At 38.2% G+C, this 119,985-nt stretch overlaps 12 protein-coding genes across 15 annotated transcripts; 8 read left to right on the forward strand and 4 right to left on the reverse strand.

Moving 5' to 3' along the window:
* Positions 1–202: 202 nt before the first annotated feature.
* On the reverse strand, positions 203–20,409 carry pomgnt1 (protein O-linked mannose N-acetylglucosaminyltransferase 1 (beta 1,2-)). 2 transcript variants are annotated; one of them, XR_006097049.1, is made up of 23 exons: positions 20,243–20,409; positions 19,892–20,101; positions 18,117–18,219; positions 17,247–17,362; positions 16,620–16,685; positions 16,364–16,477; positions 15,982–16,099; positions 15,523–15,621; positions 15,199–15,326; positions 14,625–14,695; positions 13,762–13,837; positions 12,431–12,514; positions 12,214–12,255; positions 10,892–10,950; positions 9,262–9,334; positions 8,010–8,138; positions 6,716–6,841; positions 6,454–6,518; positions 6,282–6,326; positions 6,006–6,141; positions 5,807–5,916; positions 4,123–4,667; positions 203–566 (listed from the first exon to the last, which is right to left on the reverse strand). XR_006097049.1 is itself a non-coding variant. In XM_042417291.1 (22 exons), exons 2-22 carry the CDS (start codon positions 20,009–20,011, stop codon positions 4,586–4,588), a joined length of 1,962 nt encoding a protein of 653 aa, XP_042273225.1. In that variant the 5' UTR covers positions 20,012–20,101; positions 20,243–20,409; the 3' UTR covers positions 3,352–4,585. The 2 variants fall into 2 exon arrangements, 1 of the variants encoding a protein (XP_042273225.1); XM_042417291.1 differs by lacking the exon at positions 203–566 and having other exon boundaries at positions 3,352–4,667.
* A 5,806-nt stretch (positions 20,410–26,215) lies between these two features.
* Positions 26,216–27,539, forward strand: LOC121900619 (interferon-induced protein with tetratricopeptide repeats 5-like; the record flags this gene model as incomplete). The annotated part of the gene is made up of 1 exon (XM_042417049.1): positions 26,216–27,539. A coding segment is annotated over one exon (1,302 nt), but the record flags the coding sequence as incomplete, so codon positions are not given.
* A 6,696-nt stretch (positions 27,540–34,235) lies between these two features.
* On the forward strand, positions 34,236–35,546 carry LOC121900766 (interferon-induced protein with tetratricopeptide repeats 1B-like). The gene has a single exon (XM_042417308.1). It carries the CDS (start codon positions 34,257–34,259, stop codon positions 35,544–35,546), a length of 1,290 nt encoding a protein of 429 aa, XP_042273242.1. The 5' UTR covers positions 34,236–34,256.
* A 9,349-nt stretch (positions 35,547–44,895) lies between these two features.
* Positions 44,896–48,087, forward strand: LOC121900620 (interferon-induced protein with tetratricopeptide repeats 1B-like). The gene is made up of 2 exons (XM_042417050.1): positions 44,896–44,918; positions 46,466–48,087. Exons 1-2 carry the CDS (start codon positions 44,896–44,898, stop codon positions 47,772–47,774), a joined length of 1,332 nt encoding a protein of 443 aa, XP_042272984.1. The 3' UTR covers positions 47,775–48,087.
* Positions 48,088–52,386: 4,299 nt separating this feature from the next.
* On the forward strand, positions 52,387–55,969 carry LOC121900623 (interferon-induced protein with tetratricopeptide repeats 5-like). Its single transcript, XM_042417052.1, has 2 exons — positions 52,387–52,391; positions 54,640–55,969. Exons 1-2 carry the CDS (start codon positions 52,387–52,389, stop codon positions 55,967–55,969), a joined length of 1,335 nt encoding a protein of 444 aa, XP_042272986.1.
* Positions 55,970–57,915: 1,946 nt separating this feature from the next.
* LOC121900760 (interferon-induced protein with tetratricopeptide repeats 1B-like) lies at positions 57,916–71,499 on the forward strand. Of its 3 annotated transcripts, XR_006097050.1 has the most exons (3): positions 57,916–58,061; positions 61,151–63,304; positions 71,207–71,499. XR_006097050.1 is itself a non-coding variant. In XM_042417292.1 (2 exons), exons 1-2 carry the CDS (start codon positions 58,015–58,017, stop codon positions 62,460–62,462), a joined length of 1,359 nt encoding a protein of 452 aa, XP_042273226.1. In that variant the 5' UTR covers positions 57,916–58,014; the 3' UTR covers positions 62,463–64,508. The 3 variants fall into 3 exon arrangements, 2 of the variants coding, with proteins under 2 accessions (XP_042273226.1, XP_042273227.1); XM_042417292.1 differs by lacking the exon at positions 71,207–71,499 and having other exon boundaries at positions 61,151–64,508; XM_042417293.1 differs by lacking the exon at positions 71,207–71,499 and having other exon boundaries at positions 57,976–58,239; positions 61,151–64,508.
* Positions 65,782–71,499, forward strand: LOC121900761 (interferon-induced protein with tetratricopeptide repeats 5-like). Its single transcript, XM_042417294.1, has 2 exons — positions 65,782–65,945; positions 69,429–71,499. Exons 1-2 carry the CDS (start codon positions 65,941–65,943, stop codon positions 70,738–70,740), a joined length of 1,317 nt encoding a protein of 438 aa, XP_042273228.1. The 5' UTR covers positions 65,782–65,940; the 3' UTR covers positions 70,741–71,499.
* Positions 71,500–72,069: 570 nt separating this feature from the next.
* On the forward strand, positions 72,070–82,148 carry LOC121900762 (interferon-induced protein with tetratricopeptide repeats 1B-like). Its single transcript, XM_042417295.1, has 2 exons — positions 72,070–72,531; positions 80,161–82,148. Exons 1-2 carry the CDS (start codon positions 72,527–72,529, stop codon positions 81,467–81,469), a joined length of 1,314 nt encoding a protein of 437 aa, XP_042273229.1. The 5' UTR covers positions 72,070–72,526; the 3' UTR covers positions 81,470–82,148.
* A 3,021-nt stretch (positions 82,149–85,169) lies between these two features.
* Positions 85,170–92,381, forward strand: prpf38a (pre-mRNA processing factor 38A). The gene is made up of 10 exons (XM_042417296.1): positions 85,170–85,389; positions 85,889–86,048; positions 86,197–86,318; positions 87,669–87,754; positions 88,823–88,933; positions 89,356–89,462; positions 89,600–89,626; positions 89,904–89,995; positions 91,589–91,637; positions 91,968–92,381. The coding sequence occupies exons 1-10, from the start codon at positions 85,260–85,262 to the stop codon at positions 92,011–92,013; spliced, it is 930 nt and encodes a 309-aa protein (XP_042273230.1). The 5' UTR covers positions 85,170–85,259; the 3' UTR covers positions 92,014–92,381.
* Positions 92,382–93,827: 1,446 nt separating this feature from the next.
* LOC121900624 (interferon-induced protein with tetratricopeptide repeats 1-like) lies at positions 93,828–96,682 on the reverse strand. Its single transcript, XM_042417053.1, has 2 exons — positions 96,662–96,682; positions 93,828–95,309 (listed from the first exon to the last, which is right to left on the reverse strand). Exons 1-2 carry the CDS (start codon positions 96,680–96,682, stop codon positions 93,828–93,830), a joined length of 1,503 nt encoding a protein of 500 aa, XP_042272987.1.
* An 8,977-nt stretch (positions 96,683–105,659) lies between these two features.
* Positions 105,660–107,645, reverse strand: LOC121900625 (interferon-induced protein with tetratricopeptide repeats 1B-like). Its single transcript, XM_042417054.1, has 2 exons — positions 107,641–107,645; positions 105,660–106,923 (listed from the first exon to the last, which is right to left on the reverse strand). Exons 1-2 carry the CDS (start codon positions 107,643–107,645, stop codon positions 105,660–105,662), a joined length of 1,269 nt encoding a protein of 422 aa, XP_042272988.1.
* A 3,828-nt stretch (positions 107,646–111,473) lies between these two features.
* Positions 111,474–113,013, reverse strand: LOC121900626 (interferon-induced protein with tetratricopeptide repeats 1B-like). The gene is made up of 2 exons (XM_042417056.1): positions 112,997–113,013; positions 111,474–112,794 (listed from the first exon to the last, which is right to left on the reverse strand). Exons 1-2 carry the CDS (start codon positions 113,011–113,013, stop codon positions 111,474–111,476), a joined length of 1,338 nt encoding a protein of 445 aa, XP_042272990.1.
* Positions 113,014–119,985: the final 6,972 nt, after the last annotated feature.

Here is a 119,985-nt window from a genome sequence, read left to right on the forward strand (position 1 = left end):
CATACATTTCCCTGGCGGCGTGCGTTTCCTCTCACCGCCGTCGCCTGAAGCTCTCCTGGGAAATCTGCAGGCAGCACAAGGCCACACGAGTACAAAGATCTGAGCTAAGAATAACAACAGTTCCAAGTTTATTCCATGAATAATATGCACTAATAATAAATCCATCTATGAATTATTTAAATAGCACACAGTACAGTAAGGCCTCAGTAAAAAACATCTTTATTCATTTCAATGATAAAAGATAAACTCATACACATGTCGAGCTGCGTCTAGTGTTCACAGATCCTCGCCGTCACACATACAACAACGTACCTTCCAGTATTTTTCAAATCAACGCAGCATTGAACAGAATCAACTGTATCTCTGAGACCATGAATTAGTTTTTAACTTCAAGTCAACAAAGAAGCACACTGCAAAAAAATAAATACATTAAAAAAAAACAGTGAAATGAGTTGAACCAAAAAGTGAAATTTCCAGGACGCACACACACACACGGACATGAATTCAGTCACGACGCCGGCTGTAATACTGCTGAGGAAGTGGTTCTGTGTGTCTGACAGCATTATCTGAACGGAACAAACACACAGATGAAAAAAGGATTCTGCAAAATACTGATAGAGCTGCATTAAAAATATGACAAACAAACAAACTCATTCATTTAGTCGGTACAGTGTTTCGTATACTGAGATGAAGCAGGTGATGATGACTCATCTTTAAGGTGAAATGGTTGAATCACAACTGGATCAAAACTCATTTCAGTAACACTTTATTTTATCTCCATATCATTTATAAACTGTATAGAAATAATAAATGGTTTCTGACACACTATAATGTATTTGTAAGCAGATATGAGCACTTGCTTAACTTTATCAATCAACAGTAGAGCTGCAACGATGAGTCGATTGACAGAAAAGTCCTTTTTTAAGAGAGAAATTCCCAAATTCCAGCTTTTAGAATGTTTAAAATGTGAATATTTTCTGGTTTCTTTAGTCTTTTATGACAGTAAACTGAGTGTCTTTGGGTTGTGGACTGTTTGTTGGGACATCTGAGGACGTTACTTTGGGCTTTTAGAAAAGAAAACAGCATTTTTCACCATTTTCTGACTTCGTATTGACCACAACATGACTAAATAATTAACTGAGTACTAGAAGTAATCAACAGATTAATGGATAATGAAAATAATGATTAGTTGCAGCCCCAGTTGACAGCTGTTAGTTCTCATAAAGAGATTTGGTAATTGGTGTTTAAATGCTTGAAAACATATTATATATGATTACAATTATGTTCTATCATGTGTATAAATAGCTAATAAATGCTTTTTAACACTGTAAAGAAATGTTCAAGTGTATAATCATATATAATAAATATTGACAAACACATTAATTAAAAATGTTCTTGCTTACAACCACATTATTATCTGTTAGAAACCATTTATCAAGTGTTTATATGCTGCTTGTAAATTCATAATAACAGAATTTATCCAGTTTACAGTATGATTTTATGTGTTGTAGCTTGATCTCAACTGTATGGAAGCACACTGCAGAAAAACAAAACAACTATAAAATAGAAAAAACTATAAAAAATAGAAGTTTTCTCTGATGATGACTTACGAGATCCCAATTTAGAAATTACAGAGATAGCGGCAAGATCTCGTCAACATGAGAACCACAAAAAAAATATAATTTCATGATGATGGATTCCAAAGATTCAGACCAAATCCAGCAACGCATGAAAAGTGGCAGCCCTCCCATTCATTTCAATGGCAGCAGTGTGGGGACCACATGGGGCCGTAGTGCTGGATTTGGTCTGAATGCAGCCGAAAGACCAAATAACAAGGAAAAAAAACAAACTTTTATTTTGAAAAACAAAGATAATTTAGGTGTTATGTTGAGATAATGGACCTAAAATCAATAGCAGCGACCGGGGCTGCTCTGAACGTCCGTATGATGGTTTTAGTCATTTAATAGTCACATCTCAGGATGTTGATTTGGCTGCTGATAACTGGCTGATGCTGCTTGTGAACAAAAAACCCCCCCAAACTTCGGAGGACGCTATGAGTGACTGAAGCAAACAGCAGAACAAACACCTTCCTCGCAAACGCTGCTGCGGCGTTCAGGTTAAAGATGGCCGCTGTTTAAAGTTATAAATTACAGAAGGCCCCTTTAAATATCTGTCTGTCTGTTATGTGCTGTGGTATCTCAGCTCTGTACTCCGTCTATATGAACTGAAGTGTGTATAACCAGGCTGAAGTTGCTACTACGTACTCTTCAAGTGTTGAAGCCTCCGGTTGCTACGGTGGCTGAGAAAGACCAAAACTGATGAAGAAAAAGGTTTTCACAGATTTAACAGTTACAACACTGTGATGCAAACACAAAACAAGAGAAATAACAGACTATGTTCATCTAGTATGACGACATCCTGAAAGGTATGGGTTTTTTTTAAAGAATAAAAGCATAATTTCATCAAATTGTACCTAAAGTCTGTAGTATTCAAATGTTGTGGTTCATTTTGTAGTGTAAATGCTCAGGCTGGGTATCAACATCTATACACAAAATTCAGTTTTGATACTAAATGAAAACTTAAACCTTTTTACAGAAGCCAAATTCATTTTTTTTTAGATCTTAAAGGACAAATTCACATTTTTTCCAAGTCTTAAAAATATTCAGGTACCCATATGATCAGTGAAACAAGTTTTTCTTGCTGTAATTATTCCTCTTTGTTCATCGAGTGCTTTCAGTGGAAGTGACGGGAAACAGAATCCACATCCCTCCTTCTGTGCAAATATTTATTTTAAAAGCTTTTCTGAAGCCGATATGAAGCTTCTGCCGTCCAAATCAGTCAAAACTTTCAACGTGACAGACTTTTTAGTTGAGCTGCAACAATTAATCGATCGGTTGATCATCAGTTATGTCATTTTTCGAGCATAAATACAAACATTTGATGGTTTCGGCTTCTCAGATGTGAAGATTTGCTGCTTATCTGATATGACAGTTAATTGAATATCTTATCATTTTAGACTGTTAGTGAGACAAAACGAGCAAATTAAAAGACATGTGGCCTCTGAGAAACTGTTCATAGATGAAATGAGCGATCGATATACTGAGAAAACAATCAGAAGATGAATTGATAATGAAAATAATCATTAGCTGCAGCCCTACAAATGCACTGCAACTCAACAGGGAACACTGTCTGGAAGCACGGGGAGGAATTCTGGACTAATTAGATGCATTTCGGGAGATATCCAATCGATTTGACTAATTTGGACGACTGAAGCTTCATATTAGCTGCAGATTGACTTTTACATTTTGGTGTGAGAGGACTGTGGATGTTGTCCTCCATCACTTATAGGAAGGCATCCTTTAACCTTTAACCTGACTATTGTTTTGAGTGAGACTTGAAAAACTGTGAACTTGTCCTTTAAAAACCAGTAACCTGTCGCTTCCCACAACCTGAACATTTGAGAAGCTGTAAGACTTTGGTTCTAGGTTCTGCATCACATTCCCATAAATAAACATTTAATGGATAAATGCCATTAAATGGACATCATCAGGTCAAATGTGGTGATTTTTATGGGCTGTTTGGTAGCTAATCTTGACTTTCTTTTACCTTTTACATGTAATGAATATATGTCAGTACCATTAAATTAATAGAAGTTCATTTATAACAGTGCTTCTGTATTTGCTGTGTTATTGTAGTGTACGTTGTTCAGTCTGAATAGTTTCCCTCATAAAACCTGATCCGAGCGCTCAATAATACTAAAAACCCACAGGGCTGTTTATCAACTCTCTCACTCAAACTCAATATCTAACGCTGAAAAATACGCGGACCCCTTTAAAGTTTTTTTTTCATCAAAAAATATATATAGGCATGTATATACATTATTATTATTTCATTATCTGTAAAGGTTAGGCTCTTAAAAAAATGCATTGATCTTGATAAAAGTGGATTTAAAAAAAAAAAAAGCAAACAAGTCACTAAACTCCTTTTTTGATTGATAAGATGTAAAATAAATAGAGATAAGTTATAACTTGTATGTACAAGATGGACAAAGCACTCAGTAGTTAAAAACACAACAAAGTAAGAAAAACTAAAGTGTAGTGAGTGTGTTTGTGTCAACTGTACCGTTCCTGCTGAGAAGTTTCAGTTTGATTTTAAGTTTTTTATCTCTTCTGTTGAAGGGAAGAAAGCAGACCGCGGATCATCCCACAGTTGTCACGGAAACAGAAAAAAAAAAGGACAGTTTTCAGTCGTCGCACGGCAAACTTACAAACTGTTTTGGTTGTTTCAAAAGTCAACTTCTAACCAAAACTGTTTTTTTTTTTTAGAATCACTGTTCCTCCTCAGGTCCTGGGACGGATTCAGTAGTTCAGTGTAGTGTTAATCCCTCTTTCATTAAAAAAAAAACAACAAACTATCTTCCTGCACACAAGTTCTAGGAAAAGTCAGTTTTTGTAGTTGTGGGTCCCAGGCTGGATTATTAGTGGTTGTTGTTGTTGGAGGAGGAGAAGAAGTATTGTTAAGGCCTGGGCTGGTTGAAGTGTGTGTGTGTGTGTGTGTGTGTGTGTGTGTGTGTGTAACATCAGGTCTACATCTGCTCCACCGGTGCTCCCTCTTCTTTGGGCGGAGGCTCCAAGTGAATCGGAGTGACGCTGGCTGGTTTCTTCACGCTGACGGACAGAGACAGAGTAGAGATGGGTATCATTAGGATTCTTTCTCAATATATAAAGCTCATACATGTTCTGAGAGCAGGTTTACAGTTCTTTTGTACTTGTGGCAGAAAAAACTATTGTGTGTTGAACTGTGAGCACAACCAAAACACACTTAACCCTCCTGCTGTTCTGCTCCTGATGTGCTGCTTTCTAGGTGTTAAGGTGGATTTATAGGACATGAAAGATAAATGTGTGTTATAGGCTTTGATTTATAGTTGAGTGTCAGATTTCACCTGTTAATAACCTCCGACATCAGGCCGTATCTAACTTTTATTATATTCCCCTCAGGAACTGTGTTTATATTGTGTGAGTGACGGTGGGGAACACACATACTGTACCTCTGAGTATCACCAAGAGGAGTGTTGAATAAAACAGATGACATCTCTAGTTCTTTTTTTTTTTTCCAACTTTCCATCGTGAGTCCAGTAATGTCGTAAACTCTTTTAAAAGGATTTGATATCTTCTAAAACTGACAGCCGACCCACATGTGGTTCTGTTTATACGACACGAAGCGTCTGTGTAGGTGGACGTGTTTACACCGTAGACTGTATCAAAATATGGATGTAGTTACCGTGAGCCGCTCCGGCCGTCGCCATCTTGGCGGTGCGTGACGCTGCCTGACTCCCAGCCAATCAAAAACGGGCAAAGAGGCGGGGCCTGAATGGCTGAAACAAGCCACCTAGCGGCTGGCGGACCTGTCACTCGAAGCAGCCATGTCCTTCATTATGCAAAACTTTACGGCTTAATAAAATTTAAACTGGTCAGTTATAAAAAAATTCACCCCCCGTACAGTTGTCATGAAAGAGGAAATTAGCTACAGAGACCAAAACCGATGTTTGTACCAGGCTGTAAACATGTTTATTTCTGCTGTAAAGTTGGGCATTTTAACATGGAGGTCTATGGGGATTGACTCACTTTTGGAGTCTCTAGTGGCCATTCAAGGAACTGCAGTTTTTGGCACTTCCACATTACAGCCCTGGAGGTTGCCGCTTGGTTAACACGTGTATGTTGGTCATATATTTCAGGCTGGATTCAGACGCCCGTGAAAACCTTTGTGGCTTTGAGAGCATGTTATGTTTAATTGAAGCTTTACTTACGAGTACGGGGAAACTGGCACGGCCACCACCAGGACGTGATTCCGTTTTCTGAAGAGCCGCCACAGACCTCTGTGGTATCCTCGCACATCCAGGTCCCAAACATGGAGGCACTGAGCAGAAGACAGAGAGAGACATGAGTGCTCTGAAACGCCGGCGTTGTTAGCAGATCTTTAAAAAACGACAACAACCGACTGTGTACCTTGGCGAGCTCGGTCCAGGTGGATGTGTCTGTCTCCGTCTCCATCTTAATGAACATGACGTAGGTCTTCCCCTCAGAGTCCGGCAGGAACGAGTCCTCACACGGGTTCTTAGTGTGGTCCAGCACCTCCGCCTCCCTGGATCACACACACACACAATTTCACAATTACAAAAAATACAGGAGACAGGTAAACTGTACGTTTATCTATCTGTCCATTTTTGTAGTTTTTCACCACCATATCAACTCATCTACATGTCTTTTGTGAATCTCACTCACTTCAGCAGGTTTTGGATTTCCACTTCATAAGCATCTTTCTTTAAGCTGTGAGGAACAAACACAAGAACACCGAGACAGTCGCAGTGTTGCCATTTTACATTTCAAGACACAATTCAAGACTTGAAAAACAACAACTCAGTGAACAGGGGTCACATGACCTGAGTGTACGCACCTGTCCACGTTCTTCAGCTGCACGTTGGGAACAGTGTTGAACTTGTGTTTCTTGAAATAAACCTCCTATATGATGATGATGAAGATGATGAGAGACAAAAAGCAAGAGGATCAGGAGGAATGATTACTCCAATGACTACAAATGTACAAATGTTTTTTCTCAGATTTTTACAAACAAACAGAACTGATGAAGGTACGGTATATTTATGATGTTGAGTTGTTGTCCTGGTAACTTCAGAAAGTATTTTTCTTTCAGGTCTTACATGGAAATAGCCGTTCATGTTGAGGCCGATGATGCCGAAGTGGTAGGAGCGGGAAACGTCAGGGATGATGCACTCTCGGCCTTTCCTTTGCTCCGGCATTCGCATCCACATGTCCCAGTCCCACAGCTACAACACACACACACACACACACACACACACACACACACACACACACACACAGTCTTCAACACAACTACAAACACAATCTAACACTTATTTAAAAAGGACCATAACAATGTATTTTCATATTTAAAGAAACGATAAAGTGGGTAAACTTCCAAAAGCATTTTACACCGTCTTTTTCACCGTCATACTGCTAAAAGAATGACGAGTAACCTTCAACTATTTATTGAGTGAAGGAATTGATTTCTGTCAGTACTTCCAAGCTTAATGCTCCAAGTTTATTATTATTATTATTGTTATTAATATAAGTAATCATTTAACGTGAGCTGGACCCAGATAAGTGGCAGATATTGGATGGATGGACTGACTGAATAAAGTCAGTCCATCCATCCAAGGCGAGTGGTTTTTGTTTCCTTTTATTTTTCTTTTGACATATATTTGTTGCTTAAGCTGTGTTTTGTACAGTTTCAAAAGAGAAAATTGATTATTGACTGTTTTTCCTTGTAATATGTGTAATACTTTATTACACATTCACAAACCATGTTAGAAGTTAGAAGAAACCATGATGGTCCAGCCAGTTGGACAAACAGACATTCAACTGCAAAATAAGTTTTAAGAAACACAATTCAGGCAGCAGGTGTGAAGATAATGTTCTTTGGTGTTCTTGCTTTCTTTCCAGTTCCCCTAACTTGATAAGTAAAGTAGATTTTCCATGTGAAATGGGATTTTGGTGGTTCTGCTGTGACCTTTAGTCAAAGTATTCTGTATCCATCTTGTGTTTGCTTCATGTCACTACATTACCCTGAGGTAGAAGCTCTACTTGATGCGTCTTCCTGAGTTTGCGGTTTCTCCTTTGGCTTTTATGCTGCAGGTTTGAATCTTGACTTGTCCATTATTAGTGGATTAGCTTCCTGGCTAATGTAGCTAGCAGTGTTCTGCATCTTCCTGCAACATCATCTACTGTTGCACCAGGATCATTTATAGTTTATAGATGTAAAACGTCTCCCGACAGCCGCTAACACATACAAAAATAACTTATAACTCCTGTTACTGTTGACAGCAGGAAAGAGACAATATTCAAGACTTTTGAAAACCTTCTAAGGCCTTTTTTTTAGGAATCTAAATACAAGGTTGTTTTTCCCCAGGACCTGCAGATACCCTGCTTTAATACCTTCTCAGGCGTCGGCCACTTTGGCTCCAATTCGTCCTTGTAGAGGCTCTTTTTCAGCACCCAGCCCAGACCGGGCATACTCTCCACTCTGTAGAGGAGGGCAGGGTCCTCCGCTGTGTGCTCATAGCCCTGTGCAACATCATCAGCATCATCATCATCATCATCATCATCATCATCATCAGCATCAGCATCAGCATCAGCATCAGCAACAGTGTGAATGATACATGCAGGTCATTCAGTGGGTAGAAAATGACTGAAGCAACATCAGGTGCAGGAGGAAAAGAGGAGAAAAGAGTGGAAAACTCGTTCATATTGTCAACGTTCCTAAACACAGAACACGAGGAACAGATCCTGTGGACGATCTTAGATTACACCTGCAGGTCGAAAGAAAACTGATATCATGACATGTTCTGATGTTGACGTCACTGCAAACTATCTTTAAACCTCCAGAGATGTTCAGACATTCAGCTGTCAACAGCTAAAGACATTCATACATATCATTATGTATCATTATCAGCCTGTTACAGCAACTCTAACAGGCTCATAATTATATATATATATATATAAGCAAGTTTTTGGTACTACTATTAAGTCTTATTCATATTTAAATTAGAGCTGCAAGGATTAGTCCATCAACAGAAGATGAATCGACAACATTCTAATTAATCTAATTGTTTAAGCAACTTTTTAAGCAAAAATGGCAAAATTCACTGGTTCCAGTTTCCCGAAGGTGAATATTTCTGGTTTTCTTACTAATCTATAATAACAAATCGATTATCTCTTGGTTTTGGGCTGTTTGTTGGATGCCAGAAGACATTTTGAAAAGTCACCAGAGGCTCTGAAATGTTCTGATGGGCATTTTTAACAATTTGCTGAGATTTTTCAAACCACACGAATAATCAATTAATCAAGACAATAATCGGTAGATCGATCAATAATAGGAATAATCGATATCTGCAGGCTTATATTCAATACTACAGCAAACTTTAAACCAGTTTTAGCTCACTTCATGAATGTTGGGACGACACTGCCGTCACATTTCTTTTACAGGCAGATGAGACCTGCAGCTTGTATGTAGGTACTGATTTAAATTAGGCTTCATTTAGGAGAAGTTGTGGGATGAAAGGAAACATGTAAACAGTGGAGCCCTGACACACATTCAGACAACCAAGTCACTGATAGGAGATGGATGAAGGGATGTGGGTGATGGAGGGCAGGTGTAGTGTGAGCAGGTGAAGCGGTCGGGACTCACCTGGTCGTTCCAGGCTGAGATGCAGTACAGACTGTCGTCTTCGTCCAGCAGGTGGATCGTCTGACTCAGAAAACTGCAGGAACAATAAAAAAAAAAAAAAAAACAGCAACATTACTGGAAGCAGAATCACATCACATCAGTGTTGTTTACATCAGTATTATCATCAATGGTGTCAGGTTGCCCTGGGCAACAAGATTCAGACCACCGCCCATCACTTGTTTTATTGGTCTAGTTTCCTGTTTTCAACCATTTTCTTTGTGTTGATACATTTTTTAAAGGACCAAAACGTGTCACCAGACTGTGAACAAGGCAACTACTTACAAAACTCAAATAACTTCTTACATTCAATTTGTGAAAGATCTGACTCAGAAAAACATTTTCACCCACAAGGACAAAATATTACACATTTCCAGTAACAGTAAAAAGAAATCAGAGAGGCTATTGAATACTTTATTAGACTCTTATACATTCATCTATAAATAAAGTATGAAGGAATTACATTTTTGGATAAATCTAACTAGACCACCACGACGTTATAATTTCTTTCAACTTATAATCTTATGTTAACTATATGGCCAAAAGTATGCGGACACATGAGCATTCTACCCATATGTGGTAGTTGAGGATGTTCATTAATCTGCAGCTGTAACAGCCTCCACTCTTCTGGTTTCACTCTTTCCACCAGATGTTGGAACCTGCCTGCAGGGATTTGAGCATTAATGAGGTCAAACACTGATGCTGGCTGATCAGGTCCGGCTGGTTGGTGTTGGACTGGGTTGAGGTCAGGACTCCAAACTGGGAAAAGCATTTCTTTATGGAGCTGCTTTGTGCACGGAGGCAGTGACACGTTGAAACAGGAAATGGACAAATACAAACTGTTGCTACGACGATATTCAGTTTACTATCATAGAAACCAGAAAATATTCACTTTTGAGAAGCTTGAACCAGAGAACTTGGACATTAAAGAATGATTATGATTAAACAATTATCAAAACAGGCAATTAATTTAATAGTTGGCAACTAATCAATTAATGGACTAATTGTTGCAGCTCTAGTATTAGCTTTAGTAAAGAAATCTACTAATTCTGACCAAGAAAAATGAAATAAAGCTGCATATATTTAAACGTAAGCCCATTGAATGACCTTTACAGTCTGATATCTGTAAATCAATATGTGAATTGAGGACTTTGCTCATCTAAGCTGTCTGTGTGTTTCCTTACAGAGTTAATAGAAGTAAACATTAAATAAAAACATGCTTGTCTTTGGTTTTGACTGCTCTCTAACTGAAAGCCTGAAGCAAACCGGCATTAAAACTGAGTGAGACGACGCCTGCGAGTGTTTCTCAACTATTTGAAGTGGAAGCTTCAAACAGGCCGGTCAGCCCAGGAGGGGAGCTGGAGCTTTTACAGCAGCAAACACAGTTCAAAGCAGGCTGTCCAACAAAGGAAGGAGCCGAGAGCAGCTTCATCACTGTGGATGTACTGCCCTCTAGTGGTGACTCTGCCAGCTGGCTTCATCAAGACTATTTCTATTATTCATTACAACATTGTTGGAATCAAAGTTCCTGTATCATAATTGCTGAGTTATGTGCCATCTTTAGTACTTGAGGACACTGAGAGCAGCAGCGTACCTGAAGAAGTCGATGGAGATGTCCAGATCTTCCTCTAGGACGATGGCAAAGTTGGCATCCTGAAGAAAAAATAAAAACAAAACACATGCTGGGTTTGTGCTGTATGGAACCGCAAAGTGTTCACTATTAAATACATTCATTTAAGACATTATGAAATAAATAATCATATGTGTAAACAGTGCTAATTATATGAATGAACCAACAATTTGTGAGATAATTGAAGAAATGTGTGAAACACAACTCATTATTATGAAATGTTCATTTTCATAATGACAGGATTTTATTGGATGTAATTTTTATCTAATTAAAGACATTTTTATTTCAAAAGGTTTGTTTTTATTTCATCATGGATGGAGTTAGATAAGTAATAATGTAGTTAGATAAGTATAATAAAGTAAGATAGTCATTTTTGCTGGCTTTTTTGGGAATTCTATATAAGATGTAGTTTATTGTTGTACATCTAAATCTAAATCTAATTAACACCGATATCTCCTCACCTACAACACCTATATTTCATGTCCAGCCTTATTGCACAATGTCACTTTTCATAAGCTCGACAACTGCTAGCTAAATTAGCCAGTTAGCTCCTGCTAGGATTGTTTTATGGTTTTTGGGGTAGCTGCAGTCGAGCCGTGCTGACGTGCTGCGAGTGTTTTTCTGCTGTACGATAAAAAAAAGTTTGCAAAAAAAATGCAGTAAGAGCTCTTAATCTAACATCTCACTGTGGCTGTTTCCTCCCTGCAGTATTTATAACTGATCCGCTGACCACATCTTGATGTGTAGACTTACTAACGAAGCTCTAAACACATTTCATCTCAGTTTTTCATCAGCGGTAACTTAACACAGCTCTGCATGGCTGAACTCGATCAGGAAACTGTAAAATAAAGCAGATATCTGGAGAGAAACTTAATTTCTAACCACAAAGATTCAGTAAGAGAGCTGAACACAGACAGACTTTCTGGTCTCCAGCACAGTTAAGCCTCCAAACACTGTTTGAGGAGGAGGAGGAGGAGGAGGGGGTTCAACACAGACTGGCGGTGGTCAAACCCTGCCAGCCAGCAGGACTGCAGCAGCGCGGCTCACCACAGCTGCTGTGAGGCTGCAGTGGAAATCTATTTCACTGCGGGTAGGCGCAGCAAGGAGCAGCTAAAGCAGACCAACCCTGGCTGATGGAAAAACCCCTATTTAGCAACCTACTTTCAAGCCTGAGTGTTTGATACTGAAAATATTTTGGGTGGAATACCGCCACGTAAATCAAACGGCTCAACATGACATTTGACACATCTGATGAAGAAGACAAAGAAGAAAAGTGAAATACTCACTGGGTGAAGGTTGAAGGTTGCAGTCAGACTGGCCTTGTAGTGCTGTGACAGAGAGTGTCAGAGGACTCAGTTACTTTCACTACTTGAACTCTGGCTGAACATCAACAGGTTTTTACTTATCTATTTTTTTTAATCTGGGTGTTTTTCAGTGATAATCTGAGGCAGGTTGGTGTGATTTAGGTCTTGATCCCTGAATGTGGAGCCGACTGTTGTTTACCTGGGACACTCGGGCGTTCTTGATGCTGATGGGTGTGTGCTGAACTCCCTTCAGTCCAAACAGCTCCACGACATCCATGGGCTCCTGGGTCACACACACACACACACACACAAATATATGATGAGTGGTTGAGTGGTTTATAAAGGATGTACAAGTGGGGCTGAGTATCTCTGAAAGATTTCAACCAGAGTTTTGATACAAAAACCAAAACAACACAGACTCTGAAACGTTCTTGTTTCTTGTGATCAGTTTAGTTACTAGACAGTGGTTTTAACTGTAGCATCACATCATCCCTGAAGGTTAAAGTTCTAATTCATCAAAAGTGTATTAAAGGATAAGGCTGGCTGTATTTTATATCTTTCTTATTGTCAACAAATCCCATAAACAGACCAAAACCAACAATGTGCTCCCTCATCTCTCAGTACTTCCTGACTTCCCCAAGACCATTTGTTCCTGCTGAAAGCATAAATCTTTACAGGTCACAATTATTCAGTTATGCAGCGGGTAAATAGTGCATTTGTTGGGCACTATGTTTGGGCGGATTAATACATATGTGGTGAACATGAATGAACATGTCACCCAGTGCAACAGTGTGACTCACTGATGTGTTTTTAGTAGTTTTTTGGACAACAGTGGAGCTCTACGGCATAACAGGCTTTGGAAACACGCACAGTAGTTGTTAGTAGATTAATTTATTGTTGGTTTGCGTCTTTTCATGAGATTTCCTGACAGTAAGACACACATAGAATAGTGCCAGACTTAAAGTTTAAGGGCCTTACTCTTCACCTAAAGGCGAAGAAATGACTTGATTTAGCAAAAAAAAAAAAAAAGCTGAAAGCTGAATAGTAATTATATGACTTCATAGACTATTATATGCTACCTTAGCTGTAATGTGCTTGAATCATGTGCAGTCTGTGCTGCATTTTTCCTCGTCTCTCTCTGTTATGTCACATCCCCGAACAACATACTGACTTGTATTTAAAGAAGGTCCAAGTAACAAGTCTGTCGCAGCAACTTTCAGCATTCAGCAGAACATGAAATCTGTCGTGTTGCCCAAAGTCTTTCTGTATTTTTTTTTAAGTAACCACAACAAAATACAGAGATTTTTAATTTCTGCTATGTTTCCTGTTTTTTTCCTCTCTCTCTCTCTCTCTCTCTCTCTCTCTCTCTCTCATCTCTTTTAATACAGATATGTCACAAAATTATAGTATATAAGTAGTCAAATATATATAAAGTCAGTCATAGTGTTAGTTTAAGTGGTGGACTGATCAGCAACAACATCAGAAGGATTTAATGTGAGAAAAAATAAGAAGAAACAAAAAACCTGATACCTCATAATATCCATCGATGAACACTGTGATCATCTGCGGGTTGACGCCATGTGCTGAAAGAAGTGACCTCAGCATCCTGAAAACAGACGACAACTGGTTGTAATTTTAATTTAGGCACAAGAGTGGAATGACCGTATATCGATGCATGACCATGTGATTTGTTCCAATTTAACAACGGGTGGACAGGTAAGTGTAATTTTCCTTCATATTAATACTAAATGTATTTCTAGGGGAGGGCCCGCCATCTTTCTTCATTCATCCTACGGCAGCTTATTGCAGCTCAATGTGTTTATGAACTGAGGATTTTTTTTTCCAGTACAGATAATTTAAAATCAAATTAACTGTCAAGTCAAGCAGCAAGTGATTTACTAAGAAGAATATTTAGTGTGTGGGGGCCTCGTTTGTCTTCATTCCTTTAGGAGTAAAATTGAAATGTAGTTTATCTATGGAACAGCTTTACAGGGTTTCTGCAATATTTAACAAATTACATGTGAGACTTTTTAAGACCACATAGAATTTAACATGATTATTACTGGTCAAAGACTGAAAGAAAACCAGTAGAAACGATAAAACCTACAATTACTCATTAAGTACAGGAATTATCACATTTTTGTCAGTGCAAAATAATGAATTTAGTGAAGTTTTTACTAAAATCTTCACGTGTCCATTAGAGGATGAGCTTCCTGTAGCTACTGTAGCTGCAGTAGTGACAGTGTTTGCTGCAGGTCTGATGGTTCTGACTGAAACTCCACAAAAAAAAAAGCCCGAAAACAAAAAAAACTCCAAAAACTTACAACTATTGTTACTGTCAACAGCAGGATAGAAAAAAGGGATCAGTTTTATCATCAGTTTCCGGGTCTTACCGGTAGAGATAGTTGGGTCTGTTCCCTGCGATGACGGCAACAGGGACGTTGAGGACATTATTACTGGGCAGCTGGAAGAAAGAGAGAAAATAAAGTGAGTAAAAATGACTTGTCGTTAGTTTGTTTTGAGTGATTTAAGAAAACATGCTAAAATTCTCTGGTTCCAGCTTCTTGAATAAGAGTATTTTCTGGATTCTTTAGTCCTCTATGATAGTAAACTGAATATCTTTGGTTTGTGGTCTGTTGCTCGGAACAAAACAAGACATTTTAAGTTGCATCTTGGCCTTTGGGGAAAGAGTGATTGTCATTTTTCACCATTTACTGGCATTTTACAGACCAGAATACTAGTCGAGAAAATATTCGAAAGATTAATTTACAGTAAAAAAAAATCATTAGTTTCAGCCCTAAAGGGAAAACTTTAACAAAAACACTGTGTATGTCATGTGATTAGGTTAAAATCTACTAACTTTCAGGCTTTTCTCTCCATCCTTACTGTGAAAAGGAAGCAACTAAATAACAAACGGTCCGAAAAAAGACCCCACAGTGAAACGAGGAGTCGTGTTGTGCGTCTTACGGGGTCGGGGTTGAACTCGATGGGTGCCGGGTCCTTGCAGCTGCAGATACTGCCGTATCCTTCCACTTTGCTGCAGAAGAGTTTCCTCCGTCTGTTCAGCTCCGTGTCGGCCCAGTGGCACTCTGCTTCTGCAGGAGGGAGGATCACAGTCAGAACATTAGAAAGTAACTGGAAATCACCATCAAGTGGTCTAAAATGTAACTCAAAAAGGGGACACATGTAGGTCCAATTTAAGACATAAAAGGAATATTCCAATATTGTATAACATGGCTTGTTGAGGTTTTGGTTATGATATATAAAGTGTTATTGAGGCATATATCTTACCTTCAGAGGCTGTGAGCTGCACCTCGGTTTTCAGCAGCACCGGGTCTCCCCAGGTGGACAGAGCTGGAGACTTGGAGTGTTTCTCTCCGTACACCTGACCTGAACACACAGACACACAGTCAGGTGTCACTCAGTCAAGTCAGGTACAAATATGCATATATAATAATAATATAATAATGTATGTTTCATCATATATTTTTGAAGAACATATGAAAATTTGAATTTGGCATAAAAACAAAAAGCTTTTCCTCCTGTTTCCTTGACTTAAGTCCTACTTTTCTCTCTTTTAACATACATACAAATGATTTATATAACATTGACATACACACACATACAAAGAGAAATTCAAAATGAAAACTGAATGAATAACAGAGCCTGGATACCACTGGAGGTGGTAGTTTAAGAGGGAAAACTCTATTAATGTTATGTTTACTTTAAAGTGAAAGTTTGTTCCTTTACCTCCTTTCTTCACCACCAGAGTCCACATGTCCCTCCAGCTGAGGTTGATGGACACCTGGCTGCCCAGACCCTTCAGCAGGTTCTTAGCAGCGTCCTTCAGGTGGAACGTTCCTTCATCCTACACAGAAAAACACAAACAAACAAAACACTGAAAACTGGAACGTCAACCTCCTTCAATAATAAACTGCGACAGAGAATCTAAGAACCATCCGATCTCCTGGCTAGCATCTGTTCCACCAGCTTCTCTATTTATTTATTTTCAATGATGTTATTAATGTTTATAATATCAACAGAACCCATATCAACATGCTGTATGACACGTGACGATAACGTATGAACAACCGATACTTGATTCATCCCTGAGACGGTGGCAGTGACTGACCTTAATGGTGAAGATGAGGACTCGTCCTCGGGTCACCATGTTGAGGAAGAGGATCATGGCTTCGTCCTCGTGGGGAGAGTAGGTGTCAAATATCCTCTTGGCCATCACATGACCCTGAGACACACACAACAACAACAGTCATTCATTTCTCTGAAAATTTCTGATTTGAGCCTATTTAGTTAAAAAAAAACATTTTGATTTGTGTTTTTTTTTTTTTTAACTAAATTGAATTAAAGAATATTCAGTAGATGCTTACAGTCGCCTGGTTCAGAACTATCACATGGATGCCTCTGCCCTGCTCCCGCATATCATCCTCCAACACCTGCAGGAGACCAACAAAACACAGAAGTATTTTACCTGTATGCTGGACGACATAGTGCAGTTTAAAGGAACAGTCTGACAGTTTAGGTAAATCCTCTTGTTTGCCATCTTACTCAGAGTCAGATCATCTCCAGTCCAGGAGGTGTTTAGCTTAGCTTAGCATAAAGACTGTAAGCAGGTGGAAACTGCTAGCCTGTCTCACATCACAACTGAAAAACTTTACCTGACAAACTCAGACTCTGGGTTTGATGGCAAACTGTGTTTTCCAAAATTGGGCATTCCCACAATTTAATTAAATGAACAACAGCATGTCATTGCTGTCTAATGAAAACCAAAAACAAAATGATAGATAAAAACTAGATAAGATAATAATAAATAAAATATGTAAGAGGGAAAAAACATTTTAGATTAAAAAAATGATTAAAATAAAGATTGATCACAGATACAAAAGATGGCCAAAGGTACGAAAATAAGACTAAACTTGTATTAAACCATAATAATCCTTGAATTTATTCAATGATGTCCAAGAGCAACATTCAGTCAATCAGTCAGTTGAACTCACGGTGGTGCCGTCCACCGCCACGTAGACTTTGGAGCGGCTGGAGTACACCTCGATGTCCAGGACCTTGCGCCCATTCGCCGGCCTGCGTGGTGTCTCCATGTTGGGCATCACATCATCTAAAAAGGAGCATTACACCAAGATTAGGTACGGCAGAGTAAATGGAATACATTTGGAAAACACACAGTTGTGATGTTAATGATCACATCTCTATAATTAGTCTCTAAATTTACGCTCTCAGGGTTTTTCAACCTTTTGAAAATATTTTTTGCAAGCGGTTAGATCTAGCGGATACATCTTTATGATCTCATAAGACCAATGATTGTTCTAACCCACTGAACTCCTTTCCAAAAGTTACTAAATATGCTCAGCAGAGATTTGTGGAAATGATGCATAACGTCTACAATATTTCCATTTGATATATTGGTGCAGACATAAATAACATGGAGTCTTGGTTTTGAATATTTCACTCAGTGTCATAATCATAGAGCTTTAATGGAACAAGCTGATACAGAATATATATTTGATATCTTCACGGTGTAAAATATCTCAGTTAAAAGGGGACATTAAGTGTTGAGGAGATATTTTATTTATTTTAGCACAAATAGTAAAATTTCAGGAAACTTTACCTATGATAATTGTAGTGTGATAATTTGATACCAGCACACCTCTACTGTCTAATCAATCAAAATGTGTCACCCTATTTAAATATTCAGCTGTAACAAGGTAAAAGATGATGAACTGACCACAGACTCACCATTTTTCATAACGACTATCAAAATATTAGATAGTTGTTGAGTTAGATTTTAGTCTACAGCTGACGCTAGCACCCATACAGAGGCACCAAGTGAAAGATGAAAACATGTTTCATACCGTATTCTTGAGCTGCTGCATCTTCATTAGCTACTCTTCTTGTGTCCAAGATGAGTTTAATGTTGACTATGACAGTTATCAGCAGAAAGAGCACAGCGCCAGCCTGTGGAAGGACAAGAAAAAGCTCAGTTCGGTCTGAAATCTGAACTTATTTTCAGGGCTTTGACAAGTTTTATGTAGCATGTGAATGTCAAAGCAGGGTAAGCAGCTAAAATTTGATGCTAAAGCACACTGCAGTTGAGACGAATGTTAAGACTCTGCTTGTGGTTTATGTTGCTGCAACGCTCTTTAGAGACTGCAAACACTGTGCTTTGAGAATCCCAGGGGAGACTGTCTGAAAATGTATTTAAACAATATCACCTCCTCTACGGCTGAAATTAGACTTTCCACATCCACGAGGGTCCGCATGGCGTAAATTTCATCACCAGAGGCTGTATGCGTAGGCTCTGTGCAGACATCTGCGTACCTGCAATTTGTTGTGTCCGCAGCGGTCCGCGCGGTCACACTGTCTTCCTGTAGGCAGCGATCTACTGTGCATGTGTGGAACGCGGCATCCTCCAAGCAGAACCCAGAAGGTAGTTTACACAGAACAACTACCTGTCTGTGGTGTCTGCAGCAGTCTCTGTACACGTCCACGTCGAACAAACCAGTCCAGGTCAACTGGTTAAGAGTGTTTAAACCAGTTTAACCCACCAGATATCATGTAATGCATTCTGCTTATATAAACACCTGCCTAAAAAACAACTTCTTTACTACTTAAATGAAGGGCCAAGAATCACCAGAACGTCATAATAAGGAGCTCAAAAAAACTGAAAAATGCTCACAGCCAGAGAAAATCTCTCTGACAAATAAGCTGCATTTGAAAACACACTTGCTATTCTCGATGTTATCACAAGGCTTCCAGGATGAGGACCATCTTCTCCTGGGACTAATAGTATCTTGGGGACGCTTTACCAACAGGACTGATGTTTCTTCAAAAAGTCTTTCACGAAACTGGCAGGAGAACACAGGAACATGTTTTTCTTGCTGTAATCATTCCTCCTGTTCATACTGACCATTAGAAGATCCCTTCATAATGCACTTACAATGGAAGTGATGGAGGACAAAATCCACAGTCCTCCTTCTGTGCAAAAAAAATGTATTTAAAAGTTTATCTGAAGCTAATATGAAGCTTCAGCGTCCAAATGAGTCAAATCAAGTAGATATCTTTCAACGTTACAGTCTTTTTAGTACCAAAGTTCCTCTTTTTGTTACTATACTTCCACCTGCAGCTCAACAGGGAAACACTGTCCGAGGAAACACAAAGAGGGAATTTGATGCTAAAAAGACTGTAAATGTGTCAGATATCCACTTGATGTGACTAACTCAGACTGCTGAAGCTGAATAGAAGCTTCACAGAGACTTTTAAATGACTGTGTGGACACACTATGGATTTTGGCCTCCATCACTTCCATTGAAAGCACATTTGAAGGATCTTTTAATATCCAGTATGAACAGGAGGAATGATTACAGTGTGGAAAACCTCTTTCACTGTTCATTTGGACACCTGACTGCTGTTTTAAGACAGACTTGAAAAATTGTGAACCTAGTAAACAGACAGAGAAGAAGAGGAGAGGCTGGGGCACTTTGGTTTAAAGCCACCTTATTACCACAGTGAGTAAAGATGTGTCAGTTCTGTCATATGTGGATCATAGTTGGTTTTGCAGAGAAGCTGCAGCAGCAACATAAACCCACATCAAACTGTCTGTGTGATACTTTTCCATCTTCAGACGGACCTGACAGAAGCGGCGGATCGTCCTTTTGTTGGTCAGTTTGTATTTCCAGGTGAGGTACAGGCTCCTCTGTTGGCGGGGGATGAAGGGCTTGGCTCGGGGATTGGGGGTCCAGGTCTCCATCCCGGACCGCGACGGATCTCAGACCCTCCTCCTGCGGCAGGGACCACCACAACACCACCACCGACACACGGCTGGCTGTCACATCGTCATCTGAAAACACCGGGTCACATATATAAGTCAGCCAAGTTTAGCTAACGGCAGCTAGCTCACTAACAACAAGAAACTTATTATTTCTGTCTCCGGGTTTTAACACACTCGATTCGTTTCTTTTCTGCTGACATTTCTACTCACAGAGTCGTCAGTAAACTTGGCATTATCCTTTTAGTCTCATAGCCAGCAGAGGAATCCAGCGAAGTAAGAAAAGCTTGTTGTTGTTGTTACTGCTGCTGCTGCTACATGCTACCATGCTACATGCACGGTGTTCTTCCTCTTCTTCTTCTTCGTGGTCTGTAATGTTGGGAATTTAAACGCTTCCGGTCTCAACACTGCTCTCCACAGGATAAAGAATAAATTACCACAGTCACCGCTCAAGGATAGCCCCAGTTTGTTCCCTTCATCATTACATTGGAGTCACAGAGTTAAAATAAATAAATAAATAAATCAAAATGTATTCATATACACACAATTCATACAGTGGAAGTACTTTAAAGTGCTTCTCATGAGAAAACACAGGAATAAGTTAAAGATCCCCTCCAAACATGTTATAAGACATATAAGAATAATCTACTTTGAATAATAATGTATTTCTGATATGGTTTTTGCACAAAAACGTTCAATTCCCTGGTTAGAAATTCTTAAAATTATAGTTACTCCCTCTCCCTCATTAAAAATCCAGAATCTATAAATATGTAAATATTGTTCATCTCAGAAGTTTAACTGCTGGACACAAGATGTCTCCTACTTCACTGTTAGGTCAATTCTCAGTGTATGTGCACTGGAGGCTTCAGGTTTCCACATCACACTTGTGTAAGTTGAATATTGGGCCAGGATTGGCCAGTTGCGATGTCACAAATCATGCATGTAGGTACACACCTTTAACTTTCATTATTCAGTAAAGGCTTTCCACTCTCAGCAGATCTAACTGAAGGAACAAAAATAAAAACAAGAATCAAGAGGGAGAAAAAGAAAGAAAAACACAGAAATGCATGTTTAATAATAAAGACAAGCTAAATACTTGATTTAATTGTTAAATTAAAAAAGCAATTAAAAAAGCAATTGGATAGAAAACAAAAGCTGACGTATTAATTAAAATCCAAGCTAAAAAGATACATTTTAACTTAGCTTTTAAAGGTTTAAAGGACATCTCTGAGGTGTCTGAGTTTCCTGTTTGGTTTCTGCTGGTCGGAGGCTCCACAGTTTAGGGGCGTAGATGAAAAAAGCTGCATCTCCAATATTTTTATAAGTATAGTGTTGAGAGAGCAGCTGGGTAAATGAAGATCTAAGAGTTCATGCAGGAATATGTGGATTTAATAATAGGCCGAGCCTAAGCCTTTTGGGCCATTGGAAATCAATAAGAGGACTTTAAAATCAATTCTAAAAGCTACAGGGAGCCAATGTAATAAAGCCAGGACCGGTGTGGTGTGGTTCCTCTTCTTTTTGTGAGTCAGGAACCTAGTGGCAGAATTCTGAATCAGTTGAACCTATTAATTGATTTTGTACCTGTTCAAAAAGCATTGCAACAGTCCAATCTACTTGTTATAAAAACATGGATGAGTGGATGTTTTTTTGATAAAAGCTGTTTTGGTGATCTTCTTCCAATGAGAGGTAAAACTCAGTTCAGGGTAAATAATAACACCCAGACTGCTTACCTGTGTATTTACTTGTAAGGCCAGGTTCCCCATTCTGTTGCTGTGGAAACATGTACAACGAGAAGAGCAGCAGTCCAAGGATATGTAATAAATTGATAACCACCGTTGTAATGCCATTTATTTTATTATCTTATTATGTTGAACTTTCTTCATAGTACACCCTTCTGGACATGCTTACTTTTTCCATTATTAAATCACAACCACACCCTTTCCCCAAACATAAGTTTTTTCTTGTGTCCTGTTTAACTGCTGGACACAAGATGTCTCCTACTTCACTGTAAAGTCCAGTCTCAGTGTATGTGAACTGGAGGCTTCAATTTTCCACATCACACATGTGTAAGTTGAATATTGGGCCAGGATTGGCCAGTTGCGATGTCACAAATCATGCATGTAGGTACACACCTTTAACTTTCATTATTCAGTAAAGGCTTTCCACTCTCAGCAGATCTAACTGAAGGAACAAAAATAAAAACAAGAATCAAGAGGGAGAAAAAGAAAGAAAAACACAGAAATGCATGTTTAATAATAAAGACAAGCTAAATACTTGATTTAATTATTAAATTAAAAAAGCAATTAAAAAAGCAATTGGATAGAAAACAAAAGCTGACGTATTAATTAAAATCCAAGCTAAAAAGATACATTTTAACTTAGCTTTTAAAGGTTTAAAGGACATCTCTGAGGTGTCTGAGTTTCCTGTTTGGTTTCTGCTGGTCGGAGGCTCCACAGTTTAGGGGCGTAGATGAAAAAAGCTGCATCTCCGATATTTTTATAAGTATAGTGTTGAGAGAGCAGCTGGGTAAATGAAGATCTAAGAGTTCATGCAGGAATATGTGGATTTAATAATAGGCCGAGCCTAAGCCTTTTGGGCCATTGGAAATCAATAAGAGGACTTTAAAATCAATTCTAAAAGCTACAGGGAGCCAATGTAATAAAGCCAGGACCGGTGTGGTGTGGTTCCTCTTCTTTTTGTGAGTCAGGAACCTAGTGGCAGAATTCTGAATCAGTTGAACCTATTAATTGATTTTGTACCTGTTCAAAAAGCATTGCAACAGTCCAATCTACTTGTTATAAAAACATGGATGAGTGGATGTTTTTTTGATAAAAGCTGTTTTGGTGATCTTCTTCCAATGAGAGGTAAAACTCAGTTCAGGGTAAATAATAACACCCAGACTGCTTACCTGTGTATTTACTTGTAAGGCCAGGTTCCCCATTCTGTTGCTGTGGAAACATGTACAACGAGAAGAGCAGCAGTCCAAGGATATGTAATAAATTGATAACCACCGTTGTAATGCCATTTATTTTATTATCTTATTATGTTGAACTTTCTTCATAGTACACCCTTCTGGACATGCTTACTTTTTCCATTATTAAATCACAACCACACCCTTTCCCCAAACATAAGTTTTTTCTTGTGTCCTGTTTAACTGCTGGACACAAGATGTCTCCTACTTCACTGTAAAGTCCAGTCTCAGTGTATGTGAACTGGAGGCTTCAATTTTCCACATCACACATGTGTAAGTTGAATATTGGACCAGGATTGGCTCCAAATTAGTTTCTATGTCACAAATTACGCATGTAGGTACACACCTTTAACTTTGATTTGCAGTAAGCACAGAGAAACTTTCTATTCTCAGCAGATAAATGTGTAACCAGCCTTATAGTGTCAAACTCTGCACATATGTCATTCTGCACAGTGAAACTCAAACATTCAACTGTAGAACTAGAGGAGAGACATTTTTGAGTGGAGGGGGATTGGAGTGGAGGAAAAAAAATGAACAACAACAAAAAATTCATGTATAATAATCAAAACAAGCTAAATACTTGATGAAATTATTAGATTGAAATAACTGTTTAAAAAGCAATTAGACAGAAAACAAAAACTGGTGTATTAATTAAAGCTAAGTTAAAAAGATATGTTTTAGCTTAGCTTTTAAAGGTTTAAAGGACACCTCCGAAGTTGCGTGTTTGGTTCCTCCTGGTCAGATGCTCCACAGTTTAGGGGCGTGGATGAAAAAAGCTGCATCTCCGATATTTTTATAAGTATAGTGTTGAGAGAGCAGCTGGGTAAATGAAGACCTAAGAGTTCATGCAGGAATATGTGGATTTAATAATAGGCTGAGCCTAAGCCTTTTGGACCATTGGAAATCAATAAGAGGACTTTAAAATCAATTCTAAAAGCTACAGGGAGCCAATGTAATGAAGCCAGGACCGGTGTGGTGTGGTTCCTCTTCTTTTTGTGAGTTAGGAACCTAGTGGCAGAGTTCTGAATCAGTTGAACCTATTAATTGATTTGGTACCTGTTAAAAGGGCATTGCAACAATCCAATCTACTTGTTGTTTTGGTGATCTTCTTCCAATGAGAGGTAAAACTCAGTTCAGGGTCTATAGTAACACCAAGGCTGCTTACCTCTGTATTTACTTGTAAGGCCAGATTCCCCATTCTGTTGCTGACCATTTCTCTTTGACATAGGGCCAAGGAGTCAAATTTCTGTTTTGTTTTCATTCAACTTTTAGAACTTGTCCCTCATCAATTTATTAATGGCAAGCAGACATGATATCAGGTACATGACATGCATTTGAGGGTACAGTGATGAGCAGCTGGGTGTCATCAGCGTAGCTATAGATGTTGACATTATGTTCTCTGATGACATCACCTGTAGGGAGCATGTGCAAAGAGAAGAGCAGCAGTCCAAGGCAACTCCCCTGTGCAACAACCAAAGATATGTCATATCTGATATGAATCAGCCAGACTAATAAAGTCTGAATAAAAACAGTGGTGGAAAGTACACTTAATCAAGTACTGTACTTAAGTACGATTTTGAGGAACTATTCCATTACTTTCGGAGGGAAACATTATACTTTTTACTGCACTAATATCAGACTGATATCAGATCAATATTTTCTACATAAAACATATGATAAAATGAAATACGCATTATTACAGATTTGTCCAACAATATGGGTAGTTATTATTAAAATGCTGTTTAAATTTACACATCAATAAATCAGTATTACTATTCTAATGTATATAATATACTGTATATGATAAATATTTCACTCTAAATTGTACTTTAAGTACATTTTGCTTGCTTTGCAAATGTGATGTAATGCAGGACTTTTACTTGTAATGGAGTATTTTTTCATTATGATATTGTTACCTTTACTTAAACACTTACATGCTGTTTTAAATGTATTGCTAGAATACACAATAAACCCAGATCTGTTTTTTTTCCCCACCTGTTTCTCAAGTTATGGGACATCACTTTCTTTTTCAGTTCATGGAGTAGATCTTTTTTTTTTTTATCATTATACCTTTAACTTACAAACTACTACAGCACATGATTCAAGTTGAGGACAGTGGTGGAATTTAACTGAGTAAATTTACTCAAGTACTGTACTTTTAATGTTAAGGTAGTTGTATATCTAGTTAGGTAATTGTAAATCTGGTTCTAAGATTTTCATTTTTTTAGCTTATGTTGTGCTTATTTATTTTAAAGTTGTGTTTTATTGAATTGCACAGAAAGCCCATAGGACAGCCTGGGCATAGGAGTACTGTAAGCCTGCAAGCATCAGTTCATTATCAATAGGCCTCACAATATATAGTTTTAATAATAAAACAACTGTGCAGTGTATAATAGGTCAGAAAATAATAAAAAAATGACAATTATTATTCTCTGAAGCCCAAGTGAGCATATTCAGATGACTTGTCTTGCCTGGAATACAGTCAAAAACCCAAAGATTGAGTTAACTGTTATGGAAAACTGGGAAAATTATCAAATATTCACATTGGAGAAGCTGCTAGCAGAGAATATTTGGCATTTTTCCTTAAAAATTACTTAAACTATTGATACATTATCAAAACTATTTCCAATTAGATTTTCTGTGAAATTGATAATCATTTCAGCTGCGGAATGAATAAGAAAACATCATGAGACTTACAGAAATCTGATGATGATGATGATGATATGAACTAGTACAAAAACTTGGAGGGGACAAAGTTCCATTTTATTTCTTAACAAATGAATGTTTTCCTGCGGAGATTTTTTTCAAAAACGTTTCTTGAGAAATGAAAGTGACATCATCTGAGCTCCTCACACATCTGTTGAGTCATAATGTTTGTTTTTCCCTTTATCAGTCTGATGGACATGTGGCTGTAGGTTTCTATTTGTGGGAGAATTAAGTGCTCAAAGTCCAAAGTTGGTCCTCCACATGGCATCATTTACAGCGCCATAAAAGTTATAAATTACTGATTTTATGGTGCTGCACCCAAAGCAGAAGTGTACATAAAGAGAAAAAACTTAGTTAGAAAACTACTGAGTCCAGTTAACAGCTGCATGATGAGGTGAGTGGCTGCTTCTGCATTTCATACTTATAATCAATAAATCTCTACCAATCTCCTTACCCACTCAGCATATTACTATACTGCATATGTGGTTTGATATGAGTGATTTTTCTTCTCTGTCAGTGTTGCTCAGAGTCAGACGACACTGGAGGCCAAACTTGGGGCCCTGCAGTGCCACTTCACCTGGGACCTGGACTCCAGCAAGTCCAAACTGTTCTGTCTCAGGGACACGCTGGAGGACATTGGCACTGAGGAAGGAAACAGCTGGCTGGGTCACATTTACAACCTGCAGGGGTACATTCACTACCAGCTGAGCTCCACTGAAGACGCCCGGCGTTTCTTCAGCAGGGCCACAGAGGCGTTCCGCCGGTCAAGAAACACCGTCTCAGATGAAGGTCCCTGGTTGGTGGTGAACTACGGGAACCTGGCTTGGCTGCACCACCACCTAGGAGAGGAAAAAGAGAGTCAGAAGTACCTGTCAAAGGTCGACACCCTGCTGAAGAAATACCCATCTCCATCCCAGGACAAGTTCCATCCAGAGATCTACGCTGAAAAGGCCTGGACCCTGATGAACTTTGGCAAAGACAAAAAGCAGCTGGCAGCAGATTACTTCCAGGAAGCCATCAACATGCAGCCAGATGTGGTGGAGTGGCGTACCAGCCGTGTCATAGCGTTAGTGAATGATTACAAGCAGCAAGACATCTTGGAGAAAATGAAAATCGCCAAAGAACACGATCCAGAGAACTTGTACCTTGCTGCTTTATTCCTTGAGGAATGTGCAAAGAAAGGAAGAAAAATTGAAGATGAAGCACGTGAGTTGGCCGAAAGGGTGTTGAGAAAGCCTGTAAGCAGCTACAGTGGTATGACACCATTACTAAGGCTATTCAGAGAGTATGTATCCATTGATGAGGCTATTGATTTGGCAGAGGAGGCTCTGAAAAAACATCCAGATAAACGTCATCTGCAGAGGTGTGCGGCAGCCTGCTACAAATGGAAGATTTATTCAGACAAGGACAATCTCCTGAGGCAAAGCATGATAGACAGGGCAATCAGTCTCCATAACAAAGTGATTCGTCTTTACCCTGATTCTTCATGTAAAATGGAAATAGCTCTTGCAAACATATACCCAAAATCAAACCACAGCCAGGCTGAAGCTGAGCAGGTTTACAAGAAGCTGCTAGAAAGTGATCTGGAACCTGCAGACAGACAGATGGTCTACAACTGCTACGCCAAATATTTACACTTCACTCGAAATGAGATCCACAAGTCAATAGAATATCACATGATGGCAGCAGAGATACCACTACAATCTCGCTCTCGTGAGAACAGTATCAGAACTCTGACGAAGATTAAAGAAAGAAACAGGAACCGAATGTGTGGAGAAATAGAGGAGTTTCTGGCTAATCTGAAAGACTAAGAGCCGATAATAAAGAGGAAACATTTACTGCACTTCAACTGAGCAACATCATGTCTAAATGTGAAAAAATGTAGATTTGGGATGTTTTTACTTTACTTTACACTGACCATTTTTCAAAGGACGATGCTGTTTTAGATACAATTTTGAATTAAAATAACATCTTATTGCAGGCAGAGAAACTAATCTAATAGAATCTAATATCCAATTTACATTTTCTAATAGGAGTCCTACAATCTGGAATTGAATCCCCAGTAATTTTGTAAACTTATCCCCATGTGGTTTTCCTCATTGTTAACTTTTAGTACCTTTCTATTGTGAGCAATATTGTTGATTCTGGTTTGCACAGATGAACACATGAATGTTGATTTTATTTATATATTTTGCTCCTGATGAGATTTGATTCTATTCTAAGGGAGCTTTATTGGCTCTGCCTGCACGTGTCTTGTGATAGTGTTAATATTTCCCTTTTGTTTTAATCTGTTTTAATTTTTTATCTGACATTTCTATATTTTATCTTCTATTTCAATATTGTGCAAATAAACAAACAAACAAAACAACAAACACTGTGTATGTCAACATTTTAATAATGAAGTGAAAATGAACCTCGCATTTCAGTCTGATGATCAGGTTACTCGAACATCTTAAATCACTGGGAATATTCAAAACAAAGCACATCTTGTTGCCAGTCCTCTCAGCAGTTGGCAGCCAGTAGGGGTGGGAGGGCTGCATTTTTAGCAATATGTTTTGCTTAGAAAGATGTCTGTGACCAGAAACACTGATATTATGTTGTCAGTATCATGTAGAGAAGTGAAACTGTCCTTAGGCTGTGAAAAAACAGTGAAGAGGTTGAGACATAATTGATGGAAATATAAGTCGGTTTAGAAGCAGAGAGGAAGAACAGACATTTCTTCCAGATGCTCAAGGCGCATGTTCATTTTGATGACTTGAAAGCACTGATGTTTTCATTATAATTATATATGGTAGTTATTTAATAATATTAGAGTTGCATTCAATTCTATTCAACAACAAGTTTCTGTGCTGAGGTGTAGGTGTTATCAATATCAGACTTTCACATCTGAATGTTGACAGTGTTTTATGATCCAATATTTATTTAAACTTTTTATGGAACTGGATTTTTAAAAAAAAATTATAATACTTTTTTCCCCCAACATTATACAACTTACTGTGCTAACTTACAGTACCTTCAAAATTGTGAAGCAATTTGGACATATTTTACTGTTGAATAGCTCTGGATTACAAATTCTAACCTGTTGTTTTTTGGTGGGGGGAGCTGGAGGGGTTGTACAGTGTCATTTATTTCAACATTTCTCATTTTCCAAGTTTTCAAAATATTGTTGTTGGTTTTTTTTTTAAGAAATTACAGTGATATAATTAACAATTATATAATAAATGATAATTTATACAGTATATTCATCCAGACATTACTGCAGGTGACAGGTAAAAAAAAAATCACTTAAATATGCTTTTAATCAGAAGAAACTGTCTTATTATGAGGTAGACAACAATGAAAAGAGGGAGGCACATAAACCTGTTAAAAGAGAGATAAAGCTAGCTAAAACCAGGTATAAAAGGAAAGTGGAGGGTGAACTAAATAAAGGGCACTCAAGGCTGGTTTGGAAAGGAATCAAGTCCATAGTTTGGATGCAGAACAAAGAAGTTTAAAAAAGTAAAAAAAGTAAAAAAACACTTACCGTCAAATAACGGTAAAAAATCTTTAGTTATTCTACAAAGAATTTTTTTTAGAATACAAATATTTACTGTAGACATTATCTGCATTTGTACAGTCCAACTGTTGTAAAATAAAAGCAAAAACATAAAAAACACAAAATGCGGCCCCCCTGTGTCCTGACTATAGGGGAGCACGCAGAGTGTGGTGGTCCAGGGCGGCAGGACTTTGAACGTGGCCCAGTCTTCTATGAGGGTTAGCCTCACTCATGCAACAGCCCACAATGCACCACACACGACGAATCTGACTTTTGCCCCCAAACAATCGGTCTCCTTCAAATTTTCTAACAACCCCCAAATTCTCCATCCCCTAGTCCAGCTAAGGTGGCTAGGCGGATGCACCGGGACCTAGGACAACCCTACGGACCATAGAAGCTGAAGAAACTCTGGAGGACGAGTCAAACACAGCCTGGAAGGATCCAATCTCTTGGACTTCCAAAATACCGAAACCTTGAACTTACCTTTAGACCTACCTACTCTCGCTCTAAGGCCTCAGGCCAAAATTTCCCTATACAATTAGCAACACATTTTTAGCAAACATTTGTTTTTGCCAACAGACTGTGGACTTACATGCAAGTGATTTGACTTTTCAGTAGTTGTTGTCAATTGAAACTCATTGTAGTCCTCACTGTTAGTAGTAGGTTACACAATTGTGTGTTGAGTTGTACATTTTGCTCTTTATGGTACAAATCTGTAAGTATGCCACTTGTGAAAAGTGCAAATAAACAGTTATGTGCATTACTGTTAATTTACACAGCTTTTAGCAGAATTTTCACAAGTGGCATATTTACAGATTTTTATTGTAAACTGCAAAATGGATGACATACTACTCAACACACTATTGTGTAACTGACTACTAACAGTGAGGACTACAGTGAGTTTCAATTAACAACAGTTACTGAAAACACTTGAAAGTCAAATCACTTGCATGTAAGTCATATCAAATCAAATGGTGATAAAAATGTATGTTTGTTGTATCCTATGTTCCATCCTAATGCTGAGGAAAGCCTAGGGCTGAAACCCTTTTTTGCTGCTGTACATCATTAAAAAAGTGATATACACTTATTTGTGAGGGCTGACGACTTAATTTGTTTTTTTTCTGAGATGCTGCCATTACAGTGTTTTTTGTTATCATACATATTGACATGTGCAACACATGCTTATTTTAAAAAAAGATAAGTAATTTAATTTCAAATTCTGAAGGTAGCTATAATAAAGGCTGTAAATCCACCTTAAAAATATTGGAAGCTGTCTCCCAATACATTATGTTAGACCACCACTTGAAATGTCATATGTAGCATCCATGCGTTTTTTCCTTGTGAAGGTGTCATTTGTAGATCTAGTTTTTCCAGTTGACCATTTACATGTTTCAGCTCCTATTCTGTCCTGCAAACATTAAATAAAAGGCTGTGGCAAGTTGTGACCTGAGAAAGACTTTAAGTGACAGCTAGTATGCTAGTGTTAATTTTAGCCAGTTAGCTTGATAAGTTACTAATATTATTTATTAAAGAAACATCAGACCGCCCAGCTGCTCCTATTTACTGCCAGTAAATACATTACCAGTAACCTGCTGCCTACTGACTAAGTTGGTGTTGGTGTGAAGAACACACAATGAAATACAATGCAGTAAGATTTACAGTGTGGTAGTGAAATGAGTGTGGTGTGTGTAAAGTGCTGTGTAAGTGTGTGTGTGTGTGCTGTGCAGACAGGCAATTAGTGTTCATTTCTCATAAGCCTGGTTGTCTGGTGGAAAAACCTGTCTCGGAGCCTGCTGGTGTGGGCTTTGAGGCTGCGGTACCGTTTACAAGATGGCAGAAGCTGGAAACAATCTGTAGTTGGCGTTAGGGTTAGAAATACAGTTGTAATACACTTGGAAAATAATAGAACACCTCAAAATATGTATGTTTTTTTTTTTTATTTTCTCTCAAGCTTAATATTAACAGACCGTTTCTGATTCAGACAAGACAGCTTATGAATTGACAGCTTTTCATGACAGAGCTTCACTGTTCTGTTCGCAGTCCCTCACTAGTTCAAAGTCAATGTAACTCAACCACAGCAGAATGGTCTCTTTCTCTTTAATCAACTGTGTGACAAATGCAATCCTTCAAGATCAGGCAAACAAGATGGTATTTTTCCTTGATGATGCTTAATGTTTGAACAATTTCAGTGTTCTAAATTAATGGATGTATTAGTCTACACAATCCACAGCAGAAAAAAGTAATCATCAGATAGAATACTATGTTTCGTTGTGCAAGCGCCAAATGTGGGTAGATTTTCCATTTGGCGAGTAAATATACCAAAGTAGTCATGTGTTACAGACAGAGACTCAGGCTGTAGTATAACTTGTAGTTTTTTTTTTTTTATCTGTGCACTTTACAAACACAACAAAGCAGAATGTGTAGCTTATAGTCCACCAGCATATTTTTGCTGCTGTTAAAACCCACTAGCTTTGTGCTAACTACTACAACTGGAGGAAGTTCCTCTTCTTCTACTACTTCTGCTTCAAAACTCTCACCTTACTCAAAGGCACAACCTGGTGGCAGAATGGCAGAAGTCATACAACATATCCACACACATTAATACTGCATTAAACACAAAATTATGAACCCTAGATCCTGGAAAACATGTTAGATCAGATTATTTATTTTTGTTCAAATAGTTAATTAATGTGAAGTTAATTTATAAAGTTAATTAACCTGCATGATGTTCTTTAGTTTTATATTGTCATGTTGACAAACAACAACAACAAAAAACAAGGTATGAACTGAACCATAAATAGTTGTATTTAAGAATCCTAACCATAGCCATCCCTAGTTGTAGAGACTAACTAACATGTGCAGTTCTCTCATGACATGGCTTGCCATTGTACCCTTTTCTCTCGTGTTTTAAGTGCTTCTTTCATGGTGACTGACTTGTGACTTAATCGACTTTTCTTGACGTTTAGCATTGACTTGACTTGGCTTACTTGAGTCTAAGTGACAGCGAGAGTCACAGTGATTTAAGACTTGCTTGAGCCTTTAAGGTTAAGACTTGAGACTTGCTTGCGACTTGCATATGTGTAACTTACTCCCACTTCTGATATTTGTGAACATGAACTACTTTCTCCCAAAGCCACAAACCAGAGACGTAAGACTCAAATTTGTGATGCCATCCAGAAAAGAAAAGTCTGGTGCTGCTTCTTGTACAATGAATGTGAAACTAATTTTGTAGTAATATTTTAAAATAAATTAAATTAATAAAATAAATTAAATTAAATAAGCTTTATTCTATAGTAAACTTTCATATCTGAAACATGAAATGTACCTGTATACTAGGCTTGGGCAATGTCTCAGAATTACTTTGTAAAGCAAGCAGTAAAAGGTAATTTTATGATATATTCTGGTTATTAAAGATCTTGATACATCATCTCATACATCTCAAATGGGGATCTGTATTGATAGGATTGCACAATATTGTAAAATGTCAGTAGAAAAATGTATATATTCATTCAGTGTCAAAGTTGATATAAAGGTACTTTTACATAGACCTTCTGGTTTTTGTACATTCAGAACTCCATATATTAATGTGAAATGTCTGTAGCTATATTGGGGAGTTGTTTGCAGTTACTGTCACACATACTGTTTATATAAAGTAAACCCTATACATATATGGGAAAGCCTGTAAATATATTGGAGAGCTGCTTGTAATTACTGTTAAATAATGTTTATATAAAGTTAAGCTCATACATTAATGGGGAAATGTATGTAGATATATTTGATAGTTGCTTTTAAATACTATCAAATAATGTTTGTATAAAGTAAACCCCATACATTTATGGGAAAAGCCTGTAAATATATTTGAGAGTTGCTTGTAATTACAAATAATACACAAATAATGTTTATATAAAGTAATGATTATTAAAATTATGTTTTTGTAAACTATTATCACATGATCTTATTTTTTTATACAGTATAAAACCAACATTTACCAGGGATCTACTGTAAATAGATTGGATTATCACATAAAATAAAAGCTTAAAGCTCTCAAGATACCATTAATGGGTGTTAAAGGAGGGTAATTTGAATGTAATTTTACATAATTTTTCTGTGTTTTACATCCAGAAATCTGTACTTTGATGGGGAGTTCTTGTAGATGGATTGGGTAATCCTATGAATTTACCAAAGATTACTGACATTACACGATTGTACAGTGTACAAAATGTTGGAAAATAGTGACAAATGACAATCATTATTCCCTGAAGCCCAAGTGAACATATTCAGATGACTTGTTTTGCCTGGAATACAGTCAAAAACAAATTTTTTTTGAGTTGGCATTTTTCCTTAAAAAGTTACTTAAACTATTGATCAATTATCTAAACTAGTTTTTCTGTCAATCGACTAATGAACTAATCATTTCAGCCCTGGTATGAGTCAGAAAACATCATGAAACTTACAGAAATCTGATGATGATGATATGAACTGGTATAAAAACTTGGAGGGGACAAAATTCCATTTCATTTCTTTACAAATGAAAGTTTTCGAGTTGCACCTTCCTCTGATGCACCTGCCACATCTTCTAGTCTGCAGAGATTTTTTTCAAAAACATTTCTTGACAGATGAAAGCAACATCATCTGAGCACCATACTTTTTTCCCCCTTTTCAGTATGACAGACATGTGGCTGCATGTTTCTATTAGTGGGAAAATGAAGTGTTCAAAGTCCAAAGTCAGTTCTCCACATGGCATCATTTACAACGCTGTAGAAGTTATACATTACTGATTTTATGGTGCTGCACCCAAAGCAGAAGTGCACATAAAGAGAAAAAACTTGGTTAGAAAACTACTGAGTCCAGGTAACAGCAGCATGATGAGGTGAGTGGCTGCCTCTGCATTTCATATTTATAATCAATAAATCTCTACTAATCTCCTTACCAGCTCAGCATATTACTATACTGCATATGTGCTTTTATATTAGTGATTTTTCTTTTCCATCAGTGCTGCTCAGAGTCAGAAGACAATGGAGGCCAAACTATGGGCCCTGCAGTGCCACTTCACATGGGACCTGGAGTCCAGCAGTTCCAAACTGTTCCGTCTCAGGGACACGCTGGAGGACATCGGCACAGAGGAGGGATACAGCTGGCTGGGTCACATTTACAACCTGCAGGGGCACATTCACTACCAGCTGGGCTTCACTGAAGACGCCCGGCGTTTCTTCAGTAGGGCTGCAGAGGCCTTTCGCCAGATGAGAAACACTGTCTCAGATGAAGGTCCCTGGTTGGTGGTGAACTATGGGAACCTGGCTTGGCTGCACCACTACCTGGGAGAGCAAGCAGAGAGTCAGACATACCTGTCAAAGGTAGAAGCCCTGCTGAACGAATACCCATCTCCATCCCAGGACGAGCTCCATCCGGAGATCTACGCTGAAAAAGCCTGGACCCTGATGAAGTTCGGCAGAGACAAAAAGCTGCTGGCTGCAGATTACTTCCAGAGAGCCATCAGGATGCAGCCTGATGTGGTAGAGTGGCACACCAGTCATGTCATAGCATTGGTGAATGTTTATAAGGACTACAACAAACCACTGGAGGAAGACATCTTGGAGAAAATGAAAATCGCCAAAGAACACGATCCAGAGAGCTTGTACCTTGCTGCTTTATACCTTGAAGAATGTGCAAAGAAAGGAAGAAAAATTGAAGATGAAGCACGTGAGTTGGCCAAAAGGGTGTTGAGAAATCCTGTAAGCAGCTACAGTGGTATGACACCATTACTAAGGCTGTACACAATGTATGTATCTATGGATGAGGCTATTGATTTGGCAGAGGAAGCTCTGGAAAGACATCCAGATGAACGTCATCTGAAGTGGTGTGCTGCAATCTGCTACGAATGGATGATTTTTTCGCACAAGGACAATCCCCTGCAGAAAAGCATGATAGACAGAGCAGTCAGTCTCCATAAAGAGGTGATCTCTCTTTACCCTCATTCTTCACTTAAAATAAAAATATTTCTTGCAAACATATACACAAAATCAAACCACAGCCAGGCTGAAGCTGAGCAGATTTACCAGGAACAACTAGAAAGTGATCTGGAACCTGCAGACAGACAGATACTTTACAACTACTATGCAAAATATTTACACTTCATTCAAAAGGAGAGCTACAAGTCAATAGAATATCACATGATGGCAGCAGCAATACCACAACAATCTCCCTATCGTGAGAACAGTATCAGAACTCTGGAGAGGATTAGAGAAAGAAACAGAAACCGAATGTGTGGAGAAGTAGAGGAATTTCTAGCTAATCTGCAAGACTAAGAACTGATAATAAAGAGGAAACATTTACTGCACCTCAACTGAACAATTGTTGTAACAACATTGTGCCAAAATGCAGGAAAATGTAGATGTCCTGACTAAAACTGTACATACTCATTAATCTGCACACATACAGATGTTGAAAACATTTGGAAAATTTGGGATGTTTAGACTGTTTTCTACTTTTCTTTACACTAACCATTTTTCAAAGAACAAAGCTGGTTTAGCTAAAATTTTGAATTAAAACAACATTTTATTCCAGGCAGAGAAACTATCTAACAATAAAAAGACTTGGATCTCTTCGAGTTCGGCTCGTATTTGTAGCCAATTTACGTTTTTTAATAGGAGTCCTAATACCTGGAATTTTATTCTTAGTAATTTTGTAAACTTAACCCCACATGTTCTTCCTAATAATTAACTTTTAGTATCTTTCTATTTTTAACAATATTATAGAGTCTGGTTTGCACAGGTGAGCGCATGAATGTTGATTTTATTTATATATTTTGCTCCTGATGAGATTTGATTCTATTCTAAGGGAGTTTTATTGGCTCTGCCTGCACATCTCTTGTGATTCTATGAATATTTCCTTTTGTTTTAACCTCTTATCATGTTTTTGACATTTTATATTTTTCTATTTCAATATTGTGCAAATAAACAAAAAACCCAAACGATGTGTATGTCAACATTTGAATAATGAAACAGCATTTCAGTCTGATGATCAGGTTACTCAGACATCTCAAAGCACATCTTGTTGTCAGTGCTGACAGCAGTTGACAGCCAGTAAACTCGACCCCAAGCTCTTTCCATATCAACGTAATATGAATAAATGTATAGTTAATAATTACAAGCAGTTACTGACTGGTCACTTCATACTAATGCAGTTTCTGATCCTAGGAGCAGTGTGTAAGATCACTCTGTTGGTTAACAGACATCAGCTGCTATGAAAACACTGATAAGATCAAGAGTGTAATTTCCTCTTTTAAAAATTTCACTTTTATAGTTTTGTTGTAACATCGTTGTCCCACAGTCCAGGCAGCAAAATCCAGATGAAAGAGGATGTTCATCTGTATCGATTACTTTCCATTATTACTGTGTGCTCACAAGAAACAAACCTCAATGACAGTTCAGGAAGTGGTGGAGCAGAAAGTTAAGATCAGTGAAAGATTGTGTAGTTTGATGAAGATGATTGATTTCACATGATTTCCTGCTGCCACTTTAAACATAGAGTAACAACTGCTCATATGAACATCACTCTTCTTGGTACATTTTTTTCCTGCTTTGTTTTGTTTTTATATACACACTCATTTCTGTCTAAAGCGTGAACTCACAGTACCTGCGGACATGTAAGTTTGAGATATACTTCTGAGTGCTGAAACTGTAAACTTAAGTTGTGAGTGATCCAACTTGCTTTTACTACAATAACTTCATCTTTTGCCAGTGTCAACATGCCACAAAAGCATGCAGGGTGGGAACTTGCAGTGTTACTTTTTATAACACGTTTTGCATAGTAAGTTGTGTTTGACCAGAAACACTGAGATTATGTTGTCAGTATCATGTAGAGAAGTGAAACTGTGTCATTTGGGCTGTGAAAGAACAGTGACGAGGTTGACACATCATTGGTGGAGGTGTAAGTGGGTTTAGAAGCAGAGAGGAACGATTATCTTAGAGACATTTCACAACAAATTCAACATATTTTTATAAGTTTTCCTTTTTTCTGTTGACGAACTGGATGCGTTGAATTTTGACTGGGTGAGTTTTATTAACATAATTCTGAAATTTTATTGATATGATGCTCAAGGCTGATGTTCATTTTGATGCCTGGAAGGAATTGATGTTTTCATTATAATCATTTATGATTGTTATTTGATAATATTATAGTTGCATTTGATTCTATTCAACTCAACTTCTGACGTGTATCACGTTGTCTCATTTCTGCACTGGGGTGTAGCTGTTATCAGTATTCATCTAGACATTACTGCAAGTGAAAAAGACGAGGAGTTGATGGCTTGTTGAACTGTGTATTGCAACTGTGTACAGCAAGAAAGTTCATTAATTTTGCTGCTTTGAAAGTAAAGGAATAGCAAGCGAGCGAGCCGGCAAAGTTTATTTATATAGCACCTTTCACAGACACCAGTCACAAAGTGCTTCACAGTCAAAGAAAACAAAATCAAATACAATCAAAATCAATAAAAACACAGACACCAGATTTATTTATTATTTTATTTGTCAGGGTAGATGCAAAAACATTGTAACAGGTTAAAGTAACATGAAACAGATGTATTGCATATAGGATTTTCTAGCCAAGGCTAATTTGCGACTCCTGTCCCTGGTTAGTCTTTTCTACTTAAAAATAGTCATAACATATCGTTACCAAAAATACATTAATTAAATTCTCAATAACAACAGTATTTATATCACATAACAATCAATTTACATGTGTTGCACACGTGTGCACATGTGTATGTTCCCTAATTCATGGCAATGATGTATTTCTGTGCATAATATTTATAGGTTTATGTGTCTGTGTACGTACATGCATAGTCTATATCAGTGTGTGCATGTATGTTTATCTGTATGTATCTATTCCTCTATCTGTTTGTACAAGTCCATGTGCATGTGTGCATGCACATGTGCATGATCATAGATTAATGATTGCAGATTTGGTTTTGTTTCAGCCAGTGTTTCACCTTTTCATTGAATGTTTTCAGATCAGTTTGTATTTTTATTTCTGTTGGTAGGGCATCCTAAAGATGTATCCTTCTTACTGAGAAAGATGACTGAGCGAAAAAGGTTTTGTGTTGTGCCATCCTGCAGTTGCCATTTGCTGATCCCCTTGTGGTGATTCTATTGGTGGTTGTTTTTGTTAAAACTCTGAATCCTGCTCTGTGTGTTTTTACTGAGTAACCGGTGTGACCCTGCCTTCCTACCAAACATACAGTCCTTCAACTCCTCAACTTATTTTCCAAATAATAAAAGTAAGGCTGAGGCTATTGCTGCGGGAGAGCAGGTGTCAAGAGTGCATTCTGCCCAGCTAAGCACAGAAAGGGAGAGAAAAGCCAGAAAAAAATTCTCTCTGCTTACATATAACCACTGAAATGCTTTGAATTTAAAATGTATATCGTGTAGATTTCTGATAGGACAAAAATTGTGAAGACCTCCCTCAGCTGCAGCTGTATTAAAAGAGCACCCCTCCTTTCTTCCTCTTTCATCCCACTTCCTTCCTGGCCATTTGTTCTTGTCTTGACCATATATGGGTATAGAAGTGCCATACATGGGCACAGCAGTTTGTTAAATTATAGGAGTGATTTTGTTTGTATTGGATGAAATGAATAGAGAGGTGTCATCCGTGTTTTTCCAGCAGGGAAGCATCATGGGTTTAGGGGTAATAAAACACCATTTGACTTAAATTCCCAGGAGTTATTATAGTTTTGTGCTTTTTCATTAGTTTTCATTTTTCATTTTGTTTTTAATTTTTTTTTTTCTAGCAGGGAAATGTAGAAAATGTCATGGGTTTATCATCCCCTTTTTCCTGCAGCTAATATATTTTTCTGATTAGCAATGGCTGAATAGAGAGAGAGAGAGAGAGAAGTGGCACTCCTTTTCCCGCAGTGTTAAACATGATTCTGTTTGATGTAGACAGTGCCCCCTACAGAGTTATTATAGTTTTGTGTTTTTTCATTAGTTTTTATTTTTATTTTGTTTTTCTAGACCTGTATTGACTGTTGTGGAAATATTGAGCGATGGTCAGCACCTCAGTGGAGAAAGTGCACACGAGCCTTTGATGTCTTAATGCTGAGAATATTTATTGAAGCACTTGGCCAAGTGGAGAACTAAAACAGTAAACATCAAGGTCTTCTGCCCAAGATGCCGTCTCTTCCCATTCTGCCCTCTGAAGGTCTGACTCAGTCTGACTCAGACTTAGTCTTTAACCCCGACAGCTCAGCCTACAATATGAAAAATTAGTCTAATTGGTTCACTAGTTTCTAAACAAGGAACTACACTTTACCCATGTCAGTTCAGGTCATGTTGTATGAAACTTCAGGTAAGAGTCAGCAGATTCTGGTTTGAATTAAGCAATATTACACTCTAAGGTGTGCTTTACCATCATTGTTGGCACAACAGTGGTCAGGAACGAGGCGCTTGCGCTGAGTTCCGTGAGCATCACTGAAGTGCCAACAATTAAGGTAAAGCACATCTTCGAGTGTAATATTGCAATTATACAACATTAACCAACAAAATAAAAGCTATAAACAAAATGTATTCATATTGTGAGGCAGTTTGCTCTAAAAATAAAAAACTTTTTGCTTGTGTAATCTCCATAATCTCATAATACCTGGAAAACAATCACTCACGTCACTAGACTTCTATGTAATGAAACCTAGTTTACTACTCCAGCAAATAGGCCGACCCTTAGTAACGACCTAGCAAAAAGATGATTTCTAGAGTCAGCCAACCAACTTGATCTAATGCTTTTTAGAGATTGTGGGATTTCCCAAACTGAATAAATACTTCACATATAAACATGTTTCCATAGACAGATTTAGCTATTACGTCCACAGACTTCACAGACATTTTTAAGCTAGTAGCACCATGTCACCAGCACAGCTGATGGAGGATGCAGGAGTGGAAGCTGAGATATACTCTCAACTGAAGGGAAAATGGGCAAATTTTGTTGTGAATGGGGGTGCTGGGTAATGGCAAAGAGTGGAGAAGGGTTCAGGTTTTTCAGTGTGTGTGTATGTGTGTGTGACTCGTCTCACAGTCTCAGAGTTCAGTCCACTGTTTTGTTTTCCCTACAACCCCTAATCAGTTCGATTCAATCCAGTTTCACAAACATAAAAGAAAGATAAGGCAAAACTCCGCTCCGGGATTTCACCGCAGATCCCCCCACAAAACAAAACAAAACAAAACAAAACAAAGACACGAGCAAAGCAACACAGTACATAAAATAAACCCAGCAGAAATGTCAGATAGGTCGGACCACTGTGTTTAACTACATATCTTTAAATGTTACAGTTACAGCTGTAAATATCAACAGAAAAAAACAAGTTTGCGTGACGTCACGGTGTGGTCCTAATGAATGGTGGAGTAATATTTTTAGTGATGAGGCTTTTTTCATTTGAGCACGGCTAGGTGTGCTGTCATGCTGATTTGAGCGCGTTCTAAATGTCTAGTTGACCAATCAGATTGCTTGGTCAGAACTACATGTTGTATAATATCTGATTATGCCATGGAATCTATGCCTTTCACCTATCTGTGTTGTCTAGGAAGGCCCCCTCCGACGTTGGTAACCATGGCAATGCTGATTTACCCTTTATCAGAGAGGCTTCTGCTTCCTCAAACATCACAGATAGCTACATATCCAAGAAGAGGCAGTGTCTCTCTCTGCAAGACTTGATGTTGCTTACTCTCTGACCTATGATTGGTCCATGATTGACCCAGTGTAACCCAATTTGTAACCCCTAAAGAAGGAAAATTCCTTAACATTGGCCTTCCATGGGATACAACAGTTTGTTATAGGTGCAGTGTGTAGGATTTAGTGGCATCTAGCGGTGAGGTTGCACATTGCAACAAACTGAATACCTCCCCTCATCCTCCCCTTCCATGCATGTAGAAGAACCTACGGTGGCCACGAAACTCACGAAAAAAGGCAAAAGGCCCCCTCTAGAGCCAGTGTTTGGTTTGTCTGTTCTGGGCTACTGTAGAAACATGGTGGTGCAAAAAATCTTAGAAACTGGTCCTTTAAATTATAGGCGTGAGCATCAAATGAATAGAAGTGTCAGTTGTGTTCTTCTAGCATGGAAGTGTCATGAGTTATGTTTTTCATCCCCTTATTTCCACACAGCTAATATAGGGTTGTGAATAGAGGTGTTATTTATTCTCTCTGACAGGAATTGTCAGTGGGAAATCAAATCTCCCCCTTTCTTCATTCTACAGATTCATCTGTATTTCCCCACAGTATTAAAACATGGTCTAAGGGTAAAGAAGGAGCTATTTCATTAGTTTGATTAGATTATTATTATTTTTGTTTATGTTGTTTATTTTTATTTATTTTGTTTTGTGGTAAGTACAATGCTGCAGACAGTTTACAGAATTCATTTTTTTTTCTATTTTGATAAAGTATAATTAAATGGAGATACTGTAATTATATACTTCAAGGGAATACAGATGTCACTCATTTCAATTGACATGATTAATGCCGTGGTGGCAGTGAAGGGGGGTGAAATAATTTATCCAGGAGTAGCTGCAGTGCGCACCAACAACCACCAGGTGGCAGATATGAGCGGTCCAGATGCAGTGTTTGTCTCTCTTTAGGGTAGTCAATGCAAAATGGCAACCATGCTCGGCCAGCAGACGTGAGAGGGGAACAGAGAAATGCTGTGAAACTGTGACTGGGAATTAGTCACAGCACTGTTATATTTTCTGCCAGACCTGCACAATATATTTACACATTACATAGTCTTAATTCCATAATGGACATTTGTGTTGTGATATTTAAACCAACCATCCGTCAACACAGTTTAAACCTCAATACACAAATCATGGAAATGCCCCCCCACAATATTTGTAATTGACTGGACATCAGATTCCCCCAGAAGCTGAAAGAAAGTTGGTTAGTTAGAAAGTTGGTTGGAAAGTTAGATGTCTTTTACATTTTGAATTTTTTAGCTTGGTAAATAATTATTTTAACCATAACCGCAGCATCCTAGTAAAAAAAGTTAGCTAATGATAATCCTGTCTGGTTCAGTAACAAATACGTCTATTTACAAAATGATAACTTCCTTATTGAGTTATTTGAAGAAAACCAAAACAGTAATGTTGTTACTTTATATGTAACAAGAAGATTCTTTAAAAGTTAACGTACCCATCAAAATAAGTACTTGCAGTGCAGATGAAAAGAGTATCTAATTAGTGAAGACCACTTGAGTGGTGAGTAACTTCATGAGAACCCCTTATTCATAAGTATACCAGGTCAGTTCTTGGTCCAATCCTGTCCTCTGCTGCATCATTTCTTACTTTGATATTGTTTCAGTGTTATGCTAACGAGACAGCTGCATCTCTCTTTTAATCACATTAACTCTGTGAAGTTAGACACAATCCAAAACTTCCAGGAGTTGGACCATGGAGGTTGCGGTTATGTTGTATAAGCATTAACCATTACTGGACTGTATGGACTGTAAATCTTATCTCTGTTCATAAACAACCATATACATCCATCTTTTATTAAGTTCGTATCATCGTGTGTCTCCATCCTCTGATGAAGAATTTGAGATTTAGTTTAAAGTTCTGGAAAAAGGTAGTAAGACACACCTTGAGTGAAGATTTTATTTTTTAATGCCGGGGATGACAAGGTCAAGGTAATAAGTCGACAAGGTGAAAAAGAGTCTGTCATCATAAATCTTCTGTACTGTTGCAAACAGCTAACATTAAACAGTATCAAAGGACTTTAAATCTAGTCTACATGATTGAATCTGAGAGAACATGAGTTTCAGTGTTCACACCCACATGCACCAAGATCAGTGTTTAACAGTGTCAATTTTGGGAGTTTAATCTGGTGAAGGTGAATATGATACAAACTGCTTAACCGTTATCAATCAGAAAATATAATGTAATGCTCGGATATTATGAAAAGAATATATTTACAGCTTTAATGTGAAATATTAGGTCACAGTGACTCTGAAGGGTGATTTTTGCATGTAAAAACTTCTCCAAAATTCCTTTACTTCTGGAGTTGCAGGCTGCAAACCACCAGCCACATCTAAAGCCCATAGAACAAAGGAATTGAATATTCATCAATAATTTGGCGTGAAACCCTTTAGAACACACCCAAACTCCTCCCGTTTTATCCTAACTTATAAAAACAACCTCAAAGAGATTCCTCTTTGAGCTGGCCTCCAAGAACTCGAGAAAATTCTTAAGATGTCTCTTTTATTTGTTTTTCAACCAAATATATCTATATATATTTAATCTTTTATAGCAAAAAGTTAAATTGTTTGGTTTTATTAGTAACAAGTCTTGTATTTCCATGTATAGTAATTTTATTTTGAAGTAAACATGTACAGTATTTTATTTTGAAGTAAAAGCCACTGAAGATTTGAGTGTAGTCAAACTAAACTTTATTCGGTACTCAACTCAAGTTATTAAAAGCCAATCAAAGCCTGAATCCTAAACTTGAACTCCTAAAGAAGAAGAAGAAGAAGAAGAAGGACAATACTTGAAACTGACTCTCTACCTGCTCTCTGAGAGCAAGACTGCAAACCAGAAGTGAAGCTGGCCTTAAGACTCTTTCGGATCAGCCTGAAAACCTACGAAGATGCCACAGCCCACAGCTGATCTTTCACTGCAACACATCATGTATCCTCAAGACATTTAGCTATTAATAAATGTCTTCATTTATCCTAAAAGTGTTTGGTTGTTTCTTTGAGCTGCAGTAAACAGAGGTCACTGTTTGGGACAAGAACTTATGATTGTGAGATTGATTCATTGATTAAATTGGACAAGGGTTAGTGCTCCCTCCTAGCACTAACAAATCCTAACCAAAAAGGAGGTGGTTCCCCCAACAACAAGGTAATTCATTGATAAAGTATTAATACTCCAAAATACTCGCCCAAATCCACAAACTGAAAGAAAGACAGAATCTCAGGTGAGATTTGAAAACTTTACAGAGCAGCAAATTACCTTCAGGTTTCTACACACTTTTTATGACATTCTATGACATGTTAATTTTAGTCTCAGATGCATAGTTAAATAGTCTATCAATAACATAAAGTGTAAAAATCAGAGAAGATAATTATGATACAGTCCAGTTTCAGGCAAATCAGCAAATACATATTCAGTAAAGTAAACATTTAGCAGAGTCAGGTTCTTTATGTGTGTTTGTGTTTGCATGTGCCTATGAAAGAGAAGAGCGTGACAGAGAACAAGTTCATATACACAATTATTTTGGCCATCCACAAAAAATTTCCCTACCAAAGTTAAATCCAAACCTACACCCTTGGTTTGAATATTCAAATACATGTACATAACATCACAGCAAGCTGCTTCAGACTAATATTCAGAGAACTACCGAGTGAAGGAAACAGCTGGATAATGAGGTGAGTAGCTACTCCTGTATTTCCAAAAATATATGAAATGTCTTATTTTAGAGCATCAGAACACAAAATATTAACATTATGGATCTTGCAAGTTAATGGTGACATTTTTATTGCCAGTCACAGCTGCTGAGTTCTTACTTTCTTTCTTCTTGTTCCATTTCGTCTGTTCTTTCTTTTGCCTTTAATTCGCTTCCTTTTATTATACTTTATGTTTATTGCTTTGTTTCTATCTTCCATATTACCTTTCAATAAGGATCATGGTCAGGATTAAGGATTTTTGGTAAGAATAGCGTGAAGTATCAGAATGAACCATTTAAATCCACTGTGTGCATTTAAGTGTAATAATGTTTTAATAAGATCTTCCTTAGTAGCTACAGCTCTGCTTTCAGCCATCTTTCCATCCCTCATTTTGTCCTCATCTCCTCCCTTCATTTCTCTATTTCATCTTTCCTGTCTTCCTTGCTCTCCTCTTTCCTCCATTTATTTCCTTCCTCGCTGTCTTTCAGCTCACTTCTCCGTGTCTTAATTTCCTTCACTTTTGCCTTTTCCTTCTGTCCTCTCCCTGCCTTCCTGTCTTTTTTTCTTCAGATTCTTATTTTCTTTCTCTTATTTTGTTTTTTTCAGTCCAAATCGGGGGAACAAATATAAAGGGGCAGGAAGGTCATAAAACAGCAGTTCCTATTGTTGATGTTCTTGCCATAGGAACAGCAGGAACAGATAAATGACAGGATAAGGATCAGGAACAGTCAGGATAAGGATCAGGATCACATAGCATCAGGATGGCTAGAATGCAAATGTCTAATGAAGCAACTATGACATACTGGCAGGGAATGAATTACTGAGACCGGTAAATTTCTTTCTTCCGTTTCAACCTTACTTTCCTACCTTTACTCTTTCTTTATTTTCTTTGCCCCTGTAGTTTCCTTCATATTTTTTCCTTTTCTCTCCACTTAAAGCTATTTCGTCATCCATTCCTCCCCTCATTCACTCCTTCCTTATTTGCTTCCATCCACTCAGCCTTTTCTATCGATGTGTGAGTGTGCTTCAACAGAAACAAATAAAGGAGAGACAATATGAAAATCAGCTTAGTGATTAGTAATGACTGGCAACTTATCCAAATGATATTAACGAATGCTGTAGCTATGGTAATGGAGATGACATTACCAAAGTGGAATAAGTATCAATTAAACATTTGAATAATTATATCCACCAAAACCTGACTATAGTGACTTAAAACCTCAGTTTCAGTACTACTTTCTCTCACCAAACTAAATCTTAACAGGGTAATCTCACTTAGGAAACCAACAGTGACACCTGGTGGCCTTTAGCTTCACATGGCAGCTGATCACTGATGACATGGCACTTAATTAGTAACGCTCAGTTAACCCACCCTTCTGTCATCCTAAGAACAGTAAATAGCAATATGAATCAAACATCTACTATGTAAAGATAATGTTAATGCACAAGAGAGAAGACAAGGGAAGAGGAATCTACCATGTGGCATGATAATCACTGTATTTACATAGAGCCATACTTAATAGTAAACTACTTGCAATATGTCAAAAATGCACACCACCAATTGGATTTGTTTGGTCTAATGCAGCCACACTCCACTCATTAAGCCTGATACCTCTCTGTTGCCAATGGGGGTTATTAATCAGTGCAGCAGGTGGTGCATTGGTGCAAATGACCATAAATCAACCTATTCTGAACTGTTTAGCCTTTCTGATAACATGAGATGAACACTGCTTAACGAAACATATCAAAGCTTCAGAGCATATTATATTTACGTCTATTTTAATGTGTGTTGTTTATATTCTCCATCAGTGCTGCTCAGAGTCAGTCAACACTGGAGGCCAAACTGAAGGCCCTGCAGTGCCACTTCACCTGGGACATCGACCCCAGCAGGTCCAAACTTTTATGTGTCAAGGAGGAGCTGGAGGACATCGGCACCGAGGAGGGAAACAGCTGGCTGGGTCACATTTACAACCTGCAGGGGTACATTCACTACCAGCTGGGCCTCACTGAAGACGCCCGGCGTTTCTTCAGCAGGGCCACAGAGGCCTTCCGCCGGTTGAGAAACACCGTCTCAGATGAAGGTCCTTGGTTGGTGGTGAACTACGGGAACCTGGCTTGGCTGCACCACCACCTGGGAGAACAAGCAGAGAGTCAGACTTACCTGTCAAAGGTCGACACCCTGCTGAAAAAATACCCATCTCCATCCCAGGACGAGCTCCATCCGGAGATCTACGCTGAAAAAGCCTGGACCCTGATGAAGTTTGGCAAAGATAAAAAGCCTCTGGTGGCAGATTACTTCCAGAGAGCCATCAGGATGCAGCCGGACATGGTGGAGTGGAACACCAGCCGTATCATAGCGTTAGTGAATGCTGCTAGGTTCAACGACACACCAGTGGGGGAAGACATCCTGGAGGAAATGAGAATGGCCAAGGAACAGGATCCAGAGAACTTGTACCTTGCTGCTCAGTACCTTGAGCAGCGTGCTAAGAAAGGAGAAAGAATTGAAGATGAAGCACGTGAGTTAGCCAGAAAGGTTTTGGAAAATCCTGTCAGCAGCTACAGTGGTATCAAAGTATTATTAAATGTTTACAAAAACTATGTATCTGTTGATGAGGCTGTTGCTCTGGCAGAGGAGGCTCTGAAAAAGCATCCAGATGAACGTTACCTGAAGAGATGTGCTGCACTCTGCTACAGATGGAGGATTGTTTGGGCCTGGGACAGTCGCATAAAGCAAAGCACGATAGACAGAGGGATCAGTCTCCATAAAGAAGTGATTTCTCTTTACACTGATTCACTTGTGAATAAAATAACCCTCGCAAATATATACGTTAAGTCAAATCATAGCCAGGATGAAGCTGAGAAGATTTACCAGGAACTACTAGAAATGGACCTGGAACCTTCAGAGAAACAGTTGATTTACAACTACTACGCAAAACACTTAAGCTTTGATCGACGAGATTACAACAGGTCGATAGAATATAACATGAAGGCAGCAGAGATACCGCACCAATCTTACTATCGAGAGAACAGCATCAAAGTTCTGAGGAAGATTAAAGAAAAAAACAGGAGCCCAATGTGTGGAGAAATAGAGGAGTTACTGGCCAAACTGAAAGTCTAGAAAATCCTAAATCTAGAAGAAAGTGAAGGTACATAACATGTTTTTGGATTCATATATAACCATGGTGTTTTCTATATAACTGGTGTGTTGATTTTGTTTTTTTCTTAGCACTGTTTTAGAAGTTTAAATAAGAACATAATGCACTTTGTATGAAATATGCTTTGCTGTAAGCTTCGTAGTAGCGAAAAATAAAACTGTCTGATGAGAAATGTAAAGATTAATATGATGTATAACCTGAATATAATCACAAAGTGGAACTGATTGTATTGGTAGAAATTTGTATCTCACTTGTACACTGTACTAATGCTATAAAATAAACACAATAAAAACTAATATATGTTTGTTTTGGTGGTTAATTTACAAGAAATTCATGTTCTCTACACAATTTTGCAGCACTGCACACAAAACACTGATAGACGTCAAACTACAACTTTGGAAAGTCGCTGCCAACATTAAATTTAAAGAATGTTGGTTCAAAGATTCAATATTTTATCTTGTGTTTTCCAAGAAGGTCTGAAAAGAAACTTATTTGACTATTTTCTGCATATTATCCCAAGAAGTTTCATGAAAATAATTTTATTTGCTTACAATTAGAAACTTCCTTGAAGAAAAGTTCCATTTAAACCCAAGTCAGGACTTATTCATTATTGAAAACTTTATACTCTGTTTATTCTCAACGGTAAACTAAGTTACCCAAATCATACAATGGAATCAATTAAATGAACACTTTCTACTTTCTCCTTTATTAGTACCAATTTACATAGTTCTACCTGAAATAAAATAAATATGAATTTACAACCATAAAAAACATAATGCAACAATGAGATGTCAAAATTATAGTATAATACTAAAGTCATTATGAAGATTGACAATGCATACTGTCAGGGAGCAAGAAACATTATGACAGTGCACAACAGGTGGAGCAGGCGGTCAGTAATGGAAGCATGGTTCCCCTTTTATGAATTGAATTGCAAAAATCTTTATTTTCTAAGTCTCCAGATATAGGAAGACACGAAGAGCTTGTAGAAAGGCCAAGGCACAGTTTCAGCAGTGTACAGGCTGCTGCGGCCTCCCTCCGCTGACTGCAACTCTGAAATAAAACATAGTGGGAACGTGACGTGTGTGTATTCACCTCCAATAGTTTGTTTACTTTTAACACTGAGAACTGGCTGACTTGGATTTGTTGGCGATGGACAGAGCTGTATCAATCCTATAGATTTATAAATGGAATCAATGGACTCTGGGACTTTATAAGGACCGACTTTCTGGGAAATTGAATTTATCAGGAAATTACAGAACTGTTACTTGTCAGTACTCGGGGAAGCAGGAGTGGACCCAAACGCAGAGGCCGGAATGCAGATATGATGAAAAAACTCTTTTAATTGTGGATGGTCACGGACAGGTAAACAGAGCTGAACAGAACTAGCAGAAGAAACAACACAAAATGATCCAACAAAGACTGAACAGAAAACGCAAACTTAAAGAAACTGAACTAACAAGGAGATGAGGTGCAGGTGGGGAGATGAGTGGAGAACTCGAGAGGGGAATGAACATACAGGGAGCTGATTGGCTGAGGACACACAGGGAGCGGGGCAGGGCTGACAAGGCTAACACAGGGCAGGTGTGGGGAAGACAGCAGGGCAGGGCTAACGAGTCCAAATGCAGGGCAGGTGTGGAGGAGCACATGAACACACAAGGGAAACAGAACAAAAACCCAGAAAACAAACTCAATGCCATCTATACTAACCCATCCAAAACCAACCACAAACACAAACCCAAGCACACAACCCAACAAACTAATGATTCAATCCTCTAAAACCCACCACCCAAATCATACAAGAAAACCCTATAAACTGAGGGACTAAACAGACGTGCAAAACCAGGAGACCCCACAGAACACAACATAAGACCAAAAAAACACCCAAAGTCCAGGCAAGATGTGACAGTTACTGAGTGTTACTGAACTTCCTACATCTGTCTTATGACAATCTATGATTTCTTTCATCAGCAGGTAGCTTCTCTGGTTGCTCTCTGAGCTCCATTGTGGGACATTAGTGTCCATCAACACCACAATCAAATCACCACCTCTTACAAACTGAGACAAAATGGATGTTTAATGTTGATATTCAGTGTCCTTTCATGGACTGAAAGAGGTATAGATCTTGTGATATATTTGTATATATAAGAGCCGAATTGATTAACAGGGAATTAATGTGCAAACATTTTAATTACTGAATAAACAATTGATTTACTAAATGTTTATATTCTGCTTATAAATGTTAATTGGGAGACTTAAAAATAAAGTCTTACCAACATATTTGAAGATGTCACTTTGACAGCTGGGAAACTGAAATATACATTTTTTGGCACTTTTCAAACATTCTACAGACAAAACAAATAATTGATTAGCTGAGACAATAATCAGCAGATTCATTGATACTGAAAATAATGTTGTAGCATTGTGGATTTTCATCTGGTCGATCCTACTACTTTCTCACCTCGTATTACCTCATGATTATTACAGGTTTCAGCATGTCTGCCTCTTTCCAAATACTGTAAAAAAAATAGTTTTTGTGGTATTAATGTAATCATGTAAGCAAATAAACTTTATTTCTGTATCACCATTCAAAACTAGAGTTTCAAGGTGTTTCACAGGTGCAGAAGCAATTTCTGTTTTCTAGTTTTTTCAGTTTTCAGGTTTTTAAAACTTTCTAAGATCACTGACTCAGTACCACATTCCCAATCACCCAATTGGAAATGGTCAAGTATGTTGTTTCCTTATATCATTTCTAAAAGTTGCTTTGCAACCACGGTGGAAAATCCCATAACTCTAACCCTACTCTACCTGCTCAACTGCTCCCTGGATGGGTGACGTCTCAGCCTCGGACTCAGGAAGGACAAAAAAATACGATAAAAGTAATCACATAAGCGTTGCCTAACTTCTTCTAACTATTTCCTTTCACTATAGTATTAAACTTTTATTTTAGTAGAAGGTTTGAGATATGTAAATAGTTTGAGAAAGTTGAACCAATGAAGGTTATATGCTTAAACATCATGAAGTGTTAATATGAAGGTTAATGTTTGTTATTAGAAGAACTGCTTAACTGTTTCTTGAATGGTTTTACAAATATGATACAAACTGCTTAACCGTTATCAATCAGAAAATATAATGTAATGCTCGGACATTATGAAAAGAATTTATTTACAGCTTTAATGTGAAATATTAGGTCACAGTGACTCTGAAGGGTGATTTTTGCATGTAAAAACTTCTCCCATAGAACAAAGGAATTGAATATTCATCAATAATTTGGCGTGAAACCCTTTAGAACACACCCAAACTCCTCCCGTTTTATCCTAACTTATAAAAACAACCTCAAAGAGATTCCTCTTTGAGCTGGCCTCCAAGAACTCGAGAAAATTCTTAAGATGTCTCTTTTATTTGTTTTTCAACCAAATATATCTATATATATTTAATCTTTTATAGCAAAAAGTTAAATTGTTTGGTTTTATTAGTAACAAGTCTTGTATTTCCATGTATAGTAATTTTATTTTGAAGTAAACATGTACAGTATTTTATTTTGAAGTAAAAGCCACTGAAGATTTGAGTGTAGTCAAACTAAACTTTATTCGGTACTCAACTCGAGTTATTAAAAGCCAATCAAAGCCTGAATCCTAAACTTGAACTCCTAAAGAAGAAGAAGAAGAAGAAGAAGAAGGACAATACTTGAAACTGACTCTCTACCTGCTCTCTGAGAGCAAGACTGCAAACCAGAAGTGAAGCCGGCTTTAAGACTCTTTCGGATCAGCCTGAAAACCTACGAAGATGCCACAGCCCACAGCTGATCTTTCACTGCAACACATCATGTATCCTCAAGACATTTAGCTATTAATAAATGTCTTCATTTATCCTAAAAGTGTTTGGTTGTTTCTTTGAGCTGCAGTAAACAGAGGTCACTGTTTGGGACAAGAACTTATGATTGTGAGATTGATTCATTGATTACATTGGACAAGGGTTAGTGCTCCCTCCTAGCACTAACAAATCCTAACCAAAAAGGAGGTGGTTCCCCCAACAACAAGGTAATTCATTGATAAAGTATTAATACTCCAAAATACTCGCCCAAATCCACAAACTGAAAGAAAGACAGAATCTCAGGTGAGATTTAAAAACTTTACAGAGCAGCAAATTACCTTCAGGTTTCTACACACTTTTTGTGACATTCTATGATATGTTAATTTTAAATATTAATTGTGGTCTCAGATGCATAGTTAAATAGTCTATCAATAACATAAAGTGTAAAAATCAGAGAAGATAATTATGATACAGTCCAGTTTCAGGCAAATCAGCAAATACATATTCAGTAAAGTAAACATTTAGCAGAGTCAGGTTCTTTATGTGTGTTTGTGTTTGCATGTGCCTATGAAAGAGAAGAGCGTGACAGAGAACAATTACATATACACAATTATTTTAGCCATCCACAAAAAATTTCCCTACCAAAGTTAAATCCAAATCTACACCCTTGGTTTGAATATTCAAATACATGTACATAACATCACAGCAAGCTGCTTCAGACTAATATTCAGAGAACTACCGAGTGAAGGAAACAGCTGGATAATGAGGTGAGTAGCTACTCCTGTATTTCAAAAAATATATGAAATGTCTTATTTTAGAGCATCAGAACACAAAATATTAACATTATGGAACTTGCAAGTTAATGGTGACATTTTTATTGCCAGTCACAGCTGCTGAGTTCTTACTTTCTTTCTTCTTGTTCCATTTCGTCTGTTCTTTCTTTTGCCTTTAATTCGCTTCCTTTTATTATACTTTATGTTTATTGCTTTGTTTCTATCTTCCATATTACCTTTCAATAAGGATCATGGTCAGAATTAAGGATTTTTGGTAAGAATAGCGTTAAGTATCAGAATGAACCATTTAAATCCACCATGTGCATTTAAGTGTAATAATGTTTTAATAAGATCTTCCTTAGTAGCTACAGCTCTGCTTTCAGCCATCTTTCCATCCCTCATTTTGTCCTCATCTCCTCCCTTCATTTCTCTGTTTCATCTTTCCTGTCTTCCTTGCTCTCCTCTTTCCTCCGTTTATTTCCTTCCTCGCTGTCTTTCAGCTCACTTCTCCGTGTCTTAACTTCCTTCACTTTTGCCTTTTCCTTCTGTCCTCTCCCTGCCTTCCTGTCTTTTTTTCCTTCAGATTCTTATTTTCTTTCTCTTATTTTGTTTTTTTCAGTCCAAATCGGGGGAACAAATATAAAGGGGCAGGAAGGTCATAAAACAGCAGTTCCTATTGTTGATGTTCTTGCCATAGGAACAGCAGGAACAGATAAATGACAGGATAAGGATCAGGAACAGTCAGGATAAGGATCAGGAACAGTCAGGATAAGGATCAGGAACACATAGCATCAGGATGGCTAGAATGCAAATGTCTAATGAAACAACTATGACATACTGGCAGGGAATGAATTACTGAGACCGGTAAATTTCTTTCTTCCGTTTCAACCTTACTTTCCTACCTTTACTCTTTCTTTATTTTCTTTGCCCCTGTAGATTCCTTCATATTTTTTCCTTTTCTCTCCACTTAAAGCTATTTCGTCATCCATTCCTCCCCTCATTCACTCCTTCCTTATTTGCTTCCATCCACTCAGCCTTTTCTATCGATGTGTGAGTGTGCTTCAACGGAAACAAATAAAGGAGAGACAATATGAAAATCAGCTTAGTGATTAGTAATGACTGGCAACTTATCCAAATGATATTAACGAATGCTGTAGCTATGGTAATGGAGATGACATTACCAAAGTGGAATAAGTATCAATTAAACATATAAATAATTATATTCACCAAAACCTGACTACAGTGACTAAAAACCTCAGTTTCACTACTTTCTCTCACCAAACTAAATCTTAACAGGGTAATCTCACTTAGGAAACCAACAGTAACACCTGGTGGCCTTTAGCTGGACATGGCAGCTGATCACAGAGGACTCAGCACTTAAAGATACAATGTGTAAGATTTGGCCAGAGTTTTACTTTAAAACAGTTTAAAAAAAAAACAACTAAAATTATCAACGGAATGTGATGAACAGTTTTGACACTATGTCGAATACCTACATGTATTGTGTTGCAGAGATATCTACTGAAGTTAGCATGCTAACCAGCTAGCTCTGGTACGTACTGTTTCATAATACCACTTTGTACCTGAGGGGCGATAGTAAATGGTAAAATGGACTGTACTTGTATAGCGCCTTTCTAGTCTTCTGACCACTCAAAGCACTTTTTACACTACGAATCACATTCACGCGCTGAATGGGTACAGTTACCATGCAAGGTCCCAACCTGCCCATCAGAGGAAGCTAACCCCAGCAATTTGGGGTTAAGTGTCTTGCCCAAGGACACATCGGCATGTGGACTGGAGGAGCCAAGAATCGAACCGCCGATCTTCCGATTAGTGGATGACCCGCTCTACCTCCTGAGCCACAGCCCCCACAGCTATAGTGTGTCACTGTAGCTTCCAGTCTGCTCTCAGTTTAACATGAGAGGAAGAGGAGGTAGCGCTGCCCAGGGCAATCGGCAGAGCAACTGGTGGAGCCAGGCTGAATGCTGCTGAATATTCACTGTAGGTCCATGGCAGATAAAGAATCCAAAGAATAATAAGCAGAAAACTACTTACAGTAGGTCAAAAGTGCACACCACATCCTGGATGGTGCATTGGTGTAAATTATCACAAATCAACCTATTCTGAAATGTTTAGCCTTTCTGACAACATGAGATGAACACTGGTTACTCAAACATATCAAGCTTCAGAGCATATTATATTAACATCTGTCTTAATATTTGTTATTTTTATTTTCCATCAGTGCTGCTCAATGTCAGTCAACGCTGGAGGCCAAACTGAAGGCCCTGCAGTGTCATTTCACCTGGAACATTGAGCCCAACAGCAAACTTTTCCGTATCAAGGACAAGCTGGAGGACATCGGCACTGATGAGGGAAACACCTGGCTGGGTCACATTTACAACCTGCAGGGGTACATTCACTACCAGCTGAGCATTCAGTACCAGCAGAGCTCAACTGAAGACGCCCAGCGTTTCTTCAGCAAGGCCACAGAGGCCTTCCACCGGTCAAGACACACCGTCTCAGATGAAAGTCCCTGGTTGTTAGTTAACTACGGGAACCTGGCTTGGCTGCACCACCACCTGGGAGAGGAAGAAGAGAGTCAGACTTACCTGTCAAAGGTCGACGCCCTGCTGAAAGAATACCCATCTCCATCCCAGGACGAGCTCCATCCGGAGATCTACGCTGAAAAAGCCTGGACCCTGATGAAGTTTGACAAAGACCAATACCTTCTGGCTGCAGATTACTTCCAGAGAGCCATCAGGATGCAGCCAGACATGGTGGAGTGGCACTCCAGTCATGTCATAGCGTTGGTGAAGGCTTATAAGTACAGCAACTCTTTGGAGGATGAAATTTTGGAGAAAATGAAAATGGCCACGGCACAGGATCCAGAGAACTTGTACCTTGCTGCTCACTACCTTGAGCAGCGTGCTATGAAAGGAGAAGGCATTGAAGATGAAGCACATGAGTTAGCCAGAAAGGTTTTGAGAAATCCTGTCAGCAGCTACAGTGGTCTGAAAGAGTTATTATGGATTTACAGAAAATATGTATCTGTTGATGAGGCTATTGATTTGGCAGAAGAGGCTCTGGAAAAACATCCAGGTAAACGTTTCCTGAAGTGGTGTGCTGCACTCTGCTACGAATGGAGGATCCTTTTCAATAGGGACAGTTGTGTAAAGCAAAGCAAGATACAAAGAGCAATCCGTCTTCATAAAGAAGTGATTCCTCTTTACCCTCATCCATCATCATCACTTCTGAAGAAAATAGCCCTCGCAAATATATATGCAAAGTCAAATCACGGTCTGGCTGAAGCTGAGCAGATTTACCAGAAACTGCTGGTAAGCAATCTGGAACCTGCAGAGAAACAGATGCTTTACCACCGCTATGCAAAATACTTAGATTTTCATCAACGAGATTACAACAGGTCAGAAGAATATTACATGAAGGCTGCAAAGATACCATGCAAATCCTTCTTTCGAGAGAACAGCATCAAAGTTCTGATGAGGATTAAAAAAACAAACAGGAGCCGAAGGCCTAGAGAATTAGAGGAGTTCCTGGCCAACCTGGGGGTCTAGAAAATCCTAAATCTAGAAGAAAGTGAAGGTACAACATTACCTAAAAAATCTGTACATATTCATCATTCTGATTTGTGAAAGTTACAGAAATGATTACTTCTTATTATTATCATTCATTCATCATCATTATTATTATTATTATTATTATTATTATTATTATTATTATTATTATTATTATTATTATTATTATTACTCATTATTATTTTTAAATGGAAAGTGAAGCTCAACCCAATTAAAAAAAAAACACGATCCAGCCCAATTTCTGAGCAGACGTGAGTGAAACACCCATCAAAGATCTTTGGGATAGCAGGTCTCACAGGACTGATTACCGACACCAAAAAAAGGCACGAAGTTGAAAGTTTCCAAATTTTAACTTCATACAAATGGGAGCTGAAGTCGTCTGTGAGATCTGTAGTTATTTGCAGAAAAAAACCTGATGTAGTAAATGTGGTGGGACAGGAAGTTCAAAGCCGAGGGATCGAGAGAGAAGTATATTAACCTGGTCAATCAGTGCGTGGAGTGAAATGTGATTAGTAGATTGTCTGTTTCAATAAAAAATTTGCATCTCAATCAGTTTATTCCAATGGAACCGCAGCAATCAGGTCACAGTTAATCCACACATTTTTTCTTTTTTTTTGATGAACTGTTGTGAACTTGTGAATTTGTATCATTGACCAATAAAGTTGCAAAGTGTGAAGAGCTGCTGATTCCAGAAATGTTTTTCCCCAATCAGTACATATATATTAACATCATAGTGAAGTTAATGAAAGACAAAGACTGCTGGAAGGAAGAAGAACATTAAAAGCCTATAAAGTCACTCTGAAAAGATGCTCAGCAGTAATAGAGTTTATGTGATTTGTAGGAAACAAGCTGAATCATTTAAAAGCACTGAGATGGTCTTTTAAAATGTCATTACCATAATCATGTTATGAACTTTAATGGTCAGGTTTTAATCAGATGTTCTTGGACTCATATATAACCATGGTGTTTCTATATAACTGGTGTGTTGATTTTGTCTTTTTCTTAGCACTGTTTTTGAAGTTTATATAAGAACATAATGGACTTTATATGAAATTTGCTTTGCTGTAAGCTTTGTAGTAGCAAAAAATAAAACTGTCTGATGAGAAATGTAAAGATTAATATGATGTATAACCTGAATATAATAGTAAAGTGGAACTGATTATGTGGGTAGAAACTTGTACACTATACTAATACTATTAAGTAAACACTATAAAATCTAATGTATGTTTGTTTTTGTGGTTAATTTACAAGATATTCATGTTCTCTACACAGTTTTGCAGCACTGCACACAAAACACTGATAAACGTCAAACTACAACTTTGGAAAACTGCTGCCAACATTAAAAGATCACAATTTTTCAAGTATGTCTTAAAAACAGTAAGGAGCCCAAAAGAACATTGAAACATTTTTCTTGCTGTGATCATTTCTCCCAGTCTGAGTTAGTCATATCAAGTGGATATTTGCCATATTTACAGTCTTTTTAGCATCAAATTCCCTCTTTGTGTTTCCTCGGACGGTGTTTCCCTGTTGAGCTGCAGGTGGAAGTATAGTAACAAAAAGAGGGACTTTGGTACTAAAACACTGTAACATTGAAAGATATCTACTTGATTTGACTCATTTGGACGCTGAAGCTTCATATTAGCTTCAGATAAACTTTTATATACATTTTTGCACAGAAGGAGGACTGTGGATTTTGTCCTCCATCACTTCCATTGTAAGTGCATTATGAAGGGATCTTCTAATGGTCAGTATGAACAGGAGGAATGATTACAGCAAGAAAAACATGTTTTAATGTTCATTTGGGCTCCTGACTGTTGTTTTAAGACAAGCGTAACATATTGTGAATCTTTTAATTGGGCAGTCAGGCATTAAGTTTCTATTGCTGGGAAACGAAAGTTAAGATTCCTGCGAATGAACCACAGGTGAATTTTCATCTCGATTTTATTCGCGCGAATTTGCTGACCTCAAAAGTCACCAGGGGGAGCTCGAGTTTTTTGTGATATTTTCTTAAAGTTTCAGTCTCCATGTTTTCTCTTGTCTCTCTGTACGTTCATGAAGCGAGTTTCTGCAGGTTTGTAATCCGCTGCAGTCTGTTTGCCGTCTTTCTGCCTCAGTATGAATATTATGCTCACAACACACAGCAAAGCATAAGTTGGACAATAACGACTGACTATATGCCAGCGAACCCAAAAGCTGCTTCAGATAATACTTAGAGAAATACTGAGTTTAGGAAACAGCAGGATAATGAGGTGAGTAGCTGCTTCTGCAGTTCAAAATGTATAAAAATGTCTTATTTTAGAGCATCAAAGCCCAAAATATTAACATTATGGATCTTGCAAGTTGATGACGATGTTTTTATTATCAGTCGGTGCTGCCACGTGGCAGCAGTTCTCTAGGGAACGTGGCAGCAGCTCTTACGAAAGTAAGAGCTTTTACTTTCGTTTTCCTGTTCCATTTCCTCTGTTCCTTCTTTTGCCTTTAGTTGCCTCCCTTTTACTATATTTTATGTTTCTTGCTTTTGGTCTATCTTCCAAATGACCTTTCAACAAGGACCATGGTCAGGATTTTAAAAACATACTGAGGTCATGAGTCACTTTGTGCAACTCCACCAACCCAGACATTTTTGACACGGCAGCAAGTAGGGGAGAACAGGGTAACATGAGCCACTTTTTACATTTGATGATTTTATTGCAAAATAAAAGTGTATTTGTATCAAATAATAGTTACTATATATACGTCAGGTTGTTGTGTACCCATGGAAATTAAACAAGTTATCTAATTATTATTGTTTTAGAACAATGACCCATCAAACTCATCAACTCAATATTCATACTGGTATAAAAATGACACAAAATCACTTTTGAGATAATTTTGAACTTTATTAATGCCATCAATTCAATAAAGGCAAAAAGTCATACTTTTAAGTGAAATCATATGTTTGTGTCCTGTTGGTCCAGGTATCATCGTATAATTCATAATTCATCTGTTATTCAAAACCCAAAAAACAGTTAATCTGTTATTTCTGTTATTTATTTTGTTTCAAAACAAAAAACAAAAAAACGTTTTTGGTGTCAGAATCAAATAACGAAAAACCAATCAAACCCGGCCAGTTTTTAGTTTTTGCTGATTCGTTTTATCATTATTCCTTTTTGGATTGAATATCGAGCAGGTCTGTGGACATTCAGCCAATTAGTTTTTGCGTTTGAAACCAAAAACTGAAGTCACATGGTTTTTTCCTTTTTTCATTTTAAACGAAAAACAAAATCACGTGATCTATTCCTTTTTTGTTTCCCAATGAAAATCCAGAAAACCAAATTCAAAAGACCGTGCAATTTTGGTTTAGAAATCAAGTATTTTTGTCAGTTTTGTACGATAGCGGAAGCAGCTACATTAGCCTACCCATGATCCTCAGCGACCGTTGCTATGGTTTCTACCTTACTTTTTCTACCTCCTGCATCAAATTCAAAACCCTGACAATTGCCTACAAAACAGCAACTGAAACGGCTCCTGCCTACCTGAACTCCCTCATTCAGGTGTTCACTCCCTCCCGCCCATTATGCTCTGCCAATGAAAGGCGCCTGGTACCATCACTACAACAGGGCCCTAAGTCACTAGCTAGACTCTTCTCCTCTGTAGTTCCTCGGTGATGTAACGAGTTACCAAACTCTGTTCAATCTGCAGAGTCCCTCTCAATCTTTAAGAAAAGACGAAAGCCCCAGCTCTTTTGCGAACACCTCTGCACTTGATGGACTGTAGGTAGAGAAAAAACAAGAAAAACAAAACAAAAAAAACCCACAAAAAAAAAAAAAAAACATGCTTCTATGCACTCTAATCATTGACTTGTTGCACTGCCTGTTGGCATCTACATCCTATTGGGCTCAAAGTTAAGCTTTATGGCACTTACTCGTGTTGTTGTCTCCGACAAGATCCCTGCTTGTGTTGTATCAGTCTCATATGTACATTGCTTTGGATAAAAGCATCTGCTAAATGAAAAATGTAAATGTATGTAAATGTACTTTCCTACCTTTACTCTTTTATTTTCTTTCCCTCTGTAGCTCCCTTCATATTTTTTCCTTTCTCTCCTCTTAAACTTATTTTGCCATCCATTCCTCCCTCATTCACTTCTTCCTTATTACCTTCCTGTCCACTCAATGCTCCTTGCTCCATTTCTTCCCTCCCTGCACATGTATCTCAACGTTAAGTTGCAAGCTGATGGATGTTTGACGCTCACCACTGAGTGTCGGTAACGACACAAGACTGGAGACTCTGATGAGTTTTTTTTGTCTTCCTTATTGATGTGGGTGTGGTTCAACACAAACAAATAAATCAGCTTACTGATTAGTAATGACTGGCAACTTATCCAAATATTAACACATACTGCAGCTATGGCTATGGAGATGAATGTAATATCACCAAAGTAGAACTAGTATCAAATAAACATTAAAATAATTTTATCCACCAAAACCTGACTACAGTGGCCTAAAACCTCAGTTTCAGTACTACTATCTCTCACCAAACTAACTCTTAACAGGGTAATCTCACTGAGGAAACCAACAGTGACACCTGGTGGCCTTTAGCTGGACATGGCAGCTGATCACTGATGATTTGGCACTTAATTAGTAACGCTCAATCAATTAAAATACTATACCTATCATTAACTAAACAAAGAAATTGTACCCTTCTGTCATTCTAAGAACAGTAAATAGCAATATAAATCAAACATCTGCTATGTAAAGATAATATATTAATGCACAAGAGAAAAGACAAGGAAAGAGGAATCTACCATGTGGCATAATTACCATATTTACATTGCACCATACTTAGAACATAAGTATACATGGAAGATAAACACTTCAAAGAGCAGAAAACTACTTACAGTATGTCAAAAATGCACACCACCACCTGGATTTATTTGGTCTAATGCTGCCACACTCCACTCATCAAGCCTGATACCTCTCTGTTGCCAATGAGGAGTATTAATCAGTGTGCCAGCAGGTGGTATATTGGTGCAAATGACCATAAATCAACCTATTCTGAACAGCCTAGCCTTTCTGACAACACGAGATAAACACTGGTTACCCAAACATATCAGGCCTCAGAGCATTATATTAACATGCTGATGATATTTTTTAATATTTGATATTTTTTATTCTCTATCAGTGCTGCTCAGAGTCAGTCAACACTGGAGGCCAAACTGAAGGCCCTGGAGTGTCACTTCACGTGGGACATCGACCTCAGCAGGTCCAAACTTTTCCGTCTCAAGGAGAAGCTGGAGGACATTGGCACAGAGGAGGGAAACAGCTGGCTGGGTCACATTTACAACCTGCAGGGGTACATTCACTACCAGCTGGGCTTCACTGAAGACGCCCAGTGTTTCTTCAGCAGGGCCACAGAGGCCTTCCGCCGGTCAAGAAACACCGTCTCAGATGAAGGTCCCTGGTTGGCGGTGAACTACGGGAACCTGGCTTGGCTGCACCACCACCTGGGAGAACAAGCAGAGTGTCAGACTTACCTGTCAAAGGTCGACACCCTGCTGAAAGAATACCCATCTCCATCTCAGGATGAGCTCCATCCAGAGATCTACGCTGAAAAAGCCTGGACCCTGATGAAGTTCGGCAGAGACAAAAAGCCTCTGGTGGCAGATTACTTCCAGAGAGCCATCAGGATGCAGCCAGACATGGTGGAGTGGAACACCAGCTATGTCATAGCATTAGTGAATGCTGTAAAGTACAGCAACACACCAGTGGAGGAAGACATCCTGGAGAAAATTAAAATGGCCAAGGAACAGGATCCAGAGAACTTGTACCTTTCTGTTCACTACCTTGATCAGTGTGGTAAGAAAGGAGAAAGAATTGAAGATGAAGCATGTGAGTTAGCCAGAAAGGTTTTGAGAAATCCTGTCAGCAGCTACAGTGGTATCAAAGTGTTATTTTGGGTTTACAGAAAATATGTATCTGTTGATGAGGCTATTGCTCTTGCAGAGGAAGCTCTGGAAAAACATCCAGATGAACGTTACCTGAGGAGATGTGCTGCACTCTGCTACAGATGGAGGATTGCTTTCGCCAAGTATGGATACGTAACGCAAAGCATGATAGACAGAGGAATCAGTCTCCATAAAGAAGTGATTTCTCTTTATCCTCATTCAGCACTTGTCAAGAAAATTGATCTTGCAAATATATACGCAAAGTTCGGTCACCGCCTGGCTGAAGCTAAGCAGATTTACCAGAAACTGCTAGAAATGGATCTGGAACCTGCAGGGAAACAGATGCTTTACAACAGCTACGCAAAATATTTATACTTCGGTCAAAAAGATAGCCACAGGTCACGAGAATATCACAAGAAGGCAGCAGAGATACCACAACAATCCTACTATCGAGAGAACAGCATCAAACTTCTGGAGAGAGTTGAAGAAAAGGACAGGCAACAAAATATACTAATAGAGGAGTTAATGGTTTTCCTGGGAATTCAGTAATCCTAAATCTAGTAGATTTATTGAAAAAATCTGTACATATTCATCATTCTGATTTTATACACATCAGGAAAACTTGCAGAAAAGATTTGTGGAAGTTACAGAAATGATTACATCTTTAAAGACAACATCCCAGACAGCCTGGACCCTCATCAGTTTGCATACAGAACCAACAGATCCACAGAGGATGCCATCAATTTCAATTTTTGTTTTGATGGTGACTTCAGAAATGTTTTTCCCCAATCAGGTTTGGTCGCAGGAACATATAAGGTGAAAATCAAAATTAACCACCGCACACTGAGATGATTTTACTGTGATTTTATTAGGAGCGAACAGGTGTGATAAATACATCTGAGTCACATGACTATTTATCACTGTCTCCATTTTTTCAAAGTGGGCATTTTACAAAGGGCATGACAATAAAAATACATATTACAAAAAACATGACACGATGACATGAACTACTAGGTCCCCTGGCAGTCACCCTTCCCATTTAGTGATGTAGAGGGACAGCTGTAGGATCTACAATCTATTCTGCCAAGGAAATTTAGCTCATCCTATTCAGTCAGTTGTTTATGGGAGGTAATGAAGTTTAATTATGTAAAATGGTGTAATTCTTGTAACTTTGTACTTTATATTGAAATTAATGAAAAGCAAAGACTGCTGGAAGGAAGACAAAAAATATAACATATAAAGCTGTAAAGCCTATAAATTCACTCTGAAAAGATGCTCAGCAGTAATAGAGTTTATGTGATTTGTAGGAAACAAGCTGAATCATTTAAAAGCACTGAGATAGTCTTTTAAAATGTCATTACCATAATCATGTTATGTACTTTAATGTTCAGGTTTTAATCAGATGTTCTTGGACTCATATATAACCATGGTGTTTCTATATAACTGGTGTGTTGATTTTGTCTTTTTCTTAGCACTGTTTTTGAAGTTTACATTAGATTGGATACAATAGAAGAAAAAACTTTTCTGCTATAGAAATGTCCAAGTTGTCTGGCCTTTATGTATCTGTATTGATTAACAAGAGGTGACTGAATAGGATCTTTGGTAGGTTTGTTAAGTTTCAACACCTGAGTGATCACTGCTGTATTTATATTTGAGGGAAGTTTAGACGTGATAGTTTCATATCTGTCATATTGTTGAACCTATTCTGTTGCAGTCTGTGGCGTTATTATTTTATATGTTTTTAATTGTTGTACTTCTCCTGTCGTGCTGTTTTCAATGTCGTCTGGTTGCACGGACGCATTATGAGACAATAGGCCCCTGGTATGTAAAGATATAATGAAAGAATCTCCAAAGGTGTAACTGTCTCAGAGACATGTTTCTGTTATAAATTCATGTTTATTTGAGTTCATACAGTCATTAAAAATGTAATATAAATAAGATGTTAAAAGGGTATTTAACATCTTATTTAAAAGTGTATTTGTCCAAAATATACCATCTTAAAATAATGCTTGTTTAATTTTTTTAGTGCTCATCATTTAATTTTAGAGTGTAATGAATATTTAAAATTTTGTGTATAATGTATGCTGATGTGCCTTTACATGGACAATGTGAAACATTTTCAGTAATTCTATTCGATTTCATCACATTACTGTTCTGCCAACGTGTTTGGGCCTGTTTATCAATGGACACTAGTCAAAAAAAACTTTAAAAAAGACTGAGAGATGAAACTTTTTATGTCTTTTATTTTCTTGTAGTTTTCACAGAGTCTACTGATGAAAAAGAGACAGATTAAATAAATCTTCAAAAGACATCTGTATGATGCGTGGCCATTATTTCATTGGACCAGTGTAGCTACAAGACGACAACAAAACAAACAACAACATATTTCTGTTTCTGTTTCTGTGACATTTTGCAGGTGACATTTAAACAGCTTGACTGATGTTACTGTATTTTAGTGAACTGTTACTGTAGCTCAGTATGAAGTCCAGCTGTAATACGAAGGAAAAAGTCAACAAAAACAAATATTGGATGAGGGCGTTTCTAGGACTTGAAAAGATCTGAGGTTAAGCCAAGGTCACCCAGAGCTTTATCTTTGTTGGCTGTGTGTAATGATACACCCATCTGCCCAATGAGGCAACAACTACTGTTAATTATTATTCAATAAAATGACATTGGTTTAATGATTTACTTTAATGATTAGGTCAGTAAAGGCTTCAATGGACACAGTGATGTCAATACAGGAAATATTGTGAGACTTTGCATTTAAGCAGCAAAACTGAAAACTAATTATGAACTTGACAAGTCAGAGGAAACTCTGCAGAGGAAACAGAGTTTGGACTTTTAGATACTTAAAAATAAAAAATGTCCCGACAGCTGTGATGGAGCTCAAGATTTATCCTGCCAGCCAGCTTTATTACTGAAAATTTCACTGTATAAACTTCTATCTGTGTATAACAGCTGACCACACAGAACATTCATTACTGATAGATCCTGAACGATCTGGTTGACGTGTTAGGAGGTAAATAAATAATGAATTAAGTTACGCTGCTGTGTTTGTAAATGCACCAGTGAAGGAAGAAGTATTTAGATCCTTTAATTAAGTAAAAGTAGAAATACAATAATGTAAAAATACTCCATTACAAGTAAAAGTCCTGCATGAAAAATGTTAGAGAACATAAGTATTAGCAGCAAAATGTACTTATAGTATTAAAGTAAAAGTACTGGTTTGGTCCCTCTGACTGTTATATACACACACACGCAGTCATTTAGTGCAAAAATGCATTTAACTTAATTTAAGTTGATGTGAAGCTTATATGAGGCTTCAGCACTCTGAGTTAGTCATATCAAGTGGATATCTGACACATTTACAGTCTTTTTAGCATCAAATTCCCTCTTTGTGTTTCCTCGGACAGTGTTTCCCTGTTGAGCTGCAGGTGGAAGTTAGTAACAAAAAGAGGGACTTTGGTACTAAAAAGACTGTAACATTGAAAGATATCTACTTGATTTGACTCAGTTGGACGCTGAAGCTTCATATTAGCTTCAGATAAACTTTTAAATACATTTTTGCACAGAAGGAGGACTGTGGATTTTGTCCCCCATCACTTCCATTGTAAGTGCATTATGAAGGGATCTGCTAATGGTCAGTATGAACAGGAGGAATGATTACAGCAAGAAAAACAGGTTTCACTGTTCATTTGGGCTCCTGACTGTTGTTTTACGACACACTTGAAAAGTTGTGAACTCGTCCTTTGAGTCTTGACTTTCTCTAATCTGGCAGTCAGGCAGTAAGTTTCTATTGCTGGGAAACGAAAGTTAAGATGCCTTTGAATGAACGCGAAGCAGTTCAGTTTCTCTCATAAATCTCCATGTTCCCCTTCGTCTCTCAGTACGTTGATGAAGCATAGTTTCTGCAGGTTTGCAGTTCGCTGCAGCGAACAGCGGTTTGTTCGCATCGACCCGCCTCTTTCGGCAACACTACGACGTGTGCTCAACATCAACGGTAATATTTAGAGAGAACAGCTGGATAATGAGGTGAGTAGCTGCTTCTGCAGTTCAAACAATACATTAAATGTCTTATTTTAGAGCATCAGAGCCTAAAATATTAACATTATGGATCTTACAAGTTAATGACGACGTTTTTATTATCAGTCAGTGCTTCTCCCTTACGTCATTTCTTCTTTTGCTGCATTCCCTCCCTTCTTTATTCTGTACTTTGCTCTAGTTTCATCTAGTTTCTCGTTCTCTTTCTTCTATCTTCCCTTTCAGCCAGCACCACAGTCTGGATTTTAAAATATATGAATAATATGAATAACAATGAGACGCACACTCAAAAAGAAAATCAGTAAAATTATGTTTTCTTTCTATTTTTTAAACAATTATTTATTCCTCTTAATGTACTTCTCCTGATTATTATTATTATTATTATTATTATAACTAATCAGTTGCTTTATGTAAATTTATAACACACTGCCTGGTGGAGAAATGCTAAATCCATTTATTTTGTTTTAAATTATTTTTTCTTCTTTTTTATTTTACTTTATTTTTAGGCTCAAAACAGTCAAAGATGAGAGTAAAAACTATCAGAACCGGCCATTAAAACCCACCATGTGTTATTTAAGTGTAATTTATTTTATTTATTTATTTGGATCCCCATTAGCCACTACCAAGGTATCAACTCATCCTGGGATCCACACCATGGATGTATAAAGAGAACTGGATACAGGGTCGGAGGCAGGGTCCCGTTCATTCCTATGAAAGTTGCTCAATGGGGCATGAAGCCACTTCTTCAGCATGGCTTCCGCATTTGTGGGGCCCATAGAGCAAGCATTAGTGACTTCTGCCAGCCAGCTTCTTCCGGTTTAGCCCTCCAGCTAACTTGAATGGGGATAAAACAATTAAATCATGCAGCTCTTGCAGACTTTCGAAATGTGATCGGACCGAATGGATCAAATTCTAATAGTGAGACGAGTCATTTCGCGGGGGTTGTGACACTCAAAAGAATTTATACACTGATTTACAGACATCTCTTTCACAATGTAAGTCTATGGTAACAAGTCTTTTTGGGCCTAATGGCATCACATGATGTGGTAATTACACGGTTTGGCTGCTATGTCAAATTAGCTTCACAGCCCAATGCTGTTCCTGGGGTCCACACAAGTTAACATTACATCATAATGCAAAACAATAGTGTGATAAAATTCAAGCTAACAGGAACAAAAAAACACGTAAAACAGTAACGCTTTATTTTACAGGTCCTTTAATTTTATACTAATTTCCTGGACTTTTTGGAATAATTTGCAGGTATTTCATTTTTATTTATTTTTTTTAGGATTGTGTAATTTGGTTCAAGTTATAAGAAAAACAGAGAAAAGTGTAGTTTTTTTAGTAAGTACAAACTCATATTTGGGTTCACACATAGATGTTAATTTGCAAAAATTAAAAAGTTAGATTGAACAATTCCTTAAAGGTTCTATATAAAAGAATTGTGAAGCAATGTATATGTATTAATTGTTTTTTATTGCCAATGAGTGAACAGGTTGTAATGCTAACTTAAAAAAATTAGACCTTTCCCGACTTTCTCGGTTGTCTGTAACAGCCTGTTGACAGATTTCTATGACCCCTTTACAATTTGCATTAAAAATGCATTTTTGGTGATCGGATTGCAATCAGATAGTGCTTGACCACATGAAAGTACAGGTGTAAATGCATCCAAGACGCATTGAGGAAGGATTGTGATCTGATCGACCAAACCACCTCTGGTGGTGGTCAGGGTCGCATCATGACCATATTGAACATAAATGTAAATGCAATTACGTTGTCAATCCACATACAACAACTAGGTGGGTGGAAATACATACTCACTTGTGACTGTTCCAAACCAAGGTAGCATCCATAAGCCAGTTAGTGAGCGAAGCTACTAGCAAGAAAGCACTAATAAAGCTATTGATATTCAAGACACTTGCAGATGGAGTCGAGACCAGACCAAGTGTCAGCTTCTTCCGCCGCTTCTTCCGCCACTTCGAAACGCAAGCAAAAGTCCATACAATAGTGTAGCTTCATGGATGGTTACCATCTTTTTTGTTTTTGTTGTTGTTTTTTTGGACCTGCACAAATAAGAGGAGGATGTGACATTCGGTTGTTTGAGCTGGACAGAACAATCTGATCTCAATGTGGACACTGGAGACACATATTAATTATTATTAATACCAGGTGTAAATGTAATCAGGTCAAATCATATCTAGATACAATCTGGATACAACACACATTGTAATGCAAGGTGTAAAGGGGGCCTATGTGAAGGACTCGGGCCAGATTTTCTCTGAAAATCCAAAGGATGTGACATTTTTGCGCGCTCACGAGTGCTTTGCCTCTCTCCCGCTAACGTCAACAAACGACTGGCATGACGACACAACAAAAACGGTGCTATGCAACTAAAAACACCCTGCACATATTAGCTCTCCAGCTAATGAGATGGCTAGCTGCCTACATTAACCACAACACATTTCACAACAAAACACCCCAACAATGACACGTTGCCCACTCACTCCCAAGCACACACACAGCTAAAACAACATTATTTCCTCAACAAAGGAGCAGAAAACAAGCTGCAGAGCAATAGAAGAACATAGCTTACGCTTTTTGTTTTTTCTGTTGGTGTGCAAAGGTCATAATAATCACACTTTTGACAACAAAACTGCAGCACATTGCTCCCTGACCACAGCTCACTGAGCCTGATGGTATTTAGTAAACACGGTTGGTAAAAAAGTTAGTGGTTTGCAGGTCGAGTCAGGTTTGCGTGGTTGAGTAACGCATACTTTTGAAGCTTTGGCAGTGCAGATTGGTTCTCACCGGCCAACCACAGCCCAACCTAGGGGTCAGGCCCCTACAAAGGGTCACCAGATAAAACATCAAATGAGGGAATATCTTTTGGAGAATGGTGTTCAGCCCTCCAGAAGAGTTCCAGAGACAGTAGAATCAATGCCAAGGCTGAGGAACACCATTCTTCAAAAAGATATTCCCTCATTTGGTGTTTTGATGACGGTGGTGGAGAGCACGATCTAACACGTCGGTCCAAAATCTCCCATAGGTGTTCGACTGGGTTGAGATATGGTGACTATGAAGGCCATAGCATATGATTCACATCATTTTCATACTCATCAAACCATTCAGTGACCCCTCGTGTCCTGTGAACTGGGGCATTGTCATCCTGGAGGAGACCACTCCCATCAGGATAGAAATGTTTCATCATAGGATAAAGGTGATCACTCAGAACAACTTTGTATTGATTTGCCGTGACCCTTCCCTCTAAGGGGACAAGTGGACCCAAACCATGCCAGCAAAATGCCGCCCACATATAACAGAGCCACCAGATCCCCTCACTGTTGTGGTCAAGCATTCAGACATGTACCAGTTTTTCCTTTAATTTGTCACCTGTCTGTACATCAAGCTTCAGAGCATATTATATTAACATGCTGACAATGTGTTTTAATATTACTTATTTTTATTCTCCATCAGTGCTGCTCAGAGTCAGTCAACACTGGAGGCCAAACTGAAGGCCCTGGAGTGCCACTTCACCTGGGACATCGACCCCAGCAGGTCCAAACTTTTCCGTCTCAGGGACAAGCTGGAGGACATCGGCACCGAGGAGGGAAACAGCTGGCTGGGTCACATTTACAACCTGCAGGGGTACATTCACTACCAGCTGGGCTTCACTGAAGACACCCGGCGTTTCTTCAGCAGGGCCACAGAGGCCTTCCGCCGGTCAAGAAACACCAGCTCAGATGAAGGTCTATGGTTGGTGGTGAACTATGGGAACCTGGCTTGGCTGCACCACCACCTGGGAGAACACGCAGAGAGTCAGACTTACCTGTCAAAGGTCGACGCCCTGCTGAAAGAATATCCATCTCCATCTCAGGACGAGCTCCATCCGGAGATCTACGCTGAAAAAGCCTGGACCCTGATGAAGTTTGGCAGAGAGAAAAAGCTGCTGGTTGCAGATTACTTCCAGAGAGCCATCAGGATGCAGCCGGACATGGTGGAGTGGAACACCAGCTGTGTCATAGCGTTAATGAATGCTTTAAAGCACTGCGATGAACCACTGGAGGAAGACATCCTGGAGAAACTGAGAATGGCCAAGGAACAGGATCCAGAGAACTTGTACCTTGCTGTTCATGACCTTGAGCAACGTGCTAAGAGAGGAGAAAGAATCAAAGATGAAGCACGTGAGTTAGCCAGAAAGGTTTTGGAAAATCCTGTGAGCAGCTACAGTGGTATGAAAGCGTTATTAAGGGTTTACAAAAGCTATGTATCTGTTGATGAGGCTATTGATTTGGCAGAGGAGGCTCTGGAAAAACATCCAGATGAACGTTACCTGAAGAGATGTGCTGCACTCTGCTACAAATGGAAGATCCTTTTTGCCAGGGACAGTCATGTAAAGCAAAGCATGATAGACAGAGCAGTCATTCTCCTTAAAGAAGTGATTTCTCTTTACCCTCATGGGTCTCTTGTGAAGAAAGTAGATCTTGCAAATATATACGCAAAGTCAAATCACGGCCTGGCTGAATCTGAGCAGATTTACCAGGAACTGCTAGAAATGGATTTGGAACCTGCAGACAAACAGATGCTTTACCACTACTACGCAAAGTACTTAAACTTTGATCTACAAGATTACAACAGGTCGATAGAATATCACATGAAAGCAGCAAAGATACCACAACAATCCTTCTTTAGAGAGAACAGCATCAAAGTCCTGAAGAAGATTAAAGAAAAAAACAGAAGCCGAAAGTGTAGAGAAATAGAGAGGTTACTGGCCAAGCTGGAAGTCTAGAAAATCCTAAATCTAGTAGAAAGTGAAGGTACAACATTTCCTAAAAGATCTGTATGTATTCATCATTCTCATTTTATACACATTAGGAAAACTTGAGGAAAAGATTTGTGGAAGTTACAGAAATGATTACTTCTTCAAATTATTTTAAAATGGAAAGTGAAGCTCAGTCTAATTAAAAAAAAACATGATCCAGCCCATTTTCCTAGCGCACATAAGTGAAACATAAAAAAAATTGCATCTCAATCAGTTTATTGCAATCAGATCACAGTTAATCCACACAAATTTTCAATTTTGTTTTTTTTCAATGAACTGTTGTGAACTTGTGAATTTGTATTATTGACCAATAGAGTTGAGAAGTGTGAGGAGCTGCTGATTCCAGACATGTTTTTCCCCAATCAGTACATATATATTAAGATTATTATAGTGAAGTTGCTACCATAATCATGTTATGAACTTTAATGGTCAGGTTTTAATCAGATGTTCTTGGACTCATATATAACCATGGTGTTTCTATATAACTGGTGTGTTGATTTTGTTTTTCTTAGCACTGTTTTTGAAGTTTATATAAGAACATAATGCACTTTATATGAAATTTGCTTTGCTGTAAGCTTTGTAGTAGTGAAAAATAGAACTGTTTGATGAGAAATGTAAAGATTAATATGATGTATAACCTGCATATAATCACAAAGTGGAACTGATTGTATGGGTAAAAACTTGTACACTGTACTAATACTATTAAATAAACACTATAAAATCTAATGTATGTTTATTTTGGTGGTTAATTTACAAGATATTCATGTTCTCTACACAGTTTTGCAGCACTGCACACAAAACACTGATAGATGTCAAACTACAACTTTGGAAAACTGCTGCCAACATTAAAAGAAGAACAATCAGAAGCCCAAATGAACATTGAAACATGTTTTTCTTGCTGTAATCATTTCTCCCAGTCTGAGTTAGTCATATCAAGTGGATATCTGCCACATTTACAGTCTTTTTAGCATCAGATTCCCTCTTTGTGTTTCCTCAGACAGTGTTTCCCTGTTGAGCTGCAGGTGGAAGTATAGTAACAAAAAGAGGGAACTAAAAAGACTGTAACGTTGAAAGATATCTACTTGATTTGACTCATTTGGACGCTGAAGCTTCATATTAGCTTCAGATAAACTTTTAAATACAGTTTTGCACAGAAGGAGGACTGTGGATTTTGTCCCCCATCACTTCCATTGTAAGTGCATTATGAAGGGATCTTCTAATGGTCAGTATGAACAGGAGGAATGATTACAGTAAGAAAAAACAGGTTTCACTGTTCATTTGGGCTCCTGACTGTTGTTTTAAGACACCTGAAGAACTCGTCCTTTTAGTGGAAATCTGATGAGTCTTGATTTTATTTTAGTCGGGCAGTCAGGCAGTAAGTTTTTATTGCTGGGAAACGAAAGTTAAGATGCCTTTGAATGAACGAGGAGCGAACTTTATTCGCGCGAATTTACGGGCTCTAAAATTCACTACGGGGTCGAGCTTTTTCCGTTTCCTCACAGTTTCCCTCATAAGTCTCCATGTTTCCTCTCGTCTTTCTCTATGCTAAAGAAGCGGAGTTTCTGCAGGTTTGCAGACGTCTGTTCGCATCGCCCCTCTTCTAAAAGACATTTCTGCATCAGTATGATTATGCTCAAAATCACAGCATTCACAGCAAAGCAGAAGTTGGACAACAGCTACTGACTTTATGTCAGCGAACCCAAAAGCTGCTTCAGACTAATATTCAGAGAAATACTGAGGGAACAACAGGATAATGAGGTGAGTAGCTGCTTCTGCATTTCAAAATGTATAAAAATGTCGCATTCAAGAGCATTACAGCCCATAATATTGACATTATGGATCTTGCAAGTTAATGACAACGTTTGTATTGTCAGTCAGAGCTGCTGAGTTCTCCCTTACTTTATTTTTCTTGTTCCATCTCTACTGTTCTTTCTTTTGCCTTCAGTTTGCTCCCTTTTATTATATTTAGGGCCCGAGCACCGACCGGTGCGAAGCCCTATTGAAACTGAAGGAGTTATTAGGGCCCGAGCACCGACCGGTGCGAAGCCCTATTGAAACTGAAGGAGTTATTATTATTATTATTATTATTATTATTATTATTATTCCTCCGAAACAAACGCATTTTTGAGGGCCTAAACATGCACGAAAACTCATGAAAATTTGCACAGATGTCAAGACTGGCGAAAATTGCGATATTTTATGGGTCTCGAAATAAAGCGGGACAAAATGGCTCGACAGCGCCACCTAGAAAGTCAAGAAAATTGAGCCCCTCGATACAGATTGTCGTAGGAGAACGAAATTCGGTATGCATATGTATCATGACCAGACGCACCAAAAAGTCTCAAGGACACATAGCCTAACTCCAACAGGAAGTCGGCCATTTTGTATCAAAGTTGAAATTTTGCACCGATTTTGTCATTTCCAGCCCGCATACTTTAACGAACTCCTCCTAGAGATTTGACCCCAGGACTTTCAAATTCGGTCCGTATCATCTACAGGCATAGGAGATTAAAAGTTATTAAAACAATTCTCATTAGTCTTTCCTAGGGGGCGTGGCTGGGCGGCGAATTTCGATCCTTCGCCATGAAAAATGAAACGGCTATAACTCCGGCATACATGATCCTAAGAGAGCCAAACCTTTTGTGCTTCATAAGAGTCCCGCCCTGAACGGGTCCATGTGACAATACAGGATATGAGTCATAGCGCCACCTCCTGGCAACAGGAAGTTACATGTTTTACGCTCTGACGCCCTGTGGGCAGCACGGTGATGGAATCCAGATGAAATTTACTGAGAATAGCCTCAAGACCTTGGAGATCTTATATTATGAAGTTGGTGACCCTTCGTTGAAAGGTGTTGCCATGGCGACGCGGCGAATTTCGATGTGACGCCATGAAATTTCAATGCCTTATAACTTGACTCCACGTGGTCTGATCTTTTCCAAATTTCATATGCTTGTTAAGAGTCCCGATCTGAACACATGTTCAGTCTCATATTTAGCGAAAGTCATAGCGCCACCTACTGGCAACAGGAAGTATCATGCGTCGTACTTTGTCTAATTACTCCTAGGAAATTTGGCTGATGCACCTGAAATTAAGTCAGCTAATAAACAAGACCTTGGTGATGCTACATTTGGCAGCTCATGACCCAAAACTGAATGCTGTTACCATGGCGACACATCCTTCGCCATGAAATACGATACTGTTTTTCAGGGAGAAGGGATTGCTCTACAGTCATGAAACTTGACACACATGTCTAGAGTGATGTCAGCTAAAATCCTATGTGGTCACTTTGAATGGGCGTGGCAAAATGGCTCAACAGCGCCCCCTTTAAAAAATGAAACGGCTATAACTCCGGCATACATGATCCTAAGAGAGCCAAACCTTTTGTGCTTCATAAGAGTCCCGCCCTGAACGGGTCCATGTGACAATACAGGATATGAGTCATAGCGCCACCTCCTGGCAACAGGAAGTTACATGTTTTACGCTCTGACGCCCTGTGGGCAGCACGGTGATGGAATCCAGCTGAAATTTACTGAGAATAGCCTCAAGACCTTGGAGATCTTATATTATGAAGTTGGTGACCCTTCGTTGAAAGGTGTTGCCATGGCGACGCGGCGAATTTCGATGTGACGCCATGAAATTTCAATGCCTTATAACTTGACTCCACGTGGTCTGATCTTTTCCAAATTTCATATGCTTGTTAAGAGTCCCGATCTGAACACATGTTCAGTCTCATATTTAGCGAAAGTCATAGCGCCACCTACTGGCAACAGGAAGTATCATGCGTCGTACTTTGTCTAATTACTCCTAGGAAATTTGGCTGATGCACCTGAAATTAAGTCAGCTAATAAACAAGACCTTGGTGATGCTACATTTGGCAGCTCATGACCCAAAACTGAATGCTGTTACCATGGCGACACATCCTTCGCCATGAAATATGATACTGTTTTTCAGGGAGAAGGGATTGCTCTACAGTCATGAAACTTGACACACATGTCTAGAGTGATGTCAGCTAAAATCCTATGTGGTCACTTTGAATGGGCGTGGCAAAATGGCTCAACAGCGCCCCCTTTAAAAAATGAAACGGCTATAACTCCGGCATACATGATCCTAAGAGAGCCAAACCTTTTGTGCTTCATAAGAGTCCCGCCCTGAACGGGTCCATGTGACAATACAGGATATGAGTCATAGCGCCACCTCCTGGCAACAGGAAGTTACATGTTTTACGCTCTGACGCCCTGTGGGCAGCACGGTGATGGAATCCAGCTGAAATTTACTGAGAATAGCCTCAAGACCTTGGAGATCTTATATTATGAAGTTGGTGACCCTTCGTCGAAAGGTGTTGCCATGGCGACGCGGCGAATTTCGATGTGACGCCATGAAATTTCAATGCCTTATAACTTGACTCCACGTGGTCTGATCTTTTCCAAATTTCATATGCTTGTTAAGAGTCCCAATCTGAACACATGTTCAGTCTCGTATTTAGCGAAAGTCATAGCGCCACCTACTGGCAACAGGAAGTATCATGCGTCGTACTTTGTCTAATTACTCCTAGGAAATTTGGCTGATGCACCTGAAATTAAGTCAGCTAATAAACAAGACCTTGGTGATGCTACATTTGGCAGCTCATGACCCAAAACTGAATGCTGTTACCATGGCGACACATCCTTCGCCATGAAATATGATACTGTTTTTCAGGGAGAAGGGATTGCTCTACAGTCATGAAACTTGACACACATGTCTAGAGTGATGTCAGCTAAAATCCTATGTGGTCGCTTTGAATGGGCGTGGCAAAATGGCTCAACAGCGCCTCCTTTAAAATTTCAAAATTGCAGCCCCGCCTTCCAGATTAACGTAGAAAGATGAAATTCACAGGGCACATGTATAATGTCAACACGCACAAAAAAGCCTCTTGAAGCCTTATTGTAAGTCGAACAGGAAGTCGGCCATCTTGAAAAAAATGGTACATTTTGGCCTTTTCTTGGCCATTTCGCATACCTTGTATTTTAAAGAACTCCTACAGAATCCATCGTAAGGACTTAAAAATCAGTGTGTGTCATCTAGTGTATGATCATGATGGTTTGGCCGTGGCGTGGCGTTGAGTTTTGATGTTTCGCCATGACAGAGGAAATTGATATAACTTGAGTGTACACGGTTGGATCTGCCTCAAACTTTACACAACAAGTCACTGACAAAAGCCCTTCGACTGAGCGTCACTTCGACATGCGCTGGGGTGCGAGGGCCCGATCATCGCTGCTTGCAGCTTTAATTATTATTATTCCTCCGAAACAAACGCATTTTTGAGGGCCTAAACATGCACGAAAACTCATGAAAATTTGCACAGATGTCAGGACTGGCGAAAATTTCGATATTTTATGGGTCTCGAAATAAAGCGGGACAAAATGGCTCGACAGCGCCACCTAGAATTGAGCCCCTCGATGCAGATTGTCGTAGGAGAACGAAATTCGGTATGCATATGTATCATGACCAGACGCACCAAAAAGTCTCAAGGACACATAGCCTAACTCCAACAGGAAGTCGGCCATTTTGTATCAAAGTTGAAATTTTGCACCGATTTTGTCATTTCCAGCCCGCATACTTTAACGAACTCCTCCTAGAGATTTGACCCCAGGACTTTCAAATTCGGTCCGTATCATCTACAGGCATAGGAGATTAAAAGTTGCTAAAACAATTCTCATTAGTCTTTCCTAGGGGGCGTGGCTGGGCGGCGAATTTCGATCCTTCGCCATGAAAAATGAAACGGCTATAACTCCGGCATACATGATCCTAAGAGAGCCAAACCTTTTGTGCTTCATAAGAGTCCCGCCCTGAACGGGTCCATGTGACAATACAGGATATGAGTCATAGCGCCACCTCCTGGCAACAGGAAGTTACATGTTTTACGCTCTGACGCCCTGTGGGCAGCACGGTGATCGAATCCAGCTGAAATTTACTGAGAATAGCCTCAAGACCTTGGAGATCTTATATTATGAAGTTGGTGACCCTTCGTTGAAAGGTGTTGCCATGGCGACGCGGCGAATTTCGATGTGACGCCATGAAATTTCAATGCCGTATAACTTGACTCCACGTGGTCTGATCTTTTCCAAATTTCATATGCTTGTTAAGAGTCCCAATCTGAACACATGTTCAGTCTCATATTTAGCGAAAGTCATAGCGCCACCTACTGGCAACAGGAAGTATCATGCGTCGTACTTTGTCTAATTACTCCTAGGAAATTTGGCTGATGCACCTGAAATTAAGTCAGCTAATAAACAAGACCTTGGTGATGCTACATTTGGCAGCTCATGACCCAAAACTGAATGCTGTTACCATGGCGACACATCCTTCGCCATGAAATATGATACTGTTTTTCAGGGAGAAGGGATTGCTCTACAGTCATGAAACTTGACACACATGTCTAGAGTGATGTCAGCTAAAATCTTATGTGGTCGCTTTGAATGGGCGTGGCAAAATGGCTCAACAGCGCCCCCTTTAAAATTTCAAAAATGCAGCCCCGCCTTCCAGATTAACGTAGAGAGATGAAATTCACAGGGCACATGTATAATGTCAAGATGCACAAAAAAGTCTGTTGACGCCTTATTGTAAGTTGAACAGGAAGTCGGCCATCTTGAAAAACTGGTCAATTTTCGCCTTTTTTTGGCCATTTCGCATACCTTGTATTTTAACACACTCCTCCTACAGATTTCATCGTAAGGACTTCAAAATCAGTGTGTGTCATCTAGAGTAGTGTATGATCATGATGGTTTGGCCGTGGCGTGGCGTTGAGTTTTGATGTTTCGCCATGACAGAGGAAATTGATATAACTTGAGTGTACATGGTTGGATCTGCCTCAAACTTTACACAACAAGTCACTGACAAAAGCCCTTCGACTGAGCGTCACTTCGACATGCGCTGGGGTGCGAGGGCCCGATCATCGCTGCTTGCAGCTTTAATTTATTTCTTATATTTCTTGCTTTTTCCAAATTATCTCAACAAGGATCATGGTCCGGATTGTAAAAAAATACTGAGGTCTTGAGTCACTTAGTGCCACTTCACCACACCCAAAGACATTTTTACAAGTCTGTAAAATGTTCTTTTCTGTCTATTTAATAATATTATTCTTTTGCTTATTATATTATAACTTATCAGTTACTTTCTGTCAATTTCATCCCGTTTTTTTCCCCTTTTTGCCAAACAATGTAAAAATGTAAAAAACAAAAAGTGTAAAAAGTATCAGAATCAGCCATTTAAACCCAGTTCTGCTTTCATCCATCTTTCCTCCTTTCCTTCCCTCATTCTGTCTCCTGTTTTTATTTCTCTATGTCATCCTTCCTGTCTTTCAGTTCACTTCTCCATTTCTTAATTTCATATGCTTTTGTCGTTTCCTTCTGTCCTCCCTGCCTTCCTTTCTTTTTCCTTCAGATTCTTATTTGCTCATCACTTGCTTCCATCATCATCTATTTATTGTTCCTTTGCTTGTTGCTTCCTTCTTTTCAATTCTTTTTCTTCCTTTTCTACCTTAACTTTCCTACCTTTACTCATTCTTTATTTTCTTTCCCTCTGTAGTTTCCTTCATGCTTTTATTGCTGTCTCTACTCTAAAACTTATTCTGTCATCCATTCCTCCCCTCATTCACTCCTTTCTTACTACCTTCCTGTCCACTCAATGGTCCTTGCTCCATTTCTTCCCTCCCTGTACATGTATAGATGAGGGATCTCAAAGTTAAGTTGCAAACTGATGGATGTTTGATGCTCGCCACTGAGTGTCAGTCAGGACACAAGACTGGAGACTCTGATTAGTTTTTTTGTTTTCTTTTTTGATGTGTGAGTGTGTTTCAACAGAAACAAATAAAGGAGAAACCTGACCGGTAACTTATCCAAATCTTTACAAATACTGCAGCTATGGTTATTGAGATGACATTAGTATAACCAAAGTAGAATAAGTATCAAGTAAACATTTAATATTTACAATGACCTCAGGGTAATCTCACTGAGGAAACCAACAGTGACACCTGGTGGTCTTTAGCTGGACATGGCCTCTGATCACTGATGATTTGGCACTTAATTAGTAACGCTCAATTAATTAAAATACCATACCTCATTAACTAAACAAATACATTGTACCCTTCTGTCATCCTAAGAATGGTAAATAGCAATATAAATCAAACATCTACTATGTAAAGATAATATATTAATGCACAAGAGAAAAGACCAGGAAAGAGGAATCTACCATGTAAGCTTTTTCTTTTTTTAAAATTTATATAGAACTTTTTAGAATAGAACTTTAGACATAGAGAGAAATCAGTTAAAAATGAAATAAAACAGGACATGGGAACAAGAAGGGAGGTCTATAAAAAGGCTTGCCGATATAAATGGGTTTTGAGGTGTTGTTTAAAACAGTCCAAGGACTCAGCCGATCTAACAGATTGTGGAAGATGATTCCACAGAGTTATGTGCGGTCATCTTTTGATTTGCAGTTTGTGCCGGGGATAGATAGAAGGCCAAGATTTGAGGATCAAAGAGGTCATGAAGTGGAATGGGGAACAAAGAGCTCAGAAATGTAGCTAGGGGCGAGGTCATGGAGTGCTTTATATGTAATCAGCAGGATCTTGTAGTTTATTCTGAATTTTACCGGAAGCCAATGGAGGGACGCAAGAACAGGGGTAATGTGGGACCTACAGCTAGTTCTGGTCAGAAGTATAGCTACTGTACTTTGGATTAACTGTAAACGTTTTAGTGAAGACTGAGTGAGGCAGGTGTAAAGTAGTCTAACCGGGAGAAAATGAATGTGTGGATTAATTGTTCAAGAACAGTAGGGGGCAATATAGGTCTTATTTTTGCAATATTTCTTAACTGAGGAAATCAGGACCGGACAAACTTATTAACATGATGGTCAAATATTATATACTGGTCGAAGATGATACTGAGATAATTGGCAGTGGATTTAATGTTCAGGTGAAGTGGGCCAATAAACTGAGTTGCAGCAGTGACAAAGATGTCAGGCACAATTGAGAGAACTTCAGTTTTGTTGGAGAAAATTTCTGGTCATCCACTCTTTGGTAGCAGCTAAACAATCATGGAGGGAGGACAGTTGGACATGTGGCATGATAATTATTGTATTTACATGGCGCCATACTTAGTACAATGATATTCTGTATAAATGGCAGATAAAGAATCCAAAGAATGACAAACAGAAAACTACTTACAGTGGGTCAAAAACGCACTCTACCTCCTGGATGGTGCATTGATCTAGATTACTGTAGATCAATTGAACAGTTTTGCCTTCCCGACAACATGAGATGAACACTGGTTACACAAAAATGTCAAAGCTTCAGAGCATATTATATTAACATCTGTTTTAATATTTGTTGTTTTTATTCTCCATCAGTGCTGCTCAGAGTCAGTCAACACTGGAGGCCAAACTGAAGGCCCTGGAGTGCCACTTCACCTGGGACATCGACTCCAGCAGGTCCAAACTTTTATATCTCAGGGGCAAGCTGGAGGACATTGGCACCGAGGAGGGAAACAGCTGGCTGGGTCACATTTACAACCTGCAGGGGTACATTCACAACCAGCTGGGCTTCACTGAAGACGCCCGACGTTTCTTCAGCAAGGCTGCAGAGGCCTTCCACCGGTCAAGAAACACTGTCTCAGATGAAGGTCCCTGGTTGGTGGTGAACTACGGGAACCTGGCTTGGCTGCACCACCACCTGGGAGAACAAGCAGAGAGTCAGACTTACCTGTCAAAGGTCGACGCCCTGCTGAAAGAATATCCATCTCCATCCCAGGACGAGCTCCATCCAGAGATCTACGCTGAAAAGGCCTGGACCCTGATGAAATTCGACAAAGACCAATACCTGGCTGCAGATTACTTCCAGAGAGCCATCAGGATGCAGCCAGACATGGTGCAGTGGAACACCAGCCGTGTCTTAGCATTAGTGAAGGCTTACAAGTTCGACGACACACCAGTGGAGGAAGACATCCTGGAGAAATTGAGAATGGCCAAGGAACAGGATCCAGAGAACTTGTACCTTGCTGCTCACTACCTTGATCAGCGTGGTAGGAAAGGAGAAAGAATTAAAGATGAAGCATGCAAGTTAGCCAGAAAGGTTTTGAAAAATCCTGTCAGCAGCTACAGTGGTATGAAAGCATTATTAAGGGTTTACAGAAAATATGTATCTGTTGATGAAGCTGTTGCTCTGGCAGAGGAGGCTCTGGAAAAACATCCAGATGAACGTTACCTGAAGAAGTGTGCTGCACTCTGCTACAGATGGAAGGTCATTTTTCACAACGACAGTCACCTAAAGCAAAGCACGATAGACAGAGGAATCAGTCTCCATAAAGAAGTGATTTCTCTTTACAATCATCCGTCACTTCTGAAGAAAATATCCCTTGCCAATATATACGCAAAGTCAAATCACAGCCAGTATGAAGCTGAGAAGATTTACCAGGAACTGCTACAAATGGATCTGGAACCTGCAGGAAAACAGATGATTTACCACTACTACGCAAAACATTTAAACTTTGATAGACGAGATTACAACAGGTCGATAGAATATCACATGAAGGCTGCAGAGATACCACAACAATCCTACTATCGAGAGAACAGCATCAAAGTTCTGGAGAAGATTAAAGAAAAAAACAGGAGCCGAATGTGTGGAGAAATAGAGGAGTTACTGGCCAAGCTGGAAGTCTAGAAAATCCTAAATCTAGTAGAAAGTGAAGGTACAACATTACCTAAAAAATCTGTACATATTCATCATTCTGATTTTATACTCATTAGGAAAAAATGAGGAAAAGATTTGTGGAAGTTAAAGAAATGACTTCTTCAAATTGTTTTGAAATGGAAAGTGAAGCTCAGCCCAATTAAAACAAACATGATCCATCCACGAGTGAAACACCCATCAAACAACTTTGGGATAGCAGGTCTCACAAAACTGATTAGCGACGCCAAAAAAAGGCAGGGGGTTAAAAGTTGACAAATTTTAACTTCATTCAAATGAGAGCTGAATTTGCCTAAAAGCTCTGTAGTTATTTGCATTAAAATCCTGATGAAGAAAAAGTAGTGGGACATGAGGTTCGAGGCCGCAGGATCGAGAGAGAAGTTCAAACCTCACCTGGTCAATCAGTGCGTGGAGTGAAATGTGATTAGTGGATTGTCTGTTTAATTAAAAAAAAAGTATCTAAATCAGTTTATTCCAATGGAACCACAGCAATCAGGTCACAGTTAATCCACACATTTTTTCTTTTTTTGATGAACTGTTGTAAATTTGTATTATTGACCAATAGAGTTACAAAGTGTGAGGAGCTGCTGATTCCAGAAATGTTTTTCCCCAATCAGTACATATATATTATCATTATAGTGAAGTTAATGAAAGATTACCTAATTTAAATTGTTTTCATACAGTTATCTTTGGTAAATTCATAGGATTACCCAATCCATCCACAAGAACTCCCCCTCAAAGTACAGATTTCGGATGTAAAACAAAGAGAAATTATGTAAAATTACATTCAAATTACCCTCCTTTAACACCCATTAATGGTATCTTGAGAGCTTTAAGATTTTATTTTATGTGATTATCCAATCTATTTACAGTAGATCCCTGGTAAATATTGGTTTTATACTGTACAAAAAAATAAGATCATGTGATAATAGTTTACAAAAACATAATTTAATAACATAATAATCATTACTTTACTAACATTATTTGATAGTATTTAAAAGCAACTATCAAATATATCTACATACATTTCCCTATTAATGTATGAGGTTAACTTTATATAAACATTATTTAACAGTAATTACAAGCAGCTCTCCAATATATTTTCAGGCTTTTCCCATAAATGTATGGTGTATACATTATATAAACATTTTTGACAGTAATTAAAATCAACTCTCCAATATATTTACAGGATTTCCCATTATTGTATAGGGTTTACTTTGTATAAACAGTATGTGTGACAGTAATTGCAAGCAACTCCCCAATATATCTACAGACATTTCACATTAATATGTGGAGTTCTGAATGTACAAAAACCAGAAGGTCTATGTAAAAGTATCTTTATATCAACTTTGACACTGAATAAATATCTACATTTTTCTACTGACATTTTACAATATTGTGCAATCCATTCAATACAGATCCCCATTTGAGATGTATGAGATTTCTAGATGTTTAATAACCAGAATATATCATAAAATTACCTTTTACTGCTTGCTTTACAAAGTAATTCTGTAGACATTGCCCAAGCCTAGCATACAGGTACATTTTATGTTTCAGATATGAAAGTACTATAGAATAAAGCTTATTTGGGTATTAAAAAATTGCTACAAAATTAGTTTCACATTCATTGTATATGAAGCAGCTCCAGACTTTATTCAGGATGGCATCACAAATTTGAGTCTTACGTCTCTGGTTTGTGGCTTTGGGAGAAAGTAGTTCATGTTCACAAATCAGAAGTGGGAGTAAGTTACACATGTGCAAGTCACAAGCAAGTCTCAAGTCTTAACCTTAAAGGCTCAAGCAAGTCTTAAATCACTCTCACTGTAACTTAGACTCAAGTAAGCCAAGTCAAGTCAATGCTAAACGTCAAGCAAGAAAAGTCAATTAAGTCACAAGTCAGTCACCATGAAAGAAGCACTTAAAACACGAGAGAAAAGGGTACAATGGCAAGCCATGTCATGAGAGAACTGCACATGTTAGTTAGTCTCTACAACTAGCGATGGCTATGGTTAGGATTCATAAATACAACTATTAATGGTTCATTTCATACCTTGTTTTTTGTTGTTGTTGGGGTTTTTTTGGGGGGGGGGGATTAAATCAACTACAATTTGGAATGTCAACATAAAACTAAAGAACATCATGCAGGTTGATTAACTTTATAAATTAACTTCACATTAATTAACTATTTGAGCAAAATTAAATAATCTGATCTAACGTGTTTTCCAGGATCTAGGGTTCATAATTTTGTATTTTATGCAGTATGGATATGTTGTATGACTTCTGCCATTCTGCCACCCAGTTGTGCCTTTGAGTAAGGTGAGAGTTTTGTAGCAGAGTAGAAGTAGTAGAAGAAGAGGAACTTCCTCCAGTTGCAGTAGTTAGCACAAAGCTAGTGGGTTTTAACAGCTGCAAAAATATGCTGATGGACTATAAGCTACACATTCTGCTTTGTTGTGTTTGTAAAGTGCTCAGATTAAAAAAAAAAACTTGCAAGTTATACTACAGCCTGAGTCTCTGTCTGTAACATATGACTACTTTGGTATATTTACTCGCCAAATGGAAAATCTACCCGCATTTCGCGCTTGCACAACGAAACATAGTATTCTATCTGATGATTACTTTTTTCTGCTGTGGATTGTGTAGACTAATACATCCATTAATTTAGAACACTGAAATTGTTCAAACATCAAGCATCATCAAGGAGAAATACCATCTTGTTTGCCTGATCTTGAAGGATTGTATTTGTCACACAGTTGATTAAAGAGAAAGAGACCATTCTGCTGTGGTTGAGTTACATTGACTTTGAACTAGTGAGGGACTGCGAACAGAACAGTGAAGCTCTATCATGAAAAGCTGTCAATTCATAAGCTGTCTTGTCTGAATCAGAAACGGTCTGGTAATATTAAGCTTGAGAGAAAATCAGCGCAGGTATGGGAAAATGCTTTCAACAAGCTTTCAGCTCAATCCTGTCTTGCATTGTTTTCTAGGTCTTGCTAGACACTGTCTTCAAAGCCTGGGTTGCACACACTTCACTAGAAGCCACCCTTTCATGTCTCAAAACGTTAGCTGTTAATGCTCAATATATACAATAATGCAAATAGGCCATTCAGCTAAATAAAAACTGCCAGAGCAAGCTGTCCTTTAAATGTGATCAACAAAATCTTAAAATTATTTGTAAAACTGACTGGTATCCTGTGTTGGGATGCTTAATTTGGAGTGATGTAGTAGTCTCTACATTTGGAACCAGTTAAAACTCTGGTGCAGTATTTTTCACAAGCTTTAGGCAAGAGAGTGATTTTCAGTTTTTGACTTGCAATATAATGTTTGAATTATGCAGAATATACAGTTTAAAATAAAAAACAAACAACAAATATACACATTATATATAAAATAAAAAAACACTGTAAAATAATACAGTAAATTTCTGTGAAAATTTTTTTAAGACCATAAAATCATTAGGAAACAGTTTAGTGAGGTAATAAATCAAGTGAGAGGTAGGGTCATTTTCTCATAGACTTCAATACGATCTGACTTCTTTTTGCAACCAGTGGAGTCGCCCCCTGCTGGGCATTAGAAAGAATGCAGCTTTGAGGCCACATTTGAGTCCACTAGGTGGCGGTAATGCGCCTTTAAGCTGATATGCCAACCGCCAACGAACCCAAAAGAAGAACAGGACCCCGGAAATTTTATTTAGTTTCCGCTGCCCTGGAGAAACAGCAGGCTGTTGTTTCCATGCTAGTAAAATAACTCACCTTCTATTCAGATGGCAAACAGAACCGTTAAAGATGCGAACAGCATACACGGGACTAACCCGCAGTATCTGGTGGAGAAAATCATCCGGACTCGAATCTACGAGTCTAAATACTGGAAGGAAGAGTGTTTCGGTCTGAGCGGTGAGTAGCATGTTAGCCACCGAGCTAACGTTAGCTTTATGTCGGTAATTGCTAATAAGCGAAACACCGGATTTCACGTCTGTGTTTTTTATTTAAAGTGACTCAATTCATCTTAAATGTGTGAAGCAAAGTTACCTTAACGTCTAAAGAGCCGTCAGTGGTGGAAAGTAACTGAGTTACCAGGAAGTACATTTACTTAAGTACTGTACTTAAGTACAATTTTGGGGTACTTGCACTTTACTTGAGTATTTCCATGTGATGGTACTTTATACTTCCACTCCACTACTTTTCAGAGGGAAATATTGTACTTTCTACTCCACTGCATTTATTTGACAGCTTTAGTTACGTTTCAGATGAAGATTTGACACAATGGATAATATTAACAAGCTTTTAAAATACAACACATTGTTAAAGATGAAACCAGTTTCATCTAACAATTATATTATTAAATGAATTAAATAAATAAATAGAAATAAAGAATATATATATATATTGGCAGCTGAGCTGGTCGTTGATAAAGCCATGGAACTGAAGTTTGTTGGTGGAGTTTATGGAGGAAACATCAAGCCCACTCCCTTCCTCTGCCTCACGCTGAAGATGCTGCAGATTCAGCCCGAGAAAGACATCATCGTCGAGTTCATAAAAAATGAGGATTTCAAGTGAGTCACAGGTGTTGTTTTCATTTTGTCAACAAACGGCACAAAATATAGTGAAAGATTGCAACCTGACGTGCAATCTCATACTGAGCTTGTTAAATCCTGCTCTGTGGATCTTTCTCATCACTCTCTCTATTTTTTTTTTTATTAGATATGTTCGTTTACTCGGAGCGATGTACATGAGGTTAACTGGCACTGCTGTGGATTGTTATAAATACCTGGAGCCTCTATACAACGACTACAGAAAAATCAAGAGTCAGAACAGAAACGGAGGTGAGTAGGTTTCCTTTCTTTCTTTCAGACCATATGTTAATGTGATGGCTATTTAACTGTCAGTCTCACGTCGTCACTTTTCCGTACCTCTTTCAACACGACACAATTGTGAACTGCTCTCAGATTAAAATACAGACAGCAGCAGCACAACATCTGCATCTTGTTCCGCCTTCTAACCTCACTGTAATGCATTTATTACCTCAATCTTCACCCAACTTATGCACAAATTAAATAAAACTCATTTATTAAAATATGAAACGCTGTGAAAGAGACAATTTTAAGTTGTTTGGGAGATTCTTCTCATATCAGATCAGTCTCTAAAGACAATTTCAAACTGCATCAATAAATGAATACCCAGCGAGACATTTAACCTAACATCGTGTCATGCAGTGCTTGTGAATGTCGGACTTTATAAAAACATGCAGCAGAATTGTGGGTTCACTGTGAGGAGCGAAGGTGATCATCCCTCCCACTCCTGATGGTCATTAAGACTTCAACTGTGTTTTAAAATCTGTCTGTGATGCAGCAATAAAAACTATCTTCTGCCTCCTAATCATAACAGTTCTAACTCACCACTGTTCTCTCTCTCTCTCTCTCTCTCTCTCTATCTTTATGCTACTGCACCAGCTGTCAAATATCATATCTTAATAAAGCTGTAAGGAACATGGACGTAAAAGTCTCCTCTGTCTGAATGACAAAAAGCCTTCACTTCAACGGATAGACGAAGCGAGCAATGTTGTGTTTTCCGTGTCTGCAAATGTCTAAAGTGACTCCACGAGGGACTGTGATGTTACTGAATCGAGTCTTCGATTACAGTGACTTTTCTGTCGCAGCAGCCACATAAACAACAATGTTGGTTTGCAGGACTTCAGACTTAAGTTTTTCCACTAGTAGCACTGGTGTTCTTACTTAAAACATTTAGTAGCACTGTCTCCAAAAATGGTTGCAAAATGTGATGTCCAACAGTGCACATCAGGGATCCAAAGCAGCTGCTTAATGTTCCTCCTGTTTTAAAACTTAGTAGAACAGAGTAAATATTATAGCAGTTCTCAGTTGGCTGCTCTGTACTAGAGAAGTGCTGTGATCTTATTTATATGATATGATTATTATGGCCACAAATATTACAGTAAGCAGTAATATAACGATAATCATCACACTTTCCTGAAATGCCCAAACCCAGCTTGGACCGCAACTAATGATTATTTTCGTTATCGATTAATCTGAAAGAGAAAAAGAAATTAAATTACTGATTTAAATACTTTGTCTGAACTCTGCTGTGACTCTTTATGTTGTGCATACGTGATGAAATCATTCATGTTGTGTGTATTCCTCTTCATCTCTTTACTTTAGAGTTTGAGTTGATGCATGTGGACGAGTTCATAGACGACCTTCTTCATTCAGAGAGAATGTGTGACATCATTCTGCCGCGACTTCAGGTACGTTTACACAGTGATGGAAAGTAACTAAGTACATTTACTCAAGTACTGTACTGAAGTACAATTTTGAGGTACTTGTACTTTACTTGAGTATTTCCATGTGATGTGACTTTCTACATTTCAGAGGGAAATATTGTACTTTCTACTCCACTACATTTATTTGACAGCTTTAGTTACTTTTCAGATGAAGATTTGACACAATGGATAATATAACAAGCTTTTAAAATACAACACATTGTTAAAGATGAAACCAGTGGTTTCCAACCTTTTTGTCTTTTGACGTCTTACAAAAAGCAGTGTGTAGTCGGGGTCACATTTCACATGTCTATGAGTTGTTAACAGCTCCACCAAATAGTGATTTTTCCCTCTAAACTTCTCACATGCTTTCATTTCAATAAATGTTCAAATGATCCAATATTTCAGCAAAAATCAAAGATTAGAGAAAAAGTCCAAAAACTGAAAACAGATTTGTGTATCAGAACTTTGTTTTTTCTTCTTTCCTCTCCCATTAATCATCTCACCACCCCTCAGATTTATCTGCTGACCCTTTGGAGGGGCCCGACCCCTAGGTTGGGAACCACTGGACTAAACTAGCTAACTGTATATAAAGTAGTGTAAACTAGCTCCACCTCCAGCAGCTACAACAGTAACATGCTGCTCTAACACTGATGCTTCACTATTAATAATCTAATGATGTCATATATAATAATATATCAGTCAGAGGGACCAAACCACTACTTTTACTGCAATACTTTAACTACATCAAGCTCATAATACTTATGTACTTTTACTGCAATACTTTAACAACATCAAGCTCATAATACTTATGTACTTTTACTGCAATACTTTAACTACATCAAGCTCATAATACTTATGTACTTTTATTGTTGTAGATTTTTCAAGCAGGACTTCAACTTGTAATGGAGTATTTTTACATAGCTGTATTGGTACTTTTACTTCAGTAAAGGATCTGAGTACTGCGTTTACATGTCTGTCACACAGTGCTTGTTTCAGGTGCCTTCAAGGCTTGTGTGTGTGTGTGTGTGTGTGTGTGTATGTGTGTTACAGAAGAGACAAGTCCTTGAGGAGGCAGAGATGTTGGACCCACGTATCAGCGCTCTGGAGGAAGACCTGGATGAGGTGGAGAGCAGTGATGAAGAGGACGAGGAAGAAGAGAAGGTAATAATATTTATCCTCATTCTTTTCCCTTTTTGAAATCTGTTTTACTTTGAAGTAAAAAAAAAAAGCTTCTTTCAGACATGTACCTTGTTATGTAAATGTAAATCCTACAAGGTCGGATTGAGGAACTGACATGCGTAGGAGAATGTGGAGTATCGCATTGTGTTGGGCTGAAACTAACAATTATTTTCGTTATTGACTGATCTGCTTATTATTTTCTTGTTTAATGGGTTATTCTTTTTGTCTAAAAATGTTTCTCAGAGCTCAAGGGGAAGTCTTTAAATGTCTCGTTGACTTCTGAATTCTTCACTTTATCTTATAAATTATGTAACAAATGAGAATCTGCAGGGTCGGTCAGAGTAGTAAGAGCATCACCCTCACTCTCAACTTTTTGTTTGTGTTTTTTTTTTTTCGGGCTGCAGCTTGAGAGACTTCAGACCCCTGAACCCCACAGGCGTGGTTACCGTGACAATGACAGACCTCGCCGCTCCCCGTCACCTCGTTACAGACGCAGCCGCTCCCCCAGACGGTTCGTCTATAAGTTATCCTTTTTTGTTTTTTGTTTTTTTTCTGGTGTACGTTATATATATATATATATAAATGAAAGAGACAAAGTGATAAATATCATTTCAAAATCAAAACACGTTGTGGTTTATTTTCTTCCAGGAGGAGCAGATCTCCAAAGAGGCGAAGGTATGTCTGCCACTGCCTGAATGAAATCCTACATTTCATCAACATTAAAGGATATGTCCAGCGATCTTCTATATTTTTTCTTATTGTCAACAAATCTCATGTTTGGATCCAAACCAACAATGAACTGATCTACTAACAAATATTGGTTTGAGTCTGCACATGAGATTTGTTGACAATAAGAAAAACATAGAAAACGGTCAGCCAAATCCTTTGAACCAGAATGTTTGTAGTTGATTCTGATTGGTTGGTTAACGTCTCTTTTGTCGTATGTACTCAGCCCGTCTCCCCGGAGAGACCGCCATCGCAGCAAGAGCCCCCGCCGACACCGCAGCAGGTCCAGAGACAGACGCCATCGCTCCAAGTCCCCAGGTAGATTAATAACATGTAAACACATGTAAAACATGAAAAAATAGGGAAAAACATCGTTTCCATTCTCCTCCTTTGACTCATAACTCAAATCCAAACACAGAGACATGAAATATATTTTTATATACACTTCCCGACGATGTCATCCTCTCTGATGTGCATCACGAATAAACCTCCATAAATCTGCTTAGAAATAATGAGGAATAAAAAGATGCTCCCTGTAACTGCAGAACTTACCTGAGAATCAAAGTTATCCAGTGATATCTGTCCGTACATCCATGGCAACGCTGCAAACAGGAACTGCTAATGGCTAATTCAGCAAACTTTTCATGGAGACTTTTCTGCATAAATGATTAGACCTCTGTAATATATTTTTTTGAGTTGTGTACTTGCATTATTCCAATTGTTTCCATCAATTTTCTAACCCAGAGAAATCCATAATTCTAATCAAGATAACAGTCCGTTTCACTTGGTCGCCTGTTGTTGGCGTCATCCTTTTTACCCCCTCCACCAGAGAGTATACACGCACAAGATGATAATGTTGTGGTTGTCCACCAGAAGCTCTCATAAAATTACCTTTTATCCAGTTTTAGGCCACATTTTTACTATAAACTTTTTTTTAGATCTTGGTTGTTTTTAACTATATCTTCTAACTGGATAAAGGATTTTAGTCATCGGACGTCTGGATCTTAAGTTGTCAGAGAAAAAAGCTGAGCAAACGTTAACGGCATCTCCTCCAGGCTGAACAAATGTGAAACTGCTTTAATCAGTGTTCTTACTGGTTTTAATCACCAAGTCCGTTTGTTTTGGAGAGGAAGACTCCTCTGTGGATAATTCGGCTCCTGGTAGAAACCTGCTGGACGATGAACACTGAAGGAATATTAACCGGGAGAAGCTGACTGCAGTAACAAAAGTGATGGTCCCATTATGCCATTTAAAAGCTGATTATATGTCAGTGTTGTTTGCACTACTTGTTTCTGCTGAAAACTAGTAAACAAAACATCAGTTAAATGCAGGTTTAAAGCTGTGGAGCTGAAAATGTAAAGTTTGTCCTGCTGGTGGCGCCAGAGGAAAGATCATGATGTCGTTATGATCTGGATAGCAGGAACGTTGCTGCCATATTTCATGACAACCTTCCCCATTAGAGTTACAGTTCTACTGTAGTGTGGAAGTTTTGTCCCACCACATGGTGATGTTGGAGGATTCATCCAGTTGGGATCATGAACATTCATGAATTTTATGGAAGTAGTTGTTTAGATGTCTCACTCTGGAGGACAGTGTTGGACAAAACAACACACCAGTGTCGCCATCCCTCGGCCCTGACAGTCAGAAACACATACATGTTTTTAACATGAGCATGTACAGTGTCATAAAAACAGAAACCAGACAGACTCCTGTGTTCCTGCTGTTGTTGTTGCCTTTCTCCAATTCAGTGTTTTCATTTTGTTTCTTTAAATTCAGAATTTACAGTTTTCTCACAGTCTGGCCAAGATTTTTGACACAGAGAAAATATCAGTTATTTTATTTACTATGTATGATTGTATATGATTGTATTTGATGACTCATACTGAAGTGTTGTTTGTTGTTTTGAACCAGGTCACCACAGAAGCCACAGACATCGCAGCCACTCAAAGTCCCCAGAGAGGTGAGTGATGTTTGTTATTTTTACAATAACATTAAAACCTTATACATCCACCAAAGTACTGTATGTATGGGACTCATACTTACAAGTATTGTGTGTGTATCCAAAGCCTGATATATCTTATTCCTCTGTGCATTAGACCTCCACTGTTGTCCTAAAACTATTAAAAAACACATCAAGATTTGACACGATGGATAATATAACAACACATTGATGACCTGAACAGTCTTTTGTGTTCCTGTTAGGAAGTATCTCCCATGTAATTTATTGGATTTATTAGTGATGAGATGTTTCATCATTTATTCAATTATTTTGTTTTCTTTCACATTGCAGGAGTTCAAAAAAGAGTCACAAGAAGAGTCGAAGAGGAAACGAATGATTTCTGTTTACTTTTATATCTTTCCTTTTTTTGTAATTTGAGTTTTTTTTCTGATATTATTTTGACAACTAATTTCCATTTTAGACATTGGACCCCTGAACCTGTCTGTGACATATTGTAAAATGTAAGCAGGTCTATGTACAGTATGTAATCACTTAGTCTGTGTGCAGCCTTCAGCATCGTTATTTGATTAAATACACCTGAGAGAAATAACCTGATAATGTTCCCCATTTTCAGGTAAATTTGGCTGTTGTTGATAACTTTTGGATACATGTAAATGTCAAATAAAAATCTGTTTCTGTGCGTCAGTAATGAATTTCACACTCTTACTTGACATTAGTCATAGAAATAAAGACACTTATTCATTAGATGTGTGGGTTTTTTTGAGGGGGGGGGGTTTGATTGATTCCTGAGGAAGATGAGGACCCATGTTTGATGCTCCTTTATGTTTTTTGAAGAAAAAAAACACATAGTAAAAATCTCAGTTTCATATTAAAATATATGACCAAAAGTATGTGTCCACATACTAATAATTAAAGTGAAATACAGTTAATTAAAGCTGCAGCATACAATAATACTTTAGACAACAGTGTTCTTCCAGCTCTGTGTTTGTCCCTTAAACATGACAGTTGTGTTTGGGGGCTGTAGAGCAGGTCAGCTGAACATGCAAAAATGTGAAATTTGTCTATATACAAAGGATACAGTGGCACATAAATGTAGAATAAAATTTTCAATAATCAATGAATCTTTTATTGAGTTCAAATGCAGCTTTTCTTTAAGGATGTGTCTATTTTCCAGTGTAATTATTAGCATATTAAACCGTTATTTCCAGAAAACTTTTTGAGAAAATGTTCAGAAAGTAGTAAAATAAAGTGTTATCAGACCTTGTTGGAAAACACAACATAAGATATTGAATCTTTGGACCAACATTTGCTTCTCTTGGAGTTTTTAAACGTAATGTTGGCAGCAGCTTTCCAAAGCTGTAGTTTGACGTCTATCAGTGTTTTGTGCGCAGTGCTGCAAAACTGTGTAGAGAACATGAATTTCATGTAAATTAACCACCAAAACAAACTTACAAAAGATTGTATAGTGTTTATTTAATAGTATTAGTATAGTGTACAAGTTTCTACCCACACAATCAGTTCCACTTTGTGATTATATTCAGGTTATACATCATATTAATCATTACATTGCTAATCAGTTTTCTGTTTCACTACTACAAAGCTTATAGCAAAGCACATTTCACACATAAAATACAACATTGACCAAAATCTATCAGCATCAGTAATGTAATCAGATATACATTATTACTGCTGACCATTTTCCAATGAAAATGTATATTTTTTCAGATTTTTTTTTTGGTTTTTCTTCTTTCCAGCAGCCTTTGTCCTCCATTAGTTCTACTACAGTGTAGAAATAAACCCACTACAACTTTGAAACCATCAACGAATTAATCATACGTGTCATGTTTCTAAACTTTTTTCTATTTACTCAGTACTCAGGTGTTTATTTCTCCATGTTATTTTGTACTTGTCATTTCATTCAGTAAAAATATTATTAAAGATGGAAAAAAATTCTCCAAGCAAATGATCTAGCTTTGTCACTAATGGGACAATAAATTAATAGTTTATTTATGATGTACCATCGACTTTTGTCTTATAACTGTCTGTAAAATTATTTGAAGTAATCATTTCTGTAACTTCCACAAATCTTTTCCGCAAGTTTTCCTAATGTGTATAAAATCAGAATGATGAATATGTACAGATTTTTTTAGGTAATGTTGTACCTTCACTTTCTACTAGATTTAGGATTTTCTAGACTTTCAGCTTGGCCAGTAACTTTCTTATTTCTCCACACATTGGGCTCTTGTTATTTTTTACAATCATCTTCAGAACTTTGATGCTGTTCTCTCGATAGTAGGATTGGTGCGGTATCTCTGCCGCCTTCATGTGATATTCTATCGACTTGTTTCGGTTTTTTAGATCATAATATAAGTATTTTGCGTAGTAGTTGTAAATCAACTGTGTCTCTACATGTTCCAGATCCCTTTTTAGCAGTTTCTGGTAAATCTTCTCAGCTTCAGCCTGACTGCGATGTGACTTTGCATATATGTATGCAAGATCTAATTTCTTCACAAGTGAAGACTGAGGGTAAAGAGAAATCACTTTTTTATGGAGACTGACTGCTCTGTCTATCTCACTTTGCTCCAGGGGAGAGATCCTCCATTTGTAGCAGAGTGCAGCACATCTCATCAGGAAACGTTTATCTGGATGTTGTTCCAGAGCCTCCTCTGCTAGAGCAATAGCTTCATCAACAGATACATCGTTTCTGTAAACTCTTAATAATGGTTTTATGCCACTATAGCTGCTGACAGGATTTCTCAAAACCTTTCTGGCTAACTCACGTGCTTCATCTTCAATTTTTTCTCCTTTCTTAGCACGTTGAATGAGGTAAAGAGCCGCAAGGTACAAGTTCTCTGGATCCTGTTCCTTGGCCACTCTCATTTTCTCCAGGATGTCGTCCCCCACTGGTGTGTCGTCATACTTAACATCATCCACTAATGCTATGACATAGCTGGTGTTCCACTCCACCATGTCCGACTGTATCCTGATGGCTCTCTGGAAATACGCCTTGGCCAGCAGGTTTTTATCTTTGCCGAACTTCATCAGGGTCCAGGCTTTTTCAGCGTAGATCTCTGGATGGAGTTCAACCTGGGATGGAGGTGGGTATTCTGTCAGCAGGGCTTCGACCTTTGACAGGTAAGTCTGACTCTCTGCTTCCTCTCCCAGGTGGTGGTGCAGCCAAGCCAGGTTCCCGTAGTTCACCACCAACCAGGGACCTTCATCTGAGACGGTGTTTCTCGACCGGCGGAAGGCCTCTGCAGCCTTGCTGAAGAAACGCCGGGCGTCTTCAGTGAAGCCCAGCTGGTAGTGAATGTACCCCTGCAGGTTGTAAATGTGACCTAGCCAGCTGTTTCCCTCCTCGGTGCCGATGTCCTCCAGCTTGTCCCTGAGACGTAAAAGTTTGGACCTGCTGGGGTCGATGTCCCAGGTGAAGTGACACTGCAGGGCCTCCAGTCTGTCCTCCAGTGTTGACTGACTCTGAGCAGCACTGATGGAGAATAAAAATAAGTAATATTTAAACACATGGTAATATAATATGCTTTGAAGCTTGATATGTTTGGGTAACCAGAGTTTATACAATGTTGAAGGAGGGATGAAAGAAATGAGTAAGGAGCATTGAGTGGACAGAAGGAAAAAGCAAAAGGAAATGAGGTTAAGAAATGGAAAGGTGAGCTGAAACAGGCAGGGAGGAAGGAAAGAAATGAAGCAAGACATGGAAGAGAACAAGGAAGACAGGAGGGATGAACTAGAGGAAGAAAGGGAGTAGATAGAGAGAGAAAGATGAGGGAAATGGATGAGAAAAGAAATATCAGAAGAGATAAAGGAGATAAGAAAGTTGGGAATGAAGAAAGAACTGAAGAAAGCAGAGCTGTAGCAACCAGTGAGAAACAAAAGAGGGGGAAGTGAAATAATGAAGAAAGAGGGAGTGGAGCAAAAGAAGAAAGGAAGTAATTTGCAACAGTCATTAATGATAAAAACATTGTCATTGACTTTTAGGGTCCATAATGTTAATATTTTGGGTTTTGATACTGTAAAATAAGACTTCTTTTATTTTAAAGTAATCATATACCAATGATAATAATATAATGGTGATATATTGTTTTTTATTCAATTATATGAAATTCAGAAGCAGCTGCTCACCTCATTATCCTGCAGTTTCCTCGACTCAGTATTTCTCTAAATATTAGTCTGAAGCAGCGTTTGGGTTCACTGACATAAAATCAGTAGCTGTTGTCCAACTTCTGTTTTGCTGTGAATAATTTGATGTTGAACTCAGGTTTTTATATGTTCATAGTGATGCAGAAAGCAATTATAGAGGTGGTACGCGAAAGCTGTAGCAACACTACAGATCAAGTTCTACTGCATACCTTTACTTTTGTTGTTGAAACCTGCTCTAAGTTTCTATTACTGTAATTTCTTTTGCTGTAAGTTTCTATTGAGTAGAGGCATGTTCTCCCTTTTCTTGAAGGATTTCTTTACAGATCATAACATGGTTTTATTTGATATTGACTGCAATGCTGCTGTTCAATGCTCTATGCACAGTCATGTGTTTTTAATGACAATTTTGCTGCAGAATTTGCTGCTTCATTCAGTACTCGTGGTTGTATTACACAGTGTAGCAATGTAAATGATATGGTTAATCAATTTAATGCCATGTGTTTGACAACTCTTGACCGAATAGCCCCTGTCAGGGTTTGGTCCTGTCGTCCCTCTGACCCAAGGCCCTGGATAGATATTCAAAAACTGAAAAGAGAATGTAGAAGAGCTGAATATAAATGGAAAAAGTCTCAACTTTAAGGTCAGTGGCTCCACATGAGGAAGTTATCTTTATGTAATTCACTGATAAAGAGTAAAAGACTTTTCCAGTCTAGCAAAACTCAAGATTTGTCATACCATCAACAGTCTAGTGAACCCCACCCCGGCCACTCTGTAGAGGACTGAGACAAGTTCTGGAAATATTTCATTGAAAAGATAGAAAACATCAAGGCATCAGCTACTCCTGCTGCCTCATTTCTACCTTCTACCTTCCCCATGGGCTCTCCCATGCTGTTAAATGAGTTTGCCTCCATTTCTCTTAGGGATTTGGTTGACGTTGTGTCCAGCATTAATCTGTCCACTTGTAAATTCGATATTCTTCCTTCCACATTATTCAGAGAGGTTGTTGGAGTCATTGCCCCTTTGCTTCTCTGCATTATGAACAAGTCTCTTCTATCTGGTCCCAGACCATTTTAAACAGCCTGTATCCAGCCTTTCCTTAAGAAACCTGGCAAAGATTCAACACTCCCCCATAACTGCAGTCCTATATCCAAATGACCTTTGGCTTCAAAAATTCCTGAAAAGGTGGTCGAAGAATATTTAGTTTGAATAAATACTGATATCTTCTAAGGATAGTCCAGCTCCAGGAATATCAGTCAACTCAATGGCTTGCCTGTTAGGACCAGTGTTCATCTGGTGGAGGGAGGGAAGGGAGAAATGAATGAGGAGCATTGAATGGACAGGAAGGAAATAAGGAAAGAGTGAATGAGGGGAGGAATGGATGAAGAAACAAGTTTCAGAGGAGTGAAAGGAACAAAGCATGAAGGAAACTACGAATAGAAAGAAAATAAGAAAGGGGTAAAGGTAGGAAAGTAAGATAGAAAAGGGGAAGGAAAGAAAGACATGAAGAGGGAAACAAAGGACTGTCATGATTCCTGTTTGTGTTTGTTTTGCCCTTTCTGCCTCTGTCCCTACCTTCAGTCCCACACTCTTCTGCCTTGCCATTCTCCACCTGTCCACCAGATGCCCCCGGTCTTTCTCTACCTGGTTACCATACCCACTCCATAATTGTCTCCCCAGTGCTTTTACCAGTCTCAGTAATTCATTCCCTGCTAGTGCGTCACAGTTGCTTCATTGGACATTTGCATTCTAGCCATTCTGATCCTGTATGTTCCTGATCCTTATCCTATCTGCTCCTGATTGTTATCTTGTCTTTTATCTGTTCCTGCTGTTCCTATGGCAAGAACATCAACAATAGGAACTGCTGTTTTATGACCTACCTGCCCCTTTATATTTGTTCGCCCTGATTTTGGCTGCCTCCCCGCTGACTACCTGTAAGCCTTACTTTTGATTTTGAGCATTAAAGCCCCTTTCATTCAACCTGTCTATATGTGGTGTCTGCATTTGTATGCTTCACCTGTTTGCCTTGTTCACACATCCATGACAAGGGACAAAAGAAGGAAGAACAAACACAGAAACAATGAATAGATGTGAATGAAGGAAGCAAATATGTGAAAATAAGAATCTGAAGGGAAAAAAGGAGAAAAAAAAACAGGAAGGCAGGGAGAGGACAGAAGGAAAAGGCAAAAGTGAATGAAGTCAAGACATGGAGAAGTGAGCTGAAAGAGAGGTAGTAAGGAAATATATGGAGGAAAGAGGAGAACAGGGAAGACTGAGGAAGATCTTATTAAAACATTATTACACTTAAATACACATGGTGGGTTTTAATGGTTGACTGATACTACTGATACACTAGAGTTTTTACACATAAGACGTTTTAGGCAAAAAAGGAAAAAAGCAGGATGAAATTGAAAGATAACAACTGATCAGTTATAATAATGAAGACAAAGTACTTTCACTCCAGTTCATTGGTAATAAGATAAGAATAAGAATGTATGTATTTTTTAAATAGACAAAAAATAACATTTTACAGACTTGTCTTTGGGTGTGGTGGAGTTGCACCGGATGACTCATGACTTCAGTATTTTTTAAAATCCTGACCATGATCCTTGTTGAAAGGTAATATGGAAGATAGAAAAAAAGCAAGAAACATAAAATATAATAAAAGGGAGTGAATTAAAGGCAAAAGAAAGAACAGAGGAAATGGAACAAGAAGACAGAAAGTATTGGAGAACTCAGCAGCACTGACTGATAATAAAAATGTAAATAACCAGATCAAATGTCTAAAATAAGACATTTTATATATTGATTAAAATGCAGAAACAGCTACTCACCTCATTATCCAGCCGTTTCCTTCACTTGGTAGTTCTCTGTATCTTAGTCTGAAGAAGCTTGCTGTGATGTTATGTACGGGTATTTGAATATTCAAACCAAGGGTGTAGGTTTGGTTTTTAACTTTGGTAGGGAAATTTTTTGTACATGGCCAAAATAACTGTATGTGTACTTGTTCCAAACACCCTGGAATATAACCCAACATAGGTAAAAGACACACCCAGCAAAACAGAGGGTAACCCCAAGGTTGTCACATCTTTCATAGATAGATGTGTGCACACACATACAGACACATAAAGAGCCTGACGCTGCTAAATGTTTACTTTACTGAATATGCATTTGCTGATTTGCCTGACTGTATCATGATTTCTTCTCTGATTTTTACACTTTATTTTATTGACAGACTACTTAACTATAAATCTGAGACCAAAATGAACATTTAAAATTAACATATAGACTGTCACAATGAACATGTAGAAACATGAAGGTAATGTGCTGCTCTGTAATTAGCTGCTGTAAAGTTGAGATTCTATCTTTCTTTCAGTTTGTGGATTTGGGCGACACAACTGAAGAGTTTCATGACACAGCAATGCTCAAACCTCTTTAAATCTTGTCAAAAACTTCTATTTGTTTTATTTTTCATTCAGCTCCTGAACTTATAGCTAGATCTTATATATAGATATAGAGCCCTGCATGGACAGGCTCCAGAATACATCATGGAACTTATCCATCCCTACGTCGCCAGTAGGTCACTCAGGTCTTCCAACCAGGACCTACTGGCTGTCCCTCGCTCACGGCTGAAAACCAAAGGTGATCGTGCCTTTGCATTTGTGGCTCCAACTCTATGGAACTCTCTCCCTGTACAAATACGGTCAGCAGTTTCTGTAGAAGCTTTTAAAAAACTATTGAAGACCCATCTTTTTAAATTGGCTTTTGTGTCTTCTTGAGTTGTTTGTTTGATTGTGTTTTTTATTTTTATTTATTTATTTATGTATTTTTATTTTATTTTATTCTAACTTGTGGCACATGTTTTTACACTATGTATGTTTTTATGGTCTTATTTTCATCTCTTGTACCTGTGAAGCACTTTGTGAATTTCATTTCTGTGAAAGGTGCTATACTAAATAAACTTATTATTATTATTATTATTATCTTTCACTATGACATCAGAGCTCACCTGAGAGGCTGCAGCTTACCTGTCGGTGTGTCTGTTTATTAATGTTGGATCGATTACAGAACATTATCATTAACTGAGCTCAACTGTTACTGACACTTTGGTGTCTTCATTTGCTTTTGATAGGAGTGTTCACTAACAGTAATAAAGTTATTTAATTAGACAGCATGTCTGAGCAACAATCACCAATTAGCCAACAATACCTAACAAATGTAAATATAGTATCAAATGATAGTTAGTTTTGTCCAGTGAAGTCGTTTTCAATTCTGTGACTTTTGGAGCATTTTAACCATAAATTCTAACTGCTTCAGATTCTCCACCTCACTGACTCCACTACTGCTGTTGCTGCTGCTGGGCTGCTGCTAGTCAACAATGTCTACAGTTTAAAGTTGAGGGTTGCCAGATCATCAGGTTGAATGTCCCCCACATCATGCCATGGGGGCAACTTAGAGGGCATTTTGTCATACTGTGGGACACCTTAGAGGGTGTTTTATCACACTGTGGGGGCACCTAATAGGGCACTTTCATGGTATTTTTTTTGTCTTCCCTGAGTCCGAGGCTGAGGCATCAGCCATCCAAGGAGCAGTTGAGGAGCAGTTTTCCACAGTGGTTGCAAAGCAACTTTTAGAAATAATGGAAGGAAACAACTTACTCGACCATTTCCAATTGGGTGATTGGAATTTCATCTTAAAAAGTTTTAAAAACCTGAAAACTGAAAAAAACTAGAAAACAGTAATTCCTTCTGCACCTGTGAGGCACCATGTAACTCTACTTTTGAAAGGTGCTACAGAAATAAATTTTATTTACAGCACTTTGAATTGCCTTGTTGTTGAAATGTGCTACTTGCCTTATCTTGCCTTAGTTACATAATCAGATTAATACGACAAAAAGGCAGACATGCTCAAACCCGTAATAATCATGAGGTAATACGAGGTGAGAAAGTAGTAGGATCGACTTTGTAGGAATTTGTGCACTCAAATAGCTGTATGATTTTCTGGGGGAATTATGAACTATTATTGTGCAAAACCCCAACATGAAATTATTTGTCCAGACACATAACTAATCTTAGAGTAGGTATAATAACAGGAAAGTAGTCCTCCTTATTGACCACACAAGAGAGGTCAATTAGAATTATGATTGTTATTAATCTTAATTATGATTTTGCAAGGGTATAGGTTTTTTAAGGTTAAGTGACTGAGATGCAAGCACAAGAAAACACAAACAAGTCCACTTTACATACACATTTATTACTAATACTACAGCTACAAGTACTAAAAACTACAACATTTTACAAACAAGACACAAGAGGGAAAGTGAAACGGGTACACAAGGCTATGGCTAGTGAATGATTTGAATACATGATGCAGAGTTATCTATTGTGTAGTTGGTATGAGAGACCTGATAAACAGATGAGATTACTGTTACCTGAGAAGCAGCAAGTCAAATCAAAGGTAAAACAGCTTAGTTCTGAATTGCCAATTGAAATTACAAATCATGAAAGCACCAGGGTTTAAGCAAGATGATGAAGGTTTTGTACGAATACTTGCTTGCTCCCTGGGGTGGCTTCCTGCGGAGAATGGAGTCTGATGTGCTGGGGTGAGGAGCTGGAGTCTGGATCTGGTAATGACAAGGAGGTCGGCCGGTCCGGACTTGAAAAGTTCCCATTGGAAGAGAGCTCCTGGTTTATGCTCTCATGCTCTCCTAGGCTTGACCCTCAACTCATGACTCCAGATTCTGAGGTTTCACCTCCTATTGTTCTGAGTCACATCTTCAGACTAGCAAAATGCCAGCTCTCCACCGGCATGGCAGAAAGCAAGAAGAAAAGGTCAAAAGCAAGAAGAACCAGCAACCAGCAAAAAGCATCCCAAAGAGCAGCTTAAAAACAGCCTAGAGTCTCAGATAAGAGACTGTTTTAAAGTTTTGGTCTGCTCGCCCAGAGGGTGCATCCTGGCCAATCCCAGCGGTTGCAGAGTTCTAGGGGAGCAGAGTCAGTCCCCTCCTGCCCACGGACAGGCGGGTATAGCTCCTAATACAGTTAAGGCCTAAACGCACTGGAAGCGTCTGACGCATGCGTTTTGAAGTACACTGATTGTTTTCAATGGCCGAACACACACTAGAAGCGCTATGAGGCGCATCAGACTGCCTTGATGCACCTACTCCAACCTTGTTTCGATTTTTGGAGCGTGAAATGCGGACCCAGCGACCAAAGCTGTTTTCTCTGCAGCCAAAAAAGAGAGAGATAGTGTCAAATGACACGTGTCAATTATCGCTTTCAGTGCGTTTGAGCCTTTATAAAGTAAAACAATGGGGAGGCATGATCTTTGTGTCAAACAGAGGCTTCTGATGTCTAAATTATAAGTCTGACCACTTTCAAACCTGTATCAATGGATTCACCATGACATTTCCTACTAAATATATGATTTTTAATGTAAGATTTGGCCAAAGTAATGGGATTTATGAAGATATTTCACAAGAAGAGTACTCTAAAATCCTCCTCTCCAACTGCTCCTGGCGATGTCACTCCCTCAGTGATATATATAAATATCTCAAAAACAGTAAAAGATAGAAAAACATGTAAATAGAGAGAAGATTTGTAGGTCAAAGTCTTGTGACTCATTTAAAGTTCAAATGAAGTCTGCATCTAAAACTATGTGGAAGCAGTAAATGTTCAAAAATGTGTGGGTTCACTCAGACTCTCCATTCAAGTATATAAATATTTTTCTGTGTCCAGTTACTTATTGTTTCTATGCACCTGACAGTACACATGTCAATCAAACTTTGACCAGGTCATGTGGGTTAAAAGTCTTTATTTTTCTAAAAATAGACTTGATGAAAATTAGGAAATTAATTTGTTTTACACACAAACTCATCAAGAGTTTTCAATTGACTAATTGAAATTCAAGTGAATGGGCCCAAAACTTGCATAATTTTGATGACACAGGTGTGAGCAAGACAGACATGTCTCACCCTGTAAAAAAATTCTCATCCTGTCAATCAAACTTTCAAATAAAAGCACACCACACTTGTAATAAATATCCCTCATTTTTAAAAAGTGAAATCATCTGATCCCGACGGGCCAGAGTGCGAGGTCCCGACCAACACTGTTCGAAGCTTTATTTAATCTGTCTCTCTTTCATCAGTAGACACTTTGAAAACTACAAGAAAATAAAAGACATAAAAAGTTTAAAATATACATCTCTCGGTCATTTTAAAGTTTTTTTGACAAGTGTCCATTGATATACAGGCCAAAACACATTGGCACAACAGAAATGCGATGAAATCAAATAAAATTACTGAAACCGTTTCACATTGTCCATGTAAAGGCACATCAGCATTATACACAAATATAAAACAAATGAATTACCGTGTGCACCTCTTGGACAATGTGCAGAATAATAAGGGCTCGATGTCTGTTATGCCCTTAACTAAACTCTGGTCATTACACTAAATTTAAATAAAACCTTACATCAGCAGCACTAATTGTTGTATCAAATAATAACGCCACAGACTACAACAGAATGAGGTTCAACAACATGACAGACACAAAACTATCGACTCTAAACTTCCCTCAAATATGAAGACAGCAGTGATCACTCAGGTGTTGAAACTTAACAAACCTACCAAAGATCTCACTCTGTCACCTCTCATTAATCAATACAGATACATAAAGGATTTGTCAAACATCCGGACCATACAACTGGGACATTTCTGTAGCAGAACAGTTTTTTCTTCTTTCCTATCTAATATGTCACCTCAAGACCTCTGAGATTTATCTAATGACCCTCACAAAGTAGTTCAAACTAGATCCACCTCGAGCAGAGACAACAACTAAGTCCTGTTCATGCATAAACTCCTCAGTATTAATAATGTACTTTGTTAAATGTATTTTATATATCAGTCACAGCCTGAAATGAAAACTTAATACTTTAAATAAATTTATGGAGTATTTTTTACATTGTGGTATTAATGCATTTACTTAAGTAAAGGATCTGAGTACTTTTTACACCACTGAATTTAAATGTGTATAAAATGATGCACAGCATTGTTAATATGTCTGATAAAAAGGTGCAGCCATGAACATGTGAACATGACGGCTGAAACTTCATATTAGCTTCAGATAAACTTTTAAATACATTTTTGCACAGAGGGAGGACTGTGGATTTTTGTTCCCCATCACTTCCATTGTAAGTGCATTAAGAAGGGATCTTCTAATGATCAGTATGAACAGGAGGAATGATTACAGCAAGAAAAACATGTTTCACTGTTCACTTGGGCTCATGATTGTTTTAAGACACACTTGAAAAATTGTGAACTCGTCCTTTAATGCTGGCAGCAGTTTTCCAAAGTTGTAGTTTGATGTCTATCAGTGTTTTGTGTGCAGTGCTGCAGAACTGTGTAGAGAACATGAATTTCTTGTAAATTAACCCCCAAAACAAACTAGAAGATAGAAATAGAAGATTTAATATTGTTTATTTAATAGTATTAGTATAGTGTACAAGTTTCTACCCACACAATCAGTTCCACTTTGTGATTATATTCAGGTTATACATCATATTAATCATTACATTGCTTATCAGAGTTTTCTTTTTCACTACTACAAAACTTACAGCAAAGCACATCTCAAAAAAGCACATTATGGTTTTTATATAAACTTCAAATACAGTGTTAAGAAAAAATATCAACACAACAGGAATATAGTAAGGACCATGGTTATATATGAGTCCAGGTGTTAAAATACAACATCTGATCAAAATCTATCAGCATCAGTAATGTAAACAGATATATGTTATTACTGTGCACCATTTTCCAGTGCAAATTTATAGTTTTTCACATATTTATTTATTTATATTTATATGTATTTATATTTATATTTTTCTTCTTTCCAGCAGTCTTCGTCCTCCATTAGTTCTACTAGTGTAAAAATAAAACCTGCTACAACTTTGAAACCAACAATGAATTAATCATACATGACATGTTTCTAAACTTTGTTTTTTATTTTCTCTCTACTCAGGTGTTTACTTACTGTGTTATTTTATTCTCATCATTTCATTCAGTAAAAAATATTATTGAAGATGGAAAGAAACTCTCCGAGCTAATGATCTAGCTTTGTCACTAACAGGACAATAAGTTCATACAGTTTATTCATAAGACGTACAGACAGGTGACAAATTAAGGGAAAAACCAATATAAAGTGTCTTAGTAAGGTGTTGGGCCACCACGTGTCACCAGAACAGCTTCAATGCACCTTGGCATTGATCCTACAGTCTCTGAACTCTTCTGGAGGGATGAACTGGAATATTCTTCCACAAGATATTCCCTCATTTGGTGTTTTGATAATGGTGGTGGAGAGCGCTGTCTAAGACGTCCAAAATCTGCCATAGGTGTTCAATTGGGTTGAGATCTGGTGACGGTGAAGGCCATGGCATATGATTCACATCATTTTCATACTCATTAAACCATTCAGTGACCCCTCATGTCCTGTGAATTGGGGCATTGTCATCTTGGAGGAGACCACTCCCATCAAGATAGAAATGTTTCATCCTAGGATAAAGGTGATCACTCAGAACAACTTTGTATTGATTTGCAGTGACCCTTCCCTCTAAGGGGACAAGTGGACCCAAACCATGCCAGCAAAATGCCCCCCACAGCATAACAGAGCCACCAGATCCCCTCACTGTAGGAGTCAAGCATTCAGACCTGGACCAGTTTTTCCTTTGTCACCCATCTGTATTCTTTTCTGTAACTTACACAAATCTTTTCCACAAGTTTTCCCAATGTGTATACAATCATAATGATGAATATGTACAGGTTTTTAGGTAATGGAGTACCTACAATTTCTATTGGATTTAGGATTTCTGGACTCAACACATTTGGTTCTTGTTTCGTTCTTTAATCTTCTCCAGAATTCTGATGCTCTTTCCTTGAAAGTGGGATTGTTTTGGTATCGCTGCCACTTTCTTGTGATATTCTATCGAAATGTGGTGTAAATAAATTGCGTAGTAGTGGTAAAGCATCTGTTTCTCCAAAGGTTCCAGATCCATTTCTAGCAGTTCCTGGTAAATCTGCTCAGCTTCAATCTGGCTGTGATTTGACTTTGTGTATATATTTGCGAGGGTTATTTTCTTCAGAAGTGATGATGATGGATGAGGGTAAAGAGAAATCACTTCTCTATGGAGACTGATTGCTCTGTCTATCGTGCTTTGCTTTAGGTGACTGTCGCTGTGAAAAACGATCCTCCATTTGTAGCAGAGTGCAGCACACCACTTCAGGAAACGTTCATCTGGATGTTTTTCCAGAGCCTCCTCTGCCAGAGCAATAGCTTCATCAACAGATACATATTTATTGTAAACCCATAATAACTTTTTGATACCACTGTAGCTGCTGACAGGATTTTCCAAAACCTTTCTGGCTAACTCACGTGCTTCATCTTCAATTCTTTCTCTGTTCTTAGCACGTTGCTCGAGGTACTGAGCAGCAAGGTACAAGTTCTCTGGATCCTGTTCCTTGGCCATTCTCATTTCCTCCAGGATGTCTTCCCCCACTGGTGTGTTGCCATACTTTTGAACATTCACTAATGCTATGACATGGCTGGTGTTCCACTCCACCATGTCGGGCTGCATCCTGATGGCTCTCTGGAAGCAATCTGCAACCAGCAACCTTTTGACTTTGCCGAACTTCATCAGGGTCCAGGCTTTTTCAGCGTAGATCTCTGGATGGAGCTCGTCCTGGGATGGAGATGGGTATTCTTTCAGCAGGGTTTCGACCTTTGACAGGTAAGTCTGACTCTCTGCTTGTTCTCCCAGGTAGTGGTGCAGCCAAGCCAGGTTCCCGTAGTTCACCGCCAACCAGGGACCTTCATCTGAGACGGTGTTTCTTGACCAGCGGAAGGCCTCTGTGGCCCTGATGAAGAAACGCTGGGCGTCTTCAGTGAAGCCCAGCTGGTAGTGAATGTACCCCTGCAGGTTGTAAATGTGACCCAGCCAGCTGTTTCCCTCCTCGGTGCCGATGTCCTCCAGCTTGTCACTAAAACGGAAAAGTCTGGACCTGCTGGGGTCGATGTCCCAGGTGAAGTGACACTGCAGGGCCTTCAGTTTGGCCTGCAATGTTGACTGACTCTGAGCAGCACTGATGGAGAATAAAAATAACATCAACAGCATGTCAATAAAATATGCTCTGAAGCTTGATATGTTTGTGTAAGCAGTGTTCATCTCATGGAAGGAGGGATGGAAGAAATGAATTGAGTGGACAGGCAGGAGCGAACGAAGGAAGAGGAAAAAAGCAAAAGGGAATGAGGTTAAGAAATGGAAAACTGAGCTGAAACAGGCAGGGAGGAAGGAAAGAAATTCATCAAGACATGGAAGGGAACAAGGAAGACAGGAAGGATGAACTAGAGGAAGAAAATGATTATATATAGAGAGAAAGATGAAGTAAATGGGGGATTAAAGAAATATCAGAAGAGATAAAGGAGGGAGGAAAGAGTTGGAAATGAGGGAAGAACTGAAGAAAGCAGAGCTGTAGCAACAACTGAGGACAGTCTTATTAAAACCTTCACTTCACTTTTGACACACTGTTTACACTCATCTTTGATTGTTTTTAGGCAAAAAAGATTAAAATTATGAAAATGTATTCAATTAAAACAAAACAGATGGATTTGGCATCATATCCCTGGCTGTGTGGGATAAAATTTACAGAAAACAATTGGTTTATAACAATAATAATAATAATAATTATTATTATTATTATTATTGTTGTTGTTGTTGTTGTTATTATTATTATTATTATTATTATTATTATTATTATTATGTTCATGCAGTTATATGAAATTAGGAGGCAGCTACTCACCTCATTATCCTGCAGTTTCCTCGACTCAGTATTTCTCTAAATATGAGTCTGAAGCAGCGTTTGGGTTCTCTGACATAAAATCAGTAGCTATTTCTGCTTTGCTGTGAATAATTTGATGTTGAGCCCAGGTTTTTACATGTTCATAGTGATGCAGAAAGGAATTATGGAGGTGGGGAGCGAAAGCTGTAGCAACGCTACAGATCAAGTTCTACTGCATACCTTTAGCTTTGACGTAGAAACCTACTTACTCTTTTTCTTCCTTTTCCATAAGTTTCTATTGTGGTAAGTTTCTTTTTCTGTAGGTTTCTATTGAGTAGAGGCATGTTCTCCCTTTTTTTGAATTATTTCTTGTCAGGGTTTGGTCCTGTCGGCCCTCTGACCCAAGGCCCTGGATGAATAAAGATATTCGAAAACTGAAAAGAGAATGTAGAATGACTTCGAGGTCATTGGCTCCACATGAGGAAGTTATTATCTTCATATCATTCACTGATAAAGAGTGAGAGACTGTCTTACTTTTCTAATCTAGCAAAACTCAAGATTCCTCTTTCATACCATCAACAGTCTAGTGAACCCATAGCTGTAAATCCATTTGTAGTACTTACACAGAGGAATTACTCTCATCTGTGGACACGTCTAGATTTGATTTGATCATAGTTCTAACAGCGTCACCCCCATCTTGGACCACTGACAAATGACTTTTAAACTTGCTCGGGTGTTAATTTTGATTAGTACCTCAACTTCAATCAACACATCAAGAGTCTGGTTCAATCTTGTTATTTACTAATCCGAAATATTGCCAAAGTTAAACCAATGTTCTCAAACAACATAGTTGAACAACTTATCCACTGTTGTAATGTGAATTTGATAAAGGTAATATCCCATAATGTGGATGATGGAAAAGACAATCCTCTAAAGTTTAAATGTTTCTGAAACAATTTTATTATTTAACATTAAAAATAAACCAATGTATTGTCAATTTTTGTACAGATTTTAGTATTATATAATAACACTTGTAAAGACAATTACAAATAACTTTTATAGGTCTGTCTTGATGTAGATTTTTTTGCTTTTGCTCTCTTGATGAAATCTCATTGTTGTATTATGTTGTTTTTTTTTTGGCTCTTTAAGGAGCTGTAAATAACTATGTAAATTGTTGATAATCAATGAGAAAGTAGAAAGTGTTCAATTAGCACACTGTTATTTAATGAATTCCATTTGATGATTTGCTTGAGTTAGAGTAGCTGAAAATGCAAAAATGTGAAATTTGCCTACATACTAGGATACCATTGAACATACATGAAGAGTAAAGTTTTAAATAATGAATTAATTTTCCATTGTGTTTAAATGGAGCCTTTCTTCAAGGAAGTTTCAATTTTCCCAGTATAATTGCTAGCATATTAAACCATTATTTCCAGGAAATATATTGAGAAAATAATAAATTAAAGTGTACGAAAACACAACATAAAATATTGAATCTTTGGACCAACATTTTGCTTGTTTTGGAGTTTTTAAATTTAATGTGGGCAGCAGCTTTCCAAAGTTGTAGTTTGACGTCTATCAGTGTTTTGTGTGCAGTGCTGCAAAACTGTGTAGAGAACATGAATTTCATGTAAATAAACCACCAAAACAAACTTGCAGAAGATTTAATAGTGTATATTTAATAGTATTAGTATAGTGAATACATTTCAACACACACAATCAGTTCCACTATGTGATTATATTCAGGTTATACATCATATTTACCATTACATTGCCAGACCTGCCAAACTGTACGCATTTTGACATTTAAGTACACTGGTACGCCAGTAGTGGCATCTGCACATATTTCTGTAAACAATCTGTTGGTATCAAGAATTGTCATATCAGTGCATCCCTCAAATTTTTGTCTGTTTGACTGCTGCATGTATGCGAATTATGTACAATAATTCATTGTGTGAACAGCAGTGATTTGCATCTGACATATCTAGGTCGCGGAAGTGGTACTCAAAAAATTCATCCAGGGTTGGCAGATCTGCATTACTAATCACTTTTCTGTTTCACTACCACAAAGCTTACAGCAAAACAAATGTCATATAAAGTACGTTATGTTCTTATATAAACTTCAAATACAGTGCTAAGACAAAAAAATCAACACAACAGGAATATAACAAGGACCATGATTATATATGAGTCCAGGTGTTAAAATACAACATCTGATCAAAATCTATCAGCATCAGTAATGTAACCTACAGGACAGTGTTAATGACATTTTAACATGTTAACAGTGCATGTCATTTCAGAGACCATCCCAGTGTTATCAATGATTTAGCTTGTTTCCTTCAAATCAGATATACATTATTACTGCTTACCATTTTCAATGCAAATCTATAGTTTTTCAGATATTTTAATGTGCTTTTTCTTCATTCCAGCAGCTTTTGTCTTCCATTAGTTCTACTATAGTGTAAAAATAAACCCGCTACAACTTTGAAACCATCAACGAATTAATCATACATGACATGTTTCTAAACTTCATGTCCCAGGTAAACTTCAGTAAAATATTATTGAGAGCAGGGGGAAAAAAATTCTCCCTCTAGTGGTTTTTCCTAATAGTTTCCTAACAGAAAATTGATTGTGTGTGTTGATGGCTTTACCTCCTCTCAAACATTGTCTATGTATGGGGTGCAACAGGGCTCCATTCTAGGACCAATTTTATTTTCTCTTTATTTACTCCCTTTGGGCCACATTATCAAAGAATGTCATATTTCATTTCATTGCTACGCAGATGATACTCAGCTGTACTTGTCCTGCAAACCTTCTGGATCAGCTAAGTTATCTTCCCTACATAATTGCCTAGCTATGGTTAAGGATTGGATGGCAGTAAATTTTCTTCAGTTTAACTCCTCCAAGATGGAAATCCTTATTATAGCCCCTGAGCACACTCATGGCCAAGTTCTGCGTGCTCTTGGTTCTCTAGCTCAGCATGTTGTACCCACTCTTAAAAACCTCGGAGTAATTTTAGACCATAACCTCGAGTAACCATAACCATGTTAAAAGGCTCAGATGAGTTTTTTCCAATTGAGAAATATCTCTAGAATTAGATCTTTTATTTTGTTTAATAATATTCAAAGAGTGATTCATGCTTTTATCATTTCTCAAATGTTAAAATCAAGAAAGCATGATCATATTTTGGCTTCCCTTCACTGCTGCCTGTCCATTTTGTAATTGATTTTAAAATTTTAGTCTTGACTTTCAACGCCCTGAATGGTATGGCACTGAGCTACCTGGCTGAGCTCCTAACTCATTACTCACCAGCATTTAGCTCGAGATCCCCTGATAAGCTCCAACCTTTTGGAACAGCTTACCAGAGGAACTTAAACTAGAAAATTCACTGCCTTCTGCTAAATCATCTCTCAAAGCTTACTTCTACCGCATGGCTTTTTCTTAATTATTTTATGTGTTACTTATTTTATGTTGCTTTTCTGTGTACTTTTATTGATTATTTTTATCATTACTTTTAACTGTTTTATGTGTTATTTCATTTGCTGACTGTGATTTTGTATGTGATTACTTTTCTTTTTTTGTTCTTGTTTGTGAAGCACTTTGTAATGGTTGTTTTGAAAAGTGCTATATAAATAAAGTTTATTATCATCATTAATAGGTTCACACATTTTAATTGCAAGACATATGTGAACCATTGACTTTTGTCACACAATTGTCTGTAAAATTATTTGAAGTATTCTTTTCTGTAACTTCAACAAATCTTTTCTGCAAGTTTTTCCAATGTGTATAAAATCAGAATGATGAATATGAACAGATTTTTTTAGGTAATAGAATACCTACAGTTTCTACAAGATTTAGGATTTCTTGACTTCCAGCTTGGCCAGGAACTCCTCTATTTCTCCACATATTGGGCTCCTGTTTCTTTTTTTAATCTTCTTCAGAACTTTGATGCTATTGTATCGTAAGAAGGATTGTTGCGGTATTTCTGCCGCCTTCATGTGATATTCTATTGACCTGTTGTAATCTCGTCGATCAAACTGCAAGTATTTTGCGTAGCAGTTGTAGAGCATCTGTTTGTCTGCAGGTTCCAGATGGCTTTCTAGCAGTTCCTGGTAAATCTGCTCAGCTTCAGCCAAGTCGTGATTTGACTTTGCGTATATATTTGCAAGGGTTATCTTCTTCAGAAGTGATGAATGAGGGTAAAGAGAAATGACTTCTTTATGGAGACTGATTGCTCTGTCTGTTGTGCTTTGCTTTAGCTGACTGTCACTGTGAAAAACGATCCTCCATTTGTAGCAGAGTGCAGCACAAGTCTTCAGGAAACAATTATCTGGATGTTTTTCCAGAGCTTCCTCTGCCAGAGCAATAGCTTCATCAACAGATACATATTTTCTGTAAACCCATAATAACTCTTTCATACCACTGTAGCTGCTGACAGGATTCTTCAAAACCTTTCTGGCTAACTCCTGTGCTTCATCTTCAATTCTTTCTCCTTTCCTAGCACGCTGCTCAAGGTCGAGAACAGCAAGGTACAAGTTCTCTGGATCCTGTTCCTTGGCCATTCTCATTTCCTCCAGGATGTCTTCTCCCACTGGTGTGTTGCCATACTTTTGAACATTCACTAATGCTATGACATGGCTGGTGTTCCACTCCACCATGTCGGGCTGAATCCTGATTGCTCTCTGGAAGTAATCTGCAACCAGCAACCTTTTGTCTTTGTCAAACTTCATCAGGGTCCAGGCTTTTTCAGCGTAGATCTCTGGATGGAGCTCGTCCAGGGATGGAGATGGGTATTCTTTCAGCAGGGTTTCGACTTTTGACAGGTAAGTCTGACTCTCTGCTTGTTCTCCCAGGTGGTGGTGCAGCCAAGCCAGGTTCCCGTAGTTTACCACCAACCAGGGACCTTCATCTGAGACAGTTTTTCTCAACTGGCAGAAGGCCTCTGCAGCCCTACTGAAGAAACACCGGGCATCTTCAGTGAAGCCAAGCTGGTAGTGAATGTACCCCTGCAGGTTGTAAATGTGACCCAGCCAGCTGTTTCCCTCCTCAGTGCCGATGTCCTCCAGCTTGTCCCTAAGACGGAAAAGTTTGGTCCTGCTTAGGTTGATGTCCCACGTGAAGTGGCACTCCAGGGCCTTCAGTTTGGCCTCCTGTATTGACTGACTCTGAGCAGCACTGATGGAGAATAAATATAACATCAACAGCATGTCAATATAATATGCTCTGAAGCTTGATATGTTTTGTATGTTGATTTGTTCTGTCATGATTCTTGTTTGTGTTTCTCTCGCCCTTTCTGCCTCTGTCCCTACCTTCAGTCCCGCACTCTTCTGGCCTTGCCATTCTCTATCTGTTGACAAGATTCTCCCGGATTTTCTACCTGGTTATCACACCCATATGCTCACTTGTTTCCACTCCCTAATTGTCTGCACCTGCTGCACATTCCCTCATTAGCTCCCCAGTGCGTTTACCGGTCTCAGTCATTCACTCCCTGCCAGTTCATCCATGTTGCCTCATGGGACATTTGCTTTCTAGCCATCCTGATACTATGCGTTCCTGATTCTTATCCTGACGCTTATGTATTCCTGTTGTTTTTATGGCAAGAATATCAACAATAGGAACTGCTGTTTTATGACCTACCTGCCCCGTCCCTTTATATTTGTATATTTGTATATTTCCCCCAATTTGGATTGTCTCCCTGCTGACTACCTGTAAGCCTGTCTTTTGATTTGAGCATCAAAGCCCCTTTCATTCAACCTGTCTATCTGTAGTGTCTGCATTTGGATCCTTCACCTGTTTGCCCTGTTCAGAGGAAAAAAGAAGGAAGCAACAAACACAGGCACAATGAATAGATGTGAATGAAGGAAGCAAGAGACGAGAAAATAAGAATCTGAAGGAAAAAAGGAAAAAAGGCAGGAAGGCAAGGAAAAGGCAAAAGTGACTGAAGTTAAGACATGGAGAAGTGAGCTGAAAGACAGAGAGGAAGGAAATAAATGGAGGAAAAAAGAGAACAGGGAAGACAGAAAGAATGAAATAGAGAAATGAAGGGAGGAGATGCGGACAAAATGAGGGAAGGAAAGATGACTGAAAGTAGAGCTGTAGCTACTGAGGAAGATCTTATTAAAACATTATTACACTTAAATACACATGGTGGGTTTTAATGGTTGATTCTGATACTTTACAGTATGTTTTAAAACATTTTTAGGCAAAAAAAAGAAAAAAGTAGGATGAAATTGACAGATAACAACCGATCAGTTAAAATAAAGAGGAAGAATAAGACTTTTTTTTAACAAGTAAAGAATAATTATATATATAAACATAGCACAAAAAGTAAGGAAATTTGTGTTTGGTAGATTATTTCTTTGTTGTAACAATGCTTCTTGGCAATAAATCTTATACCGTTGGAAAGCCTGTTTATTTCCCTTTTAAATGGTGCCACATTTGTGAGGAACATGCTTTTTTGGGATGAGCAGCAGAGCTGAGTATGTGGGTTGCGCCCATGAAAAATATGCCAGATCTTCTCTGCCAGTGCCAAACAGCTTATTCTGCCATTGCCTCTTGTTTGGTGTTTGGTGGATTGGATGATTGAAGTTTGAAGAAACAAGACATATTGGCAATTTAACAATTTATTCATTTAACAAACAGGAGCCTCAGTAGCGTGTGGAAGAACCATACACAGCCACAACAGCCTGGCACCTCCTCCTCATGCTGCTCACCAGCCTGGTCACACACTGCTGTGGGATGGCATCCCATTCTTCAACCAGCATTTGTCACAAGTCAGCCAACGTGGTTGTGTTAGTCACTCTGGCACGAACAGCACGCCCAAGCTGATCCCACAAGTGTTCAATGGGGTTGAGGTCAAGACTGCAGGCAGGCCATTCCGTCCTCTCCACTCCCAAACTCTGGAGGTAGTCTCTGATAAACCCCCACAAACTGACAAATGCTGGTTGAAGAATGAGATGCCATCCCACAGCAGTGTGTGACCAGGCTGGTGACCAGCATGACCAGCTGCACGTGTACTGACTAAAACTAGAAAAAGAGATCACATTTCTCCCATTTTAGCTTCACTACATTGGGTTCCTGTAAAATCTAGAATAGAATTTAAAATCCTTCTCCTAACTTACAAAGCCCTCAATGGTCAGGCACCATCATATCTTGAAGAGCTCATAGTACAGTATTACCCCACTAGAACACTGCGCTCCCAGAATGCAGGCTTACTGGTGGTTCCTACAGTCTTTAAAAGTAGAATGGGAGGCAGAGCCTTCAGCTATCAGGCTCCTCTCTTGTGGAACCATCTTCCAGATTCGGTCCGGGGTGCAGACACCTTCTCTATGTTTAAGAGTAGGCTTAAAACTTTCCTTTTTGATAAAGCTTATAATTAGAGCCGACCAGGCTCGCCTTGGATCAGCCCTTAGTTATGCTGCTATAGGCCTAGACTGCTGGGGGACTTCCCATGATGCACTCCTCCACCTCCTCTCCATCTGTATGCATTCATGTAACATCAATGCATGTCACTAACTTTGCTTCTTCCCCGGAGTTTTTTGTACTTTCTCATCTTGCAGGAAACCCTGGGTTGAAGGCCGAGCCTTCGCGGTCCTTCGCAGTCCTGTTGGCGTCCTTCCCTGGCTATTGCTACTTATTGTTATTGTTATGATTGTTGTTATTCTGTCCCCCGCCCCTCCTCCCCCTTTCCCTCTTTCTTTCTCTCTCTCAACCCAACCGGTCAAAGCAGATGGCCGCCCACCAAAAGCCGGATTCTGCTTGAGGTTTCTACCCGTTAAAAGGGAGTTTTTCCTTACCGCTGTCGCCAAGTGCTTGCTCATGGGGGAATTGTTGGGTCTCTGTAAATTAAAGAGTACGGTCTTGACCTGCTCTATGTGAAAAGTGTCCTGAGATGACTTTTGTTGTGATTTGGCACTACATAAATAAAAGAAACCAGAATACGGTCATTTTTTTTTCACCTAATGTACATACATAAATATGGCACAGGAGCACCATGACGCTATTTGCTTGGCAGCGCAGTCTGCGGTGCATTTCACCCTTTGTGGGTGCTTTGTGAATTACATTTTGTCTCATTTGCACAAGTTTAGCGGCCGCAAAAGCCACGCAATCCTTCTGTGGATTTGGCCCTATGTTTATTTTGTAAATGACAGCACTTTAGTAAGTTTTACTGGCATTGAACTGACAGCAAGCACGTTAAAAGTAGTTACAAAAATGACCAGCAGGCATCGCAGTGTGTGAACCTCCTCATCAATAGGTTTGTAACTCAATGAGTAAGAAAATAAATAGAAATGTGGAGATGTTGACAGCTACAAAAAACAAAACAAAAAACCCCCAAAACAAACACAAACAAAAAGACAGATAGGCATCTATAGATAGGCGTTTATGCAGGGAATGACCTACAGAGATAGTGTGCATCATATGAAGCCTCAACTATTGTGCAGTAAATCTGCTTTGGACATCTCATCCAGCCTGTATCAGTTGGACTCAAGCTCTCACTGGACTGTTGCCTCCATCAGCTGTGATCACATGGAGCCAAAACACACTCAGTGTAATTCTGCATACTGGTTAGAGATTCATCCTACCTGATGTGGTCTAGTAAAATGAACCTCCTAGTTTTCATGTCTACTCAAGCAGAATGACTACATTTGTACTTAACAGATTTACTGCACAATAGTTGAGGCTTCATATGATGCTCACTGTCTCTGTAGATTATTCACTGCATAAACGCCTATCTATAGATACCTATCTGTTTTGTTTTTGTCTAGCTGTCAGCATCTCCACATTTATATTTATTTTTTGAGATATTGAGTGTACAAACACATTGATGAAGAGATTTACCAAGTGCGACACCTGCTGGTCATATTTTGTACTTACTTTCAGCCTGCTTGCTGTTGGTTCTTTGCCACCGATCTAATTATTGAGAGCAGACTTTAGTGTCCACAGTGCATCCTGAAGAAAACTTACTACAGTGCTTTCATTTACAAAATAGACATGCGTTATGGTCACTCAGCTGCACATGAACCGGCAATACAATAAAACGCTGTTGCATTACTTTATGCACAAACCGAATATTTTAAAATGAAAGACAGCTTGTTCATTTGATATGAAAAAATTTTTACTCTCATTGTAGGTCATAATAAATTATTAACTATAACTATAATCAATTATTAGAGGCTAAAGGTCTGTCTGTCTATATATTTTGTGTTGAAATTGCACTTTCTAAAGGCAAAGAAGTGGAACGATTATTTTGAAGAGTACAGCGCAAACATAACTGATAGAGCACACTGGCCAATCAGAAACAAGAGGGCGCTGAAGGCCCTCCCACCAATGAAAACGAAACATTGAATGGTGAATTTGTTCTGTCAGCAAGAACAGAAAACAAGAAAACAAGCTGAATTTGTGTTTTTTGTCCAAAATTTATAAAACAAAAAAACGACCTGTCTCCGGTTTCTGTCTGTGTCAGTTGTACCGAAAAAACAAACGGTTCAAACGTACCGTGGCCGGTGGAGTTGCACCAGGTGACTCATGACCTCAGTATTTTTTAAAATCTTGACCATGACCTTTGTTCAAAGGTAATATGGAAGATAGAAAAAAAGCAAGAAACATAAAATATAATAAAACGGAGTGAATTAAAGGCAAAAGAAAGAACAGACGAAATGGAACAAGAAAAAAGGAAGTAAGAACTCAGCAACACTGACTGAAAATGTCGTCATTAACTTGCAAGAGCCATAATGTTAATATTTTGTGTTCTGATGCTCTAAAATAAGATTTTATATATTGATTAAAATGCAGAGGCAGCTACTCACCTCATTATCCTGCTGTTTCCTTTACTTCGTAGTTCTCTGAATACTAGTCTGAAGCAGCTTGCTGTGATGTTAAGTACATGTATTTGAATATTCAAACCAAGGGTGTAGGTTTGGCTTTAACTTTGGGAGGGGAATTTTTTGTGCATGACCAAAATAACGTGTAATAATGTGTATGTGTACTTGTTCCAAACAACCTGGAACATAACTAAACATAGGTAAAAGACACAACCACCAAAACAGAGGGTAAACCCGGGGTTATCACATCTTTCATATGCACATGTGGGCACATACATACACACACACATAAAGAACCTGACTCTGCTAAAAACTTTACTGAATATGCATTTGCTGATTTGCCTGAAACCGGACTGTATCATGATTTTTTCTTTGCTTTTTACACTTTATTTTATTGATAGATTATGTCACTATAAATCTGAGACCAAAATTAATATTTAAAATTAACATATCATAGAATGTCACAATGAATATGTAGAAACCTGAAGGTAATGTGCTGCTCTGTAACTAGCTGCTGTAAAGTTTTCAAATCTCACCTGAGATTCTGTCTTTCTTTCAGTTTGTGGATAAACAGAGAGTAAAGTTTTCTATAATGAATAAATCCTGACTCAGGTTTAAATGGAGCCTTTCGTCAAGGAAGTTTCTAATTGTAAGCAAATAAAATGATTTCCATGAAACTTCTTGGGAAACTATGCAAGAATAGTCAAATAAATAGTTATCAGATGTACAGGGAGATCAAAATATAAATCTTTGGACCAACATTTTTTAAATTTAATGCTGTCAGCAGCTTTCCAAAGTTGTAGTTTGACATCTATCAGTGTTTTGCTGCAAAACTGTGTAGAGCACATGAATATCTTGTAAATTAGCCACCAAAACAAACATATATTAGATTTCATAGTGTTTATTTAATAGTATTAGTATAGTGTACAAGTGAGATGCAAGTTTCTACCAACACAATCAGTTACACTTTGTGATTATATTCAGGTTATACATCATATTAATCTTTACATTTCTCATCAGACAGTTTTATTTTTCACTACTATGAAGCTTACAGCAAAACAAATTTCAGTTCCGTCCAGTAATTTCACAGAAATTTACTGTATTATTTTACAGTTTTTTGTTTGTTTGTTTTTTCTACATTAAGTGTAAATGCCATAAAAATACAGTAAATTATTTTTATTAAAAATATTCACCATAAAATAAAGACTGTAATCTGTAAATTAATATAATGGAATATTACAGTTTTTGAACAGGATTTTTCAATTACTTAATTGTCTTGAATATTACATTACATTGAATTCTATGTAAAAATACAAATAATACACATCCTATTACTCAATGTAAAATCAAGGCATCTTTCTGTTTTTTTTACTTCATGTAAAAAAAAAAAGTTAAAAAAGTAAAAAAAAAAAACACTGTCAAATAACGGTAAAAAAAACTTTAGTTATTCTACAAAGAATTTTTTTTTAAATACAGATATTTACTGTAGACATTTCTGCATTTTTACAGTCCAACTGTTGTAAAATAAAAACAAAAAAATATAAAATATTGCTAGAATGCTAAATAAATGTATAGATGTGCACAAAAAATGAAAAACATTGCAGAAATACCTTAAAATTTAAATAATGGCTTGTTTTATACAGTATTCTTTTGTAAATTCATAGAATTATCCAATTTATCCTTAAGACTGCCCCATCAAAGCACAAATTTCTGGTTGTAAAACACAAAAATATTATGTAAAATTATATTCAAATTATCCTCCTTTAACACCCATTAATGGTATCTTGAGAGCTTTAGGCTTTAATTGTATGTGATTATCTCATCTATTTACAGTAAATTCCTGGTAAAAATATTGGTTTGATACTGTACAAAAAATAGGATCATGTGAAAATGGCTTACAAAAACATAATTTTAATAATCGTTACCTTATATAAACATTATCAAGCAACTATCCAATAGATCTACAGATTTTGCCAATTAATGTATGAGATTTACTGTATATAAACAGTATTTGACAGTAATTACAAGCAACTATCCAACATATCCGTCTGACACTCTTCTTCAGAGGGATATTTCTTATATATTGTGTGTACACTGCCATCATTCTTCAGAACCTGCCACTTATAGGGTGCTTGAGGCTAACGAGAGCTCTTGTATTTAGGTCTTGATGCACAACATATTGGTGCTGGGGCTACATATCAAATCAAATGGTGATAAAAATGTATGTTTGTTGTATCCTATGTTCCATCCTAATGCTGAGGAAAGCCTAGGGCTGAAACCCTTTTTTGCTGCTGTGCATCATTAAAAAAGTGATATACACTTATTTGTGAGGGCTGACGACTTCATTTGTTTGTTTTTGTGAGATGATGCCACGACAGTGTTTTTTGTTACCATACATATTGACATGTGCAACACATGATAGGGATTTAATCACGTTATATTATAAATAATGTGTATATTTGTTGTTTGTTTTTTATTTTAAACTGTATATTCTGCATAATTCAAACATTATATTGCAAGTCAAAAACTGAAAATCACTCTCTTG

Source organism: Thunnus maccoyii, chromosome 7 (genome assembly GCF_910596095.1).
Source record: "Thunnus maccoyii chromosome 7, fThuMac1.1, whole genome shotgun sequence".
Lineage (NCBI taxonomy): Eukaryota > Metazoa > Chordata > Actinopteri > Scombriformes > Scombridae > Thunnus > Thunnus maccoyii.

What these genes read in the sequence shown, in the direction of transcription:
- pomgnt1 (XM_042417291.1), bottom strand. Translation starts at nt 20,011, where the DNA reads ATGGAGACCTGGACCCCCAATCCCCGAGCCAAGCCCTTCATCCCCCGC. An exon ending in TAGTTCTGAACCAGGCGACT is followed by an intron (nt 16,478 to 16,619) that starts GTAAGCATCTAC and finishes TGTGTGTCTCAG; the next exon opens with GGTCATGTGATGGCCAAGAG. An exon ending in CCTGGACCGAGCTCGCCAAG is followed by an intron (nt 5,917 to 6,005) that starts GTACACAGTCGG and finishes TCTTCTGCTCAG; the next exon opens with TGCCTCCATGTTTGGGACCT.
- LOC121900766 (XM_042417308.1), top strand. Translation starts at nt 34,257, where the DNA reads ATGGAGGCCAAACTATGGGCCCTGCAGTGCCACTTCACATGGGACCTG.
- LOC121900620 (XM_042417050.1), top strand. Translation starts at nt 44,896, where the DNA reads ATGGTCAGGATTAAGGATTTTTG. An exon ending in GTCAGGATTAAGGATTTTTG is followed by an intron (nt 44,919 to 46,465) that starts GTAAGAATAGCG and finishes ATTCTCCATCAG; the next exon opens with TGCTGCTCAGAGTCAGTCAA.
- LOC121900760 (XM_042417292.1), top strand. Translation starts at nt 58,015, where the DNA reads ATGTTTTCTCTTGTCTCTCTGTACGTTCATGAAGCGAGTTTCTGCAG. An exon ending in CATGAAGCGAGTTTCTGCAG is followed by an intron (nt 58,062 to 61,150) that starts GTTTGTAATCCG and finishes ATTCTCTATCAG; the next exon opens with TGCTGCTCAGAGTCAGTCAA.
- prpf38a (XM_042417296.1), top strand. Translation starts at nt 85,260, where the DNA reads ATGGCAAACAGAACCGTTAAAGATGCGAACAGCATACACGGGACTAAC. An exon ending in ATAAAAAATGAGGATTTCAA is followed by an intron (nt 86,049 to 86,196) that starts GTGAGTCACAGG and finishes TTTTTTTATTAG; the next exon opens with ATATGTTCGTTTACTCGGAG. An exon ending in AGATCTCCAAAGAGGCGAAG is followed by an intron (nt 89,627 to 89,903) that starts GTATGTCTGCCA and finishes GTATGTACTCAG; the next exon opens with CCCGTCTCCCCGGAGAGACC.
- LOC121900624 (XM_042417053.1), bottom strand. Translation starts at nt 96,682, where the DNA reads ATGGGAGAGCCCATGGGGAAG. An exon ending in TGGGAGAGCCCATGGGGAAG is followed by an intron (nt 95,310 to 96,661) that starts GTAGAAGGTAGA and finishes TGCCTGTTTCAG; the next exon opens with CTCACCTTTCCATTTCTTAA.